At 51.5% G+C, this 125,570-nt stretch overlaps 6 protein-coding genes across 17 annotated transcripts; 4 read left to right on the forward strand and 2 right to left on the reverse strand.

Annotated features, from left to right (window-relative positions):
* Nucleotides 1-1,098: 1,098 nt before the first annotated feature.
* On the forward strand, nucleotides 1,099-7,376 carry CDC42EP5 (CDC42 effector protein 5). Of its 3 annotated transcripts, none has more exons than XM_081217227.1 (4): nucleotides 1,099-1,388; nucleotides 1,843-2,002; nucleotides 5,814-6,338; nucleotides 6,596-7,376. In XM_081217227.1, the coding sequence occupies exon 3, from the start codon at nucleotides 5,814-5,816 to the stop codon at nucleotides 6,273-6,275; it is 462 nt and encodes a 153-aa protein (XP_081073353.1). In that variant the 5' UTR covers nucleotides 1,099-1,388; nucleotides 1,843-2,002; the 3' UTR covers nucleotides 6,276-6,338; nucleotides 6,596-7,376. The 3 variants fall into 3 exon arrangements, with proteins under 3 accessions (XP_081073353.1, XP_081073352.1, XP_081073351.1); XM_081217226.1 differs by having other exon boundaries at nucleotides 1,105-1,388; nucleotides 1,860-2,002; nucleotides 6,593-7,376; XM_081217225.1 differs by having other exon boundaries at nucleotides 1,105-1,388; nucleotides 1,860-2,002.
* Nucleotides 7,375-9,096, forward strand: LENG9 (leukocyte receptor cluster member 9; the record flags this gene model as incomplete). The annotated part of the gene is made up of 1 exon (XM_081216078.1): nucleotides 7,375-9,096. One exon carries the CDS (start codon nucleotides 7,375-7,377, stop codon nucleotides 9,094-9,096), a length of 1,722 nt encoding a protein of 573 aa, XP_081072204.1.
* A 61-nt stretch (nucleotides 9,097-9,157) lies between these two features.
* On the reverse strand, nucleotides 9,158-20,716 carry LENG8 (leukocyte receptor cluster member 8). Its single transcript, XM_081217224.1, has 16 exons — nucleotides 20,602-20,716; nucleotides 18,864-18,956; nucleotides 18,075-18,249; nucleotides 17,621-17,722; nucleotides 16,755-16,865; nucleotides 15,749-16,001; nucleotides 15,372-15,513; nucleotides 14,956-15,144; nucleotides 14,289-14,567; nucleotides 14,061-14,201; nucleotides 13,635-13,920; nucleotides 12,976-13,077; nucleotides 12,827-12,895; nucleotides 12,609-12,738; nucleotides 12,322-12,529; nucleotides 9,158-10,421 (listed from the first exon to the last, which is right to left on the reverse strand). The coding sequence occupies exons 2-16, from the start codon at nucleotides 18,899-18,901 to the stop codon at nucleotides 10,259-10,261; spliced, it is 2,388 nt and encodes a 795-aa protein (XP_081073350.1). The 5' UTR covers nucleotides 18,902-18,956; nucleotides 20,602-20,716; the 3' UTR covers nucleotides 9,158-10,258.
* Nucleotides 20,717-24,234: 3,518 nt separating this feature from the next.
* Nucleotides 24,235-83,586, reverse strand: TTYH1 (tweety family member 1). Of its 10 annotated transcripts, XM_081216412.1 has the most exons (20): nucleotides 79,220-79,357; nucleotides 71,243-71,374; nucleotides 57,172-57,281; nucleotides 42,210-42,326; nucleotides 40,579-40,721; nucleotides 38,439-38,479; nucleotides 37,798-38,348; nucleotides 35,310-35,488; nucleotides 33,274-33,385; nucleotides 32,241-32,461; nucleotides 29,749-29,844; nucleotides 28,412-28,484; nucleotides 28,066-28,141; nucleotides 27,503-27,558; nucleotides 27,268-27,360; nucleotides 26,915-27,007; nucleotides 25,496-25,638; nucleotides 25,325-25,370; nucleotides 24,939-25,019; nucleotides 24,235-24,817 (listed from the first exon to the last, which is right to left on the reverse strand). In XM_081216412.1, exons 7-19 carry the CDS (start codon nucleotides 37,921-37,923, stop codon nucleotides 24,981-24,983), a joined length of 1,353 nt encoding a protein of 450 aa, XP_081072538.1. In that variant the 5' UTR covers nucleotides 37,924-38,348; nucleotides 38,439-38,479; nucleotides 40,579-40,721; nucleotides 42,210-42,326; nucleotides 57,172-57,281; nucleotides 71,243-71,374; nucleotides 79,220-79,357; the 3' UTR covers nucleotides 24,235-24,817; nucleotides 24,939-24,980. The 10 variants fall into 10 exon arrangements, 9 of the variants coding, with proteins under 9 accessions (XP_081072538.1, XP_081072534.1, XP_081072535.1 ...); XM_081216408.1 differs by lacking the exons at nucleotides 25,325-25,370; nucleotides 79,220-79,357 and adding an exon at nucleotides 82,951-83,586; XM_081216409.1 differs by lacking the exons at nucleotides 25,325-25,370; nucleotides 79,220-79,357 and adding an exon at nucleotides 79,541-79,612.
* Nucleotides 78,306-85,598, forward strand: LOC308605815 (leukocyte-associated immunoglobulin-like receptor 1; the record flags this gene model as incomplete). Its single annotated transcript, XM_081216079.1, is given in 9 exon segments — nucleotides 78,306-78,339; nucleotides 78,777-78,812; nucleotides 80,790-81,086; nucleotides 83,034-83,093; nucleotides 83,096-83,102; nucleotides 83,836-83,934; nucleotides 84,042-84,059; nucleotides 84,368-84,461; nucleotides 85,010-85,598. Coding segments are annotated over 9 exon segments (792 nt in total). The 3' UTR covers nucleotides 85,157-85,598.
* Nucleotides 85,599-92,972: 7,374 nt separating this feature from the next.
* Nucleotides 92,973-112,510, forward strand: LOC308605817 (leukocyte immunoglobulin-like receptor subfamily B member 3). The gene is made up of 17 exons (XM_081216086.1): nucleotides 92,973-93,236; nucleotides 93,421-93,705; nucleotides 93,853-94,155; nucleotides 94,382-94,678; nucleotides 94,941-95,243; nucleotides 96,847-96,963; nucleotides 97,297-97,339; nucleotides 97,424-97,464; nucleotides 97,684-97,736; nucleotides 98,522-98,686; nucleotides 98,759-98,893; nucleotides 108,947-109,187; nucleotides 109,372-109,656; nucleotides 109,804-110,106; nucleotides 110,333-110,629; nucleotides 110,892-111,194; nucleotides 111,921-112,510. The coding sequence occupies exons 1-17, from the start codon at nucleotides 93,008-93,010 to the stop codon at nucleotides 112,064-112,066; spliced, it is 3,546 nt and encodes a 1,181-aa protein (XP_081072212.1). The 5' UTR covers nucleotides 92,973-93,007; the 3' UTR covers nucleotides 112,067-112,510.
* Nucleotides 112,511-125,570: the final 13,060 nt, after the last annotated feature.

The raw sequence follows: 125,570 nt of genomic DNA on the forward strand, positions 1-125,570 counted from the left end.
TCCCCTGCGTTGGCAGGGGGATTCTTAACTACTGTGCCACCAGGGTAGTCCCCTAAATACCACTTTAAAATGAGTCATTTTATGTTATGTGAAGCTAACGTCAATAGAAACTAATTAAAACTTTTCCTCGTTTATTTCTTTTGTGGCCACGCCACGTGGCATGCAGGATCTTCGTTCCTGGACCAGGGGTGGAACCCGCGCCCCCTGCAGTGGAAGCGTGGAGTCCTAACCCCTGGCCGCCAGGGAAGTCCCTGGATTGTTGTCACGTTTTGTCTCTGTTATTTAAACATTTGTCCTGGTTACCGAGGTTCCGGTGACCACTCTCCTACCCCCACCTTCAATTTTGCCTTGGGTGTGAGTCCCAGCCCTCTTCCATTCCTTCCGCCTCCTGGATCATGGAGGGGACCCTCTACCACCTGGATCTGACCCTGTTCTTCCTGCTCAGCACCCTGCCCAGGACAAAGGACAAGGCGTAGGCTCCCCGTGGCTTTCGAGCTGATCTCTCCAGGCAAACCAAACTCCAGCCGGTGCTTTAGTGCCCGCTGCTCCACCTGGCGGCCCAGCCTGCTCTGAATACCCTCCCTCCTGTCCCCAGCCCTGTAAACTCCCACTCCTTCAAGATTTTTTCAGGTCAAGCCACGCCTCCTTGTTATCTGTGAAACTAACACTCTCCCTCTCCAGCTCCAGCATCCCAGCGCACAGCTGAGCCAGCCTCCTCCCCGGGGCCTCTACCTCCCCCAGGTCAGGCCCTCTGGCACACTGGCCGCTGACCGATCTTCCTCACACCCACATCTGACTCTTCTTGTCGCCGCTAGGCACTGGCACTCCTTTCTGTGGACGAGTAGCTCCAGGCAGGGATATTCATCCAGGGAGCTCTCCAGAGCAGGGTGAGAGCTGCCCCTCCGAGGTCACATCCATCCTCCTGCTGGTCTCACTGCCTGACCTTGTCTGTTTCTCTCTCTCTCTTTCAGGCCCACACATACTCCCTCAACAGCTGCAATCTGGAAGAAATTATTCTTCTACACAGCCAGACTTCCCCAGTTTCAGGAAATTCCAGGCTGGCAGGGGGAGGGGCCGAGCTGGGGGCCGCCCTGTCCATCCATCCATCCCCCGCCCCGTCTGCCGTGTTCTCGGGCGGGCGCACACCCAGTGCCAGCCTCCTCCCCTGGCCCACACTCAGCCCGGCGGGGCCTCAGCTTTTCCACCGCTACTTCCTAGTCCTTTAAATCCTAGAGGCAAACTTTTGGGGGATAAGGAAGGCTGGGAGGGACCTACGCCTTAACCCTCTCTGCCCCAGACAGACTGAGCTGGACTGGGCGTGACTCTGTGCCCCTTTGGGCTCCTACCATGGCCCCCGAGAGGGGCTGACACTTCAGATCCCGGTGCAGGTAATGAAGGGACTCCATGCCAGGGTCTGCCCGGGTTGGGGCTCAGACTCCTGGGTCTGAGGGAGGAAGGGCTGGGGGCCTGGACTCCTGGGTCTGAGGGGGGAGGGGCCGGGGGCCTGGATCCTGGGTCTGAGGGGGGAGGGGCCGGGGCCTGGACTCCTGGGTCTGAGGGGGGAGGGGCCGGGGGCCTGGATCCTGGGTCTGAGGGGGGAGGGGCCGGGGGCCTGGATCCTGGGTCTGAGGGGGGAGGGGCCGGGGCCTGGACTCCTGGGTCTGAGGGGGGAGGGGCCGGGGGCCTGGATCCTGGGTCCGAGGGGGGAGGGGCTGGGGGCCTGGACCCCTGAGGCTAAGGATCAAGAGAGCTAGGGGCCAGGACTCCTGGAACCTGAGAGAGAAGGAGGTGGCACTCTGCGCCCGGCCGCCTGGGTCCGGGATGCCCCTCCAGGTTCCGCAGGACCCTTCCTTTGCCAGGTGAGATCCCGCCCGGAGGAAGAAGGAAGAAGGCGCGGGCCTGGGACTGGGAGGCGGAGGCGGGCTCCGAACCAAGAAGACGGGGTTCCCAGCTTGAGCCGGAGCCTGAGAGTTTGCCTGCCCGGTTCAGCGGGGACCACGAGGTAAGGGGCAGTGGTGGCCCAGGGTCCCCGGTCAGGTCTGGAGGGAAGCCGGACAGCCGGCCAAAGGGACGGCGGCCGCGGCCGCTGAAATCCTGGGCCGCAGCCACGTGGCCTCAGGAAGCGCGCACTGGAGCCCCGAGGGGGTCGGGGGCTCCCAATCGCAGGTCCCCCTTCCCCGTCTGGGTCCCACCCTCCTTGTTGCCTCTCCCAAAGGGCTGAGAACCAGTCGGGCTGGATCTGCGGCGAGTTGTTATTTCCTCTTGGTGGGGCTGGGGCCCAGAGAGGACAGAGGTGAGCCAGCTGTGCCCCCCACCCCTGCAGCTGGAGCCTCGGCCCGGAAGGAGAGGGGGCGGGGGAGGCGGGAGGAAGGCGGCTGAGCCGAGGGCGCGCGATCACCGCGTCCCAGGGTCCCATCCCGGCTCCTGCTCTCTGCCTGCTTTAAGATTGTCACGACAACAGCCCCTCTGTACAGAGCTTGGGCCTGTGACGGCCTTTTTCCGAGTATGACCTCATTGCATCAAGCACACAACAAGGGAGATAGAGCCTTGTGTTCAGGGGGACACTGAGGCTCGGAGAAATGGAGTGACTGGCCCCCGAGGTCTCAGAGCTAGTGAGGAGAAGTGGTAGCTTTCAAAAACAATTTTGAACTCATTGTTCTTATCCAGAATGGGAAAAAGAAAAAAGCAAAGCAAACAAACAAACACAGTCAAGGGTGTAGGAAATCCCTGGCCTTGATATCAAAACATTATTTTTTCCATGGGTCTGCACACCCTATCCTTTGGGGGCTGTGAGCAATATCATATCATCCTTTGACTCCGGAGTTCGTCTGCCTGGGTTCCAAATTCAGCCCCCAACATTTGCTACTGTGTGATCCAGGGCAAGTTACTTCACCTCTCTGTGCCTCAGGTGCCACCCACGTCTGTAAAAGGGACAAAATAACAACGGTCTCCCCTCGCTGGGTTGTTCCAAGGATTAAATGAGTTCATTCATTTGTGTGAAGCACTTAGACCCCTGCCTGGCCCAGAATAAGTGCTCGGGAAATAAAATGTCAGCATCATGAGTATACTGTACGGCAGCCCCTTGCAAACAGGCATTCTGATTTCCCATTTTTCAGAGGAGTAAACTAAGGCTTAAGGCTGAGGAAGTTAGTTCCGGGTCCCACAGAAAGGCAATGGCAAACCTGTTGTGTTTGGTGTCAGAAACCAAGATCTTAATATGCTGCTAAGTGCTGGAAAATCAGTGATGTCACCTTGCAGGGTGATAGGAGGATGGGACGAGGGGCAAGGTACGGGGTGGGCAGGAAGAGGAGGCAATAGCTGAGGGCCGTCCAGGGAGGAGCCAGTTCAAGGGACAGCAGGGAGTGGAAGCAGTAACTCTGGGCTCTGGAGTCCCACAGAGCTGGCTTTGTGACCTTGGGCAAGCCACGTACCATCTCTGAGCATCTATTTCCTTCTCTGGGACAGGGGAGAATGATCCAAAGTAGGACACCACTGAGCATTTATTGAGCATTTGCTGTGCGCTGGCTACAGTGCTAAGACTTTCCATGGACAACATCTCCCCAATTCTTGCAAAGAGACTGGATTATTATATGAGCGTCATTCCATTTTTGAGATGAGGAAGTGAGGTCAGAAATGTTAAGTCATTTGCCCAAAGTTACACAGCAGTGGGCACAGTCAGATCCAAGTCCGGGCAGTTGGCTTTCTGAGTTCTGCTCTTTTCAACTGTGAATCACTGCCCAGGGGTAAGGGGTGCTGCTAGCTCTGAGACAGGATTGTTGTTGTAACTGTGGATTGAGATTCATGAATGAGCAGAGGTCAGCATTAAAAAAGAATAATAGGGAGTTCTCTGGCAGGCCAGTGGTTAAGACTCCGTGCTTCCACAAGATCCTGCATGGTGCAGGGTAAATGCATCATGCAGGCATTTATTTATTTATCTAGTTATTAAATAAATAATAAAATAGAATTGAAACTGAGTGCCTAGCATGTGTAAGAGTAGGTCTCAATTCACAAAATGTTTGTTTCCCTTATGTGGGGCTGGGGGTGGGGGTGGGGAAGGAATGGTGACTGTGTGCCAGATTGCAATAAAATATATTTATTCATCTAGGTTGAGGTCAGGGAAGTTTGAGAAACACAACAGAGGTGGTAAATCAAGACTGGTTTTCCCAGAGAAGTAACTGTAAAGTGTATATGTGTATATGTGTGTGTGTGTGTGTGTGTGTGTGTGTTTGGGTAGGGGAGAAGGCAGCTCTCAGAACATATCCATCTATAATTATTTCAAATCCTTTTGGCTTTAATTTTTCTCCACGTTATCACTGATCTTTCCCAGGGTGCTGGTCCCTGAAAGGACAAGGCTGGCTGCTTTGCCTGCTTCTCAGGATTAGATCTAACTTTTGTTCCCGTTTTGTCTGGGAACACATGCCCTTCCCCAACACTGTCACTGTCAATTGGCTGGAACGGTTAAAAATATAGTTTTCTTTGACTGAGTATTTCTATGTGTCCTGCAAGGAAGGTAGTGTTATTTTATCCATTTTCCAGATAGAAAACAAACAGAGAGCGATCACATAATTTATCCCAATTCATACAGTTGGCAAAGGGTGGGGCTTCAATTCAAATGGAAAGGTTTTTTTTTTTAATTGTTATTATTATAATAACAGTGACTGTTAAAACAAAAGTACAAGGTCATCAAAGTCCCTCCCAGAAGTTCCATAGAAACAGCCAAGTTCCAGGATATGGGCAAAGGTTGGCAGGCATATCTATTTACCGTCGAGTCTGATGCCATCATGCAGCTGTAGGGCGCCCAGTTTACAGTTCATGAGCCACCGGTTTGGAATTTATGCCATTCTTGCCATGTTTTAACATAGGAAAATTTGCATGATTATTATTGTTACTCTTGTTTTCCAAGAAGTAAGACTTACATGTTTCTTTCAAAACCAGATAATTCAAATTATAAAATGCTGTGCAAATATATAGATTTCCCAGGCCCACCCTAAACCTCCCAAATTACAATCCTCAGGCCAGCCTACATGATGACTTTTGTGTGTTCTAGGCAAAGCTTTCATGGAGATAATTTTATATATATATATATATATATATAATTATATTTTACGACTGCGTTGGTATAAAGACAAACATAATCCAGACGTTTTAAAATAAAACACGGCAGCCCCGTCTGGGAAGGGGCTTCTGTACACCATGTGTTGAGGGGGAGGGTCTCATCTGCGCTCCCCGGGGTTTTGTGGGCTCTGCAGGCCCCAAAGGCGGGGCTGGAGAGGAAGACCTGGGCCTGTGTCCCTGCCCTGCGGGAGCTGGGGACCAGTGGTCTCAATAAAGGACAAGAGGTTCAAAAAAATAATAATAAAACGTTTAAACATGTGTGCGGGCCTCTAGAAGTGTGGCGGGCCCTGGGCACTGTGTCTGCTGCACCTAAAGGACAGCGTCCGCCCTGTCTTCAGGGTGGATGGCCCTGTGTTTAAGCTGGAGTTTCTGTCAAGTTTGGGAAGCAGTCCAAAAGGCTTGGTGAAGCATGTTGCTTGTTCTCTGACCTATAGAAAGCTCAAACGTTAGTTCTTAGTGGAATTAACATATGGGCAGACCTAAATTTGAGTCTGAGATTTGAATCAAGCAGCTGTGACCTCGGACCTCTGGGAGCCTCAGTTTCCCCACTTGTAAAATGGGAGTAATTCCACCACCATCATCCTGTACTTATAGAGAGCATCCTCTGAACGGCGTGCTAGGCCCAGGGCTGGGAACACGGAAGGCCTCGGTAGCGTCCTCCCGGGGGGAGGCCGTTCTAACCCGTCCCTATCCCGCAGATGCCGGTCCTGAAGCAGCTGGGTCCCGCGCAGCCCAAGAAGCGGCCGGAGCGCGGCGCTCTGTCCATCTCCGCGCCGCTCGGCGACTTCCGGCACACTTTGCACGTGGGGCGCGGCGGCGACGCCTTCGGAGACACTTCGTTCCTCAGCCGCCACGGCGGCGGGCCGCCCCCTGAGCCCCGGCCGCCGCCCGCGGGGGCCCCGCGCTCCGCGCCGCCGCCTGCCGTGCCGCAGCCCCCGCCGCCCACCCTCCGCGCGCCAGCGCCCGCCGACCCGCTGCTGTCCTTCCACCTGGATTTGGGCCCCTCCATGCTGGACGCAGTGCTGGGCGTCATGGACGCGGAAAGCCCGGGCGCCGCCGCCGCCAAGCCCGACGTGGACCCCAGCCCCGGGGCGCAGCACCCTAGGGCCCGTTGCCTCCCCAACGCGGACCTCGAGCTGGACGACGTCATCGGCCTGTAGGCACCCCCATTCCCTGCGCCCTTAACGTCCAGCGCCCCACTTCTTTATACATAAACCGACAAGGTCTGTGCCCCGGGTTTTGTCTGTTCACTTTGCATGTGGGAAGGGGGGACGGGGAGGCGTGATGGGGTCCTGGCGCCTTTAAGAGCTAGGTGTGTCACGTGGGGTTCCGGTCCCAGCCAGGTGGGTGGAGGTCTCAGGATTAGCCTGGTGTAATGGGATGCGGCCCCTTTAAGAGAGCCAGGGGCGTGGCTGGGCGGTGCCCCTCCCAGGGGCGGGGTCCCGATGTGGCCGCTCCCACAACCTGGTTTTTTCAGCAGTGTTGGCTGCACGCCGCCGCCGCCTGCCGGACGCGGCCTCGGGCCCGGCACGGCTGTGACCCCGTGAGCTCCGCGTCTCCAGTGGACCCAGCCCAGGCGAGCTGTCCTTTACCCCGGCAGCGGCCGCACAGGAAAAGTGGCCGGGAAGAGGCGTGGTCCCCGTAGAAAAGGGACGCCCCAAAGATGTGTCATCCCGAGGGCGACAGTTGCGTCCCAAACCCGGGCTACGAAGTTCGTTCTGAGCCTACAGGCGTCCGGTTGTCCCGCGGAGGTCGCGGCCCAACGAGGGCCCGGAGGGGCGTGACAGCACATGCAAATCATTAGGCGTGCGGGGTGTGCGAGCCAGGCTTGTCAGGGGCCAAGAGGGCGCGGGGCCGCATCGTTAAAGCACTGGACTAGGGACGGGGCCAGGTTCTCTAAGGAGCAAGAGTGGCGGGGCCGCACTTGTAAATCATTAGCGGAGCCAAGCTCGCTAAGGGGCCAGAAGAGGCGGGGCCGCACCTGTAAGACCTGTAAGGTATTTGGATCGGGGGCGGGGCCGCATATGTAAATTATTGGGGCCGGGCTCGGGGCCACAGATAAAAACCGCTTGGCTGCAAGGATCAGGCGCCCCCCAGGGCACCGCGGAGGGCGGTCTCACGCGCGAGGTGCTTTCCAGGTCGGGGCGGGGCCTGAGCCTCGACCGTGACGTCACAGCTGTGCCTGGCGCCCGTGCCGGCAGGACTGACAGGTGCGGAACGGCCTGAGCGGGGCGAGCGCGCCAGCCGCACCCCACTCCCATGGCGGCGGCCGGAGGGCCGGAGCCGCCCGTGGGGGCCCCCGGCGCGGAGCCCGCGCCGCCGCCGGCCTGCCGCTTCTTCCTGGAGGGCCGCTGCCGCTTCGGTGCCCGCTGCCGCCAGCCCCACCCCGGGGCGCCGGCGCCGGCCCCGCCGCAGCCTAGAGGCGAGCCCGAAGCAGAGGCCAAAGCCAAGAAGCCGCCGCTGCGCGCTGCTGCGGCCGTTATCCAGCGCATCCGCTGGGACCCGCGCCTCGACCCGGCCGACTTCTCCGTGGGCTACGTCGACCGCTTCCTGGGCGTGCGCGAGGAGCCCTTCCTTTCCTTCTGCTGGGACGAGCCTCTGGCGGCGCTCGGGCCGGGCGTTCTGGCCGTGCCGCAGCACCGGGTGCGCTACTTCCGCTTCCGCGGCCGTCTGGTGTGGGACCGCGCCTCGCGTACAGACCTCGTCTTCGGCTCAGGCTTGGCTGCGGGCCGCGGGTCCACCATCCTGGACGCGCTCGACGGCGGGGACGCGCACGGTGTCGGAGAGGAGGGCGATGGCGAGGACGCGCACCAGACCGGCCATGCGAGCGACGGCGAGCACGTGCACGGAGCCGGAGGTGAGAGCGACGGCGTGGACGCGCACGGGACCGTGGGCGCGCACGACGGCGGAGACAGGGGCGGGGACGTGACCGGGACCGGGACCGGGACCGGGGATGAGAGTGACGGCGAGGACGCGTACGGGGCCGAGGGTGCGCTCAGAGGTGGGGACACGGCCGGGGCCGGAGGCGCACTGGACGGCGTAGCTGCGACCCGCCTTGGCACCGGTGCGGTTGGGCGCGTACAGCCAGCTTGGACGGGACTCCGGGCCATCTTGGCCCCGGATGGCGGAGGCCCCGAAGCTGGGTGCCTGGCGTTGGCGGGGACGTTGTCGAGGCTCCAGGAGCGGGAGTTGGGCGGCCCCGGAGGCCAAGGTTCCCCGTGGATGCAGCCAAGGGCACTGAAGCCAGCCGCCGCCGCTGCCGGGGACCTGGAGCCCCCGGGTGGGGAGCTGCCGGCTGTGGTAGCCCCGGGAAGGCCCTCGGAAGGCTTCTCTGAGACGGAAGTGGAGTGGGGTCCCGGGGTCTGGCCCGTGGACGGTGGAGCAGCCGGGGCCGCGGGCCCTCGCCAGCCCCGCCCCACGCACTTCGTGGCCCTCATGGTGACAGAGGCTGAGCTGCAGGCCGGGGTGGCCAAGGTCCAAGAAGAACTGGTGCGAGATGCACCAGCTTGCGCGGCGTTCACGGTGCCTGCTCAGGCCCTGCACCTGACAGTGGCCCTGCTGAGGCTGGCGGGCCCCGGGGAGATGGCGGCTGCAGTCGACGCACTCAGAGGCGTGCTCTCGGACCCCGGGCTTCAGGTCCCTCCGAGGCTGAGGTTTAGGCGCCTGGTGCTCCTGGGCTCCCGTGTGCTCTGTGCACCCCCCCACCCCCCTTTGGAGAACATGGCCCAAGTGCTCAGCCAGAGGCTGGAGGCCGAGGAGCTGAGAGTGCTGCAGCCCTGCAGGGGGCTACACCCCCACCTCACCCTGGCCAAGGTGCCCCAGGGTTCCAAAGTCGGTCTCCCCAAGCCTGGATTCAGCCCAAGGCAGGAGCTGGGGAGCCAGCCTCTGGGGAAACTCTGGCTGTGCCGCGTGGGGAGGTCAGGGGGCACCTACCAGGCCGTGGCGGAGATCCCCCTGGTATCTCAACCCCAAAAGAAATAAAGGCCAGGACCCAGACACCCAGAGGAAATGTAGCCCAAGGCAGAAGGACAAAACGTGCACGCGTGTTCTCTCTCTCTCTTTAATTTTGGTTTCTCTCAAGCTTTCATATGGTGCTCAGTGCTCCAAGGAAAGAATGAAGGAAGGAAAGGGGAGGGGGAGAGGAGGGGGAGGGGAGGCAGAGGAGGAACATCTGGAAAAAAAGCAGCCTGACAGTCCAGCTGTTTGCAAACTCATTGCACATCCTCCAGTTACATGGCAGAAGAGGGAGGGAGGACGGAAAAGAAAAGGGGAGGAAGAAAAATAACTTAAACACACACAGAAAGAAAAGAGAAGGAAACATGACGTGAGCTGGTGATCCATGAGGCGGGGAGGGAGGGTAACCGTTTTACCTGTGCTGAACCAAGGGAGAGCGGGAGCAGGCGGCGGCGGGAGGGAGAAAGGGGGAAAAACCAGAAGAAACATTGGGGTGGAGGGAGGAAGGGACACGGAGACAACTTAATACAACTGCAGACGAGGCGGCCCGGCTGTCGAGGTCCCGCGATGGCCTCCGGAGTCCTCAGTGCAGGGTGGCAGTGTGGATCTGGCGGTGGCGAGGCGTTGGCGTTTCTGCGGTCGGGGGCCGCGGGCAGGGCACAGTCTCTACGCGGCTCCCCTCGCCCCAAACACTGAGGCCCCAGAGGGCTGGGCAACAAGAGTCTCTGGTGAGGCAGATGCGGCGGCGGGCAGCGGGCTGGGGTGCTGGTGCCCCTGCCGCAGGCGGGCACGGGCGGAGCGGCCTGTCTTCTTCCACTGGCCCCCCCGGCATGGGATGGGCCAGCGTGCCGGGTCGCTACCGGAGTACGAGCTCGAGAGAGAGAGAGAAAAAACACTGAGACAGCATTAGTGGAGGGGCAAGGTGGACACAGACGACCCTACAGACCACGCCCCCAACCCTCCGCTGTCCCCCCCAATCCCATCCCTCAGAGACAAAAAATAAAAATGTAGAAAAATCTCTGTACAGACTCCCCGGTGGGAAAATGGGGGCCGGGCTGGTGGCTCTTCCTGGAGCCCACTCCCCACAAATTAATTTATAACCCAAGTCCACGGCTCAAAAACAAAACCCGCCGAGGCGGCGCTGGGGGGCTGCAGCCCTGCCCCCCCCCCCACCCGGCGGCGCTGGTGCTCAGAAGGCCGGCAGCTGCGCCAGGCTGAGGCGGCAGTCGACGCTGGAGTTGTCCGGGCCCGTGTAGGCCAGGCCCAGGGGCTCCAGGAAGGCCCGGCAGGCGGCCTCGCCCTCGAAGGCCAGCTCGGCCTGCAGGTAGGAGACGGGCAGCGCAGGGCGGAAGCTACGGAGACAAGAGGAGAACGCGATGAGGCGGGCGGCGGGCGCGGGGGGGCCCCACGAGCGGGGAGTGGGCGCCCCCCTTGCAGGCACCCAAAGGTCTCCTCAGCACGTCACCTGCCGGCCCCTCCCCAGCCTCCCCCTCAGGGGCTCGGGGGGGCCCGGGGCGGGGTGGGCCCCAACCCCGGCTGTGCCCCCCCTCCCCCTCACTTACCTGTGCAGGGGACAGGAGGAGAGGGGACAGGAGGGAAGGGCCCAGCTGGCTCCTCTGCTGGCCGGGGCCTGAGCAGCCCCTCAGGAGAGGGCCCAGGCGCAGAGAGCCACGCATGGGGGGGGCGCGGGGCACGGGGCGCAGCTGGCGGCTACTCGGCCCCACCCCGCCCGCTTGCCCTGAGCTGGGTCCGAGGACTAAGAGTAGGCTTGGCCTGTGCCAGGAAACAGCTCTTCTAGGTACCGCCCCGCGAGCTCACTGAGCTCCCTCCCAGAAGCTGTCACCCTACCCTTTACAGATACACACCAAGGACAGTGCAGCGGCAGAGCCACTTGGCCACTGTCACCTAGGAAGTAAGTAAGTGGCAGAAAAAGCTCAAACCAGTCCTGCCTGAAGCCCCCACTTCCTCACAGCCCTGGAAGTCCGGGGGGGCGGGCACAGGAGAGCCTGCTGCCCAACACGGGGCTGGCCCCGGCCCACCGAGCCAGCGAGAAGCCGCGCCACCCTCCGGAGCGGGGGGACACAAGACCGTGAGGCCAACGACAGGCCAGAGCCCGCCCACTGGCCAAGCACACACAGGCTGAGACAGAAACGGCAAGTGCCGAGGAAGAGACAGCGGCCTGCCCGCTACAGCCCGGGGGCGGCACAGAAGCTCGGAAACTGCAGGAGGAAGAGCCTGTGCGGCCGCGGAGAACACACCCGGGGAGCCCGGGGTCCTTCAGGCACACGGCCTCCTTGCCCCTGCTGGCTCAGAAAGCGGGTCCCGCGGCCCTGCGCCTCTGTGTCTGCCCCGCTCCCTCCTCTCTCTGCCCGCGGCCCCTGCCCCACACCTTGCCCTTATATCGGCCTGACCCAAACTGGATCCTCGGAGTCTCCTAACCTGCAGGGTAAGTGTCCCTCCCCAGCTGCAAACCACCCCCACGGCTCCCAACAAACTGACGTGGCACTCAAGGCCCCGCGTCCTCTGACCAGGGCTTCTCAGCCTCAGCAAGACTGACACTGCGGCCAGGTGACCCAGCTGGGGGCGCCCTGTGCACTGCAGGGCGCTGAGCAGCACCCCTGGCCTCCACCAGCAGAGGCCAGGAGGACCCCCGGTTGTGACAACACAAAAAGTGTCCTGCCTTCGCCTGGGGGCGTCTCCCGCCTGACCGAGAACGTGAGCACAGGGCCGTGAGCACAGGGCGCGCTCTCTGGGTCCCGTCCCGGCCTAGCCTGCCTCACACCTGGTGTCCCTGAGCACGCCGGGGCTCTCAGAACAGCTCAAGTGGCAGGGCCTTGTCCCTGAGCCCGCGGCTGCCGAGGGCACGGCCGCCTTTGCTGGGCGTCCCCAGAGCGGGAGCTCAGCCACAGGAGCGCTGAAGAAGGTGGGCCGAGGCCGTGGAGAAAGGGGAGCCCGGAGCAAGGAGAAGACAAAGTGGGGTCCAGGCTGATGCAAGCAGAAGGCAGAGAGGCAAAGGGGCGGGGAGCCCAGAGCGGTGAGAGGACGACGGAGGAGGGCGCTCCGCGGAAGGGGGAGGGACCAGAGGGAGGGCCGAGTGCGGAGAGGAGAGAAGCAGCGGAGGGAAAACCAGGACCCGAGGGAGGGAGGCCAGGGGAGCTGAAGGTGCCTCCGGAGCGGGGAACGGAGGGGAGGAGGGAGGCGGCGCTGAGGCCGCAGAGCAGAGGCCCAGGGGGAGAGCTCAGCTTCACATACGTTTTGATCATTGCCTTGAGGGCGGCCTTGCGCTCCCGGTCTGCAAACTTGTCCACGAGGTAGCCAGACATGCAGGGCGCATGCGAGTACAGCCGGAAGAAGCGGTGGTAGTTGCCCAGGGCCCAGGCTGCCCTGAGCGCCAAGGCGTGGGCCACACAAGGGTCCGCCTTCAGCTCCCGTGTCAGGTACGCCAGCTCCGTGGTGATGTCTGCGGCCGGAGACGAGGAGGTGAGCAGGGCCGGGACCGGGGGGCCCGTGGCTGCCCCGCTCTGCGGGCTGCACCTCACCTCCTGAGTTCTTGGTGAAGATGTAGTAGAGGATGCGGTAGGCAGTGAACTCGCCCACGTTGCCGGGCAGGTTCTCAGCGTACAGGGACTTCAGCTGCGTCTGGCACTGGTTGAACTCTTCGTGGTCACCCTGGGGGGCACGCAGGGAGGGGCAGAGTGAGGCCGGGCGGGGGGCGGGGGGTGGGGGGGAAGCCGAGGGAATCCCGTCAGCCCCTCACCTTCTCCAAGGCGATGCGGGCGTGGGTCTCGTACACCTCGACCGTGAACTCGGTGCGCACACCTTGCACCTGGGCGGCGGAAGAGTGGATGTCACACCGGAGCAGGGCGGGACCCAGCAGTGCGGCCCCCTCCCCGGCCCCCGCCTCACCGTCAGGTCCTGCCGGATGGACTTCATCTGCTCGCAGGCGAAGGCGTAGTCCTGCTTCTCCTTCCAGTGGGACTTGACCATGCACAGCGACTTCTTCAAAACCTGGGAAGGAGGTGAATTGTGGCTCAGCGTGACCTGAGCAGGGCGAGCAAGGAAGGATGTGCTAAAACCTGCCACAGTTCCACCAACTCGGGGTCTTAAAGCAGGGGCTCGATCCCGACATTACAGGGAGGAGAACCTAAACCGGTAAGAGCGCGCACAGTCTCCCGCGTCAGCGCCCCGGGAGGACCCGTCAGCCCCGCTCCCAGCTCGGGCCTCGGGGGACGTCGGGACATGGATGTCCCAGTGTCTCACAGGCACTGGCCGGGGACACCGGCTTCCTTCTCCTGGTCTCCTAAGCAGGAGACGGAGGCTCGGGGGCCGGCCCAGCCTTCCGATGAGGCCACAGGCCCTGGACTCGGCTCCGAAGCACAAGCTCTGGGTCCAGTTCACCTCTCGGTGCCTCAGGCCTCCAGGGCCCGGTCAGCCACAGGCCCCCTGTGCACAGGCAGGTCAGGGTCTTCCCCGAGCCAGACCCCTGCCCGCCCCACCGCCTCCTCCCATGTTGCCTCTGCCATCCTCGCAGGGAGGACCTGCCCTCGCCGCCAGGGAGCACTTACCGCCACGGGGCGCACGGTGGACGGGTCGGGGGCGCAGGTGAGACGCAAGTAGTGCTTGGTGATGTCAGGGCAGGTGCCCACGATTTGCAGCTCATGCCAGTCGGGGTCGGCCCCGCCGCTCTCCAGGCTGCCCATCTGCAGCACCAGGGGCTCCAGGCGCAGGCGGCGGGAATGTCCGTGCTGGAAGCGCGCCGCCCGCTTCTGCTTCTTCAGCTCGCGCTCGGGATCCTCACACTCCAGGGCCGCCATCTTCTTGCGGCTGCGCTTGGTGGGGGCTAGGTCGTGCCTGGGGAGGGAGGGAGGAGGGGGCCTTGAGGGGGCAGGCGTGGCGCCACCCCCTGCCTCTCCACCCCTGTCCAGACCCAGCCCTCTCCCTCCCAGGAGCCCCCAAACCGGCCCCTCCTCCCCAGCCCCCCAAAGCCTCACCTCTTCCCACGCTGCGCCCTGCCTCGGCCCCGGTCCATGTGGGCCCCCCGGCCTCCCCGGCCCTTGGGGGGTGGGTTCCTGCGACCCACAGGGTGACACTCATTCCCTGAGTAGGAGCTGTCGGAATCTGAGTGCGAGTCACTGCGCGGAGGAGCACGAAGGTGAGGCCTGAAACGGCTCCTCCCCCCGCCCCCCCCCGGCCCTGCCCCCCCCCCCGCGGCTTCGCACCTGCGGCGGAAGTGGCGGGTCGGGGAGCGGGAGGAGGAGCGGGAGCGCGAGTCGGTGCTGGAGGAGGAGCTGTGGTCCTTCATGAAGACATTGCGGTTGCCGAACTTGGCGAAGCTGCTGCCCCGGGCTCGGCCAGCACCCCCAGCCCCGGGCGTCCCTCGCTGGGACTGGGCACCCCCGCCCCTGGTCGCTGAGCCTGCCCCCCGGGGAGGGTGGAGGCTGCTAGGGGCCTCCCACCGCTTCTTCTTGGGGCTCTCAGCCACAGGCTCCCGAGTCAGCCTGGGGATATAGCAGGGGAGGGCATCACCACCCGGCGCCCCGACATCCCCAACGCCTGCCACCCGTCCCTGGACACACAATCTCAGAAGGAAGGGCACTTACTTACCCAGGCAACTCGACTAACACGACGCTCAGGTGGGAGGCAATCCCAAGGTTTTGTGTGTCTAGAGGCTGCGGGCAGCCGCTGAGGAGCACACCTCCCGCCTCCACGCTCTCACCCCCGGCACTCCAACCCCGGCAGCTCCTGGGCCTCGGCCCCACCCTGGCAGCCTCCCGCCCCCAGGACCCCATCCTCTCGCTCCTTCTCTTCGGGGCCCCGGGCACCTAGGACGGCAGGTCTCCAACTGCAGCACCAGGCACCTCCCGAGCGCCCCCCGGCCCCACGCACCCAGGCAGGGGCTCCCGGCTCCAGTCGATGGTGTAGGCCGAGCCGTCCTGGAGCCTCGCCTGCAGCACCTCCTTGAGCAGCTTCTCCGTCCGGTCCTTGTCCTCCTCCGACTCGCAGGCGGTGAAGCAGCGCTCCACGTACTCCTTCATGTCCTGCGGCCAGTCGTCGGGCTTCCCGGACAGGCTGCCCCTGGCGGAGGGAGGGCGGCTGCAGACGCTCGGTTGGGGAGCGGCACCCCACGACCCAGCCGGGACTGTCCTCAACCACCCCTCCTGGGCGGGCGGGCGGGCGCTCGTGGCGAGCCCGTGGCGGGGGACGCCCTCTGCTTTCTAAGGAGCAGGCCATGCCAGCGGGCCGCACGCAGATGCCGAGCACCGGGCCCAGGGGCTGGGGCCAGGCAAGGGGGTGGCTGTCACCTGTGGTTCTGGGCCTTCTCGGGGTTGGGCTGGGGACCGAAGCTGCCGTGCTGGCCCTCCGTGGTGGAGCCAAAGCTCTGGCTTGTGACAGCGAAAGGCCGTTTCTGAATGTTGAACTTGAGCCCACCAGTCCCAGGGGCCGCTGTGAGGGCAGCGAAAGCTGGGGTGAGGCCCCCCCAGGCCCACGTGGGCGGCCCCGCCACCACCCCCACCACCGGGGCAGGAGCCGTGAGCTCCAGAGAAGGGCGCGCGTTCCGAGGGGCCCCACGCACCGCCCCAGGAGGTCCAGAGAGCGGAGGCAAGGGCCGAGCACCCCACGTGCCTCGCGCCAGGAGTCCCGTGAGGCCCCCTTCCCTCCACGGCCCAAGGCCACTCACGCTTCATGCGGTTCCACAGCTGCTGGCCCTTCTTGGGCTTGGCGGGCTCGCTGTAGCCGTGCTGCCCGTAAGCCTGGCCCGAGGCGGATCCTGCCTGGCTGTGCTGCGTGGCAGGGGCTGTCCCGGGCTGCGGGCCGTTGCTCAAAGGGTGAGCCCCCCGCGGGGGGTTGGAAGGCTGAGGGGGCTGGGCCGCTGGCAGCTGCTGAGGGGGCGCCTGGTACGACAGGCCTTCGTCCATACCCGGGACCGGGGGCTGTGGGCGGAGCGGCCGCTGAGGAGGGAGCGGGGGCCCCGAGCTGGCCCTCGTGCGGGGTCCTCGGCCACCTCAGCTCTCAACTCCGCGGCCGCCCGCACCCACACAGCGCCTCTCGAGGCGGGGGCTTCGGCGACGACAGCCGCCCGCCCCCCCACAGCGCAGCAGCTCAGGCCCGGCTCTACGCTACTCTCCCCGTGCTGAGCGGCGGCGGCCCCCGACGGCACCCCCGCCCCGGCAGTCAAGACACACGCGTGGCACACGCTCACGGGAGCCCCGCGATAAAGCCGCGATCCTTCCCCGCCCCCGCCAGGCCCCGCCACCGGACGGCACCGCCTGAGGCGCAGAGAGCGCGTGACTTGTAGTTTCGCCACCAGGGAGCTGGGATTCACACCCAGGTCTGCCCACGTCCCAGGCACGAGCTCCACCGCGCCTCCCAGCTGCACGTGAAGTGCAAGGCTAGAGTGTGTGTGCGTGCGTGTGAGAGAGACTGTATGCGTGTGGGCACGTGCTGAGGGGGAAGCACAGGAGAAGGCTGCCACGCCACGAAGTGCTCCCACCGTCACCCCCACGCCTCAGCCCCTGGCCGTGCCCGAGCCCTAAACCCACCCTGGTTTCAAAAACTAAGCTTCGCCTTCTCGTTCTCAGATCAGGAACTGCTGGGCAGGAGCAGCTGAAATAACGCAGGTGTCCCCACCGCTGGCCCACCACACCCCGTGCGTGGACGTGAGCCGGGGCGGGCTAGGGCGTTACCTGGTTCAGAGTCCCTTGGTGCTGCGCTGCGGATGGCTGCTGCGGTGCGGCTGAGCCGTAGGAGCCGGCCATCCCGTACTGCGAGGGGGAGCCATAGCTCTGGTACATGCTCTGGCGAGGGCACGGGGGGGGGGGGGGGGGGGTAGTGAGCGGCGGGCCGACTCCTCCCCTGGAGGCCTGGACCCGCGCCTCTCCCCCAGCTGCTCGGTTCACGGTCCTTCACTGACCTCTCGCCCTCCCTCTCTCCACCGCATAAAAGCGCCCAACTCCCTCAGGCTGAAAAATTACCAAATAAAATGATCACGTCCATGCGTCCCACATTCCACTCTCTTCAACAACTACTTACTGAGTACCAACCCATCTAAACACTACAGTACGATGAAAAGTAAAGACAAAACGAACTTTGCACTCAAAATACACGCCACAGTAGACACCCAACACAGCCAGCAGTAGGCAAAGAAGAAAAGCCACGCAGAGAAGCCGAGTGGCAGGGTGAGCGGTGGGAACGGCACCCTAAGTAAAGCCCGTCCCAGGACGCGCACCTGAAGGCGCTCTCGGGCAGCCCTCTGCTAGGCGAGGACACGGCGAGTGTCGGGACACAAGCAAAGGGCTGAGGCGGGGGAGCGGGCGTGGACTTGGTGTGTGCTGAGGGGGAGGAGTCTCTGTGGCAACGTGAGCACAGGGAGGGCAGCGTGGGTGGCCAGCGAAGGAGCTGGGCGTTTACCTTGTGGACCACGAGCTCAGGGAGGGTTTTCCAGCAGCTGTCACTGCTGTGGTCAATCCACCCACTGCCCCTGGACCCTGCCCGACCGATTCCACCTCCGCCCCTCCACCGCCTGCCCCTGCCGGGCTGGGTGGGCACTCACCACAGGGTAATAGTAGCTATACGGATAGGCATAGTTGTACTGCTGGTACCACTGGTAGTACTGCTGCTGCTGCAGAGCTGAGGCTTCTGCCTGGGACACGTACTGTGGGGGGAAAGAACCACGTGCCACCAGTGCTGGAAGCAGGAGCCCAGGGCCCCGCCACGGCAGGTCTGTTTACTGGTGGTTAACTGCCAAGGGACAGAAGTGGGTCCACATCTCTGCACAGAGAGCCGCCACCTCTACCACCGGACACGAGCACCCCTCCCTGCTCAGGCTGGATTCCCAACGACCTCGTAGTGCCCTAGACTCAGGGAGACAGACCTTGCTTCCCCTACTCAAGGGCTCCTAGGATATCTTCAGAGCACCCTGCCCTGGTGATCCGAGAGGATGCCAAGCGTGTGCGTGTTCCCCGCGCCCGCGCAGGGGACGCAGGTCCCCCGGGGACGCTGCTCACCTGTGCACTGGCCACGGGCCCGCCGCTGCTGGCCTTGGCAGAGCTGCCGGCAGCCCCTGCTTTGCTGATGCTGGCCAGGGCCTGGCGGGCCTTCTCCCACTCGGGGTTCTCGTGCATGGGGGTCTCCATGCCACTCTCTCTGCCTGCCCCGGCCACCATGCTGTACTGAGAGGACCTGCAGAAAGGGGACATCGAGTCAGCCCACTCTCCCACTGCAGACGGTGGGCAGGATGGAAGCAGGCAAACACCAGGGCTTGAATCCCGGAGCCTCAATTTTCTCATCTGTGACACACTGACAGCCAGTTTCTGCTTCACAGTCTTCAGCGAGCGATAGATGTGATTACCTCCCTAAGGTACTTTCCAGATGCCTGCTACATACAGATGTTAAAAATCAAACAAAAGGATTACCAGTAACCACAAGACTTAAAACAAGACCTGATGCCTAGCAGATCTAAATGCTTTATGAAACCACAAATTCTGTCTGATACCACCTCAGTCAGAAAGTCATCACACTGTTTTGGAAAAAACGAGGAATTAAAAAAATAAATGAGTATTAAGGGTTGGAGGCTGCCTCTTAATCACAGTCCACGGAACGAATCACCCCACTTCTGTGAAACAAGCACCGCACTGTGGAAGGTGAACGCTCAGAGGAGCGCCTCAGGCCCATCCCTACCCCAGGGGCTGTGGCATCGTGGCCCCCCATGCTGTGGGAGGGCCCATCCGGAAGACAACACTGGGTCTTGCTTCCTCTTGCCCTCCCCTCCGACCCGTCCCTCTAGCCTCACTAACCAATCCGTGCTACGCTGATCACCCACGTTGGCCGCCATCTGGACCCTGGGGTGTACGGGGTGGACCTCGGGAGCCAGACTGCTTTTTCACTGTCTGCAAGAAAAAGAACGAATTAGGGAGACTCCAGAAGGAGCAAGAAACATGTCAACAAATAGAGAAGAGAAGCAAATGGGCTCACGAGAAGCCAGACAGAAAAGGGAGTCTGAGAAAGAAGGAGCCAAGGGGTAAACAATCTGAAGAGAATTCTGGGTGTGGAATTAAAGGGCTACAGCCTGGGGGAAAGACCCTGGCCCCTCTGCAGGGCTCTAGGGGGAAAACAAAGGACTTGAAAACAGGTTAAGTCCAAATGAGCTTCCCAGAGAGAAAGAGAAGGATCGGAAGCCCATGTGAAGAAAGGGAAGGGTTCGAGGGAAACCCCAAAACAGGGACAGGGTCAGAGAGCAGGGTGGGGGACCTCAGGCAAGGAGCAAGGAGAAAGACGGCTTCTGAGAAGAAGCTCTAACAAACAAGGGCTAAATGAACCTCCAGGCTGAAAGACCTGGAAAAACCCATGAGAGAAAGTCTGTAAAGAGGGAAGCGTTTGAGGAAGCCTTGAAAAAACGGAACACTGGAGAATGCAGAAGTCTGGGAGGACAAGCGGATTTCTGGAAGTTACTCCGGGAGCAGGAAGAGAGGAACCCCGGGAGTGAAGAAGTGAGTTCTGAGAAAGCTCTTAGAAGACTAAGTTCAGGAAGGCCCCCTAAGGATAGAGAAAACCGTACATGGGAGGTTCCTAGAAGCACGAGTAGACCTGGGAGAAGAGAAGAGGCGAGCCCCTTGGTTGGGGGTCCGGAGAGAAAGCTTTGGGGACGCCCAAAGAGGTCCAAAACATCTTTAGGGACTTGGAGTGGGGTGGAGAGGAGAGAACGGCCAGAACATGAAGGAATGTCCTGGGGGCAAGAACTGGGGGGCCTAGACTTGAGGGAGGAATTGAGAACTATGGGGGTGCTCAAAGGCGAGTCCCGCTGGAGAACCCGAAAATCCTACAAGAAGTGGAGATGTAAGAACAGGAGTCTGGAACTGGGAAAAGGCCTAGAAAAAACAAGCCATAAAGAAGAGACCGAACGGAATTGGGCGGAAGGGTGGGGGGCAGGGAGGTAGGGGGGTCACGAGTGGGGATAGTGGGGGGAGCCCCGGGACAGGAAGAAAAGTGGGGTAAGGTCTGGGGGCGCCTGGAGAGAGGTTTCTGGGCTGGGGCGAGAACCGGAGGCAAGGGGGCACCTGGCCGTCCCGCAGGCTCGGGGAAGGCACAAGAGGGCTCCGGGTGGAGGAAGAGCTCGCCCGGATCCTCGCCACTGGCCCCGGAGCCACCGCCCCGGCCAAGCCGCGCGTGCGCACCACGTCCCCGGGTGGGGGGAAGAAGACAGCGCAACAGCCGCCCGTCGCCAGGGGCACGCGGTCCTTCCGAAGGAACTGCCGGGTCAATGGGGGTTGAAGAAAGGGGTGCTCTGGGCCCAAGAATTCCGAGCGCGCGGGTGGGGAGCAGAGACCGACGGCGCAGGCGCGAGGGTGCGCAGCCGCACTCCCCACCACTCGTGCGCAGGCCCAGTGGCCCGGGCTCCTCCACACCCTGTCGTCGCTCGCGCGCGGCGTCCGTTGGTGCGACCGCTGCCGAGGCCTCGGGGCCAGCGGGGCGTAAGGCCGAAAGGAAACGCCGCCTCGGCCTGCCCGCCCGCCCGCCGCCGCTCGGTACACCCACCTCGTCCGTATGCCCCCAGGACTCGTCAGCTGCGGCTCCAAATGATGGCAACACGGCCGCAGGACTGCTCCCCACCCGGCTGGCTCTTGTCTTCCTTGGGCTTCGACGCCCGGATCGTGGCGTCTTGACGTCACGCGAAGGCCTCGCCCCGCCTCCCTCGTCCCCAGGCAGCCAATAGACGCCACGAGCGTGTTTGAGCCCCCCCCCTTCCGCCTACGCAACCACGCGGTGGGCGTTCTTAATGCAAGCCGGAAGCCGGGGTGGGGACGGTGGCCCCGAGGGGACACGCGCGGCATAGTTCGCAGGTTCCGCGCCCTTCCACGCATCCTTGTTTTGGTTCAGTTGGTGGTAGCCATTACTGTTCCTAGACACAAATTAGTGTCATGAGAGTTCTAAGACTACCCATCGTGTAATGATGTGCAAGACGAGGGAAGAGAATGATGGACCCAAAGAAGGCAAGAGAACATGAGAACAGCCTCCAGCCGGAAAGGGGAGCTTCCCTAGTAAATAAAACTGGAATGGCGTACCTGGCAGAGGGAATGGCGTGTGCTAACACACAGAGGCGGGAAACGAGCGTACCTTGGGGAGACGGCGGGGGTCAGGTGGCTGTGGTAGAACAGAAGTGTGCGGGGTCCAGGCGTCAAGAGATAGATCTGTGGAGGTGGGCAGGTAGCAGATCCTGAAAGGCCATCGATGTCCGGCTGAGGAATTGGGACCATCCCAAGATAAAAAGGCCCTTCTTTGAACTCCTTGCAACTAATCTTTTGAGTATGCCAGCTGTTTCCACCCAGGGCTCTGATTGAGAAAATTATCCAGTCCAGTTCACGCGCCGGTCACTGTAGTTATAGCAGGTGGTATTTAAGATGCAGCGATTTCCTTCCCATTTTCTGTTATTAAAAACTTTTGTTGATAACTGCGTGTCATTTTGTTACTGTTAGCACAGTTCATCTTTTTTTCCATCCTTTTACTTTTTTTTAATTAAACTTTTTGTTTTAGAGTAATTTTCGGCTTACAAAAATGTTTCAAAGATAATTCAAAGTCCTGCCTACCTTACACCCAGTTTCCCCCAATGCTGTAGTATGTTTGTTAAAACTAAGACACCAACACTGGCACACTACTGTTAACTGCAGACCTTATTTGAATTTCACCACTTTCCCCTTTACGTGCCTTTCTCCTTCATGTGCCAGAGCCCAATCCAGGGTACCCCATTGCGTTTAGCGTCCCTTTACTTTTAGCCCTTATATTTAAGGTGTGCTTATTTTACATAGCGTATAGTTCGATCTTTGTTTTTTACCCAAGCGTACAATCTCTGCCTTTTAAAAGAGGTGTTTATAACTATTGTGATGTGATCACTGGTAAGGTTACATTGAAATCTATCGTCTTGCTGTTTGGCTTCCGTTTGTCCCATCTTTCTTTGTTCCCCTTTTCCTCTTTTTCTGCCTTCTTTTGGTTTGAGCATTTTTAAAAAATAGACTTCACTTTTTAGAGCACTTTGAGGTGGGGCCTGTGGTCAGAAACTCATAGGCTGTGGGTCACCTAGGTGTTTTCCAATTCTCAGGGATCACTCTCCCTCCTCCCTCTTTGCCTGATGTCAAGTCTTGAGCACCGTCGTTTCACATATTCTGTCTGGCATTTTGGTCATTTGAGGAAGGACAGCAAATCCAGTCCCTGTTACTCCATCTTGTTCAGATGTGGAAGTCCTCATATGTGTCATTTAAAAATGAAAATAGATTTCCCTTTTGTAAAGGTTAGGCCAAAATGGTCTTTTGTTTCTTGGTTAGGGCTTCCTGATTAAAGATCACTCCCAGGCCCCTTGGAAGGAAATCAGGCAGCCTGAATCTCAGGGTACTTTGTGAGCATCCTACACTTCAGGGAGCACCAGCTTCCGGACACAGACTCAGAGTCACTAGAGGGCAGTATTTGAGAGCAAAGCGGCTAGAAGTGCAGATGGGCCAACCCCAGGGCCAGACAGCTCACCCAGTCATGAGAATTAGTGAGCCCATGAGGGTGGCCCCCCGTGTCCCTCTCTGGAAACTGTGATCCATTTCTCTCTCCCAGCTTCAGGCCCACACATCGAAGGCTTCCTTGAACATTCCTTTCGGTGTACGAGATGGAAATGATTAGCAAGCATGGAGCTACCCCCTACGGTGGCCCCCACTGGACACCTGACTTCCGGCACTCTGGGCCAACAAGCCCTGACCTGAAACCCTTGGGGCTGTTTACGTGTTTGGGGATTCAGGATTTTTCAGACTTTCAAGAGGGAACATGGTGTGTATTCCACAGAGGACACGGTACCCTCAGTACCCTGCCCAGCACTTGGAAGTAACCCCATCAGTGTTTCTGTAGAGAAATAGATGGACAGTCACACCAGGCAGGGAAACAGTCTGTAAGTAACCTCGTGCCAGGTTGGGCTTTGCTGCCCAGTGAGTTCAGGGAAGACTTTTGGTCTAACAGAGCTCTTTGGATTTTGGAATTGCTGAGGAGGGACTGGGGAGCTGTCTTTGACACCCTTCTGATGGATGACACAGCTGAGGTCCAGTTGGTCGAGTGACGACCCACATCCGCCTGGTGGTCAGGAGCAGGCCTGGGCTCTTGAGCACAGGGATCCTGCTCTGCGTTTGCCCACTCTGCAGCCGTTGTCTGTCACTCCCACCTCAGAGCTCTCCTCTCCCAGGCTTTCTCCCAAGATTCCAAACCCAGCCAAGAGCTGTCACGTGCCGAGAGCCTTGATGTACAGCGGTTTACTGGGCTCGTCCTCTTTCTATGGACTTTAGTTTCCAGAGTTTAGCTGATCAAAGTATCGTTGCAGCAAACAGCGCCTGAAATACATCCTTACGTGTCTCCGCTTTATTTCCATAAATTGATTCCCAAAAGTAGGACTGTTGGGTCAAAGGGTCTATCACATGTGAGCAGACTATGGTTTTCATCGGACTGCAGCTCACGTGTGGCCTCAGGAGTGGCGCAGGAGCCGTTCCGACGCATCCTTGCCAGCACGGGACGTGAGCTCTCCTTTCATGATAATCTTATCGTTTTAATTTTATAAGAATTCTTTTTCACTGGGTGGTGAAAACAAAGTTTCTGCGTGTTTCACGGTGCGCTTCCTAATTATTAGAGTTTGAATGCCCTTTAGTCTGTTCACTGGCGTTGGGATTTTCACTTCACTGAATGTTCATCTTAGTTGCTTATTTTCAGGTTGGGTCATCGTTTTCTTGGTTTGTGGAAGCTTTGCAGATTATACGTATGTTAAGAATTACCTGTTTCTTTGCCATGTGTGTTTTTAGAAAAACAAACTATTTTCCCCAGACTGTCAATTTGCCTCTTGACTTCACGGTATTTTTTTCACTCCACAAGTTGTCAAATAAGTTATCTTTTCCTTTCCGTCTTTAGGATACCTTGCTGAAAATCCTCCCCCTCCAACCGAGATATACAATATACAAAAGCCTCTTTTCCCTTAAAATACTTGTCCCTTCCCTCGTCTACATTTAGGTTTTCCACCCATACTGTATGTAGACTGTTTTCTTCCAGCTGGAGAGCTAATCATGTCAGCGTTCCTCCGAAGCCAGTCCCTTTCACCCTGACTTGCAATCTGTCTCCTGTCATATGTACACACACACGGAGACCTATTTCTAGGCTGTCTCTTCTGTTCCAGGGATATGCGTCTCTTCCTGCGTCAGGACATGTATGCTGCTTTTAGATCAGGGGTGGGGGGGGATTTTTTTTTTTTTTTAAAGAACAATCCCTTTGGAACTGCTGCAGAGCCTGGACAGGAGAGAAACACCTGGTGGCCAGGAGGCAGGGTGAGAGCAGAGGTGAAGAGAATCTCCACCCCCCAACCACAAGGCCGGATTGGGGGCGGGGAGAAAAAAGGACCCAGCTGCTTGTAAAATAAAGTCGTCCCTTTTATTTCAAATCAACCCTTTCCCAAGTTGGTGCCGCAAGTGGAGATCAGGGGCCCTAAGCCCACTGGGGTGTGGTAGGGCTGGGGCACTCACATCCCTTCAGGCCTGAGAGGCTGTGGGTCTGGCTGGCTGCCCACTGCCCGGCCAGCTCAGTGCCCTGGCCTACCTCAGCTTACTTCCAGGGCTAAGGACACATAGAGGGGCAGGGCAGGCGGGAAGGCAGTCCTGTTTAAGGTGTCCGTAGCCAGGGCATTGTTAGTGGTGCGAGCCCAGTGAGGCTGGGTTAGTGGGGTCTTCTCCGGCAGCTGGGGAAGGAACTGCAGAGAGAGGCAAAGATCGGACCAGATGCAGCAGAAGGGCCACCCGGAGCCCGTAGACAGGGAAGGAGGGAGGGCGGAGGCTGGTTTTGGGAGCTGGGGTGTCACTCTAGATGCTCACCGGAGATGGGGAACAGGCTCCAGTCTGGCATGGAGGAAGGGCTCAGATAGATGACTGCCACTGCACGAAGCGCTTGGATTCCTGCCAGGGAGATGTGGGGCGACAGAGGGCAGACTAGGGAATCTGGCTTTGTAGTGTGGGCCCTCAGACCCTGGGGTCCAGGACCCAGCCCCACCCACCTCAGACCCAGGAGTCCAGGCCCCCAGCCCCTCCCCCCTCAGACCCAGGGGTCCAGATCCCCAGCCCCTCCTCCTTCAGACCCAGGGGTCCAGGCTCCCAGCCCCTCCCCCCTCAGACCCAGGAGTCCAGGCCCCCAGCCCCTCCCCCCTCAGATCCAGGGGTCCAGATCCCCAGCCCCTCCCCCCTCAGACCCAGGGGTCCAATACCTGAGGGTTGAAAGGGTCGTCATCGTCTGTGTCATCATAGTCGTCACTGGGGTGCAAGGGCGGGAGTAGCAGAAACAGGATGGGGGTCCATCAGGAGGCTGCCCCCTAACAGTGGCTCAATGGTTCTCCCCCATCCCCTCCGCCAAGAGCCTGCCCCCCTCCCCTCCTGACCTGGGTGGGAAGAGGGCCCAGGCGCGGGGCAGGCTGCAGAGGGCGGTGGCCAGGGCCCCCGCAGACAGGAGGGAGGAGAGCAGCAGGAAGAGCAGGCCTTCCAGGGCGTCCTCACACAGGCCCCGCAGGGCTGCGCCATAATCCTGGGGTCGGGGGAGAGGGCGTCAGCGGGCAATGCACGCGGCTCAGGCCGTCCACCTGGCTGTGCAACGTTGAACAAGTCCCTCCGTTTCCTCCCCTGTCGCCTGTGCTCAGCACAGGGCCTGGCACACAGAAAGCGCTCAGCACGTGGTAGGCGCTGTGGTCATTGTCATTATCACACCTGCAAGCAGGAACCCAAGTTGCGGCTTCCTCTCCACCACCGAGAACCCTCCCCCCCACGCCCAGACGCCACAGCAGCTCAGCCTTGGTTGAGTGCCGGGTGTCTCAACCTGGACACGTCTGACATTGGGGCAGGTCAGTGTGTGTGTGCTGAACGGGGCGGCAGCGGGCGGTGCCTCTGCACTGCAGGTCCTTGAGCAGCGGCCCTGGCCTCCAGCCACGAGACGCCGGTAGCACCCCCTCCCCCGGCGGTGACACCCAAACATGTCTCCACACATTGCCACCGTCCCCTGGGGCAAAATCGCTGGCTTACAACAACACTGAGAATAAGGCTTAGAAGAACAACTGGTGTAGCACTGCCCCCTGCACATGACGCACACTCAGTAAACACTGGCTGACATTACTGTCATCCCCGGAAATCGGCAGAAGCACCATTTCCTGAATGACCAGCCATAAGTCATTCAGCAGAGGCTGGCCAAGGGCCTGCTCGGTGCCAGGCATTGCTCCAAGGACCGGGGAAACTTCGGCAACCAGGCCCCAGAAGGTTGCTTCAGACCACAATGAGCTAATGAGAGAGGGGTTTTGGAAAGCAGTACTGGGGTCCCGACAGCAAGATGGCACCAGCAGCAGGAAGGAACCCGGCCGATGGGAGGTGGGGGACTGCTGTCTGGGAGACCCGCCAAGCTGCTGGGGGAAGGGGTGCGGGCTAGGGGGAAGCAAAGGGCTGAGGCCGAAACCGGCCAGGGCCAACCACACAGGCCCCGGAGGTCAGGCGAGAAGCCAGGACCTTAATCCGCCTGCAGGGGTAACTGCGGGTTTTAAGCGCAGGAAGAAGATCAGATTGTGCTTAAAAGGCTCACTGGGCTGTTGGCTGCTGTGCGGAGGACAGATAGGGGCAGGCAAGCAGGGGGCAGGGAAGAGGCCCTGTGGCCGGGAGCAGTGGTGACAGTGTGAGCTGTGCTCAGAGTCCAGAGGGGCTTCAGAAGGGCCAGGAGAACTTGGTGGAGGAATGAACAGGAAGCAGAAAGGATATTCCTAGGTTTCTGGGTCTAGGCAGAGGCTCCCCTGCGAGAATTCGGGGAGGGCGACAGGGGTCACCTTGTGCAGGCCACGACAGTGCAGCAGTGCCACCAACTGGTGGAAGTTTCCTTCTGTCACATTCAGCGTCTCCTCCAAGGACAGCAGAGGCTTCTGCGGTGGCAGGGGGTTGTTATCCCAGGAACTCTTCAGGCTCCGCCCATCTCTTCAGGCCCTGCCCCTTTCCGCGGGCTCACAAGCCAGGGCCCCACCCACAGCCGCCGCCCCGCCCCTTTCTACAGGCTCCCCCTTTCTGCGGACCCGCCCACGGCCACCACCCCGCCCATTTTCTAAGGCTCCGCCCACACACCCAGGTTCCCGCCCCTCCTTCCCCTGGGAGTCGGAGTGCAGAAGGAGCCCCCGGCCCCGCCGACCTGAGCAGAAGGGAACTGGGGGACAGCTTCTCGCTCCAGCCCCTGCAGCTGGGAGTGGATGTTGGCCAGAGCTCGCTGGGACAGAGTCAGCCTCTGCGGGAAGCCACAAGGAGGGAGGAGGACCCAGCGGTTGACACCCGCAGCCCATTTGGCGCCGTCATCCTCCCCCAGGACCCCTAAGTCTAGGCCCCAGCCGCGCCCTCCTCCACCCGGTTCCCTTGCCCGCAGCCCTAACCTGTTGAAAGGGGTTGGAGACGGCCTGGTTGCAGAGGAAATAATAGTTCAGGATGTCTGAAGCGGCAAGGGAAGAGGGGAAGAGGGGGGAGGCTGTGAGCCTGAGCCCCGGGGCCTCCCTGGGGAAAGGCGGGAGGGGGCAAGGCCACACTTCCCACCCCTCCCAGCTCAGGACCCTCCTGTGGTCCCAATGACCTCGCATTCTGAGACGGGCAGCCCTCCCAGCCCCTAATCCCTTCTGCTCCAGCCACAGCCAGAAACATGCTGATCTACACGCTCCCAGGGAGCCCGGGCTTCTGCCGCCCTCCCCTTGACTCAACTGTGCTCCCCCCATTTTCTCCAAGTGGCCAAATCCTCCCATCCCTCAGCTCCAGCCTGAGGACCCCTTTGTCCTGACTCCATCATCTTTATCCCTCCCTCTGTTCCAGCGCACCGGGGGAGGTGCCGAGAGCTTCTGCAGAACTGGGCAGGGCCTGGCGGCCGGCTGCGCACCCTCACCCCGTCCCAGGAGAACCGCGCAGAGAGGCCCGAGGACCCAGGGCGTGCGCCTGGAGATGCGGTCACCTGAGCCAAGGCCAGTCTCCTCCCGGGTCAGGTTCAGGATGTAGGTGTCCGGACCGGAGCAGAAGTCGCTGAGGCCCTGGGAGGGGCAGCAGGACAGGGGGCTCAGAACAGAACCTGCCCCCACTCCACGCTCCCACAGAGCTGGGCGCCCTCGAGCCCACCCCCCCAGACCCGGGAGTCCAGACCCCCAGTCCCTCAGGACCTAGGAAACTGGCTGGAAACTGCAGCCAAGTCTTTCCTCCCAGGACCTAAGGCATCTATTTCCATCCTGCCCCAGGATCCAGGAGTTAGGGGCCTTTGGCACCCTTAAGTCTTGGAGCCCAAGGGCCCGTCCCACACCACTCACCACGGCCGTAGCTGCCTCCAGGCCCATGGAGCCCCAGCTCAGGACAAGAACCAGGAGACTCATCACCGTCATCCTACGGTGGGGAGGAGGAATTGGACTTGGGGGTTCTGGGGTTCTTAATCTCCCACCTCGCCTCTTCCCTCCCCCCACCCCAATCCCATCACAGCCCCAGCCCTACCCTCCACCCACCTCTGGAGCCAAGAGGATAACAACTAGGGGCAGAGAAGCTGTTGGGGGAGAGGTGTGGACCCGTGGCTGCTGACGTCAAACTGAACATCTGGCCCTGCTGGGGGAGGATACGGGGTGAGGGGCTGGCTGGATCCAGCCACGTCTGTTCCCGCCTTGCTCCGGACCGCCCACCCCTGGGCCCCATTTCCCTGCTCTGAATTCCACAGCAGCTTGCTCCCAGGTTCACCCATTGCTTGGTCAGCCTCCCTCTCAGCCCGGACCCCTCCTCCCAGGAGTGGAGACAGCTCCAGGGCTGAAATTGCCTTCCAGGTTTTCTCTGGGGATGGGGTCTGGGGGGGATCAGCATCAGAGGGTGGTCAGCAAGAAAGAAGAGCACCTGGAGGGAGCCAAACTGAAGGCCTGGCCCCAAGCCCCAGACCCGCCCTGCCCACCGTGCTTTACCATCTTCAAGCTTCAGGGGCGCCTGGATGGGATGGCAGGACCTCTCACCCCGGGGGGAGTGTGGGAATGGTGGCGGGCACAAGTGTGGCCCCCCTCAGGGCCAGAGAGGATACAAAGGCTCCTCCAAGTGGGATAGGCTGGCGTAGGTGGAATCCCAGCTCCAGCACTTTCTGGCTGTGCAGCCTTGGGCAAGTGGCCTAACCTCTCTGAGCACCAGTGTCCCTTTCTGTTATATGGGGAGAAGGAAAGGGCCTCCTCATAGGGTTAGCGCGAGGGCTCCAGAAGAGTATCGGGCATACAGAATGAGCCTTTAAGTAAGAGCGTGGCCCTTAATTCCGCCACACCACGTGACAGCTTTCTGCCTCAGGGCCCTCATCTTCCAGACAGGCGTGTGACAGGCACCTCCTTCACAGGGTTGTAATAGCAACTGAGAGGGTCAGCGATCACCCCAATCCTCAGCACAAGCATCACTGTCACTGCTTTTCTAGGATTTTGGTGCACTTCTTGCCGGGAGAACAGCCTGTTTCCTGCCCGCCCCCTTCCTGGGCAGCTCTGAGCCTGATTTCTATGTGCCAGCCCAGCCCAGGAACTCCATGGGGGTTCGTGGGACAAGGGAATGAAACCTGGGAAGGGCCGTGGCCCCTCTCGGAACAGCGCTGTGGGATCTCAGTGACGTGTGCCACTGCCAGGAAGCCACCCAGACTCACACGATCACAAGCCACTTGCTCTGCTTTGCCAGGCCCAGGAGGGTGAAGAGGCAGACCAGTAGCTCCAGGAGCAGCAGGAGAACGTAGGCCAGCCACCTGGGGAGGGGGTGACAGCGGTGAGGCTGAAGCAGCAAATCCAGCCTTTCACGTGCCCAGGCTCCCAGACAGGGACTCGGCAGAGGGTGAGAGCACCTGCACATTCTCCCGGCTCTGCCTGGACATGTGATCTCCCTGATGCCCAGTCTCCAGGCCACAGCCAGGCTCATCTGTGAAATGGGTGCATTGGGAGGCCGGCCACTGTAGCCATTTAGAGCACGGGTCCCAGGACTGTACCCTGACCGAACCACGCGTGAGCCCTGTGAGTGGCACGCTCTCAGGGCCCCAGCCCCTCCATCCCATCCTGGAGAGCAGAGGGACTCATGTCCCTCAGCAACACAGGGCACGACCCAAGGGCTCAGTGTCTGCAGGCAGACGGCCTGGGTCGCGATGCCAGCCCCTCCACTTCCTGCCTGCCTGCATCTTGGTCTCAGTAACCTTGCCCCCTGTGTCTCGGCTTCCCCGCCTGTAACTCGAGGAGAACAGCAGCACCTACTTCCAAAGGTTGTTGCGAGGCTAAGGAGTGGAAACAGATAAAACACCGAGAAGTGTGCCAACGTGGACGCACTTAAATATTAGCTTGAACACGAATCAGGAAACTTTTAATGTCATTTAAGAATTCAGTATTAGTTAATGATCAGTTCACTCTGGTTAGAGAGGAAGGTGTACACGAGACCACAACACAGTGCCTGGCGCTTAGCAGATGCTCAATAAACAGCATCGCTCTCAGCGATCCCCACGTCGCCAGAGCGGCAAGGGCACCGCCACCCCCCTCCGTGGCAGCCTCTGCTCAGACCCCTGTGGGGACTCACCGTGCCCTTCTCTCCCGGACTGCTGGAGGGTCAGGCTGTCCCCGGAAAGGAGAAGCTGGACCCAGTGGCTCCAGCTGACCTCCAGGCCTTTGCTCCCCATGTCCCCACCGCCAGCTCGTGTGTCCCAGCTTCACTTCACTTCCGTCAGGGGCAGGTAGCACTTCTGCCCTAAGCCACCAAGAACTCCCCCGGCAAAGCTCTCCTGCTGGGGGCCCCGATTTCCTTCCAGGAAGCCGGCCATGTTCCCTGAAGGACTCCCAAGTGCCAGGCACTCTCGTATTGGTGAATCCAGAAGCTATTTCCTGTTAATGATGGGTCTGCCTCACCCAGGTGTAGTCCACACAGCTACCCCCAGCCCCCCTGAAACAGGGCTGAGGCCCAGGGCCTGCACCCCTGAGCTTGGCCAGAACCCAGAACTTGAACTCACTGGGACCCAGGCCTGTCTGATGCCCTGCAGGGGGGTTCCTCATTGCGGACTGCTTCAGCCCAGGTGTGCCTTCCCCCTGGAGCACAGAATCCAGGACCAAGTCTTCCCTGTCTCTGCTCCCATGTCTGGTTGGGACCCTCAGTTTTCGGATGAACAAAAGAAATAATTCCTCGCAGACAAAGCAATGAGGACTCCGTCATGTTGGCTGCTGGGAAAGATGGCCATCCCAGATGTCCTTCAAATGTCACCTTCTCAGTGTGGCCTTCCCGGATGACCCCCCCCACTCCCAAAACTGCCATCCTCTGTCCCCAGACCATCCCGTGCCCGTCTCGCACCTAATTTTCTCCAGAGCTCTTAACACTCACCACCTTACAGACAACATCTCATTCATGCATTCGTTTCTTATTGGTCCGCCCACCGTGAGACAGGCGGGATTCACTCTGCTTTGTTCATCGCTCTATCTTAAAAAACCCCATATTTTACAGACACCTATATAACGTGTGCTGGTCGCCCCTGTAAGCACTTGACAGATAATGACTCAGCAGACCCTCCACAATCCAAAGAGGGCATTGCTACCCATTATTCCCACGGGTACCAGATGGGAACACTGAGGCACAGAGCTGGCATGTAACTTATTTAAGATCACGTGGTTAGGGAGGGCCGTCTGGCTTTAGAGCTCATGGTCCTGACCACTTGGGTACACCTCTCTCACCAGAAGGTGTAAATAAATATCTGTTGAATGGATACACGCGTTAGATGGACAACCGAGGGAGTGAACTAGCTAGTCTGAGATTCAGTGAGTGAAGTGCAAAAGTGACTTGATGAATGGCTGAGTCAAGGATGAATGAATGAAGGAGTGAATACACTGAGGGAGTGAATGCATGAACGCTTGAGTGGGCACGGGATCACTTGGTCCGTCTCTCTACGCCGGGGTTACTGTCACTTACTGACACTTAGCACAGCTAATCCTTTGCCGTCAGGGGCTGTCCTGTGCACTGTAGGATATCCAGTAGCATCTCTGGTCTCTGCCCACCTGGTGCCAGTAGCATACCCTCCCCCAGTTGTGACACCCAGGTATGTCTCCCAATGTCCCCTGGGGGCACAATCACCCAGGCAGGGGTTCCCTGCCACGCAGAGCAGAAAGAGCGGTCACCTACCTGTACTCCTCCACAAAGGACACATCTTCAGCTACTTGCAGGGGGCTCAGGGGCACTCCCCGCCAGAAGGCCAGCCCCTGGAGCTGCTGGGCCACGGCTTCCGCCTGCCGCCGAGCCCCCCGGGTGGCCGCCACCAGCTCCGTGCGCTGCGCCAGCTCCTCCTCCAGAGCGGTCAGCTCTGCCCTCACGGCCGCATCCAACCTCTCCACCATCTCCAACACCTGCGCACAGGGGCGGGCCTGGAGTCGGGGGAGGGCGTTCTCTGGGGCGGCCAGGGGTTGGGTGACAGGGCTGGGGGGGCGAAGTAGGAGTGAGCAGGGGCCGGTGTCTGAGATCTGGGCGCTAGGGCATCTGAGGATCGAGGAAGGGAAGGAAGGGGCCCTGCGGTCCAGCTCATGCAGTTCTGTGGCTTCTGTCAGGAGCTCGGAGAGGTCAGTGGCTTGAGGCCCAGGACTGAGATTAAGTCTGGGATCCTAGGTGTGACGCTGGCATCTGCCTTCCTGAGTCTGGGGTCTCACGTCTGGGTTCCAGGGTCGCAACTGGACATGAAATCTAAGGTCTGAGGTCAGGCTGGGTCTCAGCTCCAGGTCTGGCATCCTGGGGCTGGGGATGAGAGTGAGGCTTCTCGTCTGAGTCCTGGGTCTGAGCGCTGAGGTCTTTAACCTTGCACCTGGGCCAAGGATCAGGTCTCTGTCCTGGATCTGACCTGAAGGCAGGGGCTGGGTTTTGGTGTTTGGTCTCTGAATGGTTTGGGCTGTGAGCTGAAGTCCAAGGCTGGGGCTGCGTGTGATTTAGTCTCGAAGCCCAGATCTGGGCTAAGGTTCTGATGGTGCCATGTGTGAGGCCCTAATCTGTAGTCAGGGTTGGGGGTTGGGCATACAGTCTGAGATCTGCATGTTGGAACCTGACATTCTGAGTCTGGGGTCTTGGCTCTGAGTTTAGATCCTGTTTCCCTGGGAGGGGGCCCTTTGCCCAGGTGTGGGGAACCAGTCTGGGTGTGGGTCTGGGGTCTGGCCAGTGCCTGGCCCCTCACCAGGTGGTCAATGGCAGTGAGTGTGTGGTTGGCATGCAGCAGTGCAGAGCTGAGCTGGGACACCCCATCACTGGTCTCGCTGTTGCCATAGAAACCGATGCCAATGCCAGTGCTAAGAGGAGGAGGGAAGGGAAATCACAACCGGTCCTGGGACCCTGGGGGCCGCCACGTCCCCCCCACCCCGGGGCCGCCACGCCCCCCCCCACCTCCTCACACACCCAATCCCATCTCCCACCCCATCCCATTGGTCCAGCCCATCGTGGGAAAGGAACGTCTCCAGCCTGGCCCCCACCAGTTGCCAAGGTAACGGGAAGGTCTCACTCCCCCGGCCCAGGGACGTCATTGTGATGCTAATGGTGGGTGGAGAGGTGGAGGGGAGCAGGCCCCCGGATTTAACTCGCACCTCCCCGGAGTGAAACCCTGCCATGCCCAGCCCCAGGACGAGAAGTCCTCCCCCGTGGTGACTGCCAGCCCACACCCAGGCCCTCCATCCTTTCCCCAAGTAACCGGGGTCCTCAGCACCTGTCCCTTCGGGATGCAGCCGTCCCCTCCCCCGCCTCCTGGGGGTGCCACGGAGCCACCAGCTCCTGGGGGACCCCAAGCCTGGAGCTCCCAGTCTCCCCCCACCCCCAGGACCCAAGCTTCTGGACGGCTGGGAGGGAAGCAAGGGAATGTGGGCCCAACGGGCCAGAAGCCGGGCGCCCCCGCCCCTCGGTGCCCGGCACACAGAGCTCCATTGTGGGGCCTGAATACGGGCCCCCTCCCTCTCCCCCCGCAACACAGTGAGCCCCTCCGCGGAGGGGGCCAGGCCTGGAGCGGGGCGGCGGACGCCTCGACGCCCTCACAGTTCCCAGCCCCGCGCTACACAGGCCCCCACCCCCTGCCCTGGGATCTGGCGGCGCTGGCTCCAGCGCCCGCACCCATTGTTCACGGCGCTACAAAGCTGCTCTTGTTCCCCGGCCACGGGGGCTGGCCGTGTCTCTCCCGCACAGGGCCTCTGTCCACCTCCCCGCCCCCCGCCACTCAGGAGAGGGCGAAGAGGAAGCATCTTGGGACTCCCAGCCCCCTCCCCCACCTACACCGCCACACACCCACGCTGCTGCTCCCCGCAGTGGCCGAGCCCAGTCTGGCGGGGGTGGGGTGGGACTAGCGGCCGCTGCCTGCCCTCCCCGCCCCCAAGCCCCAGGTCGGGGGCAAGTCCTGAGCGCCCAGATCTGCCCTGAGGGGTGGGTGCTGCCCTGCCCGGGAGGGGCTGTGCTCAGCGCTGGCTCTTAGTAAATGGTGCGTCCTCATGTGCCCTGCTCCTCCCACCCCTGAGGGTGTCCCAGAAGGTGGCCCCTGGGCTCCTAGGGGTTTTGGGGTCTGAATCTCCACTTGGCCCACCTGGCCTTAAAAGGTTGCCTCTCCCTGAGCCTCCCTCTTCGAAACTGGTTGTGACAACTCTGAATCCAGCAGGGTTACCGTGGGAAGGAGTTAGATCAGCTCAGGGCTGCTCCTGGATTGTAAATATCCCTTTACTGTCCCTGGCCGGGACACATCAGCTTCATGAGGGCAGGGACCTTGTCTAGCTTAGTCAGTATTTCCTGGCACATAGTAGGTACTCAGGAAATAGTTGCTGAATGAATGAATGAGTTAATGCATGACATCCCTCGTTCACATTTATGGAGTCCAGCTGTGAACCAGGCACTGTACATTTCACTTAATCGCACCTCAAGTAGGAGGTGGGTGTGACTACAGTGCCCACTTTAGAGATGTGGAAACCGAGGCCTGGAGAAACTATACCACTCGCCTAGGTCACACAGCTGTTCCACGGCAGAGCCACCAAACCCAGGCAGTCTGACTGCCCAGACTTTAACCCCTAGACCATCCTGCCAGGCTGGCTGCCCTTGGGAAGTCACTTCTCCTCTTGGACTTTGGTTTCTCCATCCATCAAATGGGAGCAATTCTCCCCTGCTGGGACACCACCAGGAAGACTGATGGATAGAGAGCTTGGGGAGCCCCATCCCCAGTGTCCACCCACCCTGGGGCCCCATTACCAGCCGACGAGAAGGGCGGCAATGCAGCTCCAAGTGACACAGCCTCCCCCAGGCGGAGGGCTCTTGGTCCCAGGCGGCTCTGGGGGCCGGCAGCAGCAGAAACGGATGAGGTAGACAGCAATGAAAATGAGGCTCAGGCCCAAGCCCAGGCCTGCCAAGGCCACCACCAGCAACAGGGCCTGGGGAAGAAGGTGACATCAGGCGTCAGAGCGGTTCCGGGCTCCCTGCCTGTGTGGCTGGAGGTTCTGGCTTTGGGATCTCAGGGCAGGTGGAAGGCGACACTGACTAGCGGTGGGGGCGGGGTGGGGGGGGAAGTCCAAGCCGTGGTTTTCAGGTTTGTGAGGAAAGATGTAATTCCCAGCCCCTCCCAGGCTGGCAGCCAGGGCTCTGGGGCTTGGGGCTGGAGGGAGCTTCCAACTGGGAGGCCCAAGTCTTGGGTTCAACTTCTACTCTGCCCTCCAAAGGCTGTGTGACTTTTGGCAGGGGCCCTCCCCTCTCTGAGCCTCGGTTTCCTCCACACCAAAACAGGTAGTTGGAATGAAGCACCATCCAAGGACATGCCAAGACCTGGACCCCAGACTCTTGTGGGATCGGGGGTCGGGAGGGGGCACCTGTTCCTGGTGACGTGTGCCAGGTTGGGGGTGGCAGGCTTCCTACTCCCTCCCCCCTCCCCCGCGCTGGTCCTCCGCACTCACTGTTTGCTTCCTCTCCCCTGATGCTGAGCTCTGCACACCCACCGCAGTGTGAGTCTGTCACCCAGGGACTCAGGGGGAGGGGGCGTGACAGCCTCCGTGACAGTGTGTGCGTGTGTGTGTGTGTGTGTGTGTGTGCGTGCGCACGCTCGTGCAACTCAGAGCTGGGGACTGGGAGGCTGGGAGAGTGAAGACAGAGCAGGGGCGAGAGGGGTATGGGGGGGGGAAGAGAGAGAGAGGGAAAGAGGTAGTGTGTGAGTGTGTATATGTGAACATATGAGTGTGTGAATGTGTGTATACTTGATGCATGTGTGTGCATGTGTGTGAGCATTTGTATGAGTGCAAGAATGTGTAAATGTGAAGGTGTGGGTGTGTGTATACATGCGTGAGTATATGGGTGTGTATACGTGTATCTGTATGTGGGTGTATATGTGTGCATATGAGTGTGTACATGTGTGTGAGTGTGAATGCATGTGTAAGTGTGTGCCTAATTGTGTGTGAGTGTGTCCCCCCAGCACGGTGGCACCCGGTCCCCGATTATTTTCCCAGCTGTCCCCTCCTGGGGGGGGTGTCCCAGCACTGTCACCCTGACTGGTGTTGAGGGTAGCAGAGTGAGCCTCTCTGAGTGCCTTTGGCGGTGGCTGGGGTGGGGATCCCGCGTGTGGCATCCGTGTAGGGAGGGCTCCTTGGCCGTGAGCAGGTGGCCGTGGACTGGCCCTGGAGGCTGGGGTTGTGTAACCAGCAGGTTGTGGTAGAGGGGCTGGCAGTCCCCGTTTGGTGGGGACAGGCGGCGTGGAGTCCGCAGGAGGAGCTGCTTACGGCCGGCTCAGCGCAGCCATGACCCAAATAGCTCAGAATACAGCACACGTCCCCCTCTCTGCTTTCCTGGGACCCCCCTCCTTCTAAGCTTGCCAATCCCCAGCCCCCTGTCCCGGGAGCCCCCCAGGACAGATCCGAGGGGCTCAGACCTTACAGGCAGGGCCCAGGACCCATCCCAGGGCTCCACCATCCTGCCCACCCCCTACCCCATCCCCAGCTCAGCCAAGCCTTGCTCATTAATCTCAAAGTCAAGGACTTGAATTAAACTGGGTCAGGGGACAGTTCTTGCGCCCCTACTGGAGCTGACCCAGGCTGGGCCCCCTTCCCCAGGGACCCCGCTTTCCTTAGGGTTCCCACCCAGCCCCACCCTCTGGCCCCGTTTCTGTCGTCCTCCAGTCCCCAGAGCGAACCCCATCCTCACCCCCCTCCATCGACCTGACCGACTGCGCCTTCCGTCCTGGGACAGGCTGCAAGTCTCTCCCAGCGCCTCCACCTGTTTTTCCCAGCTCCAGCCCTAAAACCCCTCACCCCCGTCCCCATTTCAGGTCTCAATCCCGTCCCAGAATCAGGGCACCCCCAGCTTTCTTCCTCTCCACCATGTCAGCTCCTCTATATCTCCTGGGTCCCACCTGAACTGGGACGCATTTAACTGCATTGCCCTGATCCCATGAGGGAAGGGGTCGTCTTTTAGGACGTGACGGACCTACCCCCCTGATGACCCTAGCTTCCCGCGCAGCTCTCAGAGACCCGGGAATCCAAGGGCCCCCAGTCCCCTCCCTCCTCTGAGATCCAGGGGTCCAGGCCTCAGCCCTCCCTCATTTAAGGAGGTTCCCAGGGGAACCTCCAGGTACGGGAACGCCAGGCTCTTGCTGCCTCGGGTACCCCAAAGTCCCGGCCCGGCTCCCACCCCCAGAGGACACAGGAATCTGTCACCCAGCTCCCAGCCCCCGCCCCCAGGACCCCGTGCCCGCGCCCACCTGCTGGTATTCTTGCTCTTGGGGCGCGAAACCGCTGGGCACCGGGCGGAGCTGGAAGTCGGCGCGGGGCAGCTGGTGGAGCAGATGCACCCAAGCCGAAGGTCGGTAGCCCGGGGGCGCCCCCATGGCCCCCGGGGGAGGGCTCAGCGGGGCGGACGCCGGGGCTGCGGGAGCCTCGGCAGCGGAGCGGGGCGCGGGCTGAGCGGGGTCTGGCGGGGCTCAGGGGAGCGAGCGGGGGGAGGGAGGGGGTGGGGGGCGGAGATTGGGGGAGGAGTGGGGAGGCGCGGGCAGGGCAGGGATGGTGCTGCCCCTGGCGGCTGAGGCGGGGACTGCGGTACCTCGAGTCGGGCTCCCCGCGCCCCCTCGGTGGCGGCGGCTCCCACCTGCGGCCCCCCGCGCAGGTACCGCGCTGCTCGCATCGGCGGCCCAACGGAGCTCGGCTGAACAGCGACATCCGGTAGAAGGCCGCTCATACTGTTATATCACCCTACAGCATAACGAGCGCTTTATCTTTAGGAAGAACCTTCGTGGCTGTGCAGAGGTCGCTAGTGCTTGCGCAGCATTTTACAAATAACGATCAGTTACAAATCATGGTCAGTTGCATCAATAAAAACCCCTCACTTCTGTAAGCATACTCTCACCTGTAAAGGACGCCTCCATGTGGGTTAAAAGCCTTCTCCCACTTAAAAAAAAAAATCTGTATAAGGACACAGCTTCTAGACCCAAACCTCCCTTTGTGTAGAGACCACTCCAGAATGCACACCCGCATGTCTGCAGTAAGGACCCCTGGCACGTGCAGAAGGGTTCTTCTCCAAGAAGAACCTGCTCATCTATTTGGGGGACCCCCTCCCATCTTTATAAGGATGCCTCCCATGTGTTAAAGAACCTCTCTAAACTGATTAAGAAAGACTTCAATGTATACAAGGATCCACCTGCCTTGTCATTCACTTTACAGTTTACAAAGTGTTTTCTTCCAGCCGCTACCTCTGCTGAGTCTCACAGGAACCCACTGATAATGCACTGGTAGTGGAGCAAGTAGAGGGGACCTGGCTGCTTCAACGTCACCACCCAGCCAGTCACTGCTGAAGTTAAAACTAAGGTCCCCAGGAATCTGCCCCAGGGGTTCCCCCACCCCTGTGGAGCTGGGCTAGACTTTGCCACCTGGCGTCCCCACACATGGCCTCCCTTGTGGGGGGATGTGATGGGCAGGGGGGAGAAAGGGGAGATAGTGCTCCCCCCATCTCATCCCAATATTTTGCTCCCGATTGGTGAGAAAGGGCTGTGGGGTAGTTGCCCATCTCATTACTAAGGAGAAAAATAATGGTGGTAGTGATGGTCCTAGAGATAATGATGGGAATGACAATGATGAAGACTATGGTGCTGTGGATGGTGACAATGATATGATGTAGGTGATGAGGATGGTGACGACAGTGACGATGTTGATGAATGGGAGATCGGAGGTGCTGTCTGATCGAGATTTGTTCTCCTTGACCTCCTGCCACTGTTTCCTGGGTCTGCTTCTCCTGCGGAAGACGAATGCTTATTCAAGGCTGGTCCCTGAGCATTTCCAGGGTTCTTGGCTGAATACCGTTCCAATACCATCCCAAACTCTATAGGTGTTAATTCAGGGCTTGGGTGCGTTAGGACCCCCATCCCCAGCGTGGGGGAGGGCTCAGAGCACAGGTTGTTGCGATTGATATTTTGTTTCAGCCAATTCTTGCCATGCGGGGAGAGGGACAGAGCATCGCCAGATGTTCCCAATTCCCAAGAGACGACAGAAATCTGGGTGTTTTTAAAAGCAAAATCCCTCCGCTTTTAAATGTTAAAGCTAATCCAAATACAAAAAAAAAATACTGTGTGGGCCAAATAAAACCTGTCCGTGGGTTGGTGCTGGCTGTTTTGTAAGCTCTGGTCTAGCCAGACGCTGAGCAGCACTGCCGTGGAAGGGGCAAGCGGAGGGAAATGGGCCCACAAACAGGCTGAGAAGGAGCAGCCCAGAGAGGCAGGAAGGAAGCCAGAGAGGGGTAGCAATGCCGCCTCTTCCAGGAAGGCCTCCTGACCAGCCCCTCTTGACAAAAGACAAGGGCAGGTCCTGGCTCAAGAACTCACATGTGCTCCCCATGACGTAAATTCTGGGGGACTCATCAGTTTCACGAGGTGATTGTGAGTATATATGTTATGAGTCCATTTAGGTGATGTTCAAGAACAGACGAAGCTAATCTATGGTGGCAACAGTAATCAGAACAGTAGTTGCCTCTGGGAGGGTGGGGACAGGGCTGACTGGGAAGGGGGCCGAGGGGACTTTCAGGAGTGATGGCATTATTCTGTATCTTGATAAGGTTTTGGGCGGCACTTGTGGTACAAGAGGTCTGCATTTGTGGTACACTTAAGATTTGTGCAAATTTTGCATTTCACCACAAATTTTGCCTTGGGGGAAAAAAGAACTCTATTTAATGATATGCATGCTTAAGCATGGGGGGGAATTTAGTGGTGTCTGTAGTTTCCTTTGAAATGGATCAAAAAAGAAATAAGGTGGATTGACAGGGGGATAGATATGTAATAAAGCAAAATATTAATGGCAGCATCTAGGTGGTGGGTGTCTAGGTATTCACTGTAATATTCTTTATTTTTTCCATCTTTATTGAGATATAATTGATATATAACACTGTGTAGGTTTAAGGTGTACACTAATGATGATATATGTATATGTGTATATATATATATATATATATAGCTATAGCTATATATCTATATCTATACGCACACAACATACATATATACCTTTTCATGTACCTGTTTGCCATCTGAATATCTTCTTTGGAAACTTGTCTATTCAGGTCCTTTGACCATTTTATAATTAGATTATTTGTTTTTTTTCACTGCAACATTCTTTCAACTTTTTTGTCTGTTTGAAATTTTTCATACTAAAATGTTGAGAAAAAAAGAGACGGGGCTATAGTTAGAGCAACACGATAAAGTAGTATTGGATTATAACCCAAATAAGAAATAAATGGGTGGGAATGTAAATTGATACAGCCACTATGGAGCACAGTACGGAAGTTCCTTAAAAAACTAAAAATAGAACACCATATGACCCAGCAGTTGCACTACTGGGCATATACCCTGAGAAAACCATAATTCAAAAAGAGACCACAGGGCTTCCCTGGTGGCGCAGTGGTTGAGAGTCCGCCTGCCGGTGCAGGGGACACGGGTTCGTGCCCCTATCCCGGAGGATCCCACGTGCCGCGGAGCGGCTGGGCCCGCGAGCCATGGCCGCGGAGCCTGTGTGTCCGGAGCCTGTGCTCCGCAGCGGGAGAGGCCGCAGCGGTGAGAGGCCCGCGTACAGCAAAAAAAAAAAAAAAAAAAAAAAAAAGAGACCACAATGTTCATTGCAGCACTATCTACAATAGCCAGGACATGGAAGCAACCTAAGTGTTCATCAACAAATGAATGGATAAAGAAGATGTGGCGCATATATACAATGGAGTATTACTCAGCCATAAAAAGGAATGAAACTGAGTTATTTGTAATGAGGTGGATGGACCTAGAGTCTGTCATACAGAGTGAAGTAAGTCAGAAAGAGAAAAACAAATACTGTATGCTAACACATATATATGGAATCTAAAAAAAAAATGGTTCTGAAGAACCTAGGGGCAGGACAGGAATAAAGATGCAGACGTAAAGAATGGACCTGAGGACACAGGGAGGGGGAAGGAGAAGGTGGGATGAAGTGAGAGAGTGGCACGGACATGTCTACACGACCAACTGTAAAATAGATGGCTAGTGGGAAGCAGCTGCATAGCACAGGGAGATCAGCTTGGTGCTTTGTGACCACCTAGAGGGGTGGGATAGGGAGGGTGGGAGGGAAACGCAAGAGGGAGGGGATATGGGGATATATGTATATGTATAGCTGATTCACGTTGTTATACAGCAGAGACTAACACACCACTGTAAAGCAACTGTACTCCAATAAAGATGTTAAAAAATAAAAGAAATGACCATGAGTCCAGAATGATATGAATAATTGAGTGAATAAAGTAAGAGATGGGAGAGAAGAGACAAATTTCCCATGCAGAAGAATTCCAGATAATTTATGTAGCTACTCTACCCTCAAGGGTGGAGCATAACTCCCTACTCCTTAAGTGTGGGCTGAGCACGATGACGTCCTTCTAAAGGGAACAGCACAAAAATGAGGGAAAAAGTAACTTTGTAGTCAAGAAACCCGACAAGTCCTGCCTCAGCCAGGAGTTCAAGGTCAGCATCAGAGTCATGTTGCTAGTCTGTACCCTTGATGTGATGTGAGGAAAATGGTATTTTACTTCTGTGGTTTTCTTCCCCTAAACCCAGGACCTCAGTCTAATCATGAGAAAAATATCAGTCAAACCCCAAGGTAGGCACATTCTACAAAATACCTGACCAGTCCTCTTCAACACTGTCAGGTTCATCCAAAACAAGGAAAGGCTGAGAAACCGTCAGAGCCAAGGCGAGCCTCAGGAGCTTACATGTCATGTGGTCTCCTGGATGGGGTCCTGGAACAGAAGGAGGACACAAGTAAAAAACAAGGAGCTCCAAATAAAATATGGGCTGTAGTTAACAACAGGGCATAGATCTAGGTTGTGAGGAAGGTACCAGAGCAACCTAAGATGTTAGCAGCAGGGGAAATGGGGCCAAGGGTGTATAGGAACTCTCTGTACCATCCTTGCAACTTTTCTGTAAATGTGAAACAATTCTAAAATAAAATTTTTATTTAAAAAAAAGCAAGCCATTTTTTAAAAATGATAAAGAGTAAAAAAAAAAAAAAGTCTACGCTCACGGGTATGAACAGGAGACAGCTTCGTTCCTTCTCACCCTGCCTTCACACTCCATCTGTCTCAGCCCCCTTTCCCTCCTCCGTGGCTATATCAGGAGCACAGCTTCTAGATTTTCTTGCCATCTGGGGGTTTTCCAACTGTCCCAATCTCAGGGGGTCAACAGTCCAGCCTAACTTAGTATCAAAACATCCATCTGGCATCCAGCTCAGTCACTCCCCGTTTCCAGGCGGAGGCTTGACCTAAGACCCCACAGACCAAGGGAGGGGGTGACCCGTGGCGGGTCTGCCCGGTCACCTTGCTCTCTTTGTCCAGTCTCTGAGATAGACACGCCTTCCTTTCTTCTCCTTCCCAAGTTGTGCCAGTCTGACAGCTCTCTGTCTCACGGGAATCCTTGGGAAGCCCCCCCCCCGCCCTCCCTCCTCCCCTCAAGTCCACCAAGAATTCCTGCTTCCCGTCTTCAGCAGCAAATCACTGCTGGTGATGATGCTCTTTAGCCCAAGACCACCAGAAACATACCTGCAGCTGAACAAGCTGGGTTTAGTACTCATCACAGTGAGAGAGAACACACATCCTGGGGTGAGAGGTAACACAGACCAAGCAACGGGGTGCTACGGGCTGCACTGGGTCCCCCTAAATTCATATGTTGAAATTCACCCCCCACCCCGCCAGTGTCTCAGATGTGACTATGTTTGGAGATGGGGCCTCTGACAAGGTTATTAAGTTAACATGAGGTTAATAGGGGGAGTCCCAATCAAATATGACTGCTGCCCTCGTAAGAAGAGGAGATCAGACATGACAGAGGACAACCACGTGAGGACACAGCAAGAAAGCAACCATCTACAGGCCAAGGAGAGAAGTTTCAGAAGAAACCAAACCTGCCGACACGTTGATCTCGGACTTCCAGCCTCCAGGACTGCAAGAAAATAAATTTCTGTTGTTGACACCCCCCAGTCTGTGGCGCTTTGTCATGGCAGCTTGAGAAAGTGATACAGAGGGTGTTGGAAAGATGCTACAATTGGCTTTAGATTCATTGGGTCATTTTGAGCAGGGTCAAAGGAAGAGAGCTCGCTCTGGATTTGGGTGCTGTCAGGGAGCCGAGGTAACTCTGTGGTTGGGCATCTCAAGAAATCTTACCTACAAACAGCTCATACGACTCAATATAGAAAAGAAACCAATCCAAAAGTGGGCAAAACAACTAAATACACATTAAGGAGACATACGGATGGCCAACAGGTGCATGAAAAGATGCTCGTCATCGCTAATTATTAGAGAAATGCAAACCAAAACCACAACGAGGTATCACCTCACACCAGTCAGAATGGCCACCATCAAAAAGTCGACAAATAATAAATGCTGGAGAGGGTGTGGGGAAAAGGGAACCCTCCTACACTGTTGGTGAGAATGTAAATTGGTGCAGCCACTATGGAAAACAGTATGGAGCTTCCTCAAAATACTAAAAATAGAGTTGCTGTATGAGCCGGCAATCCTATTCCTGGGCATAGATCCAGAAAAGATGGAAACTCTAAGTTGAAAAGATACCTGCACCCCAGTGTTCACAGCAGCACTATTTACAATAGCCAAGACATGGAAACAACCCAAGTGCCCATCAACATAGGATTGGTTTAAGAAGATGTGGTACATACATATAACAGAATATTACTCAGCCATAAAAAATAATGAAATAATGCCATTTGCAGCAACGTGGATGGACCTAGAGAATATCATACTAAGTGAAGTAAGTCAGACAGAGAAAGAGAAATATTACATGATATCACTTATATGTGGAATCTAAAAAATAATACAAATGAATCTATATACAAAACAGAGACAGACTCACAGACACAGAAAACAAACTTATGGTGACCAAAGTAGAAAGAGAGGGGCAGGGAGGGATAAGTTAGGACTATGGGATTAACAGATACCAACTGCTATACATAAAATATATAAGCAACAAGGATTTACTGTATAGCGCAGGGAACTATAGTCATTATAATAACCTATAGTGGAAAATAATCTTAATAAATATATATAACTGAATCACTTTGCTGTACACCTGAAAGTAACACAATATTGTAAATCAACTATACTTCAATTTTTAAAAATTGACATTAAGAAAAAGAGAAATCTTTTCTACAGGAGGGCGCATGAAAGCGAAGATAAAGGGGTACCAGACAAAGAAACAAGTCATCATCTATGGAGAGAGTGGGTGTTTTGCGGTTGCCCAGTGATATTGACTGAAGCGGATGTTACGTGAGATTGTTTGCATCCTGCGGCGGACCGTCCTGACGTGGTGGTGAGCATCACATCTATTCCGTGTATCCTTTCCCACCAGGTACTGGCATTTATCTCCCTGGTGGGCATGATTGCTTCTGGCCGTTGCAGTATCCAGAGATGACGGGCATCACTTATTTCCAGGTGTGACCTGTCTCCCCCGCCGCCCCCCGCCCCGCAGCAGGGTCCTGTGTGGGATGCAGGGTCCGCCCGTCCAGGAACGCCTGCAGCAGATCTTGACATAGGGGAAAGTAACTTGGATCACGCCAGACTCTGCAGTGGGCGCTTACCTATCACGGTACCCCCTGAAGTCATCCCCCCCTCTGTGCTGCACTCGCTCAGACCTTGTCCTACCGTGACCCTCCTGGCCCCTGCTCTTCTTCAGGATACACGTGCCCCATCCCCCGGGGCCTTCTCCCCCTCCGGCAGTCCGCTGGGGTGTTCTCAGTGCCAGGCAAACCTGCTTCTGCTGTGCGTGCTGGGTGTGCCAGTGGGGGAGGTTCCCGCCAGCTGCTCAGCTTCACCTCCCCACACCCCAGCCCCGTAGCCCCAAATTCAGGGGATCCTGTCCTCTTCCACCATGCTCCAGCTCTGTCCCATGGAGGTTCTGAGATGTCTTAAAATAATAGACTTCATCATTCTTCAAGCACGCTGAGGCCAAAGGATCGGGAGGCTACAGTCTCAACAAGATGGTTTGCCATGCTCACAGGTTCCCAGGGCAAGGGGCACTGCCTCTTCCTGGCCTGCAGCTGACTGCCTGTCCTTCTAGCTGTGTCCTCACATGGGAGACAGCGAGGGACACAGAGCGTCAGAGACACAGACACAGGGTGGGGGGACGCTGGTGTGCTTTCCTCTCCCTACCAGGGCACTAATCCCCAGGTGAGGGCTCCATCCTCATGACTTCATCACCTCCCAAAGGCCCCAGCTCCTAATACAATGGTATATTGGGAGTTAGGGCTTCAACATGTGATTTGGGGGTTGAGGGGTGGGAGGACATTCGGTCCACAGCACCCTGCAAGAAGGGAATGGCCTCTCTCTTCTGCAAGAACCCCACCCTCTGATGAGTCCCTTACCTCCAGACGGGTGATGGGGTAATTGTGCCACTTTGGACCTCTGCATGTCTGAAGCTTCTCTTTAGAACAGGCAGACATTTATCACCTATGCCCTTTCCCACTGGGACCTCAGTCAAAGGGCAGAGATGGGGGAAATTCCCTTTAAAAAAAAAACAACCCAGCCTTATTGAGGTATAAGTATTTTGTTTAACTTTTTTTTTTTTTTTGCGGTACGCGGGCCTCTCACTGCTGTGGCCTCTCCCGCTGAGGAGCACGGGCTCCGGATGCACAGGCTCAGCAGCCATGGCTCACGGGCCCCGCCACTCCGCGGCACGTGGGATCTTCCCAGACCGGGGCACAAACCTCTGTCCCCTGCATCGGCAGGCGGACTCTCAGCCACTGCGCCACCAGGGAAGCCCAGGTATAAGTATTGATATACACAGAACTGCACATATTTAATATATACTATTTGATGACTTTGGACAAATGCAAACACTGTGATACCATCACCACAATCAAGGTAATGGATGTTTTCAACACCTCCCAGGCTTTTCTTATTCCCGCTTTTAACATCCTTTTATGCTCTCCTTTGAGAAGGTTCTTTTTTTTTTTTAATTTTAAAATTTATTTATTTATTTTTGGCCAAACCGCGAGGCATGCGGGATCTTAGTTCCCTGACCAGGGATCGAACCCGGGCCCCCTGCAGTGGAAGCGCAGTCTTAACCACTGGACCACCAGGGAAGTCCTGAGAAGGTTTGTGCACCTTCACAAAAAACGACTCTCCAGCTCTCCGTAACTTTACAAATAGGTTGGGTTTTTGCTTGTCTTTAAAAACATTTTTAGTTAAAAAATGTAAAATTACGGTAAAAGACGCAGCATACGACTTACCATCTCAGCTCTCATTAAGTGTACAGTTCAGGAGTGTTAAGTACATTTGCAGTGTTGTGTAACCATCACCACCATCCATCTCCAGAACTATTTCATCTTCTAGAACTGAAACTCTATACCCATTAAATGATAACTCAATAACTCCCCATTCCCCAACCCCAGCCCCTGGTAAGCACCATTCTACTCCCTGTCTCTGTGAATTTGGTTACTCTAGATACTGAATACAAGTGAAATCATACAGTATTCGTCTTTTTCTGTCTGGCTCATTTCACTAAGTATAGTTCATCCACGTTGTAGCGTGTGTCAATTTCCTTCCTTTTTCAGGCTGAGTAGTATTCCATTGTATGTATATACCTCATTTTGCTTATCTATTCATCCTTTGATGGCCATTTATGTTGCTTACACCTCTCAGCTGTTGTGAATAATGCTGCTATAAACATGGGTAGACAAATTCTGTTTGAGACTCTGCCTTCAATTCTTTTGGGTTGTTGAAAAACAAAGTTCAACTGAGTAAAATTTAAAGATCTTATTGTCTTAGGCAACAATTCATGAGTCAAGCAGCAGCCAGTGTAAGCAGAGAGAAAGGAGCTCTGAGAAGCTGTACAAAATGCGAGTCATTTATAGGCAGAAGGCAGCAGAAGTGAGGAAGTCACACTGGGCAAAAAAGCAGGTTGGTTACCGCCAGGTTGCTTTCCTTTAGGGGATGGCAGGGTCTATCAGGCAGGTTACCTAATCAGGGCTAATAAGGTGATTCCTGATTGACTGGTTTAAGATTCCATTTCTGGGAGAGCAGAAACTGTAATGAAGTCTTTTTTAAAAAAATAAATTTATTTATTTTTGGCTGCATTGGGTCTTCGTTATGGTGCACAGGCTTCTCATTGCAGTGGCTTCTCCTGCTGCAGAGCACAGGGTCTAGGTGCGCAGGCTTCAGCAGTTGCGGCACGCGGGCTCAATAGTTGTGGCGCACGGGCTTAGTTGCTCCGCGGCATGTGGGATCTTCCCAGATCAGGGCTCAAACCCATGTCCCCTGCATTGGCAGGCAGATTCTTAACCACTGCGCCACCAGGGAAGTCCCTGTAATGAAGTCTTATTGGGTGACACAGGGCTTAGCCTAAGTGACTTCATTTTGAGCCTGTTTTGTTTTTAACAGGGTATATACTCAGAAGTAGAGTTGCTGATGTTTGTCTGTTTTTGTTTCTATTTTCTACTTTTTAATTTTACACTGCAGGGGTTTTTTGGTTTTTTTTTTTTTTTTTTTTTTTGGCCACACTGAGCAGCTTGCGGGATCTTAGCGCCCCCACCAGGGATTGAACCTGCACCCTCGGCAGTGAAAGTGCAGAGTCCTAACCACTGGACCGCCAGAGGGCTCCCTACACTGTTATTTTGAAATAACTTTAGATTTACAGAAGAGTTGTCCCTGACGTTAACATCTTACATAAGCAGGGTACATTGGTCAAAACTAAGAGATCAACATTCACACATTAGAATTAAATAAACTACTCACTGTATTCTAATTTCCCATTTTTCTGCTAATGTTTCTCCAATCCAGGATCCCACATGACATTGAGTCTCCTCCTGTCTGTGACAGTTCTTCCCTCTTTCCTGGATTTTTATGACCTTGACAGTTTTGAGGAGCCCTCGTCAGGGATTTTGCCCAACCTCCCCAAGTCTGATTTTGTCTGATTTTTTTTTCGGGATGGGACTAAGATTGTGGCTTTGCAGGGAGGAACGCCAGAGAGGTGAGGTGCCCTTCTTGTCATGCAGGCTGTTTTCCTTGGATGCACTTTTAGTTTCTGGTAGTGGCTCTGGGGACCCCAATGTGCAGCACAATCTATATGATGACAAATTGTGAACAGAGATGTGGTAGAAAAGAACTAGCAGCTATGAGTGGGTATAACAAGGGACCTACTTTATTTGGTATGATGGGGAGGTATTCTGGAGGTAGTGATAGAAGATGGTACCTGAAGGATCAGAAGAAGCTGCGGGGAGAGAGTTTCAGGCAGAAATAACAGCCTGTGCAAAGGCCCTGAGGCAGGGACAAGCTTAGAATTGGAGGAACAGAGAGAAAACCAATTCATGTGTGTGTGTGTGGGGTGCTGGTGTGAGTAAGGGAAGGGGTGTTCTAGAGGATGAGGCCAGGGAGGTGGGCAGGGCCAGCTTGTGCAGGGTCTGAAGTCTAATAGGGATTTTAGAGCTTATTTTCAGGCAGCAGAAGCCACTGGTGGGGGCGAGGGGGTGCTGGTTTAAGCAAACCTGGGCATGGCATTGTGGCTGTGAATGGAGTTCGGCAGGAAATGGTACGTGGGCCCAGATGCTGAAGGTGCGTTTAGCTCTAGCAGGTATGCCAAAAATTAAACCATTTTATTTATAGCATGACAGCCACACAGCGATTGGCCACCAACTAAGAAAAAGGCAGCATAAGCTACAGGCTCCTGGAATCCCCTCTGAGCCACTCTGGACAGGTGTGTCTCACCTGGACCGGCAGGAAAAGGAGCGTTCAGGGATTTTCGAACTTTTTTCTCTCTTTCCTCTTTTTTTTTTTTTTTGCTCTTATTTTTTCACTCACAGTCTCTTGGGGGGATTAGGGGGGGCAGGGAGTGCAACTCAATTCATGCTTAACAGGAAACCGTGCTCAGAAGCTGAAGCAGAGAGAAGTGAACGCAGAGCTGACTTGATGCAGGAAGGGATGGAACCTCGATCCCCCCAACAGGGTCCTCCGCTTTGCCCTGAAGGATAGTGTTTAGAAGGAAGGGCTCTGCTGCAGGATGGACATGTCACAGATCTGCCGTTTGCCGGCTTGGTGACCCCGTGGCTTGGAATATCCCTCTCCAGAAAAAATGGAGCAAGACATCCTTACCCCATATGGTGCTGCAAGTTAATAAATTAATACCTGTCCAAGGGCTTATGTGGTGTGTGGCACACAGCAAATGCTCAATAGCTGTTTTTTTTTTTTTTTTTTGCGGTACGCGGGCCCCTCACTGTTGTGGTCTCTCCCGTTGCGGAGCACAGGCTCCGGACGCGCAGGCTCAGCGGCCATGGCTCACGGGCCCAGCCGCTCCGCGGCACGTGGGATCTTCCTGGACTGGGGCACGAACCCGTGTCCCCTGCATCGGCAGGCGGACTCTCAACCACTGCGCCACCAGGGAAGCCCATTAGCTGTTATTTTTTATCGAGAAGAAATTCACATGAAATTAACCATTTAAAAATGCTGGAGAGGGTGTGGAGAAAAGGGAACCCTCCTACACTGTTGGTGGGAATGTAAGTTGGTGCAGCCACTATGGAGAACAGTATGGAGATTCCTTAAAAAGCTAAAAGTAGAATTACCATATGATCCAGCAATCCCACTCTTGGGCATAGATCCAGAAAAGATGAAAACTCTAATTTGAAAAGATACATGCACCCAATGTTCATAGCAGCACTATTTATAATAGCCAACACATGGAAGCAACCTAGGCATCCTTTGATGGATAAAGAAGACGTGGTATGTACACACACACACACACACACACACAAACACACACGCACGCATGCACGCACGCACCATGGAATACTCGGCCACAGAAAAGCACGAAATAATGCCATTGGCAGCAACATGGACGGACCTACAGATTATCATACTAAGTGAAGTAAGCCAGAGAAAGACACATATTTTATCACTTATATGTGGAATCTAAGAAATAGTACAAATGAACTTATTTACAAAACAGAAACAGACTCACAGACATAGAAAACAAACTTCTGGTTGCCAAAGGGGAAAGGGGAGGGAGGGGGATAAATTAGGAGTTTGAGATGGACAGACATACACTACTGTATATAAAATAGATCAACAGGTCCTACTGTATAGCACAGGGAACTATATTTTATATCCCGTAATAAACCATAATGGAAAAAAATCTGAAAAAGTATATATATGGATATATATATACATATATATATATATATATATATCACTTTGCTGTACACCTGAAACTAATAAAACATTGTAAGTCAACTATACTTCAATAAAAAGTTTTGAGGGGCTTCCCTGGTGGCGCAGTGGTTGAGAGTCCGCCTGCCGATGCAGGGGACGCGGGTTCGTGCCCCGGTCCGGGAGGATCCCGCGTGCCGCGGAGCGGCTGGGCCCGTGGGCCATGGCCGCTGGGCCTGCGCGTCCGTAGCCTGTGCTCCGCAATGGGAGAGGCCACGGCAGTGAGAGGCCCGCGTACCGCAAAAAAAAAAAAAAAAAAAAAAAGTTTTGAAAAAAATTAAAAGTAATTTAATGATTGGAAAGCATGCAATTCAATGGCATTTAGCACATCCACAAAGCAGTGCAAACATCACTCTATCTAGTTCCAAAGGAAGCCCCCCGTGCCTGTCAGCAGACACTCCCCATTCCCCTCCCCACAGCCCCAGGCAAGCACTCATCTACTTTCTGTCTCTCTGGATTTGCCTGTTCTGGACATTTCCTAGAAATGGAATCATACACTGGGTGACCTTCTAGGTGTGGCTCTTTCACTCAGAGTCACATCTCGAGGTTCATCCACACGGTGGAATGTATCGGCTCTTTTTCACTTTATGGCTGAGTAAGAATCTGGTGAGTGGCTAGAACTCATTTTGATTATCATTTTTCCTTTTACTATTACAACCGCCACTACTTCTGCTATTATTATTACAATTGCTGGGAATGTTTGCGCAAGAGGAGGGAAAACTGGCTGGAGAAGGAAAATGGATGAACTCAGAGGGACACACATGTGGGTTCACATCCCAAATCCCTCACTGTATAGGTCTGCAGTCCCATGGAACTCACACCCCTGATCTGGCCTCAGTTTTCTTAGCTGCAAAATGAAGTTAATGATCCCCACTTAAGTTTGTTTTTATTCAATTTTTCATTTTTAAAATGTGGTAAAATGTACATAACATTAAATTTCCATTTTAGCCATTTTTAAGTGTGCAGTTCAGTGGCACCAAATACATTCACAGTGTTGTACAACCATCACCACCTTCCACAGAACTTTTTCAACTTGTAAAACTGAGACTCTGTTCCTACTAAACGCCAATTCCCCAGCCCCCCCAGCCCCCAGCCCCTGCACCCACCATTTTTCAGGGACAATGACCGTATTTTATATCTTGATAGTGGTTTGGGTATCTAATTGTCAAAACACAGCTCCTAGTACATTTAAATGTGTCCACTTCATTTCGCTGAATGCACATTTTAACACACAACAAAAAAGAAGGAACATGAAGTTTGAACTCTAGGTAATGATGCACTTGCTGAAATATTCAGGGAGAAGCATACTGAAGTCTGCAACTGACTTTATTTATTTATTTTATTTATTTTTTGGCTGTGTTGGGTCTTTGTTGTTGTGCGTGGGCTTTCTGTAGTTGCCGCGAGCGGGGGCTACTCTTCGTTGTGGTGCGCGGGCTTCTCATTACAGTGGCTTCTCTTGTTGCGGAGCACGGGCTCTAGAGCGCAGGCTCAGTAGTTGTGGCGCACGGGCTTAGTTGCTCCGTGGCATGGGGGATCCTCCTAGACCAGGGCTCGAATCCATGTCCCCTGCATTGGCAGACAGATTCTTAACCACTGCGCCACCAGGGAAGCCCCTGCAACTGACTTTTAAAGGCACCCCAGGGACTTCCCTGGTGGCGCAGTGGTTGAGAATCCGCCTGCCAATGCAGGGGACACGGGTTCGAGCCCTGGTACGGGAGGATCCCCCATGCCACGGAGCAGCTAAGCCCGTGTGCCACAACTACTGAGCCTCCGCTCTAGAGCCCACGTGCCACAAATACTGAGCCCGTGTGCCACAACCACTGAAGCCCGCACGCCTAGAGCCTGTGCTTCGCAACAAAAGAAGCCACCGCACTGAGAACCCCGCGTCCGGCAACAAAGAGTAGCCCCCGCTCGCCGCAACTAGAGAAAGCCCGTGCACAGCAATGAAGACCCAATGCAGCCAAACATTTAAAAAATAATTTAAAAAAATAATAAAGGCACCCCAAACACCCCAAGTGGTTTGATGGATAGCTACGTGATAAAACAGAGTAGAATGTCAATGGTTGAACCCAGGTAGTGTGTATGTGGGCAGTCACTGTGACATTCTGTCAATTTCTCTGTGTGTTTGAAACATTTTCATAATAAAATGTTGGAGGAAAAGCTCAGCCTGTAACAGTCATCTCACCCTCAGTCTTGTTAGTCTCTTCAGTTATTAAAAAACCCCCTCCGGGCATCTGGCAAAACGTGCGTGGGAAGAGAGGTTTTATTTAAGGAGTCACCGGGATCGGTAGTCACGGTGCTGCAGAGCGCGTGTGTCACAGTCGCATCTCTGAGTTGGGACCCTTCTCTTCTTTGGAAAGAAGCTTCCAGCAGTCCCAGCCTTAGTGGGAAGTCTATTCGGCCTTCCTCTGTGGCAGCTGTCTCCACCGTTTGAGGCAGTATGTTTCTGACACCCATTCCCACATGCGTTTTCCCCATACCACCAAGCCATTCTCCGACACCAGCTGGGTGCCTTTCTGTTCACTCAGTGGAAAAGATGCAAAGTATTTACACGGGAAGGGGCTCAGAGCTTTCATACTCTCTTCTCTGAGGGGCACCACCTTCCCCAAATCTCCACGTGTTCACCAGCCCGGCAGCTCTCCGTTTAAACCCCTTCCGTTTGGGGTTTTACGGAGGCTTCAATACATAGGCAAGATTGATTAAATCGCAGCCATTGGCGATGGATTCAACCTCCAGCCCCTCTCCCCTCCCTGGAGGTCGGGGTTGGGGGGAGGGTGGTGAGACTGAAAGCTCCAACCCTCTAATCACATGGTTGGTTCCCCTGGCAACCAGCCCCACCCTCAAAGGCACCTCATTAACAAATTCAGGGGTGATTGAAAGGGGTTTGTTAGGAATATCAAGACACCTTTATCACTCCTATCACTTAGGAAATTCCAAGGGTTTTAGGAGCTCTGTGACAAAAACAGGGAAAAAGACCAAATTATATTTCTTACTATAAACCACAATATCACAGGTAGACAGTGAGCAGGGGTCCTGGGCTCAACCTATCATATAGTCCCACGTGTGGGACTTTTCCTCTTGAGTTAAGGCAAAGATGCTTTGCCTCTTTTGTTTCCTGCCCATTCTCACAGCTTGATTTCTCTAGTCCCTTCCATTCCAAAGGCTACCCAGCATCTTGGTAATAAATTCCTTCTTGGCCAAAACTAACCAGTTATTTTCTGTTGCTTGCACACCGAGACTCTGAATTGATACAGTACGAATAAGAGTACAATCACTGCTACTTTTACTAACTAACCTTACTTAAGGGTTCAGTATATACAAAATGTTTTCAGGCATTGATCAAAATCTTATTCCGCTCCGGCTGCTATAACAAAGAAGAGGCCAGGTGGCTTATGAGCAACATTTATTTCTCACAGTTCTGGAGGCTGTCCAAGACCAAGGTGCTGCTAGATTCCATGTCTGGTGAGGGACCATTTTCTCTCTCCACCATGTGAGGAAACCAGGACCCTCATCAGAATCCAACCATGCTGTCACCCAGATCTCAGACTTCCCAGCCTCCAAAGCTGTGAGCAATAAATGTTTGTTATTGCACTCTATACAGCATTCTGTTAGAGCCGCCTGAACAGACTAAAACAGGACAGATGGCTCTTTGCTGTGGGGCTGTCCTGCACTGCCCTGCACATTGCAGGATGCCTGGAAGCAACCCTGGCCTCCATTCACCAGATGCCATAGCATCATTCTCCAGTGGTGACAATCAAAAACATCTCCAGCATTTCCTGATGTCTGTACTTGGGACCCTTCTCTTATTACTGTTGATTCCATGAGCCTGTGGTAATTATCCAGCAGATTCCAGGGACTCTAATTACCCAGCTGGTTCTAGGAGCTCCTGGTGCAATTACCCAGCGGGTGGTTCCTAAGACTATACCATGATCCCCTAGGTGCTTCTAGCTACTCTACATACTTCAGTGACTGTACATAATTATGGGCCAATTCCTAGAACCCTGCCATAACTAGCTGGCCTTTTATAGAAATCCAATCATAATTACCCAGACAATTTATTTTATTTATTAAGTAGAGTGCCATCAAAGCTTCTAGTATTTAAGCCCCTCTTCTGGGTACCAGGGACATAGACAATACACAATATAGATTCAGAGTTCCATCTGTCTCCCTCTGCAAGAATATAATATCCTCAAGGGCAGGTATTTTTGTTTTGTTTACTGATGGACCTCAAGAACCTCAAACAGTGTCTGGCACACAGCAGAGGATCAGCAAATGCTTGCTGAATGAAGAAATGAATTTGTAGATAAAAAAACCATTTTTCCGGGACTTTCCTGGTGGCACAGTGGTTAAGAATCCACCTGCCAATTCAGGGGACAGGGGTTTGATCCCTGGTCCGGGAAGATCCCACATGTCGTGGAGCAACTAAGCCCGAGCGCCACAACTACTGAGCCTGCGCTTTAGAGCCCGTGAGCCACAACTACTGAAGTCCGCGTGCCACAACTACTGAGCCTGCGCTTTAGAGCCTGCGAGCCACCATTACTGAGCCCGCATGCCGCAACTACTGAGCCCACGCGCCTAGAGCCCACGCTCCGCAGCAAGAGAAACCACTGCAGTGAGACGCCCGCGCACCGCAACGAAGAGTAGCCCCTGCTCACCGCAACTAGAGAAAGCCTGCGCGCAGCAGCGAAGACCCAACGCAGCCTAAACATAAACATTTTTCCTTCAACCTGGAAGGGAATTTCTCCACTGCGGCCACAAGAGGGAGCCCAAGATACAACTTAATTCTTCGCAGCCCCAGGTGGGCAGTCTCTGCCCCTCGGCCTCCAGGACCAGGGCCAGGTGACTGCCCTCCCCGCCCCCAACTCTCTCCAACCCCTCACCACATCCTTTCTCCTTGGGGAGGCTCCACCTCCCCATCTGTACTGGGAGATGCAAATGCCTGGAATGAGCTGCTCTGAAGAGCAGAATGGACAGAAAATGCATGAACTTGAAGGAGCTTTAAAAACATTACTGCCTGGGTCGAAGCTCATCAAATGATATACATTAAACATGCGCAAGTTTTAAAAAAATATATCAATTACACTTCAATAAATCTGTTAATAAAGAAATAAAATTTAGGGCTTCCCTGGTGGCGCAGTGGTTGAGAGTCCGCCTGCCGATGCAGGGGACACGGGTTCGTGCCCCGGTCCGGGAGGATCCCACGTGCCACGGAGCGGCTGGGCCCGTGAGCCATGGCCGCTGAGCCTGCGCGTCTGGAGCCTGTGCTCCGCAACGGGAGAGGCCACAGCAGTGAGAGGCCCGCGTACCGCAAAAAAAAAAAAAAGAAATAAAATTTAAAATTACACTGAACTATGTCGGGGAGGGGGAAATTTCCCCTGTACCCCTGTTGACTTATTGTGTCTGGACTAATAATAAATTAGAGACAAGGCAGATTAACAGGAGAAAAACACATTTTAATTAGTCCGCACAGAGGACTCATAGAAATGGGACCTAAGAAGTGGCTAAAGCTGGCAGCTTTTATACTTTTTGGACAAAGAATAACTTGGTGAGCAATCGACAGTCCAAGGAAACTTGGGCTTTGGATGTTTCGTTGGTGAGGACTCTAAAGAGCTTGGGCTTGGCCAGTAAATTAGTAAAGCAACAAGGTTTGTTTCTACAGGCTCTTTGGCTCCAAACTCCCCGTCTCTGAGGATACGGGTGTCCTTCTACCTCCAGGTGCAGGAAGGGTACCTCTCATATAAGAGACACTTTCAGGGAGACACAGGTCAGAGTGTCCTTCTCACATCAGCTGCTCCTCAAGCAACTTCAACACAAAACAAACAACATGTCTATGGTGGCCTATTTTGGGGTGGCCTGCCCTAGCCTCAACAACAACAATGCAAATCCAACAGCAGTGCAAATCCATGAGGCTAGCACAAGAACCTTGAACATCCCAATACAATCAACAAAATAAGAACAATCAAAGGAACCGACAATAATGCCATCTCCCAAGGCAGTAACGTGCTTTAGAAAAAACTTACCGGGCTCCCTGGTGGCGCAGTGGTTAAGAATCCACCTGCCAATGCAGGGGACACGGGTTCAAGTCCTGGTCCGGGAAGATTCCACATGCCGCGGAGCAACTAAGCCCGTGCACCACAACTACCGAGCCTGCGCTCTAGCGCCCTTGAGCCACAGCTACTGAGCCCGCGTGCTGCAACTACTGAAGCCCAAGCACCTAGAGCCCGTGCTCTGCAACGAGAAGCCACCGCAATGAGAAGCCCGTGCACCGCAATGAAGAGTAGCCCTCGCTCGCCTCAACCAGAGAAAGCCCGCGTGCAGCAACAAAGACCCAACGCAGCCAAAAATTAAAATAAAATAAATAAATTTATAAAGAAAAACAACTTACCAACCATATACTTCCTTGTTCCCAGAGAAGAAAACATGCTCACAAAGGTTATCAGGCAGCAGCGTCACTGTGTCCGAATATCAGCGAATATGAAAGCAGGATGAGTTCCACTAAAAATCAAAGCAGAAATAGGAGATGACTACAGTTAGCCAAGGTCACAAGGATGGGGCCCTGATCCAACAGGACTTGTATCCTTACAAGAGGAAGAAGAGACACCAGATACCTATCTTCCTCCGTGTGCGGGCACAGAGGGAAGAGCACATGAAGACACAGCTAGAAGACAGCTGGCTGCCTGCAAGCCAAGGAGAGAAGCCTCAGGAGAACGCAATCTTGCCGGCACCGTGATTTCAGGCTCCAGGACAATAAGACAGACAGTAGATTTCTTTTGTTTAAGCCGCCCAATCTGCAGCGGTCCGAGCAGGCTAATACAGGACGTAAATATCAAAGATCAGTGCAAATGCCAGCTCTGCTTTCAGCTTGTAGTAATTTCCTACGGTTGTTTTAACAAATGACCACAGCCTTTGTGGCTCAGAAAAACACAAACGTATTGACTTACAGTTCTTGAGGCAAGAAGTCTAACATGGGTCTCACTGGGCAGGGCTTCATTCCTTCTGGAGGCTCCTGGGGAGAACCTGTTCCTGTGCCTTTTCCAGCCTCTAGAGACGCCTGTATTCCTTAGCTCGTGACCCCGTCCTTCATCTTCAGGTCTCTCCTTGACTCTCCTGCCTCCTTCCTTTAACGAGTATCCTCGTGATTACATGGAACCCACCTGGTTAACCTAGGCTCATCTCCCCACCTCAGGATCAGCTGCGTAGCAACCTTGATTCTACCTGCAACTTTAATAGCCTCTTGCACGTAATGGAATATATTTACAAGCTCTGGGACTTTGGAAGTGGACATCTTTGTGTTGGGGGAGCATTTTTCTGGGTACCACAATCTGCAAGAGGTCCCATCACCCGCAACTGCTGCTGTGTGACCTTGTGAAGGGGATATTTCCCCTCTGGGCTCTCATTTCTTCCTCCGACCTGGACAATAACCCTTTCAGTTGTATCAGGCAATTTTGAGCCATTGATGGAATAAAAAAATGTCACGGACCCAGTGCAGACCTGGAAATTGCTTATCAAATGCTAACTATCCTCGTTATCATTAATGTTAAATATATAAATCGGACACTCGATTACATTTCCATCACCCTACTTGCAAACACCCCCACCCCTGCCCAGCATCCGCCAACCCAAAGCCTCGAGGCCCAGCTTCCTTCACTCCTCAACCATTTGAGCAGTGAAAGACCCAGCTGGCCTGAGTCTGCATGGAATTCCACTCCCCCTTTCCCACTTGAACTGAACTGAAATGGGATCTCGGAAAAAGGTCTGAGCGGAATGAGACGATGCCCACGAAGGGGACCTGGTCCATCTCCTGGATTCTAGCAGCTCTCTGAAACACGGGAGACACAGACTCGCAACGTGCCCAACTCCCTGTGCTCGGTGGGAATCCAGCTACAGGAGAAACCTGGAGGAGAAGCAGAAACCAACCCCCAACCCAGCCCCAAAGCGTCCCACCATGTGGAGCCCATCAAAAGGCTGCAGGATGAGTTCAGGAGGGGAGGACTGACCCAGGATTTTGATATCTCAGAACAGCCTTTAATACTGGATAAAACCCACCTCACACTCAATAGGATGGCTACTATAAAATAAACCCAGAAAATAACAAGTGTTGGACGATTCCACTTCTATGAGGTTCCTAGAATAGTCAAATTCATAGAAATAGAAGGTAGAATGGTGATTGACAGGGGACGGAGGAAGGGGGGTGGGGCTTGGTTGTTTAATGTACAGAGTTTCAGTTTTGCAGGATGAAAATAGTCCTAGAGATGGATGGTGGTGACGGTTGTACAACAATGTAAATGTCCTTAATTCTACTGAACTGGACACTTATAAATGGTTATGATGGTACCTTTTATGTTATGTGTATTTTACCACAATAAAAAAATGGGAAAAAAAGTGCATAAACGGAGGCAAAGTACAGTGGTTCTCTCTGGAGTACAACTGATGGGTGATGCTTGTTCTGTGCACTGTTCTGTATTTTTTGAATATTCCACAACAGTCGTGAGTTTACCTGGAAATTTTTTTTTTTTTTTTGCCAAAGAGAAAACCACAAATGCTGGCTGATTTATTCACTTAGACTCTTAGCAGTCACTTTCCTGGGCCTATGTTGCGTTCTGGGGACAGAGATGAAGCAGCCCTGGAGCTGCTTGTGAATTAGGGTAGGGGACAGATGTGGGAAATGTCCATATTATCTAGGCATTCTGTGATGTGGGATCTGACAGGAGGCAGCAGAGGGCGCTGTGGAGGAACAAAAAGGGAACTCCTACTTGAGTGAAAGGTTTGGGGTTGTGTGTGGGAAGGTGATGGGAATGGACACCAGGCTTAGAAGGGACCTTGGTACCTTATCTGTTCTCATTAAGCCTGTGCCCTCAGCGCCTTACAGGTAGCAATTACTTATGTATTTATTTTTGATTATCAGAGCATCACGTACCAGTGGAGAAAAGAAACACTATCATGAATGAAATTAAGACCATTAACTGTCCCAATATCCTGGGATAAACCACAATGGAAAAGAATATGAAAAAGAATGTATATACGTGTATAACTGAATCACTTTGTCGTACAGCAGAAATTAACACAACATTGTAAGTCAACTCTACTTCAATAAAATAAATTTAAAAATAATAAAAGTACCTGATTGTACAATTTTCAAAATAAATCACAAGGAGAAACCTAGCTATTCCTTCAACAAATGTCTGACATCGAGCAGGTACCCAGTAAAGACCTATTGATTGGATGCAAAAAAAAAAAAAAGGAGCATTAATTGTCCATTTGGAAAAATAAAACAATTAGATTCCTAATTTACACCATATGCAAAAATTAACTCCAGTTGGATTGAGAAACTAAGCGTGGAAAAGAATCTAGGAAACTCCTCCTCGGTCCTGGATGTTATAAAGTTATTCTTCTATAGTATGTTCTACTTATTTAAACAACACAAAACACTTTTAAAAATAAAATTTATTGGGCTTCCCTGGTGGCGCAGTGGGTGAGAGTCCACCTGCCGATGCAGGGGACACGGGTTCCTGCCCCGGTCCGGGAAGATCCCATGTGCCGCGGAGCGGCTGGGCCCGTGAGCCATGGCCGCTGGGCCTGCACGTCTGGAGCCTGTGCTCCACAACGGGAGAGGCCGCGACAGTGAGAGGCCCGCGTACCGCAAAAAAAAAAAAAAATAATAAATATATATATATATATATATGTTTTTTGTTTTGTTTTGTTTTGTTTTTTACTGAATATCTACTATGTGCCGGTTACTGTTCTAGATACAAGGATAAAATGGGAAACACTACCAAAAAAAAAAAAAAAACCTCTAGAGATTAGAATAGCAATACATTCTAGAGGGAGACAGACAGTAAAGAATATTAGTAAGAAAATACATAACAAGGCTAGTGATACATGCTGAAGGAAAATTAAAAAACAGCAAAAGATAAATATACAAACTGGAGGCGGTGTAGCAGTTTTAGAAAGGATGGTGGTCTGGGAAGGTCTAAGTGAGAAGGAAACATTGGAGCAGGACTAGAGGACAGGATGTGGTGAGGAGCCATGTGCATCTCTGGTGGAAGAACATTCCAGGCAGAGAAAACGGCATGTGCAAAGGTCCTGAGGCAGAAGCATGCTCGGGGTGTTCTAGGCATAGCAAAGATACCCATGTGGCTGAAGCAGAGCCAGTGAGGAGATACAATGACAGAAGATGCGGAGCCCTGTAAATCTGACTGAGATGGCAAGCCCTGGAATGATTCTGAGCAGAGTGATACAAAGTGGCTAGTTTGGGTTGCATTTTATTGCCAAATTGTATTTTATTATCCGCGTGCTTTATTCCATGGAATCTGGCTTGTATTTTGGAGAAAGATCACATTTGTTTGTTTGTTTGTATTTATTTTTCTTTTTGGCCGTGCCATGCAGCATGTGGGATCCTAGTTCCCCCACCAGGGATCAAACCTGTGCCCCTGCGGTGGAAGCACAGAGTCTTAACTACTGCCAGGGAAGTCCCCCCCAACGTTTTTTTTAAATTGAGATACAACTGCCATATAATATTGTCTAAGAATGAGGTGAACCACATACTGATTTGATACGTTTATATTGAAGTATGATTGCCATTGTAGCGTTAGCTAACACCTCTGTTGTGTCATGTAATTATAATTTCTTCTTGCGGTGGGAACATTCAAGATCTAGCGTCTTAGCAGGTTTAATGTTTAGAAGACAGTTCTATTGTCCATAATCACTATACTATGCATTAGATCCCCAGGACTCATCTACTAGTTGCAAGTTTGTATCCTTAAACCACATCTCCCTATTTCCTCCACCCGCTTGCCCCTGGTCACCACCATTCCACTCTCTGTTACTGTTTCACTTTTTTTAGATTCCACATATAAGTGATATCATACAGTATTTGTCTTTCTCAGTCTTACTCATGTCACCTAATATAATGCCCTCAAGATCCAACCATCGCGTTATGGCAAATAGTAGGACTTCATTTTTTCTGGTAGCTGAGTAGTATTCATATATACACCACATCTTTTTTTTTTAATAAGTGATTTTATTTAATTTTGGTCGAGCCACATGGCTTGCGGGATCTTAGTTCCCCGACTAGGGATTGAACCCGGGCCCTCAGCAGTGAAAGTGCAGAGTCCTAACCACTGGACCACCAGGGAAGTCCCACACCACATCTTTATCCATGCATCCACTGATGGACACTTAGGTTGTCTCCATATCTTGTGCATATTGTGAATAATGCTGCAATGAACACAGGAGTGCAGATAACTCTTCGAGATCGGGTTTTCATCTCCTTTGGATAAACACCCAGAGGTGGGATTGCTGGATCACATGGTAGTTCTAGTTTTAGTTTTTTGAGGAACAAGAGATTTGGTTTTCATGAATGGATTGGTGTATTATATATATGGAAACAGTGCCAACCATTTCAGGAGAGCTGCCTTCAGTCCTCTTGGGGACATCCCGGTGTGGACACCCAGACATCATGCTTTTGCACCTCCATTCTGAGGGCTGGTAATTGGGAACTGGTGACGTACACCTCAGACCTTCCCTCTCAAAGGAGACAGACCAGGGTCTTACTTGACAGCCTCTTCCCGGCTCTGGGGACTGGAGGTGGACAGTGAGCATCTCTCCCTGTGAACGCCTCTACTATTGTTCTTCTCAGCGAGGCCTCCGTCCAAAGCCAAAGTCCTATTTTATCCCATAATTTCCCAGGAATAATAAAACGTTCCATAGGAATCAGCTTTTGGCGAGCTTTTCTCGGTTGCCTCATCATCATTTTTGTAAGATCCACCTTTTTCCTTCAACAGATCTTTACTCTCAAGGAAATGACTTCCGAGAATGACAGCCATCATGTTGGCTAGTCATTTTCTCTCATCTAGATCCACCCAAACTCCAGAACCGAGCTTGGCTGGCATCCCTAGTGCTGTGGCAGCCATGGCTGTGTCCCCCCTCCCCTATCTGCCGGGCTTGGCCCCAATTCTGGGAGGAATTGTTATGTTTAACGGGGTGACACTGCTGCTTGAGATTAGACCAAATGGGGGAGGTTAAAAATGAGTAGGGGGAGAAAGACAAATACCATATGATATTACTTATATGTGGAATCTAAAATATGCCACAAATGCACCTATCTAAGAAACAGAAACAGACTCACAGACATAGAGAACAGACTTGCGGTTGCCAAGCAGGAGTGGGTGTGGGGGAGACATGGATTGAGAGTTTGGGATTAGCAGATGCAAACTATTGCACATAGAATGGATAAACAAGGTCCTACTGTATAGCCCAGGGAACTATACTCAATATCTTGGGATATACCATAATGGAAAAGAATATAAAAAAGAATGTTAAAAACCCAAACCAAACAAAGCAATAACAAGTCGGCAGGGGAGGTTAGGGGGCTCTTGCAATGATCCAGGTGACGGCTGATGTGGTTCAGACCAGGGCTGTGTTAGCAGAAGTGGTGACATGAGATTGCAGTTCTGCAGTTCTCTCTCTCTCGCTTCCTTCTCTCCATCCCTCCCTCTGCTCTCTCTTCCCCTTAATGGGACTCCAGTTACACATATGTTGGACCTTTTTAGCATGTCCCATACTTGTCTCATGCCCTTTATTTTATTAATTGAGGTAACTCATGCCCTCTCCTGAATATTTATTCTTCAGTCTCTCTGTACCTCTGTCTGGATAGGTCTCTGGGACCTATGTCTCAGGTCACTCTTTCTCTCTTCAGCTGAGTCCAATTTGCTGTTAACCCCATAGTTGAGTTCACAGTTTCAGTAACTACATTTTTCAGTTCTAGAATTTGTATTTATCTGTTTTCATATTTTCTAGTTCTTTGTTGAAATTCCCCATCTTGCCATTTATTTGTACATAGTGGTTATAATGATTTGAAGCCCAAAGTGGTCTATTTCTATTACATACCTTTTCCCCCACTCTGGGTTCTTTGGGTTAATCTTAACCACATGATGCCTCATTGCTTTTGATTATGTGCCAAAATTGCGTGTGATGTTTCTGGGGATACTTTGCCACTCTGTATGGCTGTTCTCCTCCAGAGAGGATATGTTTTTGCTTCTGGCAGGCAGGTGGACTGGAGACCAGTCCTTTTCACTTTTTAAAACTGGGCTTCTCCCCTTCTGAGGTCTTGCTAATGCCCAGATCACCTTCATCCCAGGATGTGACCCTTCAGGGATGTTTATGGGGTACTTCCTCCTGATGGACCCTTCTGCCTGATGCCCTCAATTTGAAAATACGTTTAATGAGATGGCCAAAAGTTCCATCCAGCTTTTCAGTCTCTTCTCTGCTGCTTTTACTTTTCGTATCAGCAAACGGTCAGTGTAAAACTATCCCCAAGTGATAAATCCCCCTCTCTTGGTTTGCTTCCCCTTTTGTAACTTGGAACCATAAATTCTGTCTGCTTTGAAAGCTCTCCAAGGCTGACAAACAGATGTTCTTTATGCTTTTTCTCTGTTTTTGTTTGTTTTGTTTTATTTTTTTGCAGTGGAAAGTTTAATGTAAAACAACGTAGTCAGACATTTCTGGGAACCAAGCTTCCATCAGCATTTCTTTTCAGTCTAGTTTCCATTCTTGAAACCGTGCGTTTTTAAAACATCCTTACAGCTGTCACCCTACCCCAAGCAACTCAACCCTACCCTGGAGGGCAAGAGCTCCTTAACTGGTCTATACACACAGTTTTTGTTTTCTTTAATAACTATAAAATGTACATTTATATTATATATTATTGCTAAATATAGTATCACAATAATAGGTGAGAACACAGGATCTTCCCAGGTTGAAATCCACCTCCAACACTTATTTGATGCACAGCACTAATCAAATTAGTTGCCCCTCTGAGCCTCACTGTCCTCATCTATAAAACAGATCTACTCCTTTACTGAGTCTTGTGAGAATTAAGAAAACTATCCATATGGAGAACTCAGAACAGTGACTGGCATATAATAGGCGCTCAGAAAATGTGAGCCCTTATTTTTATTGCCTCCTCCGATTCTGTCTCCATGAAGTGGCCGTACAGACGTATCTTAGACAAAAACCTAATTATGCCAGGCTTACGTTTAAAACCTTTCCCGTTATTCTAAAGATCAAATCCCAAATCTTTACACCGCCTTTTACAAAGCCCTGCACATTCAATCCCTATTGAAGCATCTCCTCAATGTCTTCCAGTTTCCAGTGCTTTGGGAGTTGTGTCAACTTCCTAGAACTCGCAAAATTATTTCCTGACTCAGGGCTAGAGTCGGGATTCTGCCTAGATTCTCCTCAACTCTCAGCTCTGCTGACAGTTCATCCATCCTCACACTCCTACTTAAGCTCAGCATCATCGCGGGGGGGGGGTCTTCCCCGAGGTCTGCACTCAAGGTCAAGTCCCCTTTTTACACAGAGTCATAGCCACTTTCTCCCTTGGAGCGCCTACGACGTGAGCAGCTATGGCTTACCATGCACCACACTTTCATGGCTTCTCATATACTGTGTTATCACTGCTCCACAGCTGTCCCACAAGACACTGTATTACCAGACTTTCTTACACCCAGCTGTGGACTCGTGATGAATTCTCATCAATGGAATGAGAGCAGAGGTGATACCTGCCACTTCAGGATTTTTAAAAGAAGAAGTGGATGTGGGACTTCCCTGGTGGTGCAGTGGTTAAGAATCTGCCTGCCAACGCAGGGGACACGGATTCGAGCCCTGGTCTGGGAAGATCCCACATGCCACAGAGCAACTAAGCCCGTGCGCCACAACTACTGAGCCTGTGCTCTAGACCCTGTGCACCACAACTACTGAGCCCGCGCACCACAACTACTGAAGCCCACGTGCCTAGAGCCCGTGCTCCGCAACGAGAAGCCACCACAATGAGAAACCTGCGCACCGCAACAAAGAGTAGCCCCCGCTCACCACAACTAGAGAAAACCTGCACGCAGCAACGAAGACCCAACGCAGCCAAAAATAAATAACTTAATTTAAAAAAAAAAAGAAGAAAGAAATGGATGCGTCCTTTTCATTCTCTCATTCTCCTTCCCCTCTCTGGTAGCAGAGTACTCCAAGATCTTAGTGGGTGCTGGGGCCAAAAGTTGGAAGAATCCTGGGAGCATGGGTCACCCCATGGAAGAACTCCAACTGCCGACCTGGGGGCACCTGTACTGAAGGGTTACATGAGCGAGAAACAGACATTCCACTGAGACAAACTACTGAGCTTTTGAGGTTGATGTGTTGGGGAAAAAAAATCTAGTGTTGCTAGAGGTTAGATAGCACCCCTGCAATCACATGATTTTTGGAGAACTTTGATGTGTGTCTTCCTCATTAGACTGGGAGCTCCATTAATTTGCATATTTCAAATGCTTGGCACAGACTCAGGTCCTTAAGAGACACCCAATAAATATGTATTTGTTGAAACAACAAAAAAGGAAAGCCGCCGAATCACACCTCCTTAGGAAGGTGACTCGCTTCAGGTCCCACGTTCTCCATGAGACACAGCCGGCATTACAGTATCATTTATGTCTAATTCCTGTCGGTGCTCAGAATCCCTCTCACACCCTAGGGCCAGCCTTGCCAATCTGGATTCGGTGTCTGGAGGGGAGATTCAAGCAGGGCATGAGTGTGGTTGGAACAGTCCTCCTCTCGGGGGGAACAAACCCCCCGTCAAGGGAAGGAGGAAGTAGGCCATGTGGATGGACTTTCTGTTAAACCACTTTAGTAAGAAAACCACAAGATGGTTTGGACTGAGTCTCTGACCGCCACAGCCCGTACATCTGTCTGTTGGCAACGCTGAGTCTTGGGCAGGCAGCATCGTGCCCGCCATGTTTACTTTTTGGTTTTCCATTGGTCAGTTCTGACATGGCAGGAGGGGATCTCTGGGCTGGGGGACCAGGATGCTGAAAATCCAGGTCCTTCCCTAGACTATAGTCCTGGTTGGATCGATGCTATGGGACCTTAGTGATTCAAGGGGGAGCAGAGACTATGAAAAGAAGGTACTGTCTACCCAAGCATCAGGCTTCCCTGCCCTGGCCTTGAACCCGGAGCTTAGGGGCTTAATCAAATATGGATTCTGAGTGAAGAATGGAGCATTTTAAACCTGGATTTCTCTACTAGGGCTGAGTCTGGGCCACAAGATTTGGATACGAGAGAGTAAGTCTGTGTCCTAAAGTGCTAAGGTCTATCCTGGATCAATGCAAGCGACTCTCACCAGCAGAGCCGGAACTGGATAAGAAAAGGCTGGGATGGTGAGTGTATTTGGGGAGTGCTTTTGGAGTCTAAACTTTTAAGTGCTTGGACTCCGTGAGACTCTAGGTTTTTCTTTTTGGCTGCACCACACAGCATGTGGGATCATAGTTCCCTGACCAGGGCTCGAACTCACGCCCCCTGCATTGGAAGCATGCAGTCTTAACCGCTGGGCCACCAGGGGAGTCCCGTGAGGCTCTAGATTTGATCCCCTTCTAGAAAGCTACTCTAGAGTCATTTTCCTGGATGATCCAGACTCGGTGTTAGACCAGAAGAATTTCATGACCCTCTGGGGCTAGGAGTTGTCCAGGTCTGATGAATTCTGTCTGGATAGAGATGGAAATCTTGAGCTCTTGGATAAAGATTTCACCAGAGTTCAGGAACATGTCCAAATTACCCAACTACCCATAGTACATGGTAGCAGACAATTCAGGCCTTTGCCGCAGTCACTATGGCAGCCAAAGCCACGGCTGGTGATTTCAGGTTGGACGCCTATCCAGAGGTTGCCCAGTCTCAGGTCCCACCCGTCGTGTTCAGATCAAGGGGGAAATGAATGGGCCACGTGGAGCCCTTCACAGAGACAAGAACAGAGGGCGAGGGAGGTGAGGAACCAACCCCCCCTCCCACGGCCACCTCCCTGTCCTCTGGTTACTCTTGACACCTACCTTCAGCTTCGCCAGCACTTGGTGGGTTTGTGGAGAGAACGTGGAAGTGCATGCCTTTAATGTTCCTCAGAACTCCAGTTTAGCTTCTAGTTCCTTCTAGTACTGAGGCATCCATCAGCTCAGATGGTGCAGCAGTTGGAGGGGTCATAATGACACGCTCCTTTGTTATCCATGCTCCTGGCAGGTGGCTCCCCACAAGGAGCTTTATTGTCTGGTCTCCCTTGCATCTGCTTGTGACTGTAGTAAGTAATTATAGCCAAGAAAGTTGGGCAGAAATAATGTGTATCACTTCCAGGCCAGCGACTTACAGGTGGACACAGCCTTTCTGCTTTCTCTTACTCTTTCCTTTGGTTGGAAGCAGAGGACACTGTTGCCCACGAGGATGGTGGGGCCACAAATGGAAGAGGCTGATGTTCCTGAGACCTCCTAAGACAGGAAATTCAAATTCTTCCCAGGAAGACCCACATTGGTCATAAGTAAGAAACAAACTCCCTTTGTGTTCAGGCACTGGTATTTCAGGGTTGACCTGTTACAGTGGTGTAATTACCCCTTTTTCATATCACAATGGTAGTTAAATAATTGATGAGTAGCTAAGTAATTGATTGATTCTAACCCCTCATTGGATGGAAGCTCTGCTGAGCACAGGGACCATATCTGTTTTGTTCACTCCTATATCTCAAACACCAAGCGCATGACAGGCAATGACTAAATATTGGTCAACAGGCTTCTGAAGAAAGGGAACTCACAAAACTCACATTTATGAAAGTTTATGGGGAAAGGGACTTGTCCAAGGCTGTTGTAGGAGACGGGATGGGAGGAAGATCTCATTCCGTCTGACTTCTCAGCCCATGCTCTGCACTTCTTTCAATATCTTAACAACCAAGTTTCCACTACACACCTACTCAGAGTGGCCAAAATCCATAACACTGACACCAAAGGCTGGCGAGGATGTGGAGCAATAGAAACTCTCATTCATTGCTGGTGGGAAATGCAAAATGGTACATTTTGACCATTTGGCAGTTTCTTACCAAACTCAACCTGCTAACTACCACATGATCCAGCAATTGTGCTCCTTGGTATTTACTTAAATGAACTGAAAAGTTATGTGACCACCTAGAGGGGTGGGATTGGGAGGGTGGGAGGGAGGGAGACGCAAGACGGAAGAGATATGGGAACATATGTATATGTATAACTGATTCACTTTGTTATAAAGCAGAAACTAACACACCATTGTAAAGCAATTATCCTCCAATAAAGATGTTTAAAAAAATGTTATGTCCACATAAAAACCTGCACACAGGGCTTCCCTGGTGGCGCAGTGGTTGAGAGTCCGCCTGCCGATGCAGGGGACACGGGTTCGTGCCCCGGTCTGGGAAGATCCCACATGCCGCGGAGCGGCTGGGCCCGTGAGCCATGGCCGCTGGGCCTGCGCGTCCGGAGCCTGTGCTCCGCAACGGGAGAGGCCACAACAGTGAGAGGCCCGCGTACCACAAAAAGAAAAAAAAAAAAAAAATCTGCACACCGATGTTTAAAGCAGCTGCTTTTTCATAACTGCCCAAACTTGGAAGCAACCAAGATGCTATTCAGCAGGTGAATAGATCAATAAACCTTGGTCCATCCACAATGGAACACTATTCCGTGCTAAAAAGATACAAGCTATCAAGTCATGAAAAAACATGGAGGAACTTTAAATGCTTATTACCAAGTGGAAGAAGTCAGTTTGAAAAGGCTACATGCCAGATGGTTCCAACTCTATGACATTCTGGAAAAGGACAAACTATGGATACAGTAAAAAGATCAGTTGTTGCCGGGGTTAGGAAGGAGGGAAGCATGAACAGGTGGAGCAGAGAGGAATTTTAGGGCAGTGAAACTACTCTGTATGACACTGCAGTGGTGGATGCATGGCGTTATACGTTTGTCCGAACACATAAAATGTACAACACCAAGAGTGAGCCCTCTTACACTAATATGTATAAAATAGATAACTAATAAGAACCTGCTGTATTAAAAAAATAAATTCAGAAAAAAAGAAAAAGAGTGAGGCCCCATGTAAACTACGGGCTTTGGGTGGTTATGAGGTGTCAATGTAAGTTCATCAGTTGTAACACGTGCACCACTCTGGTGCCAGCTGATAACACATGTACCACTCTGGCGCCAGCGTGTTGATAATGCGGGAGGCTGTGCATGTCTGGGGGCAGGGGGTGTATGGGAAACCTTGGTATCTTCTGCTCAATTGTTTTTTCTTTTCTGGCCGCACTGCACAGCTTGTGGGATCTTAGTTCCCTGACCAGGGATTGAACCTGGGCCCTTGGCAGTGACAGTGCAGAGTTCTAACCACTGGACAGTCAGGGAATTCCTCTTCTGCTCAATAGTTATTTATTTACCTACCTATCTACCTATCTACCTATCTATTTATTGCGGCATTGGGTCTTTGTTGCTGCACGTGGGCTTTCTCTAGTTGTGGTGAGCGGGGGCTACTCTTTGTTGCAGTGTGCAGGCTTCTCATTGCGGTGGCTTCTCCCGTTGTGGAGCATGGGCTCTAGGTGTGCAGGCTTCAGTAGTTGTGGCTCACAGCCTCAGCAGTTGTGCCGCACGGGCTTAGTTGCTCTGCGGCGTGTGGGATCTTCCCGGACCAGGGCTCGAACCCTTGTCCCCTGCATTGACAGGCGGATTCTTAACCACTGCACCACCAGGGAAGGCCCCTCTTCTGCCCAATTTTGCTGTGATCCTAAAACTAGTCTAAGAAATAAAATTCATTTGCAAAAAGAACCAGATTACCCATCTGAACTTGATGCTGGGTCGTGGATGGTGTTTCAGATAAGTGAGCAGCAGTTTGCTTGCAAAGCTGTTGAAACATCTGTTATGCTATGAAGCATCCCTCACTGCTGATGGGGGTGGCGGTGAGAAGAACAAAGCTCAAGGAAAGGAGTTACTTCCCTTTTTGTGAGAAAGTCAACAGGAAAACCGAAACATACTTGGGGTTAAGCTTCTGCACATCATACCCTGCCTGTCTGTCGAGTTGGGCTCCACTGCCTACCTATCTGTCGAGGTGGGTTGTTTCAGTTCCTCTGTTTGCACGTGCTGGCCGTGGCCGGGACAGCACCTGCCTGCCTCGCCCTCTCCCCTGGTCCTCCTTGGAGAGCTTCCCTTGGTCATGAGTAGCCCTGGGCTGTTTTCTCCCCAGGCTCTGGGATTCTGCCCTTGCAAGGACTTTCACATGCTACTGATGGAGGGTGAACATCAATCCTCTTATGAACAATGGGCTCCCACTGATACCCCGAGGCTTGCAATCACCTGTGAGCACGCCCAGCTAGCCCCAGTCCTCTATGGGGCTCAGACGGGCTGTTTTAAGCTTTTTATCCAGGTAGTGACATGTATGGGAGGCCCACCTTAGGTTCTTGGGGACAGAGAAAGGTTCTTGGTGACACGGAGAGGCCCTCCAGACTCAGTGGGAGAGAAGGACACTGAGACAGAGAGAGAGAGAGAGTAAAAAAAGGAGAGACAGAGAATTTGCATAAAGTCAGACTAAGCGACACAGAAGAGAGGAAGAGCCAGAGGCAGAGACAGAGGTACTGACTGAAGGAGACCTCGGCTTACTTCAGGTACCAAGGGTGTGTTTAGAGATGCTCCATCAAGCGTGGTGGCCGCTACCCACAGGTGTCTGTTGATCAATCTACACAAAGCCAGTCTCAGCCGGGATGTGCTTCAATTATAAAACACAGCTGGGACCTGGAAGACATAGTAAAAAGGAAGAGTGTGAGCTATGTCGTTGGTCATTTTTACACTGAAAAGATAACATTTTAAAACAGATTGGGTTAAATGAAACATAAGTATAATTACTTTCCATCAGTTTCTTTTTGCTTTTTTAGTGAGGACATTTAAAAACGCACATGTGGCTAGTATTTGCGGTTGATATTGTATAAAAATACAGTGCTGGTTTAGGGAGCTGGCTCACCACGTTAACACCCCACACTCTTTGCAAAGGAGACTCAAAGGAAAATGGGCATCTTCCCTGAAGCAGATGCTCAGACAGTCTCCGGAGAGCATATGACCAAGAAGCATTACTCAGAGACCTGGTGTGACTTATTCTTTCTGTCCTAAGAGAGATGAGCTAACGTTCCAAGTCTTGCTTAGCAGACCGTGGCTTTTCTGGCTTCCCTTGAATTTTGTGACTTTGGTCACTGAAGACATCTCCAGTCACAATGGCTTTTCTGACAACGACCTCTCGTGTCATTGGATCCTAATGATTTTTGGACCCTGACTTCATGGTCATGGGGGCCCGGAACAGTGCAGAAGACAAAAACAATAAACTGGACATAAGATAAATCTATCCAGATTGAAGTACTCAGAAAAGAAAATGGAAACCCAAAGGAAAATTCTAAGAGACTTGTGGAGCACAGGAAAAAGTCTCTACATATGATCAATTGGAGCCGTAGGAGCAAAGAAGAGAGAGAATGAAGAAAAAGCAATATTTGAGGAGATAATGACCTAGAAATTATCCAGTTTTATCTAATTTTAATTTTATCCAACTTTTAATTATCCAAAGTGATCCATTTTGGGAACTTTCCTGGTGGTCCAGTGGTTAAGACTCAGTGCTCCCAATGCAGGGGGCACGGGTTTGATCCCTGGTCAGGGAACCCAATCCTGCATGCTGCATGGCACGGCCAAAAAACAAACAAACAAAAACCAAACCAAACCAAAACAAAACAAAAAACCAAGGTGATCCATTTTTGTTTCCCAAATTGGATCAGTCATCAAGCCACTGCTTCCAGAAGCTCAGAGAAACCCAAGATAAGTACATATAAAACCGTGTTTAGTACTTCAAAGTGAATTCATCCAAACTTTAAAGGAAAAATAACACCAATCTTATAAAAAACAATGCAGTGAGAAAAAAGAGAGAATATACCTTATATCCCATGAATTTGTCTATTTATTTATATTGAGACATAATTACATATAACATTGTTTAAGTTTAAGGTGTGCAGTATATTGATTTGATACATTTAAATATTGCACCTTGATTACCACTGTAGCATTAGCTAACACATCCATCCCCTCACATAGTTGCCATTTCTCTTTCTCTTTGTGCTGAGAACAAGATCTAGTCTCTTAGCAGCTTTGCAGTCTAGAGTAGAGTATTGTTGTCTATAACTACCATGCTATATATTAGATCCCCAGAACTTCATCTTACAACTGCAAGCTGGTACCCTTTGGCCAGCATCTCCCCATTTTCCCCACCCCAGCCCTTAAAAAACAATCATTCTACCCTCTATTTCTATGAGTTGGCTTTTTTTAGATGCCCTATAGAAGTGAGATCATACAGCATTTGTCTTCCTCTGATTTATTTCACTCAGCATGATGCCCTCAGGGTCCATCCTTACTTTTCCAAATGGTAGGATTTCCTTCTTTCTCATGGCTGAATAATATCCACTGTATAAATATACCACATCTTCTTTAACCATTCATCTGTTGATTGACACTTAGGTTGCTTCCATATCTTGGCTATTATGAATAACGCTGCAATGAACATGGGAATTCAGAAATCTCTTAGAGATTCTGTTTTCATTTCCTTTAGATATATACTCACAAGTGGGATTGCTGGGTCATATGGTAGTTCTATTTTTAATTTTTTGAGGAAGATCTATACTGTTTTCTATATCCCATTTTGGAATTCGAGCAAAGTCTTGATTTCAAAGCCCAACTAAGGATATTACGTGATAAAACATTACAAACTAATCTTGTTCAAGAATCCTTAATAAAAATGAGCAAATAATATAGTTATATAATAACAATACTATTTTATAACCAAGTGGGATTTATACCTTGTATGCAGAATGACTTAACATTTAAAAATACATCAGTAGCGGGGCTTCCCTGGTGGTGCAGTGATTGAGAGTCCGCCTGCCGATGCAGGAGACACGGGTTCGTGCCCTGGTCTGGGAAGATCCCACATGCCGCGGAGCGGCTGGGCCCGTAAGCCATGGCCGCTGAGCCTGCGCGTCCAGAGCCTGTGCTCCACAGCGGGAGAGGCCACAGCAGTGAGAGGCCCGCGTACCGAAAAAAAAAAAAAAGGGCAGAAGACCTAAATAGACATTTCTCCAAAGAAGATATACAGATGGCCAACAAACACATGAAAGGATGCTCAACATCACTAATCATTAGAGAAATGCAAATCAAAACTACAATGACGTATCACCTCACACCGGTAAGAATGGCCATCATCAAAAAATCTACAAACAACAAATGCTGGAGAGGGTGTGGAGAAAAGGGAACCCTCTTGCACTGTTGGTGGGAATGTAAATTGATACAGCCACTATGGAGGACAGTATGGAGGTTCCTTAAAAAACTAAAAATAGAACTACCATACGACCCAGCAATCCTACCATTGGGCATATACCCTGAGAAAACCATAATTCAAAAAGTCATGTACCACAATGTTCATCGCAGCTCTATTTACAATAGCCAGGGCATGGAAGCAACCCAAGTGTCCATCGACAGAAGAATGGATAAAGAAGATGTGGCACATATATACAATGGAATATTACTCAGCCATAAAAAGAAACGAAATTGAGTTATTTATAGTGAGGTGGACGGACCTAGAGTCTGTCATGCAGAGTGAAGTCAGTCAGAAAGAGAAAAACAAATACTGTATGCTAACACATATATATATGGAATCTAAAAAAAAAAAAGGTTCTAACAAACCTAGGGGCAGGACAGGAATAAAGACGCAGACGTAGAGAATGGACTTGAGGACACGGGGAGGGGGAAGGGTAAGCGGGGACGAAGTGAGAGAGTGGCATGGACTTATATACACTACCAAACGTAAAATAGCTAGCTAGTGGGAAGCAGCCGCATAGCACAGGGAGATCAGCTCAGTGCTTTGTGACCACCTAGAGGGGTGGGATAGGGAGGGTGGGAGGGAGGCTCAAGAGGGTGGGGATATGGGGATCTATGTATATGTATAGCTGATTCACTTTGTTATACAGCAGAAACTAACACAATATTGTAAAGTAATTATACTCCGATAAAGATGTTAAAAAAGAAAGAAAGAAAGAAAAAAAGAATGGCCATCATCAAAAACTCTATGAATAATAAATGCTGGAGAGGGTGTGAAGAAAAGGGAACCCTCCTACACTGTTGGTGGGAATGTAAATTGGTACAGCCACTCTGGAGAACAGTATGGAGGTTACTTAAAAAACTAAAATAGAGTTACCATATGATCCAGCAATCCCACTCCTGAGCATATATCTGGAAAAGATGAAAACTCTAATTTGAAAAGATACATGCACCCCAATGTTCACTGCAGCACTATTCCCAATAGCCAAGATAGGGAAGTAACCTAAGAGTCCATGACAGATGAATAGATAAAGAAGATGTGGTACATATATGCAATGGAATATTACCTAGTCATAAAAAAGAATGAAATAATGCCATTTGCAGCAACTTAGATGGATCGAGAGATGATCATACTAAGTGAAGTCAGACAGAAAAAGACAAATATTATATCACTTACATGTGGAATCTAAAAAATAGTACAAATGAACTTATTTGCAAAACAGAAACAGATTCACAGACATAGAAAACAAACTTATGGTTACCAAAGGCGAAATGAGGGGAGGGATAAATTAGAAGTATGGGATTAACAGATACATACTACCCTATATTAAATAGATAAACAAGGATTTGCTGTATAGCACAGGGAAGTCTAGTAATAACCTATAGTGGAAAAGAATTGAAAAAAAGAATACGTGAGTAACACACACGTATTGTTTTTTCATATATACATATATATATATATAAAACCAAATCACTTTGCTGTATGCCTGAAACTAACACAATATTGTGAAGCAACTATACTTCAATAAAAAAATAAGTTAGCAGATACATATTTTCTAAAAAGAAGAGAAAGATCAATGGTGTTGACTGAAATAAAAATGCACAAAATGCACAGTGAGAGTTGTGAGGTTCTGTTTTATTTGGGGACGTACTGAGGACTGTTGCCCATGAGACAGCCCCTCAGAGAGCTCTGAGGAACTGCTCTGATATCAGCATCTATGTGATTTTGGGGAAGGGGTACATGCCGTCAAGCACACATCTCTGTAGAAAGTTGCTGCTACTCACGAGGAATAGATACCTTAGTTTATGACTTTAGTGCTTTTCTAAGTACGAGAAGATGCAAGAAATTGGGTTCATAAAATCTTCTCCTGAAAATATCTAACTCTCTGAAGCCCTGTTCTGCCAGTTTTCCCAGAGCACAGAGTGCCTCATTCCGGATCCCTGCCTTGAACACCCTTCAGGGTGTGTCGAAGGTGAGTAACTCCAGTGGCTAATGACTCAATCCTTGTAGAGCCAGACAGAAAGTGACATTCTTTGGTTGGCAGTGATCACCTGGGACCAAAGAGTATCGACCATAAAAATAAAATAGCCAGTTACCTTAGCAGCAAAATGGTTTATTCGGGAATAGCAGAAAATTGCTATTTGGGACAGGCCAGCTATGGTGGATCACAGGCAAGTCTACAGAGATAAAGGGGAGGTCACCTCTCATCGAGTTTTAGGAGGAAATGGGGAAGGATTGTTTTGAACAGAAATTCACTGAAGAACAGGAGTTAGACGTTTGACATTTTCTCATTGGCTGGAAGCAGTGGTTAGAGCATTGTTGATGGGGCACGGAAGGATCTTCCTTCTTTTTCTTAAAGCAGAGGATGAAATTCCCATGTAATTAATGTCCTCCCTTGTCTAAATAATTCTCATCTTCCTTCTCCCTACTGGGAGTACAGGCTGCACCAAGTGTTACATGCCTGAGGGTTCCCCTTTCAGGGCTTCCCGACTCCATTTTAAATGAGGTTACTTTGCTTATTTTCACAAAGGGAACATGGAATCTTGGTGGTGATGGAAATCTTGACTATGATGGTGGTTTCACAACTACCAGAGCTCATTGAATTGCACATATTTAATGGATGCCGTTGGTTGTCTGCAAATTATCCCTCAATAAACCTGATAAAAGCCACTAATGAAGATGAGAGAGAGAGAGAGAGACCAGAAAGACACAGATACATAGGGCTGGCTGGTTTTAGTCAACGAGGGTGACCCCTGGACTTTATCCTTTAGCCTCTACCATCTGCAAGGCCATGAAAATAAAACTTAATGCATCACTGTCAAGGTGAGAGGTTCAGCATTCAACTTGACTCTGGGGAATCTTGTCTTCCTTTAATTTTTGACTACATAGCCTTCACTTAGTGTTCATTTCTTTGAGGCATTTAAGAAGACCTTTAAAATAGTCTATTAAGCAATGTTAGTTTTAAAAATAATGATTATTTTAAAATGGAGTGTGGTCCACAGATTTAGTCTGAAAATTTGACAGAAAATCTAGTATATTTATTGTTTACTTATTAAGAATTCCAGGGATAGGCAGTCCCAGGGCTGGTTCAGCATTTGGGGACCTTCTATGAACCCTGGATCTTGCATTCTTTCCCCTCAGTTTGTTCAGTATTTCTGCTATTGTAGTCAAGCTTGTTGCAAGATGGCTGCTGCAGCTCCAGATATCACATCATCATGATATAGCTGCCCACGGACAGGAGAAAAGGAGGCAAAAGTCTTACGAGACCCTCTGTTATTAAGAGAGAAATATGATTCCCAGAAACCCTGATATATCCTGCTTTAAGTATCATTGGCCATACATGGTCATGTGCCCCCTCTGGACCAATCACTGCAAACGGGACTGATGGATTGCCTTAACCCAAATTTTATCCTCTGCACTCCCCCTATCCCTCAGCCCCAGGGTTGGAACATAGCCACTCAAACAGAAGTAGGTTTCTGTTAATAAGGAAAAAGTGAGCATCGGCTGCTGTGGGGACCACCATCAATGTCTGGCACAGCTACCCCTGGGAGAAGCAGCTCTTCCCTGGCCTCAGGGGCAGTGGACGTGAGATTCCATGATGGGGCTCCTGTCCTCCTGGCCTCTGTGTGCACACACGCCCTCCCCATCCCTGGTCCTGCTCTTTATTTCAGCACCCAGCTGGGTGCCCCACCTGATCCCAGGCCCAGGGCCAGCTCCCAAGGTCTGTCTCCTGATCACCCACTCCCTTGAGGATTTTGCACATGCTGATGGACCACCCTCCCCTTCCCTGGTTCCCAGGCCACTTCGGGAAGACAGGCAGAGAACCCACGTTAGTGAGATATTTTTAACGAGCTCAATACCTTGCTGGGAATGTAGTATATACTGTAATATTAAATACTAGGAGGGGATTTGGGGCTTCCCAATGTTAAACACAAGGAAGTGTTGGCATAAAGTGCTGTAACTCTTTGCGCAAGAGCAGATGGTTGTCGTGTGCAGCTGGGACCAACAGTCAAGTCAGTTTGCCGCACAAATCCGTGTTCTGCTTGCCCCACAGATTGAGAAGGAGGCTCCCACCTCAAGGGGTGCATCCAGAGATGAGTTCAGCCTCATCAGTGCACAGGGGGAACAAAGATCTTTTGGAAGCCAGGCCCCCCCTCTGTCTCGTTAGTGGGGAGTATGGATGGGAGGGGAGAGAGAGCTCTTCCCCTTTGTGTGAGGCCGTTGATGCAGAAACCCCAGGAAGGGCCCCGAGCCGCCACATCCTCTTCTCTCGTGTCCTTCACTCACAAACTCCAGGACGGTGCCGGGGGCAGGGGCTGGGCCATGTCCCTCCGTCCCACCACCCTCCTGGGCCTGGGTGAGTCCTGGAATGGAGGGGTAGGAATCCAGGGGCAGAGGGGCTCTGCTTCCCAGCTCCGTCCCGACTCCAGCCCAGAAGACGCTGGGGCCCTAGCGGGGCAAAGTGGTCCCCCTCAGCTCTGGCCAAGACCTAAGTCTTACCACGGAAGGTTCAGTGCTGGAAATGGTGCCTGGGTATGGGGTTGAGTTCAGACTGAGAAGGGCTGGGGGGCGGGGAGGAACACCTGCTTGGAAGAGGGGTTGGGGGTTTTGTCTTGAGACTATTTCAGAGCGACGAGAGGGCTCGTACTCAGATGCAATGTTGACGGGGGTGTCGGGAAAGTATGGGACGATGCCCACCCCCTACCCCGCTGGCTCCTCAAGGCACCCCCTTGACTGCAGCCCCATGAGGAAACCGTACAGTGGGCGTCTTTCTCACTAGAACTTCTCTTCCAGCGCTCTGTCTGGGTCACACGATCCACACACAGGCGGGCGTCTTCTCCCCAGTCCCCCCTGCACCCCGCAGGCAGATGTAGGTGAGAGTGGAACTGATCCTGGGGGCCCTGACATACACCTCGAATTGCAAACAACCCCCAATGTATAACCCTCGCCCAGGTCTCTCCCGCGTTCTCCACCTCTGTTCTTGATGGCCCCACAGGGACAATTGAGGTCATAAGGACCAGGCTGAACCCACAAGCTCTCCCCACACAAGCCCAGATCTCCCTCAGCAGCCCCTGGGCAGAGAATATGACCTCGCCAAGGGCAGACTCTGAGAATCATTCTCAATCCCACCATCTCCCTCCTCCCGTACAGACTATATCACACAGTGATGTTGTTTTAAATGATCATGTAAAAGTTTTACTTAAAAACTTTAAATATATATATAGTATATAATTTACCTTCAGGAAAACCATAATCTTCCTTCGAGTCCTCTCACAGTTTACCTTCAGACAGACTGAGACCCACGCATCTCTCTTTGGTCTGGATCTGTCTGTCCCCATGCTGTCTGGCTCACTTATCTCAGTTACCTTGGTTTTCCTTCCGTTTCTAAATGCCATCTTCCCACTCAGCTCTGGACACTCCTCACAGGGTGTCCCCTGTCCCTCGGCCTGGGTAATTCATCCCTGACCTCAGATCTTGGCTCAGATACCTCTTCCCTCGGACCTCCCAGAGGACGGCAGCTCTGCGTCCCGTCTGCCCCCCGAGGTTCCCACACTCACCCTGAGGGCACGTATCACCGTTTGTACCGGTGGATTTGCACAATTATTTGTCAATGGCTATCCTCTCTCTAGACTTTCAGCCCCAAGAGGGCAGGCATCCTGGGTGTTTCTCATATTTGTGGAACCAGTGGTACATGCAGGCATCAGTAAACAGATAGAAGAGAACTAAGATGTGGTCAAAAGGAAGAAAGAGTGAATGAGTGAGTGACCTCTGCCAGCCCCCTGCCTCTATGGGGGATTTTGCTGAATGTGAGGCCAACTTCCTGTTTCAGGGCTACACACCCGCTCTTCCCCCTGCCCCCAGCCTAGTTGAGACATTTGGGGTTTCCAGAGCCTCAGGAACAGGGAAATGGAAAGACGCTGAGATGAAGGTAAAAATACAGAGAAACCCAGGGATGATTTCTGCACAGGGAACTTACACTGGACACAGGGATCCTCACCTGCTGGGGAATGTGGGATCACAGCTGTGCTCCAGCTCTCTCACACACACTCACACTCACACTCACACACACACACACACACACACACACACACACACACTCTCTCTCTCTCTCTCTCTCTCTCTCTCTCTCTCTCTTCCGCCGCCGCTCTGTAGACGACGCCCCTCATCCCACACGATCCCACCCGGGACTGGCAGCGGTCCTTCAGACCCAGCCCAGACCATTCCTACCGACTCCAGACTCCTGCTTTCCCCCTTGTCCCAGGAATGACCCGGTCATTCCCATCCTGTGCCACCCTCCCAGCTCTCTCTGTCCCCCTAGAGTGGCCGTGGGCAGGGAGGGAGCCGCCCCCTGCAGCAGACATGACCGGGGGCCCCCAGTCTGTTCTGATACCTCCCATGTCACGCTGAGCAAGATGTGACCAAGTCTCAGGGTCCTTAGGTCAAGTGGGGAAAATAACTCCGCAGTAACGAGAATTTAGAGGCTCACAGAATGGGCATGGGGGGGGTCTTTTGGGGGAGGCTGATGGAAATGTTCTCAAATTGGATTGTGGGACTTCCCTGGTGGTCCAGTGGTCAAGACTGAACGCTTCCAATGCAGGCGGTGTGGGTTTGATCCCTGGTTGGGGAACTAAGATCCCACATGCAGTGCAGCCAAAAAAAAAAAAATTGTATTGTGGTGATGGTTGCACAACTTTGCAAGTTTCAAAAAAAAAAAAAGTACTGAACTGAGCAACGAAAATGAGTGAATTATGTGATGTGATGATTTTCACGTAATGGATGCTGAGATTCTGCTCTTACCCATCCTAGGGACCCTGCCCAGACGCTCCACCAGGGCTGAGCCAGACTCTGTAAGCCCCCAGGGGTGGCCTGTGACCATTGTGTGCAGGGGCCCTGCTGGGGCTGAGGAATTCCATCTGGAGAGGAAGGAAAATAGGAGTGACTTCAAGGATGAGAATACTGTGTCTCAAATTGGTCCACATGAGACAGAGGCCAGATTCACCATCACCGCTGTGCGTGGAGACACTGCCCAGCATTATCAGTGCCTCTATCGAACAGGTAGTGACTGGTCTGAGCCCAGGGATGCCCTGGAGCCGGTGGTGACAGGTGAGGAGGTCTCTGCTCTGCCCTCAGGTTTGCCCCAGGTCCCTGGACCCTGTCCCCAGCTGTGTCCTCCGTCCACAGGCTCCCCTGCCCCCTCCCGACCCCCAAGCCCTCTGGCTCCCTCTTCCCTCTGCACACACATCTCTCTGCCTTCACACCTGGCTCAGGTCCCTGGAGCCTTGTCTCACCTGGACACCACGGTGACCTGGGCACTCAGCCCCAGCATCAGGGTGGGCATAGAGCTGTCCCTGCTGGGCTGGCGGGGAGAGCGCTTCCAGAGACGGGGTGGGGACAGACCCCTTCAAGGGAACCTGTGTCTTTTCCCTCAGGATGGTGTTGACTGTCCTTTCTACTGGGTGAGAATCTGTGGGGCCCCTAGGCCATGTGTCCCCTGTGGTGTGGCCCACCCTCCATCGGGCACGTCACATGGTCCTAGACCCCTGACCAGGGCTGGATGGTGCTTTGGGGGACCTCTGGGATGAGGCTGTCCCTGTCCCTGTGTGCAGTCAGCCCCCAGGATGTCATGGAGTCAGCGCCCACTGGGGACACTTTGACCCCCTTCACACCCTCCTGGGGCACCGACCCCGCCGTGCTGCTTTGGGGACACAGGACTTCACTTACACAGGACACCTGCTTAAATATGCTGCCAAATGGGACAACCTGGAGAAATGCTAATCTTATTAATACCAAGGAAATATTTTCTTCTCACCTCATGTGCACCAGACACCCTCCTGCCGTGGGACTGATGCACATGGTGAATGAGGAGAAAGGGTCCCTGGCCTCCCAAACTTTAGCGGGAGAATTCAATAGAATGAATAATAGGGATGGGGCTTCCCTGGTGGTGCAGTGGTTGAGAGTCCGCCTGCCGATGCAGGGGACGCGGGTTCGTGCCCTGGTCTGGGAGGATCCCACGTGCCGCGGAGCGGCTGGGCCCGTGAGCCGTGGCCGCTGAGCCTGCGCGTCCGGAGCCTGTGCTTCGCAATGGGAGAGGCCACGGCAGTGAGAGGCCCGTGTACCGCAAAAAAAAAAAAAATAAATAATAATAATAATAATAGGGATGTATATAAGTATATATGGGCATATAAAAATATAAACATATAACTTACAATATAAAATTTCAGATCTATAATTTAAGTAAATTAGAACAGTTACACTATTAAATATATAAGTAATACAATATAATATACATTACTATATTGTTACATGAGTAATGTGTTATATATTATGTTATCATGTATTATGTATTACTATAATTTGTATATGTAAATATTAAAATGTGTACCATAATATATATTAAATATGTAGAATTGATTTAGTTTTTATGTATAGCATAATTATGTATAATTTAAATTATTCATATAAATTAAATTATACATATGTAAGTTAAAAACATCATTTAAAATATATTTATATTATTTAAGCATTAAGCATATTTATATGTAATATACGTTATAGATGTAAACATATTGCTATATATTATTTGTACGTGTATAACATATATGCTATTCTAAACCGTAGTAAATGTCATCAGGGGAAGCTCAGGCAGCAATGGTGTTAAAACGCAGGATGGGGTCGTGGATCCTGGACCAAGGACACAGTGTTGAGGAAAGGATGCTCCAAGAAATGCAATTTTCTATTTTAAAGGATGTTGAGGACTCAACCTCTGGAGCAGTGGGAGGGAGGGGGCGCTGACCAGAAGAGGGGATGAAGGGCTCCGACCTTGTGGGTGTACCAGCCCCCAAGACCTCAGCTGGACCACCTGTAAAATGAGCCACGCTGAGCGCAGCACTTAGGAGATGTAAAGGAGGTGACGGACCAAAGGCGCATGCGTGGAGTGCAGCTCGTGGCTGGTGCTGCATCCTCTCACCTGCTAAAGGCTGGGCTTCAGGCAGCTCGAGGACATCGGGTCTTGGCTTCTTCACTCACACAAGAGCAGTTCCGCCCCATCAGGGATTGCTGCGAAAAGCAGAAGAGATCAGCGATGGGGATTCTTGTGCTTGGGGTGGGAACCCAGAGGAGGTGAGCAGGCAGAGGGTCCCGCTCTCGTTCCTCCTGGGTTTCCGTCTCTGTAAAGGTGCACAAAGCGCGGGGAGCAGCGCTGTCCCACACAGCCTCCTGCGGGAAGGAGATGCTGTGTATCTGCGTCATCCCGGGAGGGTGTCATTAGCCAGGGGTAGCGCAGTGGCTAGTGCAGCTGGCGATCTGACTTTTAACTTTAGTTAACCTAAATTTCAATGAAAATTGCCCCGCGTGACTACCGTGGTGGTAACCATCCGCACAGAAAGGTCCATGGGGCTGTTCTAGAGGGAGCAGATCGGGGTCCGGGGAGGAGACCCCTTGGGGGTGGGGATGGGGGACTCAGAGGCTTCTCTGTCCAGATCAGGCCTCTGACCCAGACCCTCCTCACTCCTCGGAGACACAGACGCATCCGCAGGACAAGAACCGTCCTGATGGGCGAGGGGGACGCAGAAGCACCACCCCGGCGCGGGCTCTTTGGGGAAAGGGGGAAAGAAGGGGCTTTGGCGCTGCTCATACTCCAGCTTGACCAGTGCCCTGTGGACAGAGGACCTCAGCGCTCAGACCCGCTTTTGTAAAGTAGGGATAATGAGTCCCACGTCGCAGGACTATTGGGCACGAGAGATCTGTATGTAAGTGGGAACACGACAAGCACCCAGCGCGTGGTGGGTATGCTGCAGGTGCTCGATAAATGCATGCTGCTGGTAATCGGATTCCGTTCTCCAACCTCCCACAGGCCTGCCGACAGAGCATGTTTCTATTCTCATTGGGGTCCCTGTGGCCTTTCTCCTTTGTCTCCTCCTCCTGGGCCTCTTCCTCCTCCATCGTCAGCGTGAGAGAAAACGGGGTAGGTCTCAGGGACAGGGTGGGGTGACCCGGGCAGGCTGTCGGGGGTGTTGGGAAGAAGGCTTCTCTTCTCAATTCACACCCGACTGTCCTCAGGGCCCCCCAGCAGCGAAGGTGAGGAGCAGAGGCCGCAGGAGAGGCGAGGCTCCTGGGAATGACACCCAGGCCCCCAATCCCCTGCCCCCAGGCAGCTCCGAGGATTCACGTGTCCTTTCTCCTCAGGCTCAGCCCAGTTGTGGACGTCCCAGATGGGACACCAGGTAAAGACAAGGATGGGGGACAGGTCTGGGAGGGGGGAGGTGAGGATTCAGTGCCATCAGGAAGCAATGTGGTAGGGGGCGCCTGGGAGCATTCTAGGATGTTCATGGTGGGATGGGAGACCAAATATGAAGCTATGACGTCAGGCGTATTTGCCTCCTAAGGTCCACCCCAGAGAACCGACGCCTTGTCCTCTCCCTGACAGATCTGGCCACCGTCGACAGACTTCCTGAGAAGAATGTGGAAGTGGACACTTCAGTAAGTGCTTGCATTAGTCACCTCCTGCTGGGTACCAAAGTCCCCCACATTTAGCAGCTTAACAAAATCAGCTCAGTTTCCTGGGCCAGGAATTAGGAATCGGATCAGCTGGGTGGTGGTGGCTCATGGTCTGTCCTGATGTTGCTGTCAAGATGCCAACCAGGGCTGCATTCATCTGAGGCTCAACTGAGGCTGGAAGATCCACTTCCACGATGGCTCAGTCCCCTGGCTGTGGGCAGGAGCCCCATTTCCCCACCCCACGGACTTCCCCATGGCGGCCAGCCTCCCCCAGAGGGAGGGACCCCACAGAGGGAGGAACAGAAGGCACGACGTCTTCTGTGGCCTCCCCCATGCAGGTGGCCCTCACTCTGCCGTGTTCTATTGGTCACACAGACCAGCCCTGCTTCTCTGTGGGAGGGGACTGCACAGGGGCGATTCAGGAGGTGGGATGTGCAGGGGCACCTGGAGTCTGGCGACCAAAGTCTTCCCCTCCCACAGCCCCTCCCTCACCTCAGCCACCCATACTCACCCTGAGTCTCTCTCCTCAGGCCCCTGCTGCAGGAGGCCCCCAGGAGGTGATATATGCCCAGCTGGACCACCCGGCCCTCACACAGAGGGTGGCCAGAGCTGTGCCCCCACTGTCCACAGAGCCCACAGCCAAGTCCAGCACGTATGCAGCCCTTGCCAGAAACTGACCCCAGGCCCACCTGGCCTCTGCACTAAAGACACAGGAGGACACTCTTGCAAAAGCCTGCAGTGGACATTTGGAGGGTTTCCCTGTGGAATCGTCCCTTCCTGAAGCCATCCAGTCAATTCTCCTGCAGGCAAGAGCTGGAGTCCTGAGACCCCCAATCAACTTCTAGGAGATACATTCACCATGCGGCCCCTCCCACAATCAACTAGCTCCTTGGAGACAATGTGTTAGCACTTGTTTCAGAGACCCAGCTGTGGTCCCTTGGCTGTTTCCAGAGAACCAGCTATAGTGCTTGGCTGTTTCCAGAGACCCAGCTGCAGTCTCTTGGCTGTTTCTAGAGACCCAGCTATGGTCCTACAGTCGCCCAGCTGATTCCAGATATGTCCTGTGAATCCTCCACTGCCCCCAGAGATCTGTTTTGTTTTCTCAGCTGACTGTACAAACCTTCCTAGAGTTCAGTAGTTGATCTTGAATCTGGGCTATACTTATGCAGCTTATCGCTGATACCCTGTTTTCTGGATCATGCTTCGCCTTGTTCATCAATAAATGTCCTCACAGGCCCAAATGCATCAGCCCTGCGTGTGGCGCTGGGGTACCCGGGTTCTAGGTCCCAGTCTCTGCCTCCACAGTCACTCAAAACTTAGTGAGGGAAACGACAAAAAGGGCATCCGTGTTTTCTGATTCCAGTGTGTGTCTCAGGGATGAGAGAGGGAGATGTCTGAGGGGACTTCTGTCTGGGTGAAGGCACAGGCCTGCCCCACCTGATACAGCTCCCATACCCCCGCCATGTGCACTCCCACGAATGCACACATGCACTGTACAAACGCATATACTTATGCACACACCCACACGCACGGACACGTGTGGACTGGCCGAGGGAGTTGATGAGACCACGACTGCAGGGGGAGGGTCCCTCAGGCGGTGCCCCCAGAGGAACATGCAGGTCCCGATTTCCCACCCCTACTCCAGTTCATCCCCACTGGACGCCATGCATTCTCCAAACACAAGAGGACCCATCAGCTATAGGACACTGTCCTTGATCTGACCTTCACCCCCTCACCTGGCTAACGCCCTTCAGGTTTTGGATTGGAGGCTGTTCATCCCAACAAGCTTGCAGTTGCTGCTGTTAACAAACCACTCACATAGTGGCACCAAACAACACAACTTATTATCCTACAGTTCAGGAGCTCAGAAGGCTAACATCAGTTAAACTGGGCTAAAATCAGGGGTCAGCAGGGCTGCGTTCCTTCTGAAGGCTCCAGGGCAGAAACCATTCTTTTACCTTTAGCAGCGTCTAGGGGCTGTCTGCATTCCTTGGTTCGGGGCCCCTTTCTCTGCCTTCAACGAGAACTGTAGGGTTTCCCTGGTGGCGCAGTGGTTGACAGTTCGCCTGCTAATGCAGGGGACGTGGGTTCGTGCCACCGTCTGGGAAGATCCCACATGCCGCGGAGCGGCTGGGCCCGTGAGCCATGGCCGCTGAGCCTGCACGTCCGGAGCCTGTGCTCCGCAACGGGAGAGGCCACAACAGTGAGAGGCCCGCATACCACAAAAAAATAAAAAAATAAATAAATAAATTAAAAAATAATAATAATGAGAACTGTAGCCTCTTCAAATCCTCCCTCTGACTAGGACTCCTGCTTCTGTGGTCACACCTCCTTCCTTCTCTCTGACCTGCCTCCTCCCTCTTACAAGGACCCTGGTGATTACATTGGGTCCACCTGGAACATCCAAGCTCATTTTCACCACCCCCTCAAGATCCTTAACTCAATCACACCTGCAAAGACCCTTTTTGCACCTAAGGTAACACAGCAGTTGGCTCCAGGGAGTCAGATGTGGACATCTTTGGGTCTGTTATTCTGTCTACCTGAGTGGGTGTTGGTCCTCAGCACCACCCCTGCTTGTGGGCTCCTCTGGGCTTGAATGTCTCACTCTGAATTCTAAGTACCTCCTTGCAGGAATGTTTCCTTCTTCCACTAGCTTGTGAAATGATCAATGTCTGAGAGTCTATTTCTTGTTTCCCTAGAACCTCTACGTAAGAGGAGGTCGGGGAGGAAGCAGTGGAGACTGGAAACGCGCCCCACCACCTGTTAAACCCCCCTGCCCCCGCCCAGTGCTCAAAGTGACAGGTGGTCCCTGTGTGACAGGACTGTGGCTGCTCACCAGCACCGTGGCCTCCCTTCCTGGGCTCTCAGCGAGATGATCTCCCCGGCCTCCCTGCAGTTATCCGTGTCCTGGGATGAAGTTCACAGTGGCATGTGAGCTGGATGGACGGAGCTTCTTCCAGGCCTGGCCCGTGAACCTCCCACACAGGATCCTCACGGGTCTTCCCTTCTGCTGATGGATATGGATGCCCTGGGTGACCCTGGAACCACACGCTGAGTGTGGCACCTGGTTCCCAGGATGACCCTATAGAATAGAGCCTGCTGTACCCCTTGTATTGGTCATAGTTCAGGTTTCTCCAAAGTTGATGCTTTAACATGTGTCATACATGCATATGCTAGTGTGAAAATTAATAAAGGGAAACCTAATTTAAAACGGAGCTGGGAAGCCCTAAAGGGGAGCTCTCTCACTCCTACCCTCTGCTGCAGCTTACTTTACATTCCTGGGCAGGAAGAAGCTTGATTTTCAGAAGAAGGATAATTTTCTCCTTGCCCAGCAATAGCCCAGCCAATGAAAACAGCAACAGGCTAACCAATGAGAAATAGCCACAACCTAGCCAATGAGAAACAACACCAGCTCAGCTAATGAGAAACAGCACCAGCTCAGCCAATGAGAAACAGCAACAACTCAGCCAATGAGAAAACAGCCTCAGCCCAGCCAATGAGAAACAGTCACAACCTAGCCAAGGAGAAACAGCAACAGGCCAGCCAAGGAGAAACAGCAACAGCCCAGCTAATGAGAAACCACCACCACCCTGACCTTTGGTTTTCTCCAAGGGACTTTCAGTCAAAGCAGCCCCTTCCAGCTTCCTCCTTTTTCTCTATAAAGTAACATTCCTCTTCCTTGTTCTCTGGACTTGACTGTGGTTTGCCATAGTTTGAATGTCCCGAATCGCAATTCCTCTGCCATTCCTAAATAAACTCATTTTGCCAGTAAAATAACATTTAGTTTTAAGGTTGACACTGGACACACCTTTTCCTAGATGACCCGATAATATGCCTGAGTCACTTGCATTGTCCTCCCGCCTCCTCCCTCACTTCCCCCAACCCTGCCCCAGCTCCTGAGCAAGAATCCTCTTCTTGGGGTGCATTTATCAAATACAAACCAGTCAATCCAGAGTCCACACCCACACCCCCTCCTTTATGGGGATCCACAGTCTGGGCCACGATCCACCTGCCCTTGTCACGCTAGGGCCAAGCACATGACAACTAGGGACACCCCCTCCACCCCAGAACCCGCTGAAATCATTAATCCAGCCAATCCCATGCCTGCTTACCCTTTCCTGCCCATTCCTTCTTGTGGAAACCACAGTAAAGGCTCCCATTTCCCCTCACTCCATCTCCTTCTTTCTGTCTCTGGTGCTTCCCTACGTGGCCCTGGTGGGTGGCATGCATGCCCCCTCCTCCTGGGAACTGTGATGAAATATCTTTTCAATGGCAGGCGTCTCCTGATCTGCTCCCTCGCATTTTAGAATTAATACACAGTATTTAAAGCACCTCCCTGCTGAGCTGGAATCAGCTTCACCTGTTTCCTGGAAGAGGCACTAATTCCTACCACGTGAGTCGTTACACTTTTGGGTCTATTGGCTGTAATAGTTACACAGCTGAAACGCACAGTGAGATGGCCTCCGCCCGGGTAAGGGCTTACCCTGCCTTGGCTGCGCAGAAAGCAGATCCCCATATCTGCCGAAGTTTGCTCGTCACCTTCTGTTCCACGTGCACAATGTCAGTCCGCCCAGCGCCCTCTGAATTCCACACCTGGGACACCTCATACCTCTCTCCCTGACCCCGCCCCGCTCCATCACTGACACGTGGGCGGGCCTCACGGACGTGTTACATGAACAGATATAACCAAATATATTCCTTCCTAATGTCAGTTCACACGGACTTAGATCCGTCCACAATTGCCCGCTTGATTACTTAGCCTTGTTGCTGAAGCTACAGGGCTTCTAAACAAGGCCACTCCGGGCTGTCTCAACATGAAACACTTGGGATCTGCACGACCACGTCTCCGGAGCGGGACCAGCTGCGCCGCCAAGGACGTGGGGTCACCGGGAGCCCCTCGCCCGGAGAGCCCCGATCCCGCTGTGAGTGGGACGTGTAGGTGGTCACCGCCCTACTTAACCGGGTCAGACCTGCGGTTCCCACTCAGATTAAAACGAAACGTTACCCTGAAGACCCGCTAGGGGCCGCCAGCATCGAGTTCTCAATTTTTGCGTCTTTTATATTTTTTTGATAGAAACATAAGAAACCTGCATGCTTGTTACAGGCCTGGTATTTAAAATGTTCTTACATATCTTAAGAATACTTTAAAAATTCAACCTAGGTACAGCCAGCTCTTACAATGGTGCAATGGCTCTTTTAGTTCTATGCAAACATTAGCATGTTTAAACTTTGTACAAACCCTCCACAGAATGCCCTATTCTTTTCACTGTTTTTTAAACAACTTTATTGGAGTATAATTGCTTTATAACGGTGTTAGTTTCTGCTTTATAACAAAGTGAACCAGCTATATATATACATATATCCCCATATCCCCTCCCCCTTGCATCTTCCTCCCACCCTCCCTATCCCACCCCTCTAGGTGGTCACAAAGCACCGAGCTGAGCTCCCTGTGCTATGTGGCTGCTTCCTACTAGCTATCTATTTTACATTTGGTAGTGTATATATGTCAGTGCTACTCTCTCACTTTGTCCCAGCTTACCCTTCCCCCTCCCCGTGCCCTCAAGTCCATTCTCTATGTCTGAGTCTTTATTCCTGTCCTGCCCCTAGGTTCTTCAGAACCTTTTTTTTTTTTTTAGTTTCCATATATATGTGTTAGCATACGGTATTTGTTTTTCTCTTTCTGACTTACTTCACTCTGTATGACAGTCTCTAGGTCCATCCACCTCACTACAAATAACTCAATTTCGTTTCTCTTTATGGCTGAGTAATATTCCATTGTACATACGTGCCACATCTTCTTTATCCATTCATCTGTCGATGGACACTTAGGTTGCTTCCAGGTCTTGGCTACTGTAAACAGTGCTGCAATGAATACTGGAGTGCAAGTATCCTTTTGGACCATGTTTTTCTCCAGATATACGCCCAGAAGTGGGGCTGCAGGATCAGATGGTAGCTCTATTTTTAGTTCTTTCAGGAACCTCCATACTGTTCTCCACAGTGGCTGCACCAACTTACATTCCCACCAACAGTGCAGGAGGGTTCCCTTCTCTCCACACCCTCTGCAGCATTTATTGTTTGTGGATTTTTTGATGATGGCCATTTTGACTGGTGTGAGGTGATACCTCATTGTAGTTTTGATTTACATTTCTCTAATAAACGATGTTAAACATCCTTTCATGTGCCTCTTGGCCATCTGTATATCTTCTTTGGAGAAACGCCTATTTAGGTCTTCTGCCCGTTTTTTGATTGGGTTGTTTGTTTTGATGATATTAAGCCTCATGTGCTGTTTGTAAATTTTGGACACTAATCCCTTGTCAGTCGCATCATCTGCAAATATTTTCTCCCAATCCGTGGGTTGTCTTTTTGTTTTGTTTATTGTTTCCTTTGCTGTGCAAAAGCTTTTGAGTTTAACAAGCTTTTCTTCTTGAACTAGACAAGTTGATACTAAGCTCCATTTGGAAAAATAGAAACTTAAGAATACTTAGGAAAACACAGAAAGAGAAGAGCTATGCGGGTAGCGGGGACGAGCTGAACCAGAAATTAAAACACACCACACAGCCTCTGAGTCGTGAGGAAATAAGAAAGCCTAGATGCGTCTGCTTATTATGACAGAAGAAACACAAGAAGGACTGGCCGTATTTTACAGGCATTTAAAAGTAGTGGGATATTATAAACAATGTGATTTCCATGTGAATGGGTGCATTTGGGAGAAGAGAAGCTTCTGCTATGGCATAGAGTCAGTAGCTGCTAAACTTATAAAGTCAAAATTTAATAAGCAGCATGACATGTACAAACTCTCAAAGTACCTCCCCACAGACCGGTGATTAATTACAAAGGGCAAATAACAGCTTTACTCTGGAGAAACCTGGGGCATGCCGAATTTCCTAAGTTAGGAAAGACCAAATCACCAGAAAGGAGAAACAAGGACAACATGGCTTGAGTGCTATTCCACCCCCAAATGCACAGCTGGCATCTAACCAGGAAGTGGTCTGGGCAAACCTCCTATTCTGTGTGCACCACGCTTCCTTTCTCTGCAGGGCCTCTCCTTCCTCAGGAGCCCTCAGTCACGTGACTCATCAACCCCAGTAAGAGCAAGGCTGTGAAGGAAAGAACCCAGCATCTCCACTCGTGAGCTTGTTTGAATCTCACTGATCCAAACAGGATTCCATGATCTGGGAGCATTTGCAGATGAACACAAACCACTGAAGTGTGGGCGGAGGAAGTACCTTGGGCAGGAACCACTGACCTTCTGACTGTCCAGTTCGAACCCAGCCCCGGGCTCTCGGCACTTGATGGCATATTTGGACCGTGTCTGGGGCGCACATCTGGGGTTTATGACGCGCAGAAACTGTTTTCTGAAAAAGGAGACGTCATCCGTCTTATCTGGGATGCTAACAGAGACTGCTGTGGAGGGAAGTAGCTGCTGTGCTTCCTGTGGAGTCTTTAGTGTCGAAACCCTCGCTGGGGGTGACAGGCCCCTGCCCGAGGTATCCTCTTAGTCCGCGTGGCCTCCCAGGCTCTGTCCTCTTGTCCCTCTGCTCAGCCGGGGTGAGCAGGAAAGTCACCGTGATTTCCAAACTCACCACCTGCTCTACCTTACTCTGCACGGAAGGACACTGAGTTCTATTTGTATTATCATCATTTTGTAATCTTAGGATGAACCCTGAATTTCCCTTTAAGATCCCCCCAAGGCACCTTCTACGTGGTGGAGACGGGGAGATGGTCCTGGATTACCTGGGGGCGGGGGCCCCTGTTACCACCAAGGTCCTGATGAGAGAAGGAGCGAGTCAGCGGGGCCAGAGCCCAGGCCGATGGGACTCGGAGGCAGAAGCAGGAGAGGCGGCGCGCCTGCGGGCTTGGGAGGTGGGAGGGGATGAGGCAAGGGACACGGCAGCCTGCAGAGGCTTGAAAACGTGGGGGAATGAAGTCCACCCCAGTGCCTCAGGAGCAACACAGCCTGACAACAACTTGATTTTAACACAAGGGTTTCCATTTGGACTTCTGACCTCCAGAACGTAAAGTAATAAATCTGTGTTGCTTTAACCCATGGACTTGTGGTCGCCACAGCAGGAACAGGAAACATACACACTGAATATCTCTGGGGTTCTTTGGTGGTCGTTGTTCAGTTGTTTGTTTGTTTGCCAATCTGAGCTCTGCAAGCTCAGGGTTTGAATCTGCCATGTCCAAGGATGTACTTCTAAGCCAGGCACATTGCAAATACCCAATAAATATGTTGATGCTTGGGTCAAAAAGGACTTCAGGCCACGAAGGCAGCAGCTTATGGGTCAAGTGAGGCCTCAGACGTGCTCAGGTATGTCTGCAGAAGCCCGCTGCCCACTCCAGCCTGAGCCCTGTGGAAACGAGCGCCAGGCTCCTGGGGAGGGGCAGTTCCCCTTCCTGTGGGGCTGCTGACGTGACACCCCGTGACGGGGAGGACCAGCCTCCCAGTGGACACAGCCTGTGTGTCTGTCCTGTGAGCACCGTGGTCTCCTCCATCTGCACCGCCTGGACCACAGGGACGAGACGCCATGACCCACAGCCTCACGGCCCTGCTCTGCCTTGGTGAGATGGAGGAGCGGGAGGGGAAGCCCTGGCCAGGGAGGGACCCCTGCCCACAGCCAGGCTGCTCTGTCAGGAGAGCCCAGGACTCAGGAGGCTCCCGGGGAGGAGAGGCGCTGCTCAGGGTTCAGGGCAAACCTCTCACAGGGGCCTCTCTTCCAGGGCTGAGTGTGGGCCTGAGGACCCCGGTGCAGCCAGGTGAGTCTGTCCGCAGGTGTCCCAGCTCCCTCCTGCTCATGGGGACAAGGGGCCACGCCCAGGCAATGGGGATGGGGAGCAGCAGTTCTGGGCTGAAGGAGGGGCAGTCTGGGAGGTTGGGGGCTGAGAGCTGGGGACCTGGGGGTGAGGATGTCTTGTGACGCAGCCTCTGATGTCCTTCCAGGCACCCTCCCCAAACCCACCATCTGGGCTGAGCCAGGCTCTGTGATCCCCTGGGGGAGCCCCGTGACCATCTGGTGTCAGGGGACCCCGGGGGCCCGGGTGTTCCGTCTGGATAAAGAGGGACGCTCAGCTTCCTGGGACAGACAGCCCTCACTGGAGCCCAGGGACAAGGGCAAGTTCTCCATCCCACACATGACACAGTCCGACGCAGGGAGGTATCACTGTTACTACCTCAGCCCCACTGGCTGGTCAGAGCGCAGTGACCTCCTGGAGCTGGTGGTGACAGGTGAGAGGACACTCGGGGGTCCCGGCCTCAGGCTCTGCCCTCAGGAAGGGGGTCTGCTCTCAGGGGTGTGTCCCTCTCACAGCCCAGCCCTGGGGGAGGGGAGGGGGGTGTGAGCCCCATTTCACAAGCTCCCTCCTTCTCTCCTAGGGGTCCACAGCAAACCCACCCTCTCAGTCCTGCCGAGCCCTGTGGTAACCTCGGGAGGGAACGTGACCCTCCAGTGTGGCTCATGGCAGGGACTGGACAGGTTCATTCTGACTAAGGAAGGAGAACCCAAGTCCTCCTGGACCCTGGATGTACAGCGACGCCCCGATGAGCAGGCCCGGGCCCTGCTCCCCGTGGGTCCCGTGACCCCCAGCCACAGGTGGACGTTCAGATGCCACGGCTTTAACAGGGACACCCCCCAGGTGTGGTCGGCCCCCAGTGACCTCCTGGAGCTCCTGGTCCCAGGTGAGGAGGTCCCACCCTGGCCTCACGCACTTTTTGAGGCACGAGACAGATTATTAGATGCTTTTCTCCCAGGATTGTCCCAGATGAGAGGGTGGGGTGAGGGGGGAGTGGGGCGCACAGGACAGAGACACAGAGTGTGAGTGACAGTGAGGCCTGGGGACCAGGACGGGAGAAGGGGCTTCATGGGGGGAAGCAGCCCCTACAGCCCAGGCTGGTCGTCCCCCAGGTGTGTCTGGGAAGCCCTCCCTCCTGACCCCGCAGGGCCCTGTCGTGGCCTCTGGACAGAGCCTGACCCTCCAGTGTCGCTCTGACGTCGGCTATGACAGATTCGCTCTGTCCCAGGAGGGGGGACAGGCCCTCCCCCAGCGCCCTGGCCGGCAGCCCCACGCTGGGCTCTCTCAGGCCGACTTCCCGTTGGGCCCGGTGACCAGCACCCACGGGGGCCGGTACAGATGCTACGGTGGACACAACCTCTCCTCCGAGTGGTCGGCCCCCAGTGACCCCCTGGACATCCTGGTGGCAGGTGAGGAGCCAGCGGGTCAGTCAGGGACCCAGACTCTGCACAGGCCCTGCCGGGGGAGCCCCAGGTGGTGATGCTGGGACCAGGCGTGAGGGGTCCCCAGGGAGGGAGGGAGAGAGACAGAGAGAGACAGGGGTGGGCAGGGAAGGGGAGAGACTCACAGAAAACAGAGACAGACAGAGATGAGGGGCCTCAGGGAGGCCCTGCTGAGTCGCAGTTCAGAACCAGGGGGCGGGCAGCCCCTCACCCCGCTTCCTCTCTCTAGGACGGTTCCCTGACACACCCTCCCTCTCGGTGCAGCCGGGCCCCGTGGTGGCCTCAGGAGAGAACGTGACCCTGCTGTGTCAGTCAGGGAGCACAAGGGAAACTTTCCTTCTGTCCAAGGAGGGGGCAGCCCAGCCCCCACTGCGTCTTAGATCAAAGTACCGAGGTCGGCATTTCCAGGCCGAATTCTCCCTGAGTCCTGTGACCTCAGCCCACAGTGGGACCTACAGGTGCTACAGCTCACTCAGCAGTAACCCCTACCTGCTGTCACACGCCAGTGCCCCCCTGGAGCTCGCGGTCTCAGGTGAGGGGCCCTGGCCCTGTCCTTTCTGACTCAGACAGCTCAGGGCTGTGTCCCCTGAGCACTCTGGGCTGAGGTTGAACGAGGGAGGGTCACCCAGAGGGGGCTGTGCCCCTCAGAGGCCCTCCCATCCCCTCCCACACCTTCTCACCTCACCTGGAATCTGGAACCTGACGACTGTAGGAGACCACAAGGCAGGTGTAAGGGCAAGGTTTCATGAGGTGGGGACTCCAGGGTCAGCCCCACCCACTTCCTGTCCTCATTCCCAGGACCCTCTGGGGGCCCCAGCCCCCCACCTACAGGCCCCAATTCAACAACTGGGGAGTCACTGAGGCCTCTCTGCTCAGAGGGAGCACAGGCCACCCCAGGGCAGTTTCAGAGTCTCTGGGAGGATCTAATGCCCTCAGATCCTCAAGGACAGGCTGGGGGTCAAGCGGAGATGCCAGGAGGACCCCAGGGCTCCAGGGGCTCTGAGGCTGGTGGATGAAGGGTGGGGGTCATGGACAGGGAATGACCCCTCGGGGCCCATCCTGGGGGAGGAGCGGTGGGCTGACGTGGGGAGAAGCAGTCCCCGACCCTCACCTCCTGTCCTGACCCCCAGTAGGCTCTGAAGTTGGGGTCCTTCCCCCCACAGACCCAGACCCGCAGACGGGTGAGTGAGGGTCTGTGGGACATGGTGTTGGGTCCAGGGGGGGCAGGGCTCAGTTATGCCCTTGGTTCAGGCACCTCTGGAGACGCTGACTTGGACCCCCTTCCCCTGCCCGGGCCTCAGTTTCTCCAAGTGTAAAAGCAGAGAATCGTGGCCCGGAGCTTAGATTTCCTTCAGTTCTGACTTCTGGTTGTGACCCCCCAGGAGAGGAGGCGTCACAGGGAGGCCCCTGAAGATGTGACCGTATGGGGGCCTGGCCCCTCCGCTGCAGTGATGGTGGCATTGTACAGGGAGGGGGAGGGGAGGCAGGACAATGGTCCAGGGTGTCCAGGCCCTCCCCCTTCAGCTCAGGGAGCCCAGCTTGAGCGGAAAGAGCAAGGGCTGGAGTCAGACTCCAGGTTCAGACCCAGCTCTGTGCTCCTGCTGTGGGCCCTGGGCAGGTGGTTTCTCTCCTCTGAGTCTCAAGTTCATGGTCTGTAAGCTCCCTGGTCCCACCATGCTCACAGGCCTGCTGTGCGGTGAGATGAAATGATGCGTGGGCTTCACAGAGCTCAGGAGGGCAGAGCCCCCAGCCCAGCCCAGACCTTCCCAGGGGCATCAGGGCCCTGCAGGGTGGGGTAGGGATCCTGGAGAGAGACACAGAGTCCACCCCATGTAGCCCTGCAGACCCCCCTGCAGATGAGGAGCCCTCAGAGCACAAATCTGGTGTCTGCTGGGGGGCAGTTCAGGAGAGCTCAGGGAGCTCACAGCTCTGGGTTCTAATCCCAGCTCTGCCATGTCCAGGCTGAGTCACTTGGGGCTCATGCTTTTCCTCTCTGTGCCTCAGTTTCCTCGTCTGTAAAATGGGTGGGGCAGGTTAGAGGAGATGAATGCACAGACCCCAGCACGGGCCTGCACACAGTAGGCGCTCAATTGAATGGCATCTTGGGCTCACTCATGACGTCACTGGTGCCCCAGGTCTCAAACGGTACCTGAACATTCTGATCGGGGTCTCGGTGGCCTTCGTCCTGCTGCTCCTCGTCCTCCTCGTCCTCCTCGTCCGACACCGGGGTCAGAGCAGACGCAGGAAGTCGGGTGAGTAGGGAACGGGGTGACCCAGGCCCCTGCAGGTGCTGGGCTTAGGGCACCAGCCAAAGGGAAACCTAAGAGATGGGCAAGGTCAGCTTAGAAAAAGATGGTCCAGAGGCTGAAACTCAAAAATCTAGAAAGAAAACACGTACTGTCAGCTGCCATGTATAATTTAAGGTATTTTCCTCCTTTTCAACCTCATGAAGTGTTGAAACGTGTACGCGAGTGTGAGTTCAGGTCTCCTTCTTTCCTCCTGAATCCCGTGTGAGGGGCGGGGGTCCCAAGAGTCCCAGGGCCGAGCCCCAGCCCAGGGCGAGGCTGATTTGCACCTTCCCGCAGGGGCTGCAGACCCAGAGCCCAAGGACAGAGGCCTGCAGAGCAGGTAACTCCCGCCCCAAAGACCCCCAGGCCCACCCCGCCCGCAGCTCCCCCTCATTCTCCCCTAACACGCCCGCCTCCTCCCCAGCTCCTGCCCAGACGCCGCCGCCGCCCAGGACCAGGCCCTCTGTGAGCAGAAGCGGACGGGGTGGGGGACACAGGGTTCTGGAGGCAGTGGGGGAGGGGAAGGCTGGGAAGGGGTGGGCTCAGGGAGTGCGGACGGAAACCCCACACTTCCCCTCACCCCTGGGTCTCAGTGGCCCCTTCTGGGTGCACTGCGGGGGCTCCAGCCCTGAGGGATCTCGGGGAAGCCCGCCCAGCGGTACACACCCTGTTCCGCCCCAGCAGATGCTGCCGTGAAGGACACACAGCCTCAGGAGGGGGTGCAGCTGGACCATCCGGTGAGACCCCTGCTCCTGTCCAGGCCACCAAACACCTTCTTGTTGCCAAACTCAGTCCAATGGACACGTCTCTGTCCTAACATCCCAGCTCCAGCAGCGTCCCACACTGACCTCTCCTTCCGGGCTTCCTGGGTCCTCCTGCTGTGACTCCACCCCTCCTGTTTCCTTGTGACCTCATGGCCCCTCCTTCGGGGTCCCCTTTCCTGGCTCCTCGTCCTCTGTCTGACCTTCTGGCATTGCAGAGAAGCCCCACGTCTCAAGAGGATTTGTGAATAAGTGAATCACCTGAAAGTCCCCAGGCACCCCTTCCTTCATTCACCCAAAAGTGGTGCACAAGGAGAGCGCATCCCCCCGGCTCCCTGTAGGTGCTGCAGGTGCAGCAGGGAGCTCACCTGGTGGGTGAGAGAGACTATATGTAAAGAAGCAGGTAGCGTCCTAGAATGCAAGGTCCCGATAAGGAAAGTAAAGCAAGAGAAGGTGACAGAGTGCATGGTGGGGGAGGGGCAGCAAGTGCAAAGGTCCTGAGGCAGGGACCTGCTTTTGCAGGAAGATGGCTGTGCGGCTGGAGCCAAATGAGCAAGGGAGATAATGCGTTAATACAGAAATCAGAACCGTAGAAAGAATCCAGAGGCTCCAAGGTGTTAGGAGGTCCCTGGAGTTTCCATCAGGCAAGTGACCTGATCTTAGGTTTTAAAGCATCACTCTGGCAACACAGTGGAAAGCTGATGGGAGGAGATCACAGTGGATCCAGGAAGTCCCCTTTCTGTCCTATTCTCTCCCTCCAGCAGAACAGGCAGGATGCAGACCCCCAGGAGGGGATGTATGCCCAGGTGAACCACTCAAGATCAAGACTAAGGCGGGGGGCGGCCACCTCTCCTTCCTCCCTGTCGGGGAGATTGCTGGACACGAAGGACAGACAAGTGGAAGAGGATGGGCAGAGGGACAGTCAGGTGGGTCCCATCCTGTCTGGGCCCCCAGGCTTCCCCCACCCAACCATCCTCCCTCCCTCTCCCTCACCGCAGGCCGCCGCATCTGAAGCACCCCAGGATGTGACCTATGCCCAGCTGAACCACTCGACCCTCAGACGGGAGACTGCACCCCCTGCCCCCCAGTCAGAGGAGCCCCCAGAAGAGCCCAGCTTGTATGCTTCTCTCGCCGTCCGCTAGCCCAGGAAGGACCCAGACCCCACGCTCCAGGGAGGAAGACTGCACGGACCCCGGAAGGCACAGGAGCTGCCTGCCCGCAGTGGACACCACCTAACGACCATCAGACAGCCTGGACTCCCAACACGGACCACCAGGAGCCCCTGGGACCCTTCGCAGTCACCTGATTCCACCCTCAAAGATAACTAATATCCTTACATTTGGGAAATAATGCAACAGACTTCTCAAAAATCAATGTGTGAACTGAAAACCAAAATCAAAACAAAAACAAACAAACAAACAAAAAAACAAAACAGAAGCGGGAAAATGTTTTCAATGAATGATAATGTAAATAATACACGTCAAACATATGAATTGAGAAAATTAAGAATCATGCATGAATACATTAGAAAAGCCTTTAAAAAAGTCAATGACCTAACATAACACACCAAGAGTTTAGGATAAAATAGCAAATTATTTCAAATGAAGGTAGAAGGCAGGAATAATAATGACAAGGGTAACTAATAATGAAGACAACCCAAAAGTAGAGAAAATCAATTAAGGCAAAAAAAAAACTCATTCTTGAAAACATTCATGAATCCTAGCCACCACGGCCGAGGGAAAAAGAGAGAAGGCACACATTTCTAAAATCATGAAAGAAATTGCAGACAGCACTACGAATCCTACAAACTTTATAAACATAGTAACAGAACATTATGAAAAATTTGATGCCAACATACAGAAAATGTAGACGGAATGGAAACCTTTCAGTGTACAATTTACTAAATGGAAAATCTATCACCTTATACATTGACTCTCATCAAAAATTACACACGACTGAACTATATAGAATCTAAAAAATTCAAAATGAAAGAAATAGAGAGTAGAATGCTGGTTACCGGGGTTGGAGTGAGGGGGAAATGGGAAGATATTGGTCAAAGGGCACAAACTTACAGTTATAAGATGAATAAGTTCTGGGGATCTAATATACAGCATGGTGGTTATAGCTAATCACACTGTATCCCATTCTTGAGTGATTTGAAGAGAGTAGATCTTAAATGTTCTCACCAGAAAAAGAAATTGCAACTGTGTGATGGGATGCAGACAAATACTAGGGTGGTCATCACTTTCCGACGTGTAAGTGTACAGTTCAGGAAGCTTCACTGGTGATTTCTTCCAAGCACTTATGTACTCAGGAAAGACACACACACACGCACACACACACACCAAAATTGCACAAACATTTCCTGAGAACAGAAAAAGAAGAAACATACCTCAACACATCAGATCAGGAAAATATTTACACCAAAACCTGACAAGGGAATTATACATGGGCAAGTCCCAGGAAGATCTCTCACATGAGCTTAGATGGAAATCCCTAAACAGAGTATACACAAATAAGATTTAGTGATATATTAAAAGGACATTACTTCATGACCATACTGTGGGGTGTTTTTTTTTTGAAGGCTAGAGTGGCTTAAAATTTTTTAAATCTATCACATAATGCAATACATTAATAGAACAAGTAAAAAATAATCATCTCAATAGATGCAGACAAAGCCTTTGATAAAATATACCAACAATTCCTGGTGAAAATAAAAACGCATCAGAAATAAAAGGGAATTTCCTTTCATTGATGAAGGCATGTTTAACAATCAACACTAGACATCTTTTGTAAAGGTGAGAACCTGAGGTCCTTTCTTCTACAATGGGCAATGATCCAAGTATGTTCCCTATGACCACTTGTATTCACCAGGGCACTGGAGGCACCAACCAAGTAAGTAAAACAAAACAAAGCGAGAAGCTCTGAAGTGGATAAGAATAATATTGTACTATTAAGAGACTGCACAGTTGTGTTCGTAGAAAATCCAAAATACTGTAAAGATGTTCTACTCTAATTAAAAAGTTTTCCAGCATCGCTGCATACATGGTCAATATATAGAATTCAAATGCGTTCAAGACTTCCGGTTCTTGATTGAGATGAAGTAAATGAATGTCTCCCTGTTCCATGACTTAATACCAGTGACCTGATTGTATACTGCTGACTTCCAAGAGCAGTATGATAATCTATTTGGGCTGTTTTTCTTTTTTTGAATTTTTGAATTTTATTTATTTTTTATACAGCAGGTTCTTATTAGTTATCCATTTAATACATATTAGTGTATATATGTCAATCCCAATTTCCCAATTCATCACACCACCCCACCCCGCTACTTTCCCCCCTTGGTGTCCATGGGTTTGTTCTCTACATCTGTGTCTTAATTTCTGCCCTGCAAACCGGTTCATCTGTACCATTTTTCTAAATTCCACATAGATGTGTTAATATACGATATTTGTTTTTCTCTTTCTGACTTACTTCACTCTGTATGACAGTCTCTGGATCCATCCACATCTCTACAAATGACCCAATTTCATTTCTTTTTATGCCTGAGTAATATTCCATTGAATATATGTACCACATCTTCTTTATCCATTCGTCTGTCGATGGGCATTTAGGTTGTTTCCATCTCCGGGCTATTGTAAATAGAGCTGCAATGAACATTTTGGTACGTGACTCTTTTTGAATTATGGTTTTCTCAGGGTATATGCCCAGTAGTGGAATTGCTGGGTCATATGGTAGTTCTATTTGTAGTTTTTTAAGGAACCTCCATACTCTTCTCCATAGTGGCTGTACCAATTCACATTCCCACCAGCAGTGCAAGTGTACCCTTTTCTCCACACCCTCTCCAGCATTTATTGTTTCTAGATTTTTTGATGATGGCCATTCTGACTGGTGTGAGATGATATCTCATTGTAGTTTTGATTTGCATTTCTCTAATGATTAATGATGTTGAGCATTCTTTCATGTGTTTGTTGGCAATCTGTATATCTTCTTTGGAGAAATGTCTATTTAGGTCTTCTGCCCATTTTTGGATTGGGTTGTTTGTTTTTTTGATATTGAGCTGCATGAGCTGCTTATAAATTTTGGAGATTAATCCTTTGTCCGTTGCTTCATTTGCAAATATTTTCTCCCATTCTGAGGGTTGTCTTTTGGTCTTGTTTATGGTTTCCTTTGCTGTGCAAAAGCTTTGAAGTTTCATTAGGTCCCATTTGTTTATTTTTGTTTTTATTTCCATTTCTCTAGGAGGTGGGTCAAAAAGGATCTTGCTGTGATTTATGTCATAGAGTGTTCTGCCTATGTTTTCCTCTAAGAGTTTGATAGTTTCTGGCCTTACATTTAGGTCTTTAATCCATTTTGAGCTTATTCTTGTGTATAGTGTTAGGGAGTGATCTAATCTCATACTTTTATATGTACCTGTCCAGTTTTCCCAGCACCACTTATTGAAGAGACTGTATTTTCTCCATTGTATATCCTTGCCTCCTTTGTCACAGATTAGTTGACCATAGGTGTGTGGGTTTGTCTCTGGACTTTCTATCCCATTCCATTGGTCTATATTTCTGTTATTGTGCCAGTGCCATACTGTCTTGATTACTGTAGCTTTGCAGTATAGTCTGAAGTCAGGGAGCCTGATTCCTCCAGCTCCATTTTTTCCCCTCAAGACTGCTTTGGCTATCTGGGGTCTTTTGTGTCTCCATAAAAATTTTAAGTTTTGTTCTAGTTCTGTAAAAGTAGCCATTGATAATTTGATAGAGATTGCACTGAATCTATAGATTGCTTTGGGTAGTATAGTCTTTTTCACAATACTGATTCTTCCAATCCAAGAACATGGTGTATCTCTCCACCTGTTGGTATCCTCTTTAATTTCTTTCATCAGTGTCTTATAGTTTTCTGCATACAGGTCTTTTGACTCCCTAGGTAGGTTTATTCCTAGGTATTTTATTCTTCTTGTTGCAAAGGTAAATGGGAGTGTTTCCTTAATTTCTCTTTCATATTTTTCATCATTAGTTTACAGGAATGCCAATAGATTTCTGTGCATTAATTTTGTATCCTGCAACTTTACCAAATTCATTGATTAGCTCTAGTAGTTTTCTGGTGGCATCTTTAAGATTCTCTATGTATAGTATCATGTCATCTGCAAACAGTGACAGCTTTACTTCTTCTTTTCCAACTTGTATTCCTTTTATTTCTTTTTCTTCTCTGATGGCCATGGCTAGGACTTCCAAAACTATGTTGAATAATACTGGTGAGAGTGGACATCCTTGTCTTGTTCCTGATCTTAGAGGAAATGCTTTCAGTTTTTCACCATTGAGTATGATGTTTGCTGTGGGTTTGTCATATATGGCCTTTATTATGTTGAGGCAGGTTCCCTCTATGCCCACTTTCTGGAGAGGTTTTATCATAAATGGGTGTTGAATTTTGTCAAAAGCTTTTTCTGCATCTATTGAGATGATCATATGGTTTTTATCCTTCAATTTGTTAATATGGTGTACACATAGATTGATTTGCATATATTGAAGAACCCTTGCATCCCTGGGATAAATCCCACTTGATCATGGTGTATGATCCTTTTAATGTGTTGTTGTATTCTGTTTGCTAGTATTTTGTTGAGGATTTTTGCATCTATATTCATCAGTGAAATTGGCCTGTAATTTTCTTTTTTTGTAATATCTTTGTATGGTTTTGGTATCGGGGTGATGGTGGCCTCATAGAATGAGTTTGGCAGTGTTCCTTCCTCTGCAATTTTTTGGAAGAGTTTGAGAAGGATGGGTGTTAGCTCTTCTCTAAGTGTTTGATAGAATTCACCTGTGAAGCCATCTGGTCCTGGACTTTTGTTTGTTGGAAATTTTTCATCAGAGTTTCAATTTCATTACTTGCCATTGGTCTGTTCATATTTTCTGTTTCTTCCTGGTTCACTCTTGGAAGGTTATACCTTTCTAAGAATTTGTCCATTTCTTCCAGGTTGTTCATTTTATTCGCATAGAGTTGCGTGTAGTAGTCTCTTAGGACGCTTTGTATTTCTGCAGTGTCTGTTGTAACTTCTCCTTTTTCAATTCTAATTTTATTGATTTGAGTCCTCTCCCTCCTTTTCTTGATGAGTCTGGCTAAAGGTTTATCAATTTTGTTTATCTTCTCAAAGAACCAGATTTTAGTTTGATTGATCTTTGCTATTATTTTCTTTGTTTCTATTTCCTTTATGTCTTCTCTGATCTTTATGATTTCTTTCCTTCTGTTAATTTTGGGCTTTGTTTGTTCTTCTTTCTCTAGTTCCTTTAGGTTTAAGGTTAGATTGTTTATTTGAGATGTTTCCTGTTTCTTGAGGTAGGCTTGTATTGCTATAAACTTCCTTCTTAGAACTGCTTTTGCTGCATCCCATAGGTTTTGGGTCGTCGTGTTTTCGTTGTCATTTGTCTCTAGGTATTTTTTTGATTTCCTCTTTTATTTCTTCGGTGATCTCTTGGTTATTTAGTAACATACTGTTTAGCCTCCATGTGTTTGTGGTTTTTACATTTTTTCCCTGTAATTGATTTCTCATCTCATAGCATTGTGGTCAGAAAACATGCTGGATATTATTTCAATTTTCTTAAATTTACTGAGGCTTGATTTGTGACCTAAGATGTGATCTATCCCGGATAATGTTCCGTGAGCACTTGAGAAGAAAGTGTAATCTGCTGTGCTGGGGTGGAATGTCCTATAAATATCAATTAAATCTCTCTGGTCTATTGTTCATTTAAAGCTTGTGTTTCCTTATTAATTTTCTGTTTGGATGATCTGTCCATTGGTGTAAGTGAGGTGTTAAAGTCCCCCACTATTATTGTGTTACTGTCAATTTCCTCTTTTATAGCTGATAGCAGTTGCCTTATGTATTGAGGTGCTCCTACATTGGGTGCATATATATTTATAATTGTTATATCTTCTTCTTGGATTGATCCCTTGATCATTATGTCCTTCCTTGTCTCATGACATTATTTTAAACTCTATTTTATCTGATATGAGTATTGCTACTCCAGCTTTCTTTTGATTTCCATTTGCATGGAATATCTTTTTCCATCCCCTCACTTTCAGTTTGTATGTGTCCCTAGGTCTGAAGTGGGTCTCTTGTAGACAGCATATATATGGGTCTTGTTTTTGTATCCATTCAGCAAGCCTGTGTCTTTTGGTTGGAGCATTTAATCCATTCATGTTTAAGGTAATTATCGATACGTATGTTCCTATTACCATTTTCTTAATTGTTTTGGGTATGTTTTTGTAGGTCTTGTTCTTCTCTTGTGTTTCTCACTTAAGAACTTCTCACAGAAGTTCCTGTAGCATTTGCTGTAGAGCTGCTTTGGTGGTGCTGAATTCTCTTAGCTTTTGCTTGTCTGTAAAAGTTTTGATTTCTCCATCGAATCTGAATGGGATCCTTGCTGGGTAGAGTAATCTTGGTTGTACGTCCTTCCCTTTCATCATTTTAAATATGTCATGCCACTCCCTCCTGGCTTGTAGAGTTTCTGCTGAGAAATCAGCTGTTAACCTTATGGGAATTCCCTTGTATGTTATTTGTTGTTTTTCCCTTGTTGCTTTCAATATTTTTTCTTCGTCTTTAATTTTTGTCAATTTGATTACTATATGTCTTGGCGTTTTTCTCCTTGGGTTTATCCTGCCTGGGACTCTCTGCACTTCCTGGACATGGGTGGCTATTTCCTTTCCCATGTCAGGGAAGTTTTCAACTACAATCTCTTCAGATATTTTCTCGGGTCCTTTCTGTCTCTTTTTTTGGGACCCTTATAATGCAAATATTATTGCATTTAATGCTGTCCCAGAGGTCTCTTAGGCTGTCTTCATTTCTTTTCATTCTTTATTCTTTATTCTCTTCCACAGCAGTGAATTCCACCATTTTGTCTTCCAGGTCACTTATCCGTTCTTCTGCCTCAGTTATTCTGCTACTGATTCATTCTAGTGTAATTTTCATTTCAGTTATTGTATTGTTCATCTCTGTTTGTTTGTTCTTTAATTCTTCTAGGTCTTTGTTAAACATTTCTTTCATCTTCTCGATCTTTGCCTCCATTCTTTTTCTGAGGTCCTGGATCATCTTCACTATCATTATTCTGAATTCTTTTTCTGGCAGGTTGCCTATCTGCACATCATTTAGTTGTTTTTCTGGGGTTTTATCTTGATCCTTCACCTGCTACGTAGCCCTCTGCCTTTTCATCTTGTCTATCTTTCTGTGAATGTGGTTTTTGTTCCACAGGCTGCAGGACTGTAGTTCTTCTTGCTTCTGCTGTCTGCCCTCTGGTGGTGGATGAGGCTATCTAAGAGGCTTGTGCAAGTTTCCTGATGGGAGGGACTGGTGGTGGGTAGAGCTGGGTGTTGCTCTGGTGGGCAGAGCTCAGTAAAACTTTCATCTGCTTGTCTGCTGATGGGTGGGGCTGAGTTCCCTCCTTGTTGGTTGTTTGGCCTGAGGCGACCCAACACTGGAGCCTTCCCTGGGCTCTTTGGTGGGGCTAATGGCGGACTCTGGGAGGGCTCACGCCAAGGAGTACTTCCCAGAACTTCTGCTGCCAGTGTCCTTGTCCTCACAGTGAGCCACAGCCACCCCCTCCTCTGCAGGAGACCCTCCAACACTAGCAGGTAGGTCTAGTTCAGTCTCCTATGCGGTCACTGCTCCTTCCCCTGGGTCCTGATGCACACACTACTTTGTGTGTACCCTCCAAGAGTGGAGTCTCTTTCCCCCAGTCCTGCTGAAGTCCTGCAATCAAATCCCACTAGCCTTCAAAGTCTGATTCTCTAGAAACTCCTCCTCTCGTTGCTGGACCCCCAGGTTGGGAAGCCTGACGTGGCGTTCAGAACCTTCACTCCAGTGGGTGGGCTTGTGTGGTATAAATGTTCTCCAGTCTGTGAGTCACCCACCTAGCAGTTATGGGATTTCATTTTATTGTGATAGCGCCCCTCCTACAGTCTCATTGTGGCTTCTCCTTTGTCTTTGGATGTGGGGTATCTTTTTTGGTGAGTTCCAGTGTCTTCCTGTCGATGATTTTTAAGCAGTTAGTTGTGATTCCGGTGCTCTTGCAAGAGAGAGTGAGAGCACATCCTTCTACTCCGCCATCTTGAACCCCAGATGTCATTTTTAAATACATGCGTCCTAGCACTTAATTGGCCTCTCCTCATCTCTGAAAAATGTTCAATTCTTTATTTCTTTGGCTTTGCTATATGTCATGACCTTTCCTTCTGACACCTACAATAGATACGACATTGGCCCTCCTCATTCTATTCCCCAAGTATCTTGAATTTCCATTTGTGGTCTCGCTAACCTTCATTCTGGAACATTTCCTCATACTGTATTCAATTTCATAATTGGTCCCTCAGCTGTCCTGTCCTTGATGGGATGACATTTTTTAATGTGTTCATTCTACTGGATTTGTCATCTCTACCTTTTCTAACTCTTTTCAATAACTGCCAGTTCTTCAATAAAATAACCCATATGGTTGCCTCCCTTTATTTTTCAGGTATTTAAACATGCTTAATTTAAATCGACTGTCGTATTTTCCTACTGATTCTATTTCCTTGCCTAGGACACCCCCATTCATCAGCAGACGGCTGTCCGTAGTACTGTCATCATTACTAGGGTCAATGTGATATCCATTCCTGTTAAAGGCTCTGCCCTCACAACCCCGATCTTTCCTAGAAGGCTTCTCCCAGGGCTGTCTTGGGAGTCAGGCTGACCAGGGGAGACTGCTGCAGCTGCTCCTGCCCCGTGCTGCCCACCGTCTCAGACTTAGCATCTGCTCACAGCTGTGGCCTCAGGGATGGTCCAATGGGACCCTCACACTCTCACGAGGGTGGACACCCATGGCTGACAATCGTGGACTGAGTCTGTTTCATGCCACACAGGGGAGGTGGCTCAATGCTGACCACGGGCTTGGGGCAGTGAGCAGAGCTATCCCAGTGCCCGTCCAGAAACGCGGGGAAGTGGGGCCGCAGCTTCAACCTTCACCTGGAGCCCTGACCCCTCCCTGCCTGTGAGGACCTGGGTCCCTCTCTCTGTCCACACAGGTGGGAACCTCCTCCCTATGACCCCCCTTGATGATCCCGGTCAGCGGGGGTCACTCAGCCTAGTTCCCTCTTCTTTGCTCTGGTTCCCTCTCCATTTGGGGAACTTTCCTTCTCTTTTTCTGCATGTGTCTGTGGGTATGTGTTTCAGAAATATTCAAGATAGCATTTCTCAGTGTTAGGAGCACAGGAGGGCTCTTGGGTGGGCACCACAGTCACCCACTTTGCCGTGGAGTCTGAGCCCAGGATCCTTTCATGTCCCACCCACTGCTGTTGTCACCTGCTCTAGAAATTAACAATGGTGATCCTGCAATGAACCTGACACCACTGAGCTCACAGACACTCTGAGGAGTGGGGCTCGTGACGACATGCAGAGGAGGAAACACAGGCTCAGAAAGGGCACTGCCCTCACGGTTACAAGAGCAGTGGGGACAGATTTCAATAGAGATGTTTTCCTTCAAAGTGACACCTCTAACTCAAATCAACATCCCCTAAGCTTCCAGGCAGGATGACAGGACGGGGAGGAGAGCCCTGTCTAAGGATCAAGGGCACCGAGCAGGCAGGGACGACTCAGGGCTTGTTCCTAGGAAGGTGGGGTGGACACTGTTTCAAGAAAAAGGGAGAAGTCCCTGAAGGGGGCTGAGACAGAAAGCAAACCCACACTCTGGGGCCAGGGGAGCAGGCGTGTTTCCTTCCTTATTTCCCTGAACTTCTCCTCCGTGCTCACTGCCACGCTGACCTCCACGGAGCTGTAGGCAGATGTTACACGTGTGTCTCTGCTGATCTGAGCTCTGCGGTGCAGCAGGAACCTGCATCCTCCCTGAAGCATCGCCAGGGCCTGGGTGACACCCGTCCATGGTGAGGACCCCACAGGGACCCGCTGATGGACGGGTTGAGGACGAAGGACACCCAACAGGGAGGCTCTGAGAGGGGAGGACGTGCCTGGGTCACCCTCACCTGGAAGGGGCGTCTCAGGAAGACACCGGGTCTGTCATGGGAATGAGGGCCAGGCTCCTGGGGAGGGGCAGTTCCCCTTCCTGTGGGGCTGCTGACGTGACACCCCGTGACGGGGAGGACCAGCCTCCCAGTGGACACAGCCTGTGTGTCTGTCTGTCCTGTGAGCACCGTGGTCTCCTCCATCTGCACCGCCTGGAACACAGGGACGAGACGCCATGACCCCCAGCCTCACGGCCCTGCTCTGCCTTGGTGAGATGGAGGAGGGGGAGGGGAAGCCCGAGCCAGGGAGGGACCCCTGCCCACAGCCAGGCTGCTCTGTCAGGAGAGCCCAGGACTCAGGAGGCTCCCGGGGAGGAGAGGCGCTGCTCAGGGTTCAGGGCAAACCTCTCACAGGGGCCTCTCTTCCAGGGCTGAGTGTGGGCCTGAGGACCCCGGTGCAGCCAGGTGAGCCTGTCCCCAGCTGTCCCAGCTCCCTCCTGCTCATGGGGACAAGGGGCCACGCCCAGGCAATGGGGATGGGGAGCAGCAGTTCTGGGCTGAAGGAGGGGCAGTCTGGGAGGTTGGGGGCTGAGAGCTGGGGACCTGGGGGTGAGGATGTCTTGTGACGCAGCCTCTGATGTCCTTCCAGGCACCCTCCCCAAACCCACCATCTGGGCTGAGCCAGGCTCCGTGATCCCCTGGGGGAGCCCCGTGACCATCTGGTGTCAGGGGACCGTGGGGGCCTGGGAGTTCCGTCTGAATAAAGAGGGACGCTCAGCTTCCTGGGACAGACAGCCCTCACTGGAGCCCAGGGACAAGGGCAAGTTCTCCATCCCACACATGACACAGTCCTACGCAGGGAGGTATCACTGTTACTACCTCAGCCCCACTGGCTGGTCAGAGCGCAGTGACCCCCTGGAGCTGGTGGTGACAGGTGAGAGGACACTCGGGGGTCCCAGCCTCAGGCTCTGCCCTCAGGAAGGGGGTCTGCTCTCAGGGGTGTGTCCCTCTCACAGCCCAGCCCTGGGGGAGGGGAGGAGGGTGTGAGCCCCATTTCACAGGCTCCCTCCTTCTCTCCTAGGGGTCCACAGCAAACCCACCCTCTCAGTCCTGCCGAGCCCTGTGGTGACCTCGGGAGGGACCGTGACCCTCCAGTGTGGCTCATGGCAGGAATGGGAAGGGTTCATTCTGACTAAGGAAGGAGAACCCAAGTCCTCCTGGACCCTGGATGCACAGCAATGCCCCGATGGGCAGGCCCGGGCCCTGATCCCCGTGGGTCCCGTGACCCCCAGCCACAGGTGGACGTTCAGATGCCACGGCTTTAACAGGGACACCCCCCAGGTGTGGTCGGCCCCCAGTGACCCCCTGGAGCTCCTGGTCCCAGGTGAGGAGGTCCCACCCTGGCCTCACGCACTTTTTGAGGCACGAGACAGATTATTAGATGCTTTTCTCCCAGGATTGTCCCAGATGAGAGGGTGGGGTGAGGGGGGAGTGGGGCACACAGGACAGAGACACAGAGTGTGAGTGACAGTGAGGCCTGGGGACCAGGACGGGAGAAGGGGCTTCATGGGAGGAAGCAGCCCCTACAGCCCAGGCTGGTCGTCCCCCAGGTGTGTCTGGGAAGCCCTCCCTCCTGACCCCGCAGGGCCCTGTCGTGGCCTCTGGACAGAGCCTGACCCTCCAGTGTCGCTCTGACGTCGGCTATGACAGATTCGCTCTGTCCCAGGAGGGGGGACAGGCCCTCCCCCAGCGCCCTGGCCGGCAGCCCCACGCTGGGCTCTCTCAGGCCGACTTCCCCCTGGGCCCGGTGACCAGCACCCACGGGGGCCGGTACAGATGCTACGGTGGACACAACCTCTCCTCCGAGTGGTCGGCCCCCAGTGACCCCCTGGACATCCTGGTGGCAGGTGAGGAGCCAGCGGGTCAGTCAGGGACCCAGACTCTGCACAGGCCCTGCCGGGGGAGCCCCAGGTGGTGACGCTGGGACCAGGCATGAGGGGTCCCCAGGGAGGGAGGGAGAGAGACAGAGAGAGACAGGGGTGGGCAGGGAGGGGGAGAGACTCACAGAAAACAGAGACAGACAGAGATGAGGGGCCTCAGGGAGGCCCTGCTGAGTCGCAGTTCAGAACCAGGGGGCGGGCAGCCCCTCACCCCGCTTCCTCTCTCTAGGACGGTTCCCTGACACGCCCTCCCTCTCGGTGCAGCCGGGCCCCGTGGTGGCCTCAGGAGAGAACGTGACCCTGCTGTGTCAGTCAGGGAGCACAAGGGAAACTTTCCTTCTGTCCAAGGAGGGGGCAGCCCAGCCCCCACTGCGTCTTAGATCAAAGTACCGAGGTCGGCCTTTCCAGGCCGAATTCTCCCTGAGTCCTGTGACCTCAGCCCACAGTGGGACCTACAGGTGCTACAGCTCACTCAGCAGTAACCCCTACCTGCTGTCACACGCCAGTGCCCCCCTGGAGCTCGCGGTCTCAGGTGAGGGACCCTGACCCTGTCCTTTCTGACTCAGACAGCTCAGGGCTGTGTCCCCGGAAATGTCTGAGGTAGTAATGAATGAGGGGACACAGTGGGGCTCCAGAGAGGAGGACATTCAATGGCCCCTGACTCCAAAGTCTCATCACTGGATCCTGGGTCCTCAGCTGTTGAATCAGTGGAAACTCCCAGAAGTAGGAGAATAAGATGATAGGGTTCAATCTCAGACTGAACACAGAACACACAGTGCTCAATTATTTCTGTATTAAGACACCACTTTTCTCACTAAGCCTGAGCACCGGGGGCACAGCCAACTGTGTTCCAAAGTGATTCAAAAGCAGCTTCTGAATTCAAAGAACACAGGGAGGCTGAGAGAATCCAATGAGGAGAGCGGAGGGGACCTGGCGTGTTAGAGGAAGGGTTGGTTCATTAAGGAGCTGCGTAGAAGCTGTAATGTGAGAAGTGGACGCATTGAGGACCCAGAACCCGGGAGAAGGGCTCGTGTCTCCCCAGCTCCTCACGCACACCCTCACTTTATGATTCTCATGAGCAGGTGACACCATCCACCCACCACAAAACAAATCAGATCCCACGAACGGTGAAGTCACTCAGATATGGGGCTGGGCTCCGAGGGTCATGTCCTGTCAAGGAGAGGCAGGTTCCCTGGGTGGACATCCTGGAGTCTGGGGTGATTCAGATCTGCTCTGACCTTGTGACCTCTTTGTCCAGAATTCCTACCCTCACACCCCCAACACTGCACAGTGGAGAATCTCATCCGGCTGGGCATGGCTGGCTTGATCCTGCTGGGCCTCGGGATTCTGCTCTTTCAGGCTCGACACGGCCACGGAGGAACCCAAGATGCAGCCAGGAGCTGAACACAAGAGGAAACCATGCACCGTCCCGAGTGCTGGAGCCCTGGACATGACCTTACGTGCCCAGGAGGTTCTGGAAGAGAATCTGCAGCACGTGTTGGGTGAACTGTCTGACCAGGGAGGGAGAGACATGGTGTGGGTGCAGGAGAAGGTCTGGGAGTCCCTGTGGAGGACTGGGCCTCGGTTAACCATGCTGCCTTCCCTCCCCACCAGTGATGGCTCTCCCTGACTGCCCCGTCCCCTCTCACCCCTGTGACGTGAGGCACACCCCACACGGCAGGTTTGGGTCCTTACCTTTATACATATTCATGTTCTGTTTCACTTATCCTGAAACACGTTTCTTTATTTTTAATTTCCACATTCGCTGATGTGTGTCACTGACCCTTATTCGTTCATCCCAGAACACAGACTCTGTTTTAAGAACTGAATAAATGGGTGAAAACAGTCTCCAGTTTGGAACAGGTGAATCTAAAACCTTTCCTGGACCCAACAATCTATTCTCTCCTCATGAGACAACACCTAGTACAGTTTCTCCAGAATCACGAGGTGTTTGTTTGAACTGACAGCCAGCGGGTGTGCTGCTGAAATGGCTCTAAACGTGTATCACTGTTTCAAAAGCCCTAACTGTGGCAACCGTCCTTGGTGTAAATACTCTCTTTTTGGTCAACTTCAAGGTGCCAGTGGAAATGCGCTGTATGCAGAGCTGGAATGTGCAAGTGAGTATAAACCAGCTGCAGCACACTCACTGATGATCTCGGTGTACACATAGGTCGTCTTCTATTTTAAAACTTAGGGTTTCCCTGGTGGGGCAGTGGTTAAGAATCCGCCTGCCAATGCAGGGGACATGGGTTTGAGCCCTGGTCCGGGAAGATCCCACATGCCGCAGAGCAACTAAGCCCGTGAGCCACAACTACCGAGCCTGCAAGCCACAACTACTGAGCCCACGTGCCACAACTACTGAAGCCCGTGCGCCTAGAGCCCGTGCTCCGCAACAAGAGAAGCCACTGCAAACAAAGAGTAGCCCCCGCTCGCTGCAACTAGAGAAAGCCCGGGCGCAGCAACAAAGACCCAACACAGCCCAAAAATAATTAATTAATTAATTTAAAAAAGAAAGTTTAAAATTTATGGTAATTTCCACCTCAATGTCATGCCACAGTGATAGTGAAAGCATGATGCCAAAATCCTATTACATCCACATTAAAGGTAAATAGAAAACAATGGCAATGTTAATTGTGGGAAAAAATATTGCGTGCCTAGAATCCCAATATGTAACTGGTGAGAGTTCAAATTGTTAACAGTCAATGAGGAAAGTAGATAACAATTATCCATTAAAAGGAAGAGACACACGTCTCTAGGCCATAACTGTGTACCCTAGAGGAAAGTGTGTGCATATGCATATGATATGTGTGTAACAGAGAAGAACAAACCTGACTCCATATTGGACCTATTCCTTTAGCTCCAACCCTTGTGCTCTGTTGCCTGTGCTCAGTCATGCACCTTTGCAAAAGAACATTGCCTATAGCTTGAAATATACAGAATAGCCCATTCTCAAGGCTCTGACGTTTAAAGGTATAACACTTCATACATACAGAGATAAAAAGCTGCAGAACAGAGAGTAACCTTTTCTCGTTGGAGGTTTAAAGGAACATTATGATCAGAGCTACATGGACAGCTGCAAGAACAAAGGATTCCAGCATCAAAAAGTGTGCAACAACCAGCCACACCTCCTCGCTTTGTGTGTGTGTGTGTGTATATGTGTGAGAAAGTGTGAATGCACAGGTGGGTGTTTAATCTGTATTATTCTCTGTTCTCCCTGGAATTTTCTTCTCCATGGGGCAAGGGCTACTTTACATTTAATAAACACTGTTTGACACCCCCCCAAAAAAAACCCCATCTAACTCAGGTAACAAGGTTCTTTGGGGCACGAGTCCACCATCTTCTAGGTCTGCTGGCTTTCTGAATAAAGTCACTATTCGTTGCCCCAACATCTCATCTCTCTGTCCCATGGCGAGCAATATGAGCTTGGACTCAGAGCACATTCATGAGAATATTGGCAGAGGTGTCATTCATTTTAGACAAAAACCATAGACATCAATGCCACAATTAATATTTGTGGTTTAAAAGAAGACCTACAGATGGCACATGAAAAGATAATCAACACCGCTAACTAGTAGAGAAATGCAAATCAAAACTACAATGAGGTACCACCTCACACCGGTCAGAATGGCCATCACTAAAAAGTCTACAAACAATAGATGCTGAAGAGGGTGTGGAGAAAAGGGAACCCTCCTGCACTGTTGGTGGGAATGTTAATTGGTGCAGCCACTATGGAAGACAGTATGGAGGTTCCTCAAAAAACTAAAAATAGAGTTGCCATATAATCCAGCAATCCCACTCCTGGGCATATATCCAGACAAAGCTGTAATTCGAAAAGATACATGTACACCTATATTCACAGCAGCACTATATACAACAGTCAAGACATGGAAACAACCTAAATGTCCACTGACAGATGAATGGATAAAGAAGATGTTGTATGTGTGTGTATACATACACACACACACACACACACAATGGAATACTACTCAGACATAAAAAAATGAAAAAGGGTGGGAAAGGGAGGATGGGAGGGAGGCTCAATAAGGAGGGGACATGGGGACGTGTGTCTGCATATGGCTGATTCGTTTTGTTGTGCAGCAAAAACTAACACAGTAATTAGTGAAGCAATTATATTCCCATAAAGATCTATTTAAAAAATTGAAAGAAAAAAAATGAAATAATGCCACTTGCAGCAACGTGGATGGACCTAGAGATTATCATACTAAGTGAAGTAAGACAGAAAGAGAAAGACAAATACCATATGATATCACTTACATGTGGAATCTAAAAAATGACACAAGGGACTTCCCTAGTGGTCCAGTGGCTAAGACTCCATGCACCCAATGCAGGGCGCCCAGGTCTGAACCCTGATCAGGGAACTAGATCCCACATGCTGCAACTAAGAATTCACATGCTGCAACTAAAGATCCTGCATGCCTCAAAGAAGATCCCACACGTGGCAGTGAAGATCCCATGTGCCACAACTAAGGCCAGGTGCAGCCAAATAAATTAATAAATACAACACAAATGAACATATCTATGAAACAGTAACAGACTCACAGACATAGAGAACAGACTTGCGGTTGCCAATGGGGAGGGAGGTATTGGGAGTTTGGGATTATATATATATAAGATGGATAAACGACAAGGTCCTACTGTATAGCACAGGGAACTATATTCAATATCCTGTGATAAACCATAATGGAAAAGAATATATATAGGTGTAACTGAATCACTTTGCTGTAGAGCAGAAATTGACATATTGTAAATCAACTATACTTCAATAAAATTTTTTGTTAATTTTTTAAAATTTGTGGTTTATATATATGCAATAGAATATTAAATGGCAGTAAAAATTCACAAACTGAAACTACAGACAGAATACAGATCAATTTTGAAACATGGCATTAAATAAATAAAAGAAAAATTTAAGAAACATGACTGTAATATTACTCCATTACATACATAATGTTCAAGAGGAGACAAGATTTACTATTTAGGGAGGCATAACTAATCTTGACCCTATAGTAAAAGAAGGAAATGATTTCCATGTAATTCATTAGGGTGGTAATCTGTATGGTGATGCTGGAAGCTTTAGTTCAAGATGGAAGCCACAGGGTCTTCTGGAAAACTGGCAATTTCTCACTGAATTTCTTTCTTACTGCTTTATAATTAACATACAATATTATACTAGTTTCAGGTGTACAACATAGTGATTTGATATTTTTAAACATTATGAAATGATCACCACAATAAAACCAGTTACAATCTGTCACCACACAAAGTTGTTACAGTATTATTGACTACATTCCTTATGTGTACATTACATCCCCATGACTTATTTCTTTTACAGCTGGAAGTTTGTACCTCTCAATCAAATCCCCTTTACATATTTCATCCTTCCCCCCGTCCCACACTCCCCTATGGCAACCACCAGTTTGTTCTCTGTACCTATGAGTCTGTTTCTGTTCTGTTTTGTTTGTTCTTTTGTGTTGTTTATTTTTGCTTTTGTTGCCCTTGCCTAAGGAGACATATCCAAAAAAATACTGCTTTCTTCAACACCTTATAGATTTAAGAACACAGCTTTTTCACCTCCTTGGTTAAATTTATTCCTAGATATTTTATTCTTTTTGAAGTAATTTTAAACAGGATTGTTTTCTTGATATTCTTTCTGATAGTTCATTTTTAATGTATAGAAAAGCGGAAGGTTTCTGTATATTAATTTTGTATACTTTACTGCAACTTTACTGAATTCATTTATTAGTTTTAATAGGTTTTGGTGGAATAATTAGAGTTTTCTATGTACAGTATCATGCCATCTGCAAATAGTTACTTCTTCATGTCCAGTTTGGATGCGTTTTATTTCTTTTCCTTGACTAATTGCTGTGGCTAGGACTTCTACTACTATGTTGAATAAAAATGGGGAAAGGGAGCATCTTCTCTTGGTCCATATCTTAGAGGAAAAGAATTCAGCTCTTCACCATTCAGTATAATGTTACACTAAAGGACTTTACATCATGATCCAGTGCGATTCATTCCAAGGATGCAAGGATGGTTTAACATCCATAATCCAACCAATGTGATACACCACATTCACAAAATGAAGGACAAAAACTATCTATATGATCATCTCAATAGATGTAGAAAAAAACATTTGACAAGATTCAACACCCATTTATGACAGAAACTCTCACTCAAGTGGGTATAGAAGGAACTTACCGCAATACAACATAGGCCATAATGACAAACCCACAGGTAACATCATACTCAATGGTGAAAAACTGAAAGCAAACCCTGTAATTTCAGGAATAAGACAAGGATGCCCACTCTCACCGCTCTTCTTCAACATAGTATTGGAAGTCCTAGACAAAACAATTAGGCAAGACAATGAAATAAAAGCCATCCAAATGTGACAGAAAGAAGTAAAACTGTCACTATTTCTGGTTGACTTGATTTTATATATAGGAAACCCTAAAAACTCCAACAAAAAACTATTAGAAATTATTAACAAATACAGTAAAGTTGCAGGATACAAAATCAATATACAAAAACCTGTTGCATTTTTATTCACTAAAAATGAGCTAGCAGAAAGAGAAATTAAGAAAACAATCCCATTTACAATTACAATAAAAATAATAAAATACCTAGGAGTAAATTTAACTAAAGAGGTGAAAGACCTGTACACTGAAAATTATGAGACGTTGTTGAAAGAAACTGAAGACACAAATAAATGGCAAGCTATTCTGTGCTTATGTGTTGAAGAATATAACATTGTTAAAATGTTCATATTACCTAAAGCAATCTACAGATTCAGTGTAATCCCTATCAAAATCCCAAGCACATTTTCCACAGAAATAGGACAAAAAAAAATTCTAAAATTCCCATGGAACCAGAAAAAACCACAAAGAGCCAAAGCAAGCTTAAGAAAAAAGAACGCATGGTGAAGGAAACAATCGACAAAATTAAAAGACAACCTATGGAATGGGAAGAGAGAGTTTCCAATCATGTATCTGATAAGGGGTTAATAACAAAAATATATTTAAAAAACTCATACAACTCAACAACAAAAATACAAACAACCTGATTTTAAAATGAGCAGAGGAAGGCAATAGACAGTGTTTCAAAGAAGACATACAGAAGGCCAACGGGCATGTTGAAAACATGTTCAACATCACTAATTATTAGGGAAATGCAAATCCAAACCACTATGAGACCTCGGCCCTGTTGGAATGGCTATTATCAAAAAGGCAAGAAATAAAAAGTGTTGGTGAGGATGTGGGGAAAAGCTATTCTTCACACACTGTTGGTGGGAATGTAAACCGGTGCCGTCACTATGGAAACCAGTATGGAGGCTCCTTGTAAAATTAAAAATAGAACTACCACATGCTCTAGGTATTCCACTTCTGGGTATTTATTGATGGAATAGAAAAACACTAATTTGAAAAGATATGTGCACCCCCCGTGTTCATCGCAGCATTATTTATGATAAACAAGACATGGAAACAACCTAAGTGCCCATCAACAGATGAATGGATAAAGAAGATATGATACATCGGGACTCCCCTGGTGGCACAGTGGTTAAGAACCCGCTTGCCAATGTAGGAGACATCGGTCTGAGCCCTGGTCCAGGAAGGTCCCACATGCTGTGAAGCAACTAAGCCCGTGCGCCACAACTACTGAGCCTGCGCTCTAGAGCCCACGAGCCACAACTGCTGAAGCCCGTGTGCCACAACTACTGAGCCTGTGCTCTAGAGCCCAGGAGCCACAACTACTGAGCCTGCACGCCCAGAGCCCATGCTCCGCAACAAGAGAAACCACCGCAATGAGAAGCCAGCGCACCACAACGAAGAGTAGCCCCCGCTCACCACAACCAGAGAAAGCCCGCGCACAGCAACGAAGACCCAACGCAGCCAAAAATAAATAAATAAATAATTATTGCATTTTCATTTCCTGTAGGTTACACTGTGATTTTTGTTGTTGAGATCCTTGATGGAACATCTTCCAGAGACTCATGGAACCCCTCCTTTCCTTCAAACTACAACCATCCCTCCTTCTCCCCTATATGCTCCTCAGTGCTGGGGAATCTGCTAACTTGCAGAAGAGGATGGTCTATAACAGAAGATGTAGGATGGGATCCATGGGTTTGTACAGGATCCAGAGACAGTCAGTGTACACCTAGGGTTGTATATGAGATGTTTTTTTGACTTAGTGGGGTAGACAGGCTGAGCAACCTCGGGCACACCACTACCTTTTTCTGGCTTTGGTGTCCCTGTCAAAGATGTGGGGATCTGGAAGAATCCCCCCCAAAACCTTGACTCTCTTCCATTTGCAGATGCTGCCATTGTGGAACCAGAGCCCATGGAAGACTGAATGATGAATGGCGAGGTGAATCCTCCCAGCCCAAACCCTCGGCATAACTTGAGCCCTTCCACATATCCAATGCTCCTGCCTTCAGAGATCATGTCTCAGTACATCATTCTTACCCTTCTCCTCTCAGGACCCTACAGCAGAAGATACACAGGATGTAATCTATGCCCACATGAACCGCTGCACCCTCTCAGAGAGAATATTCACTCCCATTCCCGTGTGCCCTACGTCCTCCTCCGCTGAGTCCAGTATCTACATGGAACTCAATGTAAACCAAGACCATGCTGAGACCTGACCTGGCCCCAGGCTGTGAGCACACAGAGTGTTACAAAGCAAGGACCTGGACCTCTTTTTAAAGGGGTTCCTCCATGGACACTCTTCCTTCTCCTCAAACCCAGCCCCCCAGCTCTGAGGCTAACAGTGGAGTCTCAAGACTTGTAGGATGGTCTTCAAAATCCCACAACCCCTTAGTAATCTCCCAGCTATTCTAGGACACTATTATAACTATCCAGCCATTTCCGGAGATTTTATTGTACTCACCCGCACATACTGGATAGCAAATCATTATCATCCTTTTCTGAAATTCCACTGAAGCAAATCTAGAAAATCTGCCAGTTGATACTTCAAACTATTCAGTTAAAACAATGACAGCAACAACTATTCTGTAAAATTTTACAAAGATGAAGTATAAAATGAACCTATTTACAAAACAGAAACGGACTCACAGAATTAGAGAAGAAACTTATGGTTACCAGGGGGGCAGCGTGGGGGGAGGGATAGATTGGGAGTTTGGGATTGACATGTACACACTGCTGTATTTAAAATAAAATGCCTCAGAACTTTTTTTTTTTAAGATTCCATACATATGTGTTAGCATACAGCGGCAGGACAGGAATAAAGATGCGGACGCAGAGAATGGACTTGACACGGGGAAGGGGAAGGGGAAGCTGGCATGAAGTGAGAGAGTGGCACGGACTTCAATACACGACCAAACGTAAAACAACTAGTGGGAAGCAGCCACATGGCACAGGGAGATCAGCTCGGTGCTTTGTGACCACCTAGAGGGGTGGGTTAGGGGAGGTGGGAGGGAGGCTCAAGAGGGAGGAGATATGGGGATATATGTATATGTATATATATAGCTCATTCACTTTGTTATACAGCAGAAACTAACACACCACTGTAAAGCAATTATACTCCAATAAAGATGTTAAATAAATAAATAAATAAATAAATGCCTTTGCATGAAAAAATAAAAATAAAAGAAATGCAAGTAGGTTAAAAAAAAAAGATGAAGTATATCCTGTTTGAGGTATCCAGTATGGTGGCCACTAGCCATACAAGGGTACTTAAATTAAAATTAGATTAAATTAAATAAATTTTAAAATTCAGTTCCTCAGCTACACTAGCCAAAATTCAAGTGCTCAGAAACCACACATATCTGCTCACTGCCACACAGTACACAGCAAATATATGACACTTTCATCATTGTAGAACACAATAGCTGTTCTAGATTGATGACGCCAATTTGAAGACAGAATCTGTATTCTCACAGAGCTCAGTCTGATGGAAGAGACCTACAGGTAGTGATGATACTTAACATAATATTACGAGATGACCATACCTAGTGGAATGTAAGTCACAGGCAGAATCTCTTCCTGGAAGGACTTATCACCTCTTAACTCCGTGAAAATTTCTGTCAGATATATTTTCACCCAGACTCTAGGAATATCACCTCGTGCTTACACATTTCCTTAGCACCCATTGTTTTCTGGAGAGAAACCACACATCTATTCTTAGTACACAATACACTCAGGAAGCTGGCTTTTGCAGAACTCTCCAATCTTACCCTTAATTTTTTACTTTCTAATTTAATCAGTGCCTTCACAAACAGCCCACAAACTACTACATACAATAAACTAAATGGAGTTAATCTTTAAAAAATTGTGAATCACTATGTTGTACACCTGAAATTTATATAATATTGTCAATCAACTCTACCTCAATTGTTAAAAGAGAACAAAATCCTGCTATTAGAGAACATGGATGGACCCGGAGGGTATCATGTTTAGTGAAGTAAGTCAGACAGAGAAAGAGGAATACTATGTTTTCACTTATGTGTGGAATCTAAAAATCAAAACAAATGAACAAATATAACAAAACAGAATCAGACTCACAGATACAGAGAAAAACTAGTGGTTACCTGAGGGAAGAGGGGTGGCGGGGAGCAAAATAGGTGAAGGGGATTAAGAAATACCAATGACCAGTTATAAAATAAATAAGTCACTGGGATATAATGTACAGCACAGGGAATATAGTCAATATTTGATAATACTTTGTTATGGTGTGTAATCTATAAAAAGATTGAATCACTGTGTAATACACCTGTAACTAATATAATATGGTAAGTCAACTATACGTCGATTTTTAAAAAATTGTTAGGTGTTCAAGGAACTTGGAAATACATACATACAGGGAAAAGATGATACAGTATAAGGAAATCCATAAATTTTTAAAAATCATAAAATTAGCATTTTCAATAAAGAAATTTTACTATGGGTATCATAAAGATGGTTGAGCAGTAAAGATAAAATATAATGTTTGGGAATTTTTTTAAATGTAGGAAAGAAAGAAATAAGAAACTCTATGAAAATCATATCCAATATGAAAAAAGACAATAATTCAATGTATCAAGGTAATAGCAGATTAGATATTGCAGAATAAATTTTTGGTAAACTTAACAATGTAGTCATAGGTGGGTTGGGTCAGAGGTTACGTTTCAAGCCTGGCCATTGTTAAATGATCTGAAGAGACAGCTCTGGTCCGAAAATTTTCCAGGAAGCCCAATTCCTCCCTCAGCTGGGCCCCCCACACTGACTTTTTTAAGGTAAGAAGAGCCTGTGTGAGTCACCTCTCCGTCCTGTGGTCAACTTGTACACAACATGAGTTGGGCCGCCATCATAACATCCTGTGTGCTTTTCAGGTTTGCTGGGTCACTGCCTTCTGTTCAGCAGCAGCAGCACTGTGCTGCCCACCATCATCAGCCTGGCGTGTCTTGGTGGGTCCTGGAAGGGAAGGAAGGCAGGGAACACTCTGGTGGACACAATGGGCTGGAACACTGAGTCCTCCACAGCAGAGACCCCTGCTTCCATGGAGGCAAGGTGGACCTTGATGGCTGAGTTCATCTTCAGCCGAGCACAGTCCTAGCCAACGAGGCTCACAGGCCAGGTGGAAGCAGGAGTGGGGGGCCAGGTCTTACATGAGATGGACTGTCCATCATAAGTCTTTCTTTCCAGGGTTCTTCTTGATCCAGAGGATCTGGGCACAAGGGGGTGAGTCTTTTCCCCAAACCTTGGGTTGCCATCCACCTCAAATAAGACCTTCCTGTAATAGGAGGGGATATAGCACAGAAGGTAGGGTGATGGGTTGCTGGTGGGAAGTCATAACAATATGAGGGTGAGTCTCTTGGGAAGTAGAAAGTCGGGGCCCAGGAAAATCTAGCCCCCAATTCTGGTCCAGAAACCCTTCCTAGACACTCTTCCCTCTGCTGAGCCAGGCTCTAGGGCACCAACAGAAGACTGTGACGCTCAGACCTAGCGTGTCTGGGAGGAATTGGTGTTATCTCTAGAGTGAGGGAAGGAAGCAGTGCCAGAAACAACAAACCCTCAGAGGACAAGGCAATAACTCAAGTTCTCCAGCAGTTCCACGAGAGTAGGCATTGCAGAGTACTACTGCTGCTGTCCTGCTTTCATCCTGATTCCAGGATGTTCTGTTGTAGGCTCCATCGTGTCATGTGTTTCTCGTGTGAGCTGACATCATTTCGCTCAACGCAGGTTATTCTTCTATTCATTGTCTACTCTGTCTTGTTTTATGCAACTAATTTTACATTATCCACATCTAGTAAGTGTCCACTAGTCGGCACTTGCTCAAAGTTCTCAGCAGATGTTTTTCTTGTAGGATATGCCATGTCTCTGTGGCGTAGGAATCTCCATGGGGCACAGGTTCCCCTGGTTTGGAAAGAAGCCTTAGAGACGTGGGAAGGAGGAGGAACCTCTGAGCACAGGGAGGGGAAGGGGCTCCCCATTTTCCTCTCTAAGCTGTGCCTCCTTCTCCCCCAGGTGGTCAGGACAAGCCCTCCCTGTCAGCCTGGCCAAACCCTATGGTTCCTCAAGGACAGCATGTGACTCTTCAGTAGACTCCCATCTCGGCTTTGACAGGTTCAGCCTGTGCAAGGATGATGGAGCCCACGTCCCTGGGCTCCCAGACATCATATTTCAGAACAGCTTCCTCATGGGCCCTGTGACCTCAGCACATGCAGGGACCTACAGATGTCATGGTCATTACAGTCACTTCCCTCTGTGTGGTCAGCACCCAGCAAGCCCCTGGAGATTGTGGCCACAGGTCAGAGAGCTCTTGTCCAGAATGGCTACCCATTGAGCCAATCTTCCTAATCCCAAAGTTTTCTGGTGGAAGTGTCGGTCAGGGTCCAGTCAGAACAACAGGAAATGCTCCAAGTATTTTAGATAAAAGAGTATTTAATGCAGGAAATTGGGTACTATAGTGGGCAGAATAATTGTACCCCATGATGTCCACATCATAATACTCCAAATCTATGAATGTGTTATGTTACATTCCAAGGGAAACGAAATTGGATATGGAACTAATGTTGGTAAGCAGTTGACCGTGAGATGGGGAGATTATCCCAGATTATCCAGGTGGGCTCGGTGTCATCACAAGGGTCCATATAAGAGAAAGAAGGGGGCTTCCCTGGTGGCGCAGTGGTAGAGAGTCCGCCTGCCGATGCAGGGGACACAGGTTCGTGCCCCGGTCCGGGAAGATCCCACATGCCGCGGAGCGGCTGGGCCCATGAGCCATGGCGGCTGAGCCTGTGCGAGCCTGTGCTCCGCAACGGGAGAGGCCACAACAGTGAGAGGCCCACGTACCGCTAAAAAAAAAAAAAAAAAAAAAAAAGAGAGAGAGAGAGAGAAAGAAGGAAGCAGGAGAGTGAGCATCAGAGTAATAGCGCATAAGAAAGACTCCACCAACCAGCGCTGGCTTTGAAGATAGAGGACAGGGTCATGAAACAAGGAATTCGAGCTGCCTCTCAAAGTTGGAAAAGGCACAGGAACTGATTCTCCCCTAGAGCTCCAGAAGGAACACAGCCCTGCTGACACCTCGATTTTAACCCAGTGAAACCTGTGTCAGACTTCTGACTCCAAAACTACAAAATAATAGATTTGTGTGCTTTTTCAGCCACCATGTTTGTAGCAATTTCTTACAGCAGCAATAGGTAACCAATACAGGTATCCAGGTGAAGGATAAGTTAGGAAACCAAACAGGGGAAGTGAGACTACCCAGCAATAGGTAAGGGCAGGATGCTGGTGCCACCAGTAGGCTGGAGTGATCTAAGGAGGCGGCGGTGTTCATACTGCCAGTCTCAGGGGTGCCCCATGGAAGCAGAGACCATGGAGAAGGCACGGACATGGCAGGAGATGAGCCCCTGCCCTGCCCCCCATCCACAGGCATAGGCTGGATGGACACTGAGAGGTGCTGTAGTCCCTGCCTTACTGCTTAATTTTTACCTCCTACCTGGGGTTCTGATGTGTCAAAAAGAACATGAACCTGGGGACTTCCCTGGTGGCACAGTGGTTAGGAATCCACCTGCCAATGCAGGGGACGTGGGTTAGAGCCCTAGTCCAGGAAGATCCCACACGCCGCGGAGCAGCTACGCCCGTGAGCCACAACTACTGAAGCCCATGCACCTAGAGCCTGTGCTCGGCAACAAGAGAAGCCACTGCAGTAAGAAGCCTGCACACCGCAACGAAGAGTAGCCCCCGCTCGCCGCAACTAGAGAAAGCCCATGCGCAGCAGCAGAGACCCAATACAGCCAAAAATCAATAAATAAAATAAATAAATTTATTTTAAAAAAGGTAAATAATTTCTAAGGCTCCAATGTATAGCATGGTGAGTATAATTAACGATACTATATTCGATATTTAAAAGTTGCTGAGAGAGTAGATCTAACCACAAACACACAAAAAAGAAATGGCAATTATGTGAGGTGGTAGAGGCATTAGCTAATGCCACAATGGACCTCATTTTGCAGCACCGAAGTGTATCAAATCAACATATTGTGCACCTAAACTTACACAATGTTATGTCAATTATATCTCCATAAAGTTGAAAAAAAGAGTGATGCCTTGCAATGAAAATAAGACAGCCAGTAGAAAGTCTGATGTGAAATATTTGACTTCTCATACTTGAAGAACTAGTAATAGCCAGGTATCTGTGACCAAATTTATCTGTCTATCTGTCTGTCCATCTGTCTACCTACCTATCCTACCTATCTACCTATCTATCTATCTAATCTATATTCTCTATCAATCCATCATCTATCTACAGATTACAGGTTTAAATACAGATATAGATATAGGAGGTTCTTTCTTTAGAGATGGTGAATACCTCCTGAAAAAAAATTCCTCTGCATGCCGGCATTGAGATAATCCAAAGCATAAGAGTACACTGCCTGCCTGATTGAGCCCAA

Source organism: Mesoplodon bidens (assembly GCF_964165515.1).
Source record: "Mesoplodon bidens genome assembly, chromosome: 18".
Taxonomy (NCBI): Eukaryota; Metazoa; Chordata; class Mammalia; order Artiodactyla; family Ziphiidae; genus Mesoplodon; species Mesoplodon bidens.

Bases quoted from the DNA above. Each gene is read 5' to 3' on its own strand.
- LENG8 (XM_081217224.1), bottom strand. From the start codon at position 18,901: ATGGCGGCCAACGTGGGTGATCAGCGTAGCACGGATTG. The intron at 16,866-17,620 runs GTGAGTGCCCAC...TGCCCTCGCCAG, and splicing joins ATAGCTACTATTACCCTGTG to AGCATGTACCAGAGCTATGG. The intron at 12,530-12,608 runs GTGAGGTGCAGC...CTCCGGCCGCAG, and splicing joins CTTCACCAAGAACTCAGGAG to ACATCACCACGGAGCTGGCG.
- LOC308605817 (XM_081216086.1), top strand. From the start codon at position 93,008: ATGACCCACAGCCTCACGGCCCTGCTCTGCCTTGGTGAGATGGAGGAG. The intron at 93,706-93,852 runs GTGAGAGGACAC...CTTCTCTCCTAG, and splicing joins CCTGGAGCTGGTGGTGACAG to GGGTCCACAGCAAACCCACC. The intron at 97,340-97,423 runs GTAACTCCCGCC...CCTCCTCCCCAG, and splicing joins GACAGAGGCCTGCAGAGCAG to CTCCTGCCCAGACGCCGCCG.
- CDC42EP5 (XM_081217227.1), top strand. From the start codon at position 5,814: ATGCCGGTCCTGAAGCAGCTGGGTCCCGCGCAGCCCAAGAAGCGGCCG.
- TTYH1 (XM_081216408.1), bottom strand. From the start codon at position 37,923: ATGGGGGCGCCCCCGGGCTACCGACCTTCGGCTTGGGTGCATCTGCTC. The intron at 28,485-29,748 runs GTGAGTCTGGGT...TCCCCACCGTAG, and splicing joins AGCAAGTGGCTTGTGATCGT to GATGACGGTGATGAGTCTCC. The intron at 28,142-28,411 runs GTGAGTGGTGTG...TGCCCCTCCCAG, and splicing joins TGGAGGCAGCTACGGCCGTG to GGCCTCAGCGACTTCTGCTC.